The sequence below is a fragment of the Spodoptera frugiperda genome, chromosome 28, assembly GCF_023101765.2.
Source record: "Spodoptera frugiperda isolate SF20-4 chromosome 28, AGI-APGP_CSIRO_Sfru_2.0, whole genome shotgun sequence".
NCBI lineage: Eukaryota > Metazoa > Arthropoda > Insecta > Lepidoptera > Noctuidae > Spodoptera > Spodoptera frugiperda.
In genome coordinates this window covers 849,875-994,053 of record NC_064239.1, presented here as the reverse complement: position 1 = coordinate 994,053, position 144,179 = coordinate 849,875, and the positions used below count along the sequence as shown (strand labels likewise).

The window sequence follows — 144,179 nt, the reverse complement described above, 5'->3', positions numbered from 1 at the left end:
TGGGCTGAATCTTCAAAATTGAAGAAATTGGAGTGATACCGCGATGTGAGTTAATACAGGAGTGCAACAATATTGATGGCTAGTCTCAAAATTCTACATGTAGATTACTCAATCTACCTCTGAATCCTTTGATGACTCCATCAGAGATAGAATTTAGATTTAATTTGTATCGAGCTAATCAAATTACAAATTAATTAATTGATACTGATCATTTCGTGCATATTATCCAGTTTTAAACATTTAAAAATTGTCACACGTTCAACTATTTGATTACACCGCCATCTCGTAGTTTATAGTGGAACTTTTACAAATTGGGGCTCGAAAATAAGAGACGTGCTTTCATCGACGTCATAACATAACCAACGTCGATCGTATATACGTCACAAAGATGGCGTTTTTCAGTTTTTGGCCAACATAAATTAACCAAAGTCAAATAAACTTCAAATTAAAAGTACAAAGTGAATTTGTGACTACAAGACGAATCTGTTTGGTAATTAAAAGACAAATTAAAATAATACTGTACTGATAAAACTTTATTCAATAAATTAAGCAACAGGAATGCAATTATTACATAATGGTAAATTAATTACTAAAAAAATATAACATTGTAATGTAGACGCAGCTTTGTCTCCGTCGCTGATGCGACTCATGATTGTGGGCCCCGAAGCAGCTTGAAACTAGTCCGGCACCCTCGTAAGTAAGCCGCATAAACATAAACATTATTCAATTTAAAATCAAACTTACTATGAAATAGCGCCGCTAGAGATAAATAAAATAAAAATAGATAGATAGTTTAACCCTTGGTATGGAACGCAGATCCATGCGAGACACAATGTGTTTTCTATTGTGTCTTATATACGAGAGTATAATGGTACTCTAATATCGAATGAAAAAACTGATAAAAATATAAAATACAAGTGGAGTGAAACACCTAACTGCTACTGTATGGTAAGTAATAGTTTATGACACCAACAACTACCAAGTTCAAGTAATAGATATTCGTTTTGCAACCTTAATATGTTAGGAATAAAGTTGAAAATTTATAAATTTTCAGACATTAATAAACCTGAGATATACTAAATTAACTAAAAATCAAGGTTTACTCACGTATATTAATGAAGAAAAGCTCTACTAGTTTCGAGTCACAGAGGGACTCTTCATGGGAGTAAACCGTGATTTTTAGTCAATTCTTAAACCTATTACAAAATTCAGCTTGATGTGTTGATATTGTAGTAAATTCTATGATATACTATGTTGTTTACTTTGCAGCTACATAGATGAGAAATGGAGTAAATATAGAGTACATTAAATATGTTAAATCAGTTACGTAGATCACTATCATGAAGCAAGTACAAAGAGGAGATGCCATAATGTGATTGTGCACTGTGACACAAAAATACGGCCCTGCCCAATGATATTATAATGTAAAAGGGTGGGATTAGCGCTCAGTAAGTGGCACATTAAAATGTGGCCAACTGGTAGTTTTTGTAGTATGGGAGCGCTAGATGGAAAAGAGGGGCGTGATTTGTAACGTCCTGTGGTCTCCGTAAAGGGTCGTTGCATGTTATGTTAAAGGGATCCAGTTATGACATCTCTTTGTATTTGCCTCATGATCACTATACAGTTTAATTTTACTATCAGTGGACGAAATCAGATAAATAAATTGATAATGGAAGTCGAAAATTCGAAACATGCAAGAGAAGAAGAGCAGAAAATAGACATATACGCTGAACAAAAGTAACTAGGAATGAATTCCAGAAAAGTTTTGTATCGTTAACCAATAAATAAAGATTTTCTTCACTAATGTTAAAATTATCTGCATACCTAAGTATATCGTGCTACGAGTACTAATGCTAGTTTTTCCAATAGGGACATCTACTGCATACAACTGTCTACATTTGGTGCATTCCCATTGTCCATATTGTTATTAAATTCAGCAGTAGCAATTAATAACAAAGCATGCATATCATAGTTATTAGTTTATGAAACACGATATGGCTTGTCGAAATCATTAAATAGTATATGTGGGGGAAGTTGCTATTATTGCTGAATACGTTACACTGCCACTGTTTTGGATTCCGGGTGAAGTTGCAAGTAATGATGACAACTTGGTACTTATTTAGATCTCACTTCTTTTATAGGCGAAGCATTCCAATATTATCGAACTTGGCATCCTTTCACATTTATGTTTTGGGTGGGATAAACATCACGTCATGACACCATGGAATCAACAGTTCGGTTAGGTCGCTGAAGGGGGCGCAGCTGAGTGCATACAACTGTTGAGTTGACACGATTACGGATGATGATGCGATCCACCATACGGACAAGTAATGATGACGACCGTTCTGTTGATGCGACCGCCGACGGCACGAAACCGCATATTGATTCTGTTTCACTAAAATACGGAATATTTCTCTGACATACATATATTTACGAGTTCTATAGTAGTAGGTAATTTATCTTAAAACTGGAATACGCTGTTAATTACTTATACATACTCATACGCTTTGTGTTACAAAGAATTAAATCTTCGTAAACTGTTCTGACAAAGAAATATGGACAATGGGAATACATTCAACATTTAATTCAAATTGCGATTGCATAATACACCTTATCGTGATAGAGATAAAGGCTAATACATAATTATAATAGAGTTGTAAATATAGTCGTTTAGACAATAAATCTGTTACCAAAATATATACTATACTTATCAAAAATTTTAATTCGCTTTTTCCATTCTAGAGAAGTTTTAGATGAAATTAATACATACATAAGATCACGCCGTTCTCCGAAGGGGTGAGCAGAATTGAAGAAAATTGTACACTGGATGATTAAAATGAAATAACTTCTGCCAGTAACTTCACTCTCGTTTCCCTGGGTTAAAAATAAACCTAACTGAGTTATTCCAGACATAAATCTACCCCTGTTCTAAATTTCATCCGAATCTCTTCAGTAGTTTTGACGTGATTTTGTGACAAACATACACACGAACAGATAAAACTTATAGACTTCTATTCATTTATGTTACGTTTAATATAGTGCTGAGACCCAGTTTCACTAGTCCTTAATAAAATATTTGAAATAAAATAGGCTGTGAAACTGTCCCATTTATAATATTAGCAAGATGGGTACAATAATGTAGGTAGACTTCTACTCATCCCTTCAGGAGATATTGAGGTGTGATATTATGTATGTATCAATGCTATGCTGAGACCCAGTTCACTAGTCCTAAAAGTATCTGATAAATTCATCTGATTGATTATGTGGTGATAGATAGGCTGTGAAACTGGTCTTAAGTAGTTCATAGCTTCATAAACGCCACGAAAGCGTTAAGATGACACAATAAACCCGCTTTTCATCAAAAACTGGGTCTTCTTAACCCATAAAATTGCCGTTTCCCAAATATAATTTAACGGCCAAAACGGCAATTTGATAGGTAAAGGCGCATTTATATGACAAGGTAAACCTTGTTATAGGGTAAACCCTATAACTGTATCTTAGGGTGAACCTTGTCATACATTCTGTAACAGAATCAAATAATAATTTTATTGCACTAATTGCATATTGCATAGGATACTACAAGAGTTTCACAAAAACAACTTTAGATTCTGTTAGACATTTTTATTATCTTTGGCAAGTTGGCCACCTGCAAAGTTTACACACATTTTTTTTTAATCAGAAGTATGACATATTTTTGTTTCTATCTTTGCAAGTGGCCAACTTGCCACAAGTAATAAAAATATCTAACAGAATAACTTTTGTTAGATTTTATAATAGTTAACAGATCTTAGATAGCATAATGTTTTGTTTCAAAATAAACAACGAAAATTAGAATACTATATAATCCATGATTATAATGATAATATTGATGTGAATAAGTAAATATGTAATATTTTTCTTTTAAATAAACAGTAAAATTTTGATAAGCTGTTTAACAAACATTTGTAAATAAATTGTCTTCGTTACTGATAAATATAAGGTAAACTTAATCTTTTATATTTAAGTATCAGTACCTCTACCATGAGTTTGAAGCAATAGTATTTGTCGATAGTCGTTAGCGACGACGTTAATTTTTTTGTACCACAAATTTTAGTTCCACTGTTGACCGGTAGGGGCGTTGTAAAATTTGACACTATCTACAAATACTATTACTACTTCAAACTCATGGTAGAGATACTGGATATCTACCTATCTGTACCTTAGGCATGAGTTTGCTTTATGTTTAAAGTAATCGAAAAAAAGCGCGTTCGGCGCTCTGATTGGCCGGCTCGAATTAACCAACCAATCAGAGCCCGAACGCGCTCAAACTCATACTAAGAGTACTGGATATTATGTATAAAGGTACGCGTCCACAAGCCCGCATCGTACGCATCGCACGCACCGCACGCAACGGATTTTAGTTTGTCTTTTATAGCAACGCATACAACTGCGTCCACTGATTCGCATCGTACGCACCGGATCATCAGCAAGGCCTACATACGATGCGTGCTGATGACGTCATACGGAATGCGGATGCGGACCTGTGGACGCTTACCTTACACGACAACATAAACCTGTTGAAACGTGTTTATAACATAAAATAAATGACTAAATAACCATTAGACCTGTACATCCCACCCCAGATTGCTGAGCACAGACTTCTTCTCGCCGCTAGTGAAGTGCAGTACGGCTGCGATGGCGTTCAGCATGTGCTTCCTGCCGGCGTTGTCCGTCGACATCAGGTACGCCATCACTACGTTCTTTAGGTATTCTAGATTTGCTCCTTCTCGGGATTGAATGCGACGTAATCTGGAATATGAATATATACATTTTATTTAATGGGACAAGCCCGCCACATCCTCCTAAACAGCTACAACTCCTGTAAGCCAGGATCTACAGTAGACACAACCATGAAAACATCGGAACACTGAAGTCCGACACGTCCTAGGGAGATGAATAACTGTATGGGATTCCGCAACGAAATAAATCAGAAGATATTGTAACATGTAATATTAAAATTGTTTCGTTAGTTAGCATTGATTATTTTATAACACTTGTTTTTTATGGCAAAGGACGGATCGACTTGAACACTAGATGAGTTACATGTGCTTTCCTGAAATTATAGGTATTGAGAGAGAAAATAAAAATACAAAGTATTCAAGTATTTAATAATGATTATTTACCTGTCAATTTCCTCCTTCAACGTCCGTATCACTTCTTTGAACCGCTCCTTTTCAATCGTTGCCTCACGTTGACAATCTCTGTAAAAAAAGACAAGTTATAGAAACCTAACACAGACATCTTGGTACTTGCGGTGGCATAAGTAAATTAACTTAATTATTATGTTATCGGCTTACTCACGAAACAATTTGACGCTGCTACAGAAGCAGCGCGACAGTCACCGCGTCGTGTATCGCGGAATGCTGCTCATGAATATGAGCCTCTCGCATGGCTTGAAACTAGTCGAGTTCCTCGTCAAACAGTTACGTGAGTATGCCGATAACATAATCATTAATTTAGTATATCTCACGAAAGTTATAATAAAATTAAAGTAGAATAACATACTAATCTACATACTGTGGCAGACTGCCAATTTATAATATTAGCTGTATTTACCTGAACTGTCCCTCCATGATGTGTTTCTCTTTCCTGAGCTGTGATATATCGAGATCCTTTCTAGCCAACTCGTGCGCATAGTGCAACATATGCGGCGGTGCTGTTACGTCCTGCGAAACATAGTGGTGATGATTTATATACCAGTCGATATACTTAGTACAAAATAAATATTTTAGATGGTCGAGAGTTATGAGGAGCAATAGTATAGGGAACTTTGAAAATCGGGTCTGGATTTTCAGATCTTTAATAAGATTTTTAAAAACACAGAAACAGTTGGCGCGCTTTCTTGGCAACTGGCTGCCGCGCATCGTGTAGACTAAGTCCACACGGCGCGTTGCGTTGCGTCGTCGCAGCGCTGTCCTTGAGTTGTTTTACATACAAATAACCAAGGTGTTCACACGGCGCGTTGCGTCGTCGCAACGCACACATGACGGACAGCAGCCCCCGAGACGAAGCGAGAGGGGGTGTACTCGTGCGACGTCGGAGCGGCAGCGCTCAGTTGCTTGTTGCTTGTGCGTTGACAGAGAGGATACACGTCGTTCGTCTAATAGCAACTCCCGATATTCTAACAAAAAAAAACTGTCCATCACGATTTCTTAATGAAATGAAAGGACAGATCCAGTACCGTCTTGTGATCTTGCGTCGATTTCGGCGATGACGTGGTAATAGGAGCAATGCTAGACGTCTTTTCCGATCTATGATTTGCTATAGACTGACTGCGATATTTTTTCAAAATGTGTCGTCGCTGTGCCGACGGAACGTTAAGACTGCGTCATAGTAACGCTGCGATTGCACAGCGCCCCTGTGGCCGGCTATGCGTCAAAATATTTGCGTTGCGCCGACGCAACGCAACGCAACGCGCCGTGTGGACTGGCGCACGAAGCAACTCTTTGTGTGATTCACAAATTGTTGTTTCGGGTCAGGGTGTCATGTGTGTGTTTGTAACCACACACACGACACAGGAGAAAATCCTAGTGTGGGATAACTATTATTTTAAATAAGCAAATCTTTTTCTATGTACCTAAAAGTACAATCTTCGCTGATAAACTAATGCTTGAGGTAATGATAAATAAAACCTTCCCTGTTGTATGGGGTAGCAGAGGAAACACTCCAACAAAACCATCTTACGAAGAGCAAGCTCATAATCCCGCAGTGGTCTGTCACCAGTTGTTAACCACGAAACAAAATACTCACAGGCAACATTCCTTCCTTGAAATGCGTATGTTCTTCAGCGCTGACCCGCCGCGACCGTTCGTTCCTCGCGCGGATATAATTGTCAGTTTCCTCTAGAAGGGCCGCGTACCTGTCGCGCTGGGTCTGAACCTGTTTCTCCAAGCTCATGATACGAGTCTTCAGATCCGATACAACCTCTTTCTGGTAATCTTGCTCGTTTTTGTGTTTCTGTAATTAGTTTAGAAGTTTTTGTTTATAATTTTACATTATTTTTGTTATTTCGACTATCATTAGTCGATATTCGCATTTACTCGGCGGGAGCGACCAAAACGCCCGGTGCATAGCGAGTTTGCCAAAGTATTTTGATTAATAAGTGTACTACCGCTAACTGTTCCAATAGTACATTAAGCTGATTGTAAACAAAATCAGTATAATTTATTTACATAGAATTTTAATGACTGGCCTTCCAAGTAAGATTGATTGTGCACTTCTTACCTTTCTGCCTCGTAAAGCAAAACTGTGGAATGAACTGTCGTCAGCGGTATTTCCGAACCGATACGACCTTCAAACCTTCACGAAAAGAGCGTACTTCTTTTCAAAAAGCTGGCATCGTACCTGTGTGTCCTCTGGTGTTGCGGGTGTCCATGGGCGGCGCTGATCGCTTACCATCAGGTGACCTGTTTGCTCGTTTGCCCCCTATTCCATAAGAAAAAAAGATATTTATCTACACCACAAACTTACCTCTTCATACAACTTCAGCGTATCCAACTTATCTTGCTTTTCCTCTTCTAAAACCATCTTATAAGTCTCAACTTTCTCCTTCAACAACGCGATCTCATTCTTCAAATCTCCCACGTCACTCTCCGTCTCACTCCCAACTTCTCTCATTTTCATCTGCTGTTTATAAAGATCAAATTCCATTTTCAAACTCTCATATTCTTCTTTACATTTCAAATGTACGTTTTCATATCCTTGGACAGTAAAAACCGTTGAAATGTCTATGGGACTGCCCAATTTGTCATTTTCTGCGATGAGTTCCTTTTTCAAAATGTGTATTTTGTCTATGAGCGTTTGTAGATATTCGCTGTCAGCTAGTTTGTCGTTGTCTGTTTCGCTTTTTTGTGATGGTTCTGACGTTTCATCTGTGGATAATGTTTTGATGAATGTATAATACTCACGCGAGTAAAACAAAACATAATTAGACAGGATCGTTGGTCAAGTGCAAAGGGCCTCGAGTTCGATTCCCGGGTCGGGCAAAGTACCATTGGGCGCTTTTCGGTTTTTCGAAAATTTTTCAGTAGTAGCACTGAGTTTGGAATTATGTCCGGTATATGACAGTAGGCTCATCCTCTATTACGTGAGACTTATGACGTAAATAGTGACAAGTAGGTGCACATAGTATAGTGGCATTACATGCCGTAATGTGCACTGCAAAGACATCATAGGCCCAGCGCAAACCGGGCGCCGCGCGCCTCCCATCTTTGGCATACCGTTTTCATCTACATACCGTAGTAGTTAAGGTTTATTTTAAATTAATTTATTCTCAATATCTTCACCACGCTTCAACCAGTTAGCGCTGGGCCATAGATGTAAAATTATAACCTAAATATAATCAAAAACTCACCAAAATCTTTACTGCCAGCAATCTTGTCCATGAGCCGTCCATTGACTGAATCCTTGAGCTGCTGTATCAACTGTTGGTCGTGTCGCCTCCTCAAGTCGTACTGGCCCACAGTCTCCGACAACTCTGCTATCTTACTCTCTAGTAACGCCACTCTCTCTTCTTGTCGGGCACAGATCTTGCGCGCTGATTCTTCTGCGCGTTTCGCTTTTATTTGCTCCTGTAGTTATGAGAATGTATGTTAGAAGATGGGATAGAAGTAAAGGGATTTTAAGTCAATTTGATAAGAATTTTGAAGCGTGCTAACTTTTCAGAAAATTTGATTTTGTTTGGCTATCGAATAAGCAAGTTTATGGTGGTTCAAAGGTTTAAAATGCCCGCTTCTCATGCATGAGAATGCAGGTTCGAGACGAAACTTACCAACAGCAAGTACCAAAGTGAGTTTTTCGTATATATGTACTTTCTATGGTTATTACGACACGACTGGCAGACGGTGAGGGAAAACGTGAAGACACACTGAGCTTATAACTTCTAATTACAAGTTTGAAATTGCCAACCGGCATTGAGCAAGCTTGGTGATTAATACTCATACCTTCTCCGTGTGAGAAGAGGCCTCTGGTCAGTAGTGGCAACTTACAAGGTGTTGATGTGAAGTTAAGTTGTATATAAGCAACTTAATATTTTATAGTTGCTTATATACAACTGCGGCGGGTGTATATAAGCAACTTAATTTTTTATAGTTGCAACTGCGGCGGTTAAAGGGTTAAACAAGAGGCATTTATTCAGCAGTGATGTATTCCAATTCAATAATGATGGTGACCATGATATAAGTTACCTCTCGTATAGCAACCGAGTGCGACTGCTCCAGCAGCGCCAGTTTGTTCTGCAGTCGCACGAGCAGCGCGGGAGTCTCCACGGTGCGGGCCTCCGCGCGCTGCAGGCGACGCTGCGCCGCCTCCAGCGAGCTGCTTAGGTCTCGGACACGTTTCTCTAGCTCTGCTTGAGATGCTGAGGGAATAAAATAGAATAATTGTTCAATTGGTGTTATAACAAGAAAAATAAGTGTTAAAAATTTAATATCTAATCGCTAAAAAGCTCTGCTGTAAAAGTTAAGGACACTGCCGGCTTAGCCTAGTGTTTTTTCCAATCAACGACTTCATATTTTATATTGATAGAATTAATTAGTTCGAGATGTTATAAGTTTTTTTGGCTATTACGATTATTATATTTTTTGTATTGCGTTACTTAATTATCTGTGGGAGAATGGGCCGGCTCGATAGGAATAATACCACGGCCTCACAGATAACCGACGTCAAACAACGCTTGCGTTGTATAAGTGAAGTTACTGGAGGCCCATTTACCCCCCTTCTTAATCCCCGATTCCCCAACAACCCTTAAATTCCTCACACCCACAAGGCCAGCATCGCAGTTGTAACGCCTCTGATGTTTCAAGTAGTGTTGCCCAAATTCAGTCTTGGTCTTGCAGTCTTGGTCTTGTTCTTGCGTTTTTGCAAGACCAAGACCAAGAACAAGACCGCGTATTTTTAGCAAGACCAAGACCAAGACTGACCGTGCAAGACTTGAGCAAGAACAAGACATAGCCTGCAAGACTCTTGCGTCTTGCAGCTAGGACGTCGCGCTATTTCACTGCTAATACCATAAACATAGCGATTAAAAAAATATCTATTAAAATCTAACTGAGTGCATGCATAGTTATGTTTTAACAATCGGCACTTTAATAATGCGGCATCAAAGGTTTTGTACTTACTTCTTAAAGAAATTTGCCGCTTTTCGGAAGTACATGCTTATGATACACGCGGTTAACGCGGTTATGATACGGCTTCTTTTGAAATCTAAAACAATCGTTGCCGCCACGCCGAATTCATAACATTTGACACTATTTGATTGCCGCCATAGGGCGTAGGTATACTCATGCAAAATAATTTCGAATTTTAAGAGTACCTACAGGTGTTCCAAAGAATAAATAAGTTTCAGAGTGCTTAGAATGAAAATGAATACATTATACTGATCACGCAAGTAGTATTATGATTAGGATAAAATGGTAAGGATAGGTAGTAGATGTCATATTAATTCATTCTAGTAAGTATATATTATAATATTGATTACTTATATGGTTTTAAACTAATTACTTAGGTACTATTATTGTACATTTAGTCATTATATTTCTTAAGTTTTTACAAGAAAAAATAGCAAAAAAGTGTTCAAATATCACCCGTTTAATAAATATTGTAGCCACTTTTAAATATACTTGAAACGTGTAAAAAAATTCTACAAAACTAATAAAATAATATAAAAAGCGTAGGTACTTACCTACTAATAAAATAAAAAGCCTGCGATAAGAGTTTTGTATTACTTACCAGCTTATTTATTAATCTGCTTGATCTTTACTATGGCTATGTTAATTCAAGCTCACAATGTTCCAATTCTAATACGTTTTTCTAAGATTTAAAGTAAACTTTAATAAATAGTAATAGACTAATAGGTAATTGCAAGACTTGCAAGACTCTTGCTGCAAGACCAAGACCAAGACTGGGAGCGCAAGACCAAGACCAAGACCAAGACCAGGTGTATTGGCGCAAGACCAAGACCAAGACTGGCTAAGTCTCGTCTTGTTCTTGCATTTGGGCAACACTAGTTTCAAGTGTCCATGCGCGCCGCGATTGCTACCATAAGGTGATCCGTTTGCTCGTTTACCGGTTTATAGCATAAAAAAGAATCGTTTTTTACCTTGTGCCTCACTGGAATGTACAACTTTATCTTCTAACTTCTCTTTTGTTTTCCTCTCACTATTCAGTTTCAGGTGTAACTCTCTGAAAAATAAAACATGTTCCGAACATCAAGTAAATGCTAATTATTGTGGTCAAATATTTATGATTATAGAGAAAGCCAAAATAAGTATTTTACTATTTATAGCAATTGCTATAAATAGTAAAATACTTATTTATTTATATATTTATTTATTAAAAAAATAATTTATGGCTACATAATTATGTAGCCATAAGTTATTTTTTTGTATGGGTTCATCTCTATTACTTATATATAATTCTTCTGTACGTGTGTATGTCACTGAACTCCTCTTAAACGACTAGACGGATTTTGATGAAACTTTTTGTGTGTGTTCAAGAGGATCTGAGAATGGTTTAGATTCACAATTTTGTCCGCTGGACAATGTTTTTTTAATTAATTTTTAATTTATTAGTAGTTGTTGATTTTGGAATGTTTTACATCGGATCCGACGGACGGCGCTACCATCGCAGTGTCAAATATTAATGACGTTAGATATTGTCATAACATTTGAATAATAATTTTCATCAAAAAGGTCCAGAATGTTTTAGCTTATTAAAAAAAGCCTCCCCTTGGTCATAAAATTTTCAAATTGACGTGTAGACAGGACAACGTCTGTCGGGTCCGCTAGTTACTTATAAATGAAGATGATTACTCACTTCATCATGGCCTGATGATCAGCTCTCTCTTTCTCCCTCTCCTGTATCTCATACGCTACCTTCGCCTTCAGGTTACTGACTTCAGCCAAATGTTGCTGAACTAATGTCCTCGTCTCTTCTCGCATTGCAGCGATCTGGTTTTCATACTAGAAATAACAAAAGGAAAACTTAGGACGCAGCATTTTTCCTGATCAGTATTCTTCAGGTTTGGCAGCAGGGTTTTGAACATGATACACCATAACATACTCCTTGCTGCCAATCCAAATACTTTGCCTAATCCAGGAAACAAACCTTGATAAACCTAAAAGTCACAATTTACGTGATATCTCAGAAAGTATTAAGTATATATTTCCGAAAAAATCACGATTTACTCACGTAAATTAATTGAGAAAAGCTCAACTAGTTTCGAGTCACCGAGGGACTCTTCATCATGAGCAGCGTGCACAGACGCGGCGACGTCGCGACTACTCAGTAGGCTGCGCGACGTCGCCATTAATTTACGTGAGAAAGCCGTGATTTTTAGTTAATCTTGATAAACCTAAAAAAATTATCAAATACAGATCTTAATCTGAATGATAAAATATTAAGTGCAGTCAGTCACCTTAGTACAAAACATTTATATGTATATCTTTCTAATAATAGTTATCAAGTCATATTAATAAACATAATATATGATTACAATCATGTTTCTTGATTAAGTTATTTCCTTAAATATCAGCATCATAAATGATTAGTATTTTGTATGATGAGCAGACGGATCACCTGATGGTAAGCAATCGCCGCCGCCCATGGACAGCCGAAACACCAAGGGTGTTACAAGTGCGTTGCCGGCCTTTTGGGAGTAAGGAATTCAATGGTTTAATGGCTCAATAGTTTCTCCAGTCTATTACAAGTCCTGGTAATGTACCTTACCTTATCTCTAGTTAATTTCTTATCAGCTTGAAATGCTTCCTCCATCCGCGACTTCTCTTCTGTCAAGGTGGATAGAGACAGCATGAGAGCTGCAACTGATTCATCTCTACCCTCATCTGAAAACAAACATTGTTATCACCTTTAGTATGGGTTATATAAGATTTTAATTACTAAGCCGACTTAGGGATTGCAAATCTCGGAGCTGCACACTGCCTATCTGGTTGGAACAGTAAAAGTCTGACATTCCGTCTTGCCTTACCCAAGGCAGGAGAACTGATTGGATGATTTTCCTCCCTCCAAAAAAAAAGGATTGCAGATAGGCACTGATAATTTTGAGAATACTGCATTCCTTTGTTTTATTTTCCACAAGTTAACCTGAGTAGTTTCTTAATATACTAAAGAACAGACGGGCTATTCAACAAATCAGAGCAAATTATTATAAGGAAATATGACAATGTAAATCTATAAACTGCATTATACACAAGGATAACAACATTTAATACTTTCATTAACTACTTAGTAATTTTAAAAATAATTGTATTTCGAGCAATTTTCTATTTCCCTAATCAATTTCATGTGAATTTAAACTTACCTCCACCTGGACCCTCCACTGGACTTTCAGTTTTATTTAGAGCTTTAAGACTTATTTCCAAAGCCTCTTTTTCTTTAACAAGTCCTTTGTAAGCAGCAACAACATCTGAAAACAAATGAAATTAAGTATCCAGTATACTGAAGTTCGGGCTACAATAGCCCGCTGCGGTGACTGTGACCCAAATTCTATAACCAATAGGGATCCAAAACAAAGTGTACGAGGGTCGTTTGAAAAGTCCGTGCAAAAATTAAAACTACTTAATTTTTTGGGGTAAACCGTTTTTAGTTTTTAAGATAGTCTCCTTTTAGGCTTATACACTTCGTCCAACGCTGCTCTAGTTTGTTGATCTCTTCTGAATAATAGGATTTGTACAAGTCTGAAAAATAGCCGTTTATTTCTGCAATCACCTCCTCATTTGGATAAAATCACAAATAGTAGTCCGAGGGAGCCAAGTCTAGAAAATAAGGGGAATAAGAAACGAGTTGGAACCCTATTTCCATTAATTTTGCGACCACAACTGCTGAGGTGTGAGTTGGTGCGTTGTCGTGATGGAAAAGGACTTTTGTGGGCCAATCGTGTGCGTTTTTCTTGCAGCTCGGTTTCCAAAAGGTCCAATAACGATGAATAATATGCACTTGAAATAGTTTTACCCTTTTTCAGATAGTCGATGAGGATTATGCCTTGCGAATCCCAAAACACAGTCGCCATAATCTTTTTTGCGCAGATTCCCCCTTGGTAACCCGTTGTTTAGATTGTTCTTTGGTCACAGGAGTGTAGTGATGTATCCATGTTACATCTACAGTGACGAAACGACCTGCGGTTTCTTCTAGAACAGCTGCAAACCGTCCATGCAACACTTCACACGATTTCGTTTTTGGTTAAGCGTGAGCAATCGCGGCACCCATCTTGCGGATAGCTTTTTCATATCCAAATGTTGATGCAAAATATTATGTACCCGTTCATTCGAGATGCCCACAGCACTAGCAATCTCACGCACCTTCACTCTTCTGTCATCCATCACCATATCATGGATTTTATCAATGATTTCTGAAGCGGTAACCTCAACAGGGCGTCCAGAACGTTCAGCGTCATTTGTGCCCATATGGCCATTTCGAAAATTTTGAAACCACTTATAAACTGTTCTAATCGAAGGTGCAGAGTCACCATAATCAAGCTTTTTTAGCCTCCTGAGGCATTTTGTCTTTCAAAAAATAGTGTTGACTAAACAAACGAAATTCTTTTTCGTCCATTTTTTGAAAATCACTCGACTTCTTCGATTCAAACGAATGCCAAACACAAAGAAATAGACCGATCTGGCTGAAACTTGGTGTGTGGTCTTCCAAAAGACGCTACTAACTAGGCATAACCTCGATACGCGCCAATAGTGCTATCTCTCTGACTTTGCAAGGACTTTTCAAACGCTCCTAGTATATAAATTTTTCATTGGTCTAATAGTTTGGGCCAAAGTTACCCAATCTTATGGTAATATATTTTTTATTTAATTATATTAACTATGTGTGGATTGTAAGCAAAAAGCAGAGGTTCCATGATGGTAAGTGACCAGTATTGCCTATGTATACACTCAATGACTTTAGAGCATGGATGCACAGACCGTGACCCGCGGGCCGCATGCGGCCCGCCGGTCGAATCCTGGTGGCCCGCCAACAGTAAAAATATTACTCTCGTACATTCGAAAAATATTGAATTCTATTCCAGAATAAAACCATTTCTATATCAGAATTCTATTCCAGAAAAAAACATTTATAACGACCAAGACTTGCGCAACAAATTCCACAAAGGAGATATCAATTCTTTATTGTCTTTAATTACCTATACTTCTGGCGGCCCGCAATCCGTTCGTATCGTCCTAGTCTTAATAAGTCTGTGCATCCCTGCTCTAGAGGAACATGTGCATTGTCAGTTTTTAAAATTATAATAAGAACAGCAAAGATGAGGAACTCTTTTGTCTGTTTACTGAAAGGCCAATAGATGACCCAATACCAATTAAAAATAATTTATTGGTTCTTGGAAAGTGGCAACACAAATGGGAAATATTTCTTTTATGGTGCAAAACGTAACATGCAACCAAATAAGATTTTATATCAATTTGGCAATTTCTAATTAGTGAAAAAGGTTTCATATTGAAGACCACAATTATTGATAATTAATGTTACCAATGCAGTATTGTACTTTTACTATGAAATTCTCACAATATTGTACAAGAAAACATTATAGAATAATGATTTATCATCCATATTGCCTTATGGGCTGAAACATCTGCTAGATTTTTGCAATATCAATCTCTTTTACAATAGTATTGTTATATTTGTTTGCTTACCTCTCAGTCGACCTTCATATCGCTTGATTTGATCAGCTTGTTTAGTAATAGTCGATATCAGCTCTTGTTTCGATAAAGATTCCATAGTTTTTCAGCACTGCACAAAATACTGACGAAATATTTACATTAAAAACAATAAGATAGATTATGCTGTTTCACATCCCTATTTGGTTTGGTTAATGAAAATTAAATACGTAGATAAGGTTCACACTAGATAATATTTTCAAATAAACACTTGATTATTTTTAATTAAAATAAAATACATTTCATTTCACTAAAATATAAGAGCATCTGACATCGTTCAATCTTTCCAAACTGACGTAAGTTTGACATGACAAATGACATTTATTGAAGCTTGAAGTGAAATGAATGAATGAGTGAGTGAAAAAGAATGAATTAAATGAATGAATTATTTTCTATCCGTTGAGCAGACGTTTCACGCAGTCACGCTCACGATTCACGAGTAGGGTAGGAAATTAGGAATATCGATTGCTTTGGCTATGGAAGTCAAACCACGTATGCTTTATACACAAGTATAAATATTCATAACAATGGGATACCAAACTTTATTTTACTATACATCGTACCTACCTAGTCCAATAAATAAACCCACCACAAAGATCGTAAAGGCTTGGTATGATAAGTAGGTACCTAGTTGGTTTCTGTTGTAAATGGTAATTAGTGGTAAGTGATAAAATAATCGTTAAAAGGTAATCGAAGTTTGGTGGGTAACCATTACTTTGCATTTAGACTTTCAAGTACATAATATTATGTATGTTTCACGTTAGGTACACCTAACATAATATTATAGGTAAGGAATAAAATTAATGAATGGCACTGTGTACATCACACCATGTGGTCGAGAATTAATCGATCAAATTGAAGTAATACAAACATTAAACGCTTATAATTAAATGAATCATTGTCGATTCCGACTTTCTATATTACTTACCATCACCTAAATGTATTATTTCATAGGTTTAAAAGGAATCATTGTTGAAGTCGGCATTTCGGCAGTAAAACGTTTTTATTTTATTAATTTCTTTTCGTTTGTCACTAAACCATTCCTGTCCTAACGCGGCCGCGCCAGAGCGATTAGATACGGCAACCATTTTGCGAATCTCTTTATACAATGTTGCTTTAAGAATAATAGTAGGCGCTATTGTTGTTTGTACTCACTCAAATATCGTATCCTACGGTCGAGGTCGTTGACCCCCGATTTAAAAATGGGGTAGCATTCACCCCAAGTTTAATTATTGCACATGTTATAAACGTAATGTCCAAATGTAGCCCATACTTAATTATTTTGGGCTCGATGTTATAAAGTGTTGATAATATTCTATTTTTTGATGTTGATCGTAGGAACCAAGCATGGTGCCTAAGTTACCTAACTAGATGATTAGCACATGAAATAATATTTAATTTATATGCGAGATTTTTTGTTGATTGAGAAGATTTACTTACAATAAACAAATACACAAAATAGGTACCTACTCATACATACCTAGATAACACGTGGCAGGCATTAAAAAAACCAGATTGAATAAGTACATATCAATAATTATTATGGAAATCAGTTTCATAAATAAGACGATGTCCGATTACATCAAAAGTTGTAGCATCGCGAAATAAAAACGATTTCACCATAAGCGATGAATTAATCACAGCAGCGGCAGCGTATCTTCGAAGCTCGCTCGGAATCCTATTCGCAAGCTTCCAGCCAAATAAAACGGGCGTGGCGCCTCGCTGTCTGTAGATTGGATCGATGCATGCGTACTGCGTACATACACCCCCGGCTTACATTAAGTAGGCACCTATCTCTTTTAGGCGTCTCTTTTAACAAAATCTAATAAGATTTTTTGCTATGTAGGTCGATGTACAAAACATGTTGAAAATGTTCAACTGCGTTTTCATCAATTTCTGTAGCTGCACGATTTAACGATTATCAAAATTCCCATCTTTCGCAAATCACCCTTGGAAATGGCGTAATCCGGCTGATGGCGCGGATAAGCCCAACAGAGGAAATGTTTTGGAAAATTAAAACACGCTTGTACTTGAGGTTCTCGGGAGTAAGATTTTGAAATAAAACATTATTTATATGTATTATTGCTAAGGTCAATATTTAATTTCTATCAATATCCCCTACGTCAGATTACATTCGTTGACATTATTTCAAAAATTAAATGTAAGTAAGCCAAACACGTTTTCATACATTATCGGCGATTTGTACTCTGTCTTATAATTCTAGCTACATTCTAGGCCAAACCCTACAATACCCAAACCTGCCCAAAGTAAATACAAACGAAAAAAACTAAACCAAATCATTAAACGTGGGATAAATAAACACTAAATAGAAAGATGTTAGTTTTATATAAATTAAACAGAAACTATTCTAAATAAATAAAATACCACAACTTAGAACACAAAATACTAAAGTTGAACAAAACGAATAAGTGGACAGGTGTGTACTGGTATTATTTCGGTGGAGAAAGCAAGCGTATTTGTTTCAACCATTCAGGGACGACACAACATAGATTAACAGTAATTTGTAAAAATGGATTTTGCTTATTTTATGCGCGAATGACTATAAATGTATGTACGTCTCCAGCACTGTCAGCAATGGAAGCCAAAAGCGGCAATAAAATTCAAGTTACAAAGTGGGTTTGATCAACTTTGGCCATTTCCTTCTAGCCGAATTCCGACTGTGTATCAACCCTTTCTAACTTATCTTCAATTAAAAGTTAGACACTCGTAATTGCCACTCGCAGAGTCGGCGTGTACAGTCGCGCACAAATACAGCACATCCACATCATAGCATATAACTCAGAGGTACATCTACCTTTGACTAGTTCTGATACACACCATTTAGTATTTTTATGTATTGTGTGCTTTACATGGGTATATTACTTATATTAAACCAAACACCACACCAACATAATTTTAAACCAAAATCCTAATCTACGTTTTAAATTAGAGAACACAGTTTTCTTTAAATACTTAAGTATACATACTTAAAGATTTAAATGTTGCGCAAAATTATAACTGACTAGTTTCGCGTATTTTAAGTACTTTAAATAAATAATTAATATTAATGAAACATTTATCCTTACCATAGAAATTAAAGAAAATACTTAATCAAAATGCATTATACAAGCCCAACTATGTGTCTGTGAATATCTCGCCTCGGTTTTTTATTTCACTTTAATTATGATATGCATTTGACTATCAATAATTTAACTATTACGGAAATTACTATAATGAATATCAGAAACGATACAAACAGTTGGATAAGGTATAGTAATGAGTAGATTACCCAACTAATTTTGAACTTACACTACTTCAATATATTAATATAAACATCAAAATGAAATCTATAATTTCTATTACGATTATGACAATAAATTATGTTTACAATGAATTTTTAATTACTTAAATTTAATAATAAATAGTGATGATTATATAATCAAATTAGAGAGACAATATCATGATGTGAAAGTCAAATATCATGGTTTGTTTTGTGCAAGATCATGCAATATTCCTGTAGAAAATTGCATTATTATAATTTCAAAATTTTGATTTTAAATGCACATGAAAATTTTCCAATAAATAATAACCAATTTGACTTTCACTGTTATACAAGTACTATAATAATTATGTGCCCAATTGATACATGAAGGTATCCAAGTCATAATAAAATGTTGATCAATAACTAATTTAGTTGTAATGTCATGGTCCTTATACATAATTTCAATTGAGATTTCTTGCCAGATTTTCAAGTCAATTTTATGAATGGAGTCAAATAATAAATGTAAGTAAATAATAATTATGATCCTAATTATAATTGTTCTATAAAATGTATCCACCTTACTTATGACTTTGTGCACAATTCAAGCTCCAGAATTATATTATTATCCAACATTATTATAATAATGGGGCCATCCTTATTTTATCAACATGAATGGAAGTATAGTTTTTAGTCAAAGTTTCACTTACAAACATCATTTTATATATCAGTCAATGCATTTCTGACATCTTTGGTAATAATTATATAATGAACATTTTGTTTAATATACTATGTTTTATTTTATTATTGCAACTATTTTTCAAAAGAAAAATAATAATATAGTTGTTGGTACAATAAAAATTGCACAGCATTTCAATATACATATTATAATAAAATATTTTTTTTTATTTTTTACTTACAGTAAAAAAAGTTTAATATTGCACTGTCAATCGTTAAACATATTATAATTATTGCCTGAATTACGGTTATATTAGAATCTTGTTGGCATCATTATCCTATTATAATACCAGAACTCTACAGGTTAGTCTCAAACTTGAGACTCATCCCAATGGACATATAAGTTATACATAAAATTGAGTTAGCAAAAAGTATGCAGTTAATTTAATTTTTATACTTAGGTCTCGAATTTTATAAGTATGACTAAGCTACTGACTCCGTCTGATTTGTAATTCAGCAAGTCAGGTAAGCCATTATAATAATTTACACAAAGTTATGTCTAAGTACTGCATCACTTGTTACTAACTTTATTTATAATCTTAGGATTATTTATATATCAGGTATTTAACTAGACAGGTATTTCATGGACTCTGTAAATTAAAATTAGGTCAATTTTGTAGATATACTTGGTGTATAATGTCAGTCATTTAAAAATTTGTCTACTTTCTTATTGTGATGATTTTTATTTGTACCTATACTGTATGAACGCTGGTTCAAACTGACATCATGTCATGATTTGAATCACATTTATTCCATTTTTCACTCAGTACTATTAGTCCAACTTCAAACCATGACAAAGTAATGATCAACATTTTTGCATTAGCTACAATTTATTGACTAGAATCTGGATCATTTAAGATTTACTCTTGTTCGTTTTGAAGCTGACCTGGAGTACTTGGCCATTTAGCGAGTATCCATTCAAGGATTGGATGGCAACAACAGCCTCATCATAGTTGGTCATGGTGACAAAACCATAGCCCTTACACTTGTTGGTTGTGGGATCTCTAATAATTTTAACACTCTGGACGGCACCAAATGGGCCAAAGAGCTGCCATAAGACACTCTCTTCAGTGTCGGCTCCAATGTTATAGACAAAGATGCACCAACCTGAACCACCAATGGCATTACCCTGTATGAGCGGGTCGGCCAAAGGAGAGAATCTTTGAAGACCTTTGTTGATAGCCAACAGAGCCTTGCCAGCAGGTCCAACGAAGCGGCGAGCAGCTGCAGGTGCCAGGTATGCTGCCAGTGGAGCGAGGGCCTTGTTCTGGTTGCTGGGGTTGTTGGCACACTTGACTGTGATGGGACCGGTGCCACCTGGAGGTATTGTGCCATTTAACTCACGTATTGCGTTCTCTGCTTCGTGTCGCTGGTCGTAGCGGATGAATGCGACACCCCTCGAAGGTCCGACGATGTTTGGTTCGTCGCCGCCGACTTGCAGCAAATGACCAACATTTACATTCTCATGGAGTATGCGCGAGCTGATGATGGTTCCATAGGGACTGAAGAGCTTCTCCAATTCTTGCTGCGTCATGTGCTTCGGCAGGCCTGATACGTAGAGATTGGCGCCTTTGATCGCGTCGGAACTAGGACGAGCGTACGACACCTTAATGATTTTGTTCTGCAGCCTCAACCCATTCAGTGTGTTCACTGCTTTTTCAGCGTCTTCCGCCTTGTGGTAGTTGACGAATGCGTACCCCAAACTCTGGCCATTTAGAATGTGGTCGGGGAATACGGTCACTTTGTCTCTAATAAGCTTGCAACTTTCTACTTCGCCGACACTCGAGAATAACGATCTAATCTCTTCCTGGGTCATCGTTTGCGGCAAATAGTTGATAATCAGGTTGGTTTTAGATTCATTATTGCAAGGTTGGACCTTGCTACCATTTTGCGTGGGCTGGTTCGCGTTTACGCTGTCGAGTGTATTTGCCATCATTTTGACTATTTCTATGTTTACACCAAATTAGGTGAAATGTCACAGGATCTGTGACTTATTACAAAATATATAAAACGGGTGAGTTACAACATAGATCCACGTTCTTCGCTAGTTATAACAACACCACCACTTCGCGTTGGTTGAAAGCATATGCAAGGGAAGAAAATCAATAAGATGCTGTTCACTTTTGTACTTATCCTGTTTTAGGTGGTACGGCGCCGAGTCCGTTGAATCAAAATATAACGAGAAACACAAATGAGCTCTAGTTTATTAGATCTTATGGAGAATACGAAAGAAAAGTGAAAAGGAAATCAACCAAAAATCTATGCGACTTGCGACCTATTCTCGTAAATTCATTTCTTTCACTTCACTTTCTTTTTAAAATGTTGCCAGATTGCGAATTTGACTACCTAATCTACCGAATTTTCTCTCCGTGAATCATTTCCCCATTTTTAACTATCTTTATATAAAAATAGATCCTTTTAGTATTTTTTCAGATTTCAAATAAAAATATTACTTAAAATGATTTTGGAAACATTATTTCCTATGACTACGATAGGCGCAATAAAAATCCAATATGTTTTTATTTATTGTTCAGAACTTCGATATTTTTACATAAGTACACAATATTGCCTATTTAAACTCAGACTTTATTTTCATAGCGACAAAAGAAATTCATTGATTCTAAAAATGTCAAAAGTTTAGCTAAAACGGTATTTGAGTTCAGTTTGGTGACAAACAGACTGATAAACCAACAGAGAGTTAGGAGAGTGATAGTTATAAATTAAAATCTTGTTTTCGTAAGTACAAAATCTGAAAAATAAATATATTAGGTAAGTATTTAAAAAAAGTACAAGTTAGTGCAACAAGTTATTATGTTAGTCAATCATAAAAACAAAAACTTTAACGTCTTTCCTTCTTTCTAACGTTTTCAATTAGGAAGGTCAATATTGTATAAAGCAGACATTATCTTGCATTAAATTATTCATTTTACATACTTTAAATATAAACTTAAATTATCAATAAAATTAAAATTCATAAATATGGTTTAACTTGTAATCTAATAGGTAGTCACAAGATGATAAATATGACCCTGCTAACTGGGTAATATTTTGTAACTGGTCACACTAAAACAATGGTGCCAACCTAAACGCCGTTCAATGCAGCCAACATTAAAGCAGTAATTCTAATAAGCGTTCGTAAACCAAGTAAAACAATGTATTTTATAAATGAAATGTGTGAAAATAAATTATTCACTCTTTACTAACAATTTCAAAAGTTAGTTTGATAAAATTTATTTATAAAATCTCCTTTCTTAATTTTGTTCACTATTATTAGTTTTGTGTACGAAGTAATATGCGATACCAACGCCATCTCTTATTTTACTAAGGTAACTTTTAAAGAGGTCAAAAATTAAAATTATCACGCCAATGAACGTGTAATGCGCACGGCAGAGTAATCGGATTGTATGTTTTTTTAAATTTTTTGTTGTTTCTGTGTTACCTACCTATTTCCAATAATTTTAGATAGATAGTAGTCTAGATTGTTGTTTAAAAAATCTATGTTTTACGACAAACGAGCTGGTGGTTAATCAACTGAATACCTGAATGGTAATCAATTTGCAGGGTTTTGGACATTGTGAATTTGGAGGGGGTCTCCCCCTCAATCAGGATCAGGTGTCCAGTAACTTCACTTACACGGTGAGACAAAACGCAAGCGTTGTTTCACGTCTGTTTTTAATGAGGCTCATTCGGCAATTCCTCTCATGCTCAAGCATGGCTCATTTACTGAAAAGTAACGTTTTTTATACTTAACGGGATGGCGCTTGGCCTAGGACTGGTGGTAAGCAATGATGTGGCCGACGATGGAGCATGCCTACCTAAGAGCAACCTGTTCACTCGGGGACTTGAAGACACCCAAGTTATATTTTATAGGTTATGAAACCTTATTAATATTTTGTAACTTGTACGTGCCTACGCACTTAATTTAATAACAATCAACGTAGGTGTGGCTGTTCAGGTTAGGTATAAGACTTAAATCCGTATTTTTTACGTCATCAATATTACGGTTACTTTACAAATCGTCATGACTGTCTGTAATAATATCTAAGGCTATAAATCATCACGGTTATGCTCATCGTCATCATCAGCCCAGAAGACGTTCACTGCTAAACAAAGGTCTTCCTTACTCCTCCACGTCGAAAGACAACTCGCCACTTGCACCTACTTGTATTTTTTTATGGAATAGGGGGCAAACCGCCGCTTATGGACACCCACAACATCAGACAAGTCACAGGTGCGTTGCTGGCCTTTTAAAAAGGAATAAGCTTTTTTCTTGAAGGCCATATTCCTTGCTATTGGCGCTCTGTGATTCTGACGGTGTCGTTACTCGTCAGCCTACTTAGATGTCATCTAGTCTGTGAGTCTGTGATACAATAGCCGTCAGGCGATGTTCCCTACCCACTGGATTATTGTAAGGGACTATACCCATTTAACGGAGACCCAGCAATGCCTTCTGATAAACCTGAACCTTTCTCTGTGATCCCCGTTCCTAATCTAACTGCCAAACTTGGACTATTGGACATCATGACAAATGTGATAATGCTGTTATACCTAAAGGATATCCTCCTTAGTACCTTGCTTGCTGCTTGTAATAAATTCGTGTCATTGTCCCTGTTTCTAAAAAGCTAGTACATCATCATCATCATCAGCCAAAAGACGTCCACTGTTGAACAAAGGCCTCCCCCTTAGTCTTCCACGTAGAACGAAAGTTAGTGCAATGACACAAAAACAGGAATAGGGTAGATGACTAATTTTTATTTTAATGTCCGTCTGGTAGATTTGTTTAAAACATTAGACACGTATTTTTTACGGAAACAAATATTTTGATTTCAAATATCGCATGACGTCTTTTCTGTGTACGTTTTATACGTAGTATTGACGTAGTTAACTCCCACTCCTAAACTTTAATTCGTTTTATCTAAGTATTGTTATCTTAAATGAAAAAAAAAAGAATACGTGTCTACTACCCCGTCATCATCCCTATTATAATTTTAAGTAGGTACAATTGTTTTATATATTGATCACTCCAGCCTATTTTTTGTTTTATTTTTAAGAGGCGAAAATCATCCAATGACTCTTACTGACTAAAAACCACCCTGTTCCTACTCCTGCTTTTCAAGCCGGAGCCCCGATAAACCCGCTAGGTAGTCCGCAGCTCCGGATCAGGCATCAGCCCTACATCACGCCGGCCTGACCGGTAAATCAAACACAAGATCTCATTTTGGCTGACACTAGAGCAACGACATCAACAAAGAGAGTACACCTATAATAATACTATCTACTAACAAGCTGACATTTCACCTTAGAAACAGGAAAAGTCAAATCAAAAGGTGAAGTCGGTCTTCATTTCCTTTTCAAATACAGAGATAGTACGTTTGTATGTCATTTGTCATATTGGCGATCCATAATACAAAACAAAGGCATGTATCACTGACGGATACGCTCACAATGGATCCAAACTGACTCACCGTTGCTTAGCAACCAGTCCGTACATATTGATCAGGCGTAAGTTAAAGGTTGTGAGCGGGTGAAAATATGTTGGAAAGGGCTCTTTTAAATATTTTTTGTTTATTTATTCATTTACATCAGGCAACGAATCCCCTTATGGGCCCATAAGGCCACGGGAAAATCATCCAATGACTTTTCTGCCTTGGGCGAGGCGAGAGGGAGTGTCAGTGTCAGACTCTTACTGACTGACTGAATAATCACTACGTTCCTACTCCTGCTTTTCGAGTCGGAACTTCAGGAAAAAATTCACCCGCTAGGTAGTCCACAGCTATGGGAATTTCTACTTACTTATAGAGTTTAAAACAAAAAGGCTTATTGACACAATAACTTATATCTAAATATTTTTACTTACGTTTCCAATGTAACACCATTTGTATGTCTTAGCAAGAATGCTACATTGTAAGAGATGACAAAAGCTTTGAAGAAAAGATCATTTATCGTTTATTTCAGACAGAGTTCGAAATAATGTCTGCATACTTACCTACATAGATAACCTCACGATGAACAAATATGTCTGAATGTATAGCAACAACAACAGGTATAAGTACAGTTTAGGTAACGTATAAGAAACATTTTTTTTTTTTTATGGAACAAGCCGGCAATCGAGCAGACGTATTACCTGATGGTAAGCAATCGCCGCCGCTCATGGACACTTGAAACACCAAAGGCGTTACAAGTGCGTTGCCGGCTTTTTGGGGGTTAGGAATTCAAGGGTTATTGGGGAATCGGGGATTGGGAAGATTGGGAAGGGGGGTAATTGGGCCTCCGGTAATGGTTGTTTCACGTCGGTTTTCTGTGAGGCCGTGGTATCACTCCGGTCGAGCCGGCCCATTCGTGCCGAAGCATGGCTCTCCCACACTTAAACATATGCTAATGACATGCAACAATGTATTGAACAGTGTTTATTTTTTATCAAAAGATAACCAGATTACAGATCACCAATAACTGAGACAACTCTTAATACAAAGTCATAAAACCGATTTTCCAATAAAAAAAGGTTAAAATAGATGTGTAATCTGATCAAATAGGTATGTCACATCAATATCTTGCGAGGTAACCAATTGTAGGTTTACAGTATTTACTATTTAGTCTCGAAGTACAAGGATTAGTGTATTTTATCGTAAAAAAACAATCAAAATGATTACATATAGCACCTGTGGTGGAACAGGTGTATTGATGATCATCAGTGAGGAATTCATCCACGTGATTACCACTTCCGATGTCTGTTCTAGTAAATAAATGATACCTATAAACTGTTATCTTTAGAACAGTCTCGTAGAATGATTAAAACAAATCCTATACAGGTATTTCCCATTTTTGTTATTCTTATGAATATAATGCTGGTTGGTTTTTTCTATCCAATCATCCAAAACTAAATATGCATGTTTATTTTTAATGGGACAAGCCCGCCACAACCTCCCATACCGCTGCAACTCCTGTACGTCAGGATCTACAGTAGATACAACCATGAAAACATCGAAACACTGAAGTCGTTGTAGATCCCGTATCGAAATAATAGGCTTGCTATAAAAATACTTTTTAGTTGTTTGATATTTTGATTTCTGTCGTTATAAAGGGTAATCAATCATATTCTAGGTAATCCCCAATACGATTAGAAATAGCAAAATTTCTTTTAGGTAATAAGAAAAACGTTTAAAGTCTTAATACAAAATGGCATTTTCATATTATCTATACGAAAAGCAGATGTTAATAAAATTTTCTAGAACAAAAAAACCGGAAGTTCTGATGACGACATTACATATTTCATTGGTTAGTTCATTTATATGACACCTGTTTTCAGGTAATAATGATAATTATTTTATTGTCTTGATAAGCGTATTTTAATCTCAATACCTAGGGCCTACAACTTACAAGTGTCGAAACTAAGACAGCAAACCTATAATTAGGATATTATAAGATAAAAATGCGACACACGTATGTGATCAATCGTAGATAAATTTAAATCTGTTAAATTCAGCTTTAAAATAGACTTTATTTCGTTTTAATAAAAGCGATATAATTACTAAATGACACCTGTGATTCAGTAGGTAATCAAAATGTATCAATTTCTAAGTATTGTTGATCTTTAATCTGCTTATCGAATAATATTAATAGGTATTCATATTTTCCTGCTTTGCTTTTAGTGTCTACCTAGTCTTCATCGATGAATACTAAACTTGTTGTCAACTAAGAATAGGCTTTTACTTGAAGAGGTTTACTCAATGTATATATTTTTTACGAATATATTATTCAGCACTATTTCGAAGTGTTCAGTCAGTCTCTTTTCCTTTCCTCCTCCTTTCTCCTATCTATAACAAATGCAACAAGAAAAGAATTAACGAAATCTGTTCAACTGTTCTCGAGATTTGCCTTAGCAACACATGCAGCGATATTTTTTTATACATATTATAGATCAATTCAATCACAGTTTCAACAAAAATAAATACCTAATTACCACAGACCTTCACCGATAACCCAAATATTCGACATTAATAATATAATAATATGTCACAATTTCGCTTATCACTTGTACCAAACCGCAAATGTTGTACTCGCGGGGTCGAGTGCGTTCGGTACGCGTGCACCGGCAACGCGGTTGGGAAACATATGGCCGGATTCCTATAACCGCTACGCTCGGTTGGAGCAATTTCTCGCCGAACCTAGACCCTTTTGTTGTTACCTAATAAGTCATTTTGTAATTTAATATCGTGGCTAAAGATATTAGATAAGTTAAGAGCACTATTTTCGTGGAAATAGGTACTTTTAAATTACTAATGGTACGAAGGTATCGTAAGTCTGAGGATGGTTGAGACCTAAAGATAAAGTTTAAAGAACAGAACTGAGATTTATTTTATTGAACGTTCAATCTAATTACTTTTATTTATTTTTTTACTCGTGAAAACATGAGTTTGACTCTTATTGTCTAGTCTAGTCCAATTGCTCTTAAAGTAGACAAGGGATCTAAGTAAAAGGTTTTTCTCACCTGGACCTCCACAAATAACTTAAGAACAACATTAGCTGAATCAGTCTGTCCGTTCTCGAGTTTTGGCGACATTAACGAACAGCAATTTTTTTTTAATAATCTCAATTAGAAATGTCTAGTTTTTAGAACTAATCATTCCCATAGGCCACCAGTAATGCTTGTGCAGTATACAACTTTTCGTGACCCATTTTTATTTGGCTCTCTTTTCTATTTGCGTCTAAAATCTGATGTGGCAACACTCGTCTTTTGGACGCGTTTCTAGTGCACATTTTTAATACTTATTTATTAAAGTATTAGGAAGCTAGGGAGGAAGTATTAAATAGCTGCAGTGGGACCATCACGGATAAAAATAATTAATTAATTATGAGACTAAATTGATTTCACGTATCACGGTTTAATTCGAGGTCTAATTCATATATCCGACTTTGTTTTTCCTTTAACCCTATACCAGACATACCTACCCAGATTGCCTAACTACCTATGCATATTCTGAGCCTAAACTAATCTCAGTTTTATGATATTTTAACTGTTATCTCGGGGCTTATAAAAGTATGTTTATCGTAAAACACTGGCTACAAGTATAGGCACCTACACTTACTCCGTGATAAAAATGCAATTTTTGTTTTATCGTTTAACGTTTAATTTCAGTTTAATGTTGACTTGTTTATTCATAGTTAGAAATATACCAGCTGGTCTACAGCGCGTGGGATCTTGCGAGCTATTCTTGGATACTCTAACAAAGGGTTACCTACCCGTTTATTTGTGAACTGCAACATAATCATCATTATTGTTAAACCACTCCTGCTTCTTCTGGTAGACCCCCAATTTCAAAGCACCTTATATTTTTATAATAACTATCGTAAGACATACTAAATTAACTAAAACAGTAGGCTACACGACGTCGCCGCGTCTGCGCTGCCCATGATGAAGAATCCCTCTGTGACTCGAAACTAGTAGAGCTTTTCTTAATTTGCGTGAGTAAACCGTGATTTTTAGTAAATGTAAATCATCTTAATTATTGAATTGCACACTTCAATTACAACTAAGGACTGACCGAGACATTTTAAATATTTATTTGCTTTGACGTTTAAAATTGCCTTACTTACTACAACTATTTGATATTGACTAATTTTTGACTTTAGACTTTGAAATTCCATACAAAGAACTAATCTGAACATTATCAAACTGCGTTTTAATATTTCCCTTTGTTACAATTATGGTATTGCGCCGTGGCCTACGAATATCGATTCATTCATTCGTTCGAAGGGTAGCAGTGACCCCTCCCGCGGACGAGGGTGATCTAACTCGAGCCGGCTACGGATGTAAACAAGCATCGCTTTTTTATAAACAAACCAGTTTTAACCCGCGGCTTTGGCCCTATAATGCTGATGTATGATTTGAAAAAAAAACTAAAAACCTGTAGTACCTATAAGCCGGTATTAAACGAGCAGACGGATCACCTGATGGTAACTACTAAATGGTACTAAATGGTTGTTGGGGAATTGGGGATTGGGAAGACTTACACAACGAAACACAACGCAAGCGTTGTTACACGTTGGTTTTCTGTGAGTTACTTTAATTTACTTTATGGTAACAGAGTTATATTTATTTTATTAGTACTTGATATGATGGCAATCTTACTCCCTCGACATTTTAGATTATGAACTCCCTTTTCTTAAATTTTTATTGGTTTACTGGTGTTTCGGACAAAACGTTTGCTGACTCACACTTTCACATTGAACTTCGATGTCCCATACTTTTTGTCCTAAACGTCACTAATTCAATTTAAGTATTTCTTACACTTGCAACTATATGAGTAGGTACATAAGAGAATGTATATGTATACCTACATAAATAAATTCCGTTGTCAAGGAAAAATATAGAAATAAATATTGTCTGTCGGTAAATTAGCGTGTTTATGAAAACAGTCATTGTGTACCTAAGTTTATACCTTATGTGCTGTACCCAGACAGACATTATGTTTCATGTGAATCATTTCGTGATAAAATTATCCTTCTCAAAATTAATAAACTATAAGTATATACTTAAAATATTATATATATCGTCATGCCATTTATCAGGGCAGAGGTGCACATTATGGCACGTAATGCCACTGTACAACGTACACCCATTTTTCACAGTTTGAGTTGTAAGACCCGTGGAATAGGTAGTGAGCCTATTGCCATATACCGTATACGTAATTATACTTAAAATAATTTTCAATAAACTACGTTTAAAATGACCGACTTCATACCCTTCTTATAAGTACCTACTTATTAATAATAAAAAAAACAGTATAATATCTACAAACTGTGTAGGCATCTATTCTGTGACATTTATAAGTAATATAAAAGGTTATAATAATTAAATGTCACGATAGAAAATTAAATAAAAATATCAATATTGTTTACCACCAATATAAGTACGTACTACGTAAGACCAATTCATTTTGGCTAGTGCAAACATGAACTTAATTTCAGTTTTGTTTGTTGTGTAAACAAGTCTTAACTGAAAAATTGTTTATTGGAAGGGACCATAGCTCTATTTATAACTGTTTACAATTTTAATTTCTATTATATTAGTATTGGACTATAGACTTCATACTTAAGTAAATCATCATGATCGTCATCATCATCAGCCGGAGTACGTTAATTGACAAAGAAAGGCTACTTCTTAGTCCTCCACACTTGATGACAACTCCAATGACTCCTCACAACTCTGATGATGTCTTTTGTCCAAGGACTTCGGTCAATGTTTTTATGTTTACCACATTACGCTGCATGAGTGCGAGGTCCTGTAACCTTAGTACGAGTTTGTTTTACGGTGAACGAGAATACGAGATCGAAACGACTTCGGCGCTCTGATTGGTTGACTAATGTTCAAATACTCAAACGCCACTCAATTTTGAGACGCGGTCAAGAGTATTTCTGTCACTACAAAATTCCTTATAAAAGACAGAGATAGCACGATATTTAAGTACAACTTAAAATTGAGTAGCGATTCAGTATTCGGGTAAGACCGTGTTTGTCTAATACAAAATTTCTATGAGTCAAACTATTGGACAGTCAATTCTTAACACTTACAGTGTTTGGATAAATTAATATGATCTCATGACATTAGCGGTTTTGAGTGACACAAAACGTTAGCCCTTATTATTATGTCTCGCTAAAACTCAAGAACGGCTGTACAGATTTGGTAAAATTTGATCTTGAATTATTTGTGGAAGTCTAGGGAAGCATTAAAAGGTTAGAACAAAAAATGTTTGAGGCAGTACGACCTTTGCCAAACCATCTAGTAGTTAATTAATAAAGTAATCTAGAACAAATCACCAAAAATTCGCGGTCAAGCTTCGTCTTTTAGTATTTGTTGCAACAATCACCTAGATACAGTGACCTATAGCATTTCCATTGCAATAACTAGTTGACTAATAAAGAAGTGAAAGTGCCTATTATCAACCTACTTATTCCAATTTTGTTCGTGACTTATTTCTGTTATTATTGAACTTTATTAATGTGTGACAATTGGGTTTTTATTGCAACGAACCAAAATTATAGTCAGGGTGCTTTTCCATCAGAGATGTGCTATGCTACGTTGCTGTGGATGTGTTTGGCTTCCACCAAACGCAGCCACAGCTCGATGGATACATCGCAATCTCAAGCTGCATATCTTCTTCGTACAGCTACTTTGCGTCGGCACAGCTTAGTACCAGTGGAAACGGTTACATAGTTTCACAGCTTAGCTATTACATACTCATCCGGAGCTGCGGACAACGTAAAAGGTTACCGGGGCTCCGGCTCAAAGCAGGAGAAGGAACGGGGTGGTTTTTAGTTAGTAAGAGTCTGACACTCCCTCCCGCCTCACCCAAGGCGGGAGAAGTCATTGGATGATTTTGTAAAAAATCAAACTTATTGTAGTCAAAAACTCAGGAAGTTACCTCAACAATCGCCCGTTCTATTTCTCAAAGCGTAAGGTCCACTTTGCTTCATTGCAATCAATCTAACGTGCATACAAAGCGATTTGCGTTTCATCTAAAACGATGAACTATGACTCATCATCAGACAGCTGCCAGTGGTCATCGAACCCAATTTAACAGACTCAGTAGACAGACAGACAGTTAAGTGAGACAAGTTATTTTTTAGAAGAGGATGCTTTTTAGGTCCTCCTTTTGTCAGAATCCCCTACAAACGTCTGTTGAAAGTAATGATCCATTAGGGCTAATTGACGTCTCCTTGTCTGCATTAGTGGGTTACAAATTTACAATGCCTAAGGGTCAAGGGGTAATAAAGTTTTTAAGGTTGGACGATATTAGAAGATGTGTGTATGTATCATTAAAGATTTCGAGTTTAAGATTAAGATTGAGTTCAGACTGGAGATTTGTGTCCAACAATGGGTGCGAACAACAGTCTAATATATTTTTTTTAAAGGTAACCGCCTTCTTTGTTTATCTTGCGAACCTCAATTTCTAAATCAGGTAATATACCTAAAACCTTCTCCAAAATCTGAAAAATACTATGCTGAAAACCGCATCAAAATCAGTTCAGCCAAACGCGAGATAATCACACACAAACATACATACATACAGAAAGGTTAAACTGAGAAGCTCCTTTTTTGAATTCGGTTATAAAATAGACAGGTCAAAAATATGAAATTCTCTCTAAAGTTACTATTCTAGCTGGTGTTAATATATTTAACGCTAAGGCCCATAGCACATGGCGTATTTTAAACGCGCAGGCGACGCGCGTATTAGGAACGCGCGTCTTCGGCGCCGTAGACGCTGTTTCTTGCGTTTGCATTGATGATACAAGCACCCGCATGAAGCGCGTATACGCGCAGTAGAAGCGCGTACAAATGAGCGGGGTAGAGATAGAGGGGGGATGCGCGCTCACGCCACCACTGCGCCGCTCGCGCCTCAGTTGCAATTATTTTATTGTGTGCTGCGCATGTATTTAGTAAAATGGAACCCTTCGACACCGACCGTTTTATAACAGAAATACACAATCGTGACAGTTACATGGAATTCACTACTACCCGAATATTCAAACAACGTTTAAAAAATTACCAATTTTTTAAACGTTGTATGATAATGACCACTCAATCTTCTTTCACTCGTAAATGGGTCTATCCAAAAGATTCGTTTCTTTTTAAAAGAAGTACTAAAGCCAGTGTACCCAGTGTTATATCAACGGACGCCATTGTACAACTGGAGAGAGGAGTCTCTGATCAAAACGCAAAGGCTACGAGCGACTACAGCACGTATACACGCAGTGGAAGTGCGTATACGCGCAGTAGAAGCGCGTTTCACGGCCGCATTGTGTGCTTAAGATACAAGGTTGCGTTCAAATCTTGTATGAAGCGCGTATACGCGCGTCATCTGCGCGTCGCCTGTGCGTATAAAATACGCCGTGTGCTATGGGCCTAAGTTCTAATGTTAGATCGTTAGTGCTTCACCATGAGACCTAGAACGTACTTAGTGACAAAGAAAAAATGCGATACCTAGGTAATTAAACCTATTAGTCTATTAGGTATCCGCTAAAGGTATTTATTTCCTTATGAAAAACTGCAGCTGCTTACTCATTCAAGGTTTTGTAGTTTTCCAGTCTTTGTTGTTGAAGAATAAATACTTAATAGGAATTGTAACCATTCATTGTTATTGTAAAATGTTAAATAAGTAATACTTTTTTATTCAGATATGCTTTACCTACCCTTTTGTATGTAGTTTTATTTTTAAATGTATTTTGGTCTGAAGGTTACACTTTAGAAGTAGACACTAAATTAGGTAAAAGGTATATTAGATATGTCAGACTTATTTAGCAATGCAATACCCATAAAAGTATTAAATTTATGGTGAATATCGTCATTTTACATTTGAGGAAAATGCTGTAGTAAATGAGTTGATACAAAATAATTCGTTGGACAGTCATTTGAAGTACAAAAGTTTCTTAAACTCTTTGTCAATCTGTTACATTGTGATTTACATAATATATTATAAGAAGATATATATTGTTCACGTTGTTTTAATTTAGTCCTTTAATAAATTAAGGAAGCTCTGTTGACATTAACTGCCCTTATTCACAGACATTAAATGATAACTTAAACTATTCCTTAGTACTTAAAGATTTTGTTCCGAAAACAATTGCTAAGGACTAGGTTAAGTAACCATTAAATGACTCTGAGTACGGCGGTAAGTGTTACTGAACAATTTCTCAATCGGAAACCTTACTAAGAACAATAAAAGCATAATATTGACCAAACTTAAGACAACAAGAGCGTCTCTCTCATTCAATAACACCTCTTATAAAACTTTTAAAACAAAATAAGACACGGCATATAAGACAAAAGTCTTTAGACCGTCGAAATACAAAACAGTATCGAATATTTATCAACTTTGCCATTCGCAAATCGCCTAACTGTGGAATCGGTGAGGTAGCGAGGCGCTCGGCTCGCGTTAAGCAACCGCGCTGGGTCGTCGAGTGCGTTAAGTACACGTGCACCGAGGCCAATCACCTTTGTACCTACTGACTACATTATTGAGCTCGCAACGCACCGTACTTACTTTTCATAGCAGTTCAATGTGAAAATTGAGAATACAAATAGGATTATCTTTTTTTTTTCAGGATTTCGTGTGTAGGTACGCAATGTAGTTTGTAAAATTGATCGTTATGTACTGGCTAACTGTACGATTTATTTAATAGCTTTTCAGAACCTTTCTATCCTTATGGGAAAGTGTGTAACTGTGTACCTAAGAATTTTGATTTATAGTTTTTTGTTCTTCTTTCAGGTGAAGGTAAGTTTTTTTTTGTTTTTGAGTAATTTTGCATCATGGGTGCAGGTACATAAGGAAGTACACATTGCAAACACAAAGAGACACATTTGACTGCACGGTTGGCGCAGTGGCTGGGCAACTGGCTGCCGTGCAACGTGTAGCGGGTTCGATTCCCGCACAGAGCAACTCTTTGTGTGATCCACAAATTGTGGTTTCGGGTCTGGGTATCATGTGTATGTGAACTTGTATGTTTGTAAACGTAACCAAGATTCATAAAAATAATCATACTTATTATGAAAATCACATTTTAACTCAATACGGTAATGCGAACGAATACACTGGTAGAAACTGTAGGAAGAAATTAGAAAACCTATTGTCAGTAATTCCAAAGTTTCGTATAGTTACATGTGCTGTTGCCCCTACAATTAAGTTTGTGCGTAAGCAGACTGCGTGGGTGAGCATTGTTGGCTCCCCTCGCGTATTTGTAACTGTAAGTCTTCGATCTAAGTTTTCATTCATTGGTTTACGTAACTTGTTGTTACCGAGAGTTTAAGCGCTTTGACAATGTTGTATTTTTTCATTTTTGCTATGGTATGTATAAGCCAGTAAACGAGCAGACGGATCAGCTGATGGTAAGCTACCGCTGCCGTCTATGGACACTTGAAACGCCAGAGGCGTTAAAAGTGCGTTGCCGATCTTTTGGGGTTTAGGAAACATTAGGAAGGGGGGTAATTGGGCCACCAGTAACCTCATTCACACAGCACAAGGGTAGTTTCACGTCGGTTTTCTGTGAGGCCGTGGTATCACTCAAGGTGAGCCGGCCCATTCACACTTAAATGTGAAAGAATATATTATTGTAGTAATTAATGCCTAGTCCTAGTTTGTTTATCCAAACATGGCATTGTCTGATGGTGTTAAAATATCATTTGCATATCTCGAAAATATCTATCATCATTTCATCATTTCACGTGAGAAATGTTTGAAAATAAATCAATGAATGAACTGTTTCGGTGGGGAATAGGTTAATTAATTGTCATTTAAAGCCAGAGTTCAGCCAAATCAACATAGGTAGTATTAAGTAATCTAAAATAGGTGGTAATTGATTGACACTTTTTTGTCAATAAGTTTATTTAAAAGTAATTACAATAGCACCAACTTTATTGAAATCACATAGTTTTTGAAATCACAAAATTAATAAATAAACGATCTTAATCCAAAATCACGATACAAAGATTTTTTAATAAGATCGGTAAGATAGATATTAATTTTGCTTTAAGAGTACACAGTGATGCAGTTGATTGAAGTTCACTATCGATCCTTTTCATTCATTATCCTCAACGGATGAAAGTCCTTCATCCCAACCCCGGCCCGCCTCCCTCATCTACGCAGGTCCTTATTTTACAAATTATTATCTTTCCGGGTAGTTAAGCATCTTAATAACTTGTCAATTTCCCTATCGGATTGCTTGAGAGCAGTGACCCGACCCAAGTTTTCCAACTTATAATTTGAGTATCAAACGTCAGAGGTATTAATTTTGCGCTGAGGATAATAACGGTTTTATTTTTTGGTTATATTTTACTGAGAAACAACCGACTAGTACCATAACTGATAGGTGTAAAAAAGATGGAACTAAATTAGTTTAGAAGAACTAATTATGTTACCGTTTTCTGTTAAACGTGTAGTAAAGTCGACTCTTCAGACCTCTCTTCCAGCCGTCACACCACCACAGTGTGGATTGATATCGACCTGGACGCTACGCACTGCCTAGCGGGTTACCGGGGCTCCAGCTCGAAAAACAGGAGTAGGAACGGGGTGGTTCTCTCGCCTCGCCCAGGTCGGGAAAAGGCAATGGATGATTTTCCCTCCGAAAAAAAAAAATAGTCGGCTCTAATGACACCCATGAAAAGAGTAAAGGTGGTGACAAATAAACGTATTCCAGACTGCCGTCCCACACTGCAAACAATGTACAATTGCAAAATACCACAAGATTTTTATTTACTCCCTCGAATACAATAAATAGAACCTTATTTTTCTACCATTTCTTATCACAAAACAAACTGCCTTACGCGTCCAATTCTTTGTTCCTTTTACAAACCAACTACTACATACATAATGTAGGTATAAAAAATTACAACCTCCACGTACTCCTGCGCACACGTGATGATTAATCCACAGTTATCCAAACAACACCGGACAAGCACCGTCCACTGGTACTGGTAGTTATTAAACATTAATTGTTGAGGGTCTGAGTGCATTCAGTGCACTTGTACTTACAGTAGGTATGACGTTGTCTGCAGTGCCTACCGCCTGGTGACTTATCTTGAACATTTTATGCGGAAGAACGAAGAATGTTGTGGAAACCGAAGAATGTTGTGGAAGGATTTCTTGTTACGTCTGTTAGTTTTTTGTTTTGATGGTTCAGTGGTTATAAGTGCTTATCGAATTGGGTATTGGGTGTTAACATTGTGCACCTTTTTCTTTATTTATTTACCACTTTATGTAAAAAACGAATGTAGGCGGGCTTAATGCTATTCGGCAGTAAGCCCACCTACATTCGTTTTCGTTTTCCATGCATTGTGGTTGGCTGAGGATGCTCTTAAACTGATCCTTTTCTAATACGTTGCCTACCTAGTCAACGAAGTTTTCTACATAACGATCGCCTAGCTTCACTGACGAATAGACTGATATTATTTATTTATTTATTTGTTGATATTTAGAAAGTATCTATTTATGGTTTAATTGGAATAAATGATTTGACTTTGAATAAGCCTCGACTGATCATCGTGTTCGCAAAAAACGGACGTGAAATCGCAGTAAATATCGAATATTTATGACTGACATAAATATAAAGGTTAATTAATAACATTTATATGTTTTCTTGAAATATAAAAGTTTATATTTGATGCAGTATGATTGCCTAACGTCCACGATGCAAGTAACACTGGCATTATTCTGTTATGCAATTAATTCGCTGCAGAAGAATGTTATTAAACAATTAACGTAACACCTATGTCATTGTTATATCATAATTGTTATGCTTTAATGCAATTACTTCGAGTATAAGATTTTACTGGAAAAACTAATCCATTTTTACCTACACACGTTCTTTAGAATCAGTGAAAAAAGAAACGACAAGATTCTGACATCTGCTTGTCAAATTAGCAATCCGCCATCTTGGATTTTCCTAACGTGCGCACAGTTAGAAGAATAATATTATTTTATCGTCTCTTTTTTGTCTTGTACTATTAAAGACGAATAGTACGGTATTCAATCTGTTTTAAAATTCAGTTTTAACAAAATTATATCTTATGACTGCCTCGTTCGATGACCCTGGTCGGGTAAAGTAAAATTTCTCGGTAGTAGCACGGAGTCTGGAATTGTGCCCAGTATATGGCAATAGGCTCACCCCCTATCACATAGGACTTATAACACAAATGGTGAAAAGTGGGTATACATTGTATAGTAGCCGTAATGTGCACCTCTGCCAACCCCTTCGGGGATAAAAGGCGTGACGTTGCTATGCTATGCTCCTATTATAACACAAATGATGAAAAGTGGGTATACAGTTTATAGTAGCCGTAAGGTCCACCTCTGCCTGCTCCTTCAGGGATAAAAGGCGTGACGTCTCTATACTGAATTAATCCTTGTTTTTCTAACTGTATACCAAGTAACTCAGCTGACTATAAATATATTTACATAGAATTAAAAAGATTGAGTCGACTAACTGTATAGTCATAGGAATGAGGTAAAGGGCTACCAGGTTGTGACCAGTTAGGTTAGACTAGTAACAGGTTTCTGATATGGCGAGTTTATTAAGTTTTCTACTTAGCCTTTGATGTTTAGACATCAGCTAGGCTATTCTGTAATATTCCAAGTGAGCTCGATCGCATTCTCGCCTGTCATTCGTCCAGATTATTCTCACAACCAATGGCATGGCGGCGCCCTTCATAGTGCATTTATAATGTGAAGTGTTCGAAAATCATACAAGACCCCAATGGCTTGAGTTAGGCTACGTCTTTTTATTAGCAAATAATATTTATATAGCAATAGTATTTAATGCAAATGATTCAGTAAACACTATCAACTAGAACAGGATGCTTAGATAATCACTTCGGAATTGTTTCAATTACATAGGCAAGCTCCATTGCATCATATCCTTTTTTTAAGGAGGAGAATCATCCAATGACTTCTCTCGCCCTGGGCGAGGCGAGAGGGAGTGTCAGACTCTTACTGACTAAAAACCGCCCCGTTCCTACTCCTGCTTTTCAAGCCGGACCCCGGTAACCTATCAGAAGCTTAACAATACCCGTACACTTTTTAATCATCAATATTACACGTAACAACAACAGACATCGAGAAAGCATTTAATATTTTAAAACAAACTCCACCAATATCGTTTACATACACTACGAGGTACAAATGTAAATACAAAACAAATATGGCTCCTTCGGGACTAAACTTAATAACAAAGCCGCGAGTAAAAACTTGTTACGACAGAACATAAAAACAAGGTTCCGCGGAGTGTTTCTCGTTAAGCCGCGGATGTCGCGCCTCGGTCGCTTACACTCCAGTGCGTTCGGTGCATGTGTACTGAGAGTGAGTGTACTCGTACTACGTCTCTCGTCCACGTTGAATCGGCTTTGCGCTGTGTAATTGTTTTAGGTAGTAATGGTAGGTTGTGGTATGGTTCGTGAATGGGAGTATAGATAAAATGTATCATTAATGTACGTTTTTACCAACCTCTATTGAATTGTATGGAATCTAAGCTAAGGATAGGAGACATTTAACGATAGTTTGGTGTTCGCCAACCTATAAGAAATACCTAACAGTACAAATAAGGGGTTAGTTTAGGTGCTACGTCGTGCTATGTAACTTTTAGGCGATGATTCGATGTCCGAATGGTCGCAAATGGGATTACTGGGTGACGGTTTCTGGATTCTAAGATTGGACAATGTTCACGATATTCTATTAGACTTTTCATTCTTTTTTATACCAGGTACCACTCCAAAATATGTGTGTTGTGATATCCGCTTACTCCCAGGTAATTAATAAAGGATGTTTAATGAATGAGTAAGAGAAATAATAGAGAATAAATAACAAATGTGATGTTATGTCATTTATTCTGAAAGTTGTCCCTTCGGCACAATAACGTTGGACATTGTACAGACACCAAAAATAAGCAATTATTTAAAGTGGCACTTTCTTATATTTCCAACTTAATTATACATAATATATCATAGACGGTCCTAGGTTGTCTAGGTATTTATTTAGGTAGGGCAAGTGACCCGGTTGTGGCCATCGACCCCTTTGTGGCCACTTGAGCCTTCAAATATTTATAACTAAGGCATGGACAAATAAATTACTCTGTTATGTACAGTATTTAAAATATTGAATATTGGAGACACTGATACCGTTGGCAGCTTTGATGTGTCAAACTTCACTTCGATGCAACAAGTCATTCTTTTTAGTTGAGGGTGAAATTGTTAAGATCTTAACAAAAAGGCTAAGGCGAGCGGGTGAGGATTTGGTTTTTATTTTTTTAATCTTTGCTTATTGTTTGGATGTTTATGTTAATACTACATGAAGAATATATTGTCTAAGTGGAACTAAAGTTATTTTGTCACCATATGTTTCTGAAGTGGGATTATTAGAAGGTGGCCACTAATGGAGACAAAATTATGAATTTCTCCATCTTTGGCCACACGGCTGGCCAAAACTTTTGTACATAAACGCCCCACTTCTAGTCATTTATCGTAATTTATTTATTATTTTTCCTTGGCTTTACATATCAACAAACACATATTTTTCATTTTCAGAGATGCAATAAATTGCCTTCACACAAAGGGAGGTCAGTTTACTTTGCAACTTTTACCAACGTCATATAAATGTTGATCTCTTTATTTGTAAGTTAAATTCAAGTGAAGTAATAATATTTCATATTTTCCAGACTAAATGAAAACCATTGTTTCTAAAATGTCAAATCTAATTAATAAATTTTGATTACTTTTATTGTATTTTTTGATGGCCAGAACTGGCACACGACCGTGGCCAGAAATGGCACGAATCTGGCCAAAAATGGCACAAACTCCCTTTTTTTTTCTTTTTTATACAGTTATTTTTCTACTGGACGTTCTTTAAAAAAGGGGTTTTATTAGGCAAGATTAATACATGTTAAATGACTTTTTACAAGAAATATGTTCGTGATAACAAAAACTATAAGTTAAGAAAGCCTCAAAGTCGACAAAATTCTTAAAGTGGCCACAACCGGGTCACTCACGATATATTATTAATAATTTTATTAATTTAATAATAAATTATCTTATGATGTTTATTTATTTTATGATCTTTATTTGTTTTCAATACCTGTTGTATACATTTTTAATTAGAAAACGAACTTAAGTTTTGTTTTTATGAATAATATTTTATTCATATGAGATTCATATTTTTATTTATATCAAACATAATTTGAATTACATAAGGGATCATAAATAATGCTTATGTCCGTGTATTAATAGTTTTAATTTAGATTTATTTTACTAAAGCTTCATTCGGATTCACTTGGGTATATTCTTCTGCTTTTCCATTGCCTTTTTCTGTCATATATTGAAACCTATGTACAAAAGAAAACTTGTCGTAGTGTACAGACATAACACGTACAATGCAGATAAAACAGTAAAATAATAATAAATCGATTTGATCGTTTGTCGATCGCCTGATACGGATGCTTACCCAGACATGGAAGTTCCGGGAGGTACTCGTACACGTAAATTACTAATTAAATAAATAAAAATATAATATCTTTTATGATATATCATGCCATTAGCGTCGGGGATCACGCGACAGTCTCCGTTGTCTGTTAGTAAAAGATCTTTTTATATACTTACATAGTAAATATCCTCAATTTTATTAAGTTATTAATGAAAAAAATATATGATATCTTTTATATTCTCATTCCTTTGGTGCAGTCTGAGTGCACGTGCACTGCTCAGTATAAAGGTTAGCATATGATAATTGTCATACATACCTACTCGGAATGAACGGGTCGATTAAATGTGACGATGTGACTAAGTGTATCCTGTTTAAATTATTCATGTGATGAACTTGATTGTAGTTACATCATGCTTTGTGTTTCCCGAAGGGGTAGACAGGTGTACAGGTGTTCTTATATGTTTATATTATAACTTTTACGAGACATACTAAATTAATTATCATGTTTTTCGGCTTATTCACGTAGTTATTTGACGAGGAACTCGACTAGTTTCAGACGCGCAGCGCGACAGTCGCCGCGTCGTGTCGCGGAATGCTAGCATGGCTTGAAACTAGTTGAGTTTCTCGTCAAATAATTACGCGAGTAAGCCGGTGTAATTAACCAATTAAGGTGTAATAATTAAGGTTTTCTTATGTTGTTTTTTTCAAAATATCGAAATTCAAATACCCAGTAATTACGAGTATAGATTGCCCGTCTCCGCGTCTCGAGGATGATGGACTCTTGCAACCCCTCGACTATGACTTACTCCGGTTTAACCAATCGATTAAATATATGAATAACCATAATAACATCCTATTTATCTCAGGAACAGGAACTTGATAGAGCTGTCAATAAAAATAATTCCGTTCAATATTAACATCATACATATGGGATATCTCGGGTGGGATAGTCCGCTCTAAAGTAGGTAGGTGTGACGTGACGATAATATAGGGTCCGATGTAATAATGACGAGTTATCATAATTTAGACTAATAAATATAATTGGGGTGTCTGTTTGTAATATTTAATTAACCGCTTTTTACTACATTCATATGATACATACATCAAAATAATATTGTTTTTACAATTTTTGTCTGCCTGACAATTTGTTCTGGCTATTCTCTGAAATGACTGGACCTAATATGATGGGACTTTTACTGGTAGATAGACCGCGTCTATCGGTCAGTCTGTCAGTCGCGCGATCGAAACCGCGTGGATCAGGTAGTTATATAATAGGTGGTCTTCGGAGAATAACAGACGCGATAAGACGACATAAAACATAATAATAATAATATGGTGACGAAATCAAACTTTGCCAATGGCCGGTCAACGCATTGTCGCTTGACATCGGACAAATTAGCATTCAATGGAAATTATGTACCTAAACACTATACATGTATTGAATAGTTATTATGTTTGTATCTAGGTATATCCTGTGGTTTCACCTACATATTTTTGTTCTGGGGATTTCGTAGTGTAGGGTGAGAGAGGTTTTTATGGAATAGGTGGCAAACGAGCAGACGAGTCACCTGATGGTAAGCGATCAGCGCCGCCCATGGTCACCCGCAACACCAGAGGAGTCACAGGTGCGTTGCCGGCCTAGGGTTAGCGTAGCATGGCATATTATCACATTCTTATGACATGCACTTTTTGCAAGTTATGTTATGATACCTTTTTAGTTGGAGAAATGTATTTTGATATAATATATCCTACACCTTTTTAAATTCCGTGGGAGCTATGAAAAATTCCGAAGATAAAAAGAGTTCACAGTTTAGAAATAATTACACAATAGCGCTTGTTATTGTAGTGTCAGACAACTTACCTCTTTACTCAAAAACAACAAATTAAACATTAACACACCCATTTTTTTAGTTAAACTTACAACTACAAACAAACAATAATCCCTTCTAAACACTTATAATTATTTATACTTATATTTACAACAAACACGTAACAATACCACAATAAAATCTGGCAGAGTGACGCAGTGAGGGCGTTGGGTGCATTCTCAGTGCACATGCACCGAGTTGGACTGAATTCATTGAATCTTTGTACTAAAAGTGATGCGATGACGTGTTTAATGAATTTGTGTGGAAACATATGTCTGCTTCAATCCGTTATAGTATTTAAGCTAATGGACTGTTAGTGTAGTTTTAGTGTGACTGAAATAAATAGCTGTGTTTCTTTTTAGATATATTTTCTAGATTTTATTTAAAGTCTCTCTGTGGTATTGTGGTTTGCGTTACGTTTAGATTTGGTTTCTAAGAACTTGGTTAGAGTTAAATGAATTATGTTTTTTTAACCATAAAAGGAAGACCTACATTTTACTCTGATTGCTACTGACTAAAAACCACCGCTTTCCTACTCCTGTATTCCGAGCCGAAGCCACGGCAACCCGCTAGGTAGTTCGCAGCTCCAGATTAGAAAAGGAAGACCTAATATATGTTGTTTCTTAGAAAAAAATTACTGTAAATGTGAGTATATAATCCAAAAATAAATACACTTTTCTTTAGACAGACTCAGTGTCACCTTTGAGTACAAGTAAATATTTTATTTATTTAAACTACATTGTGTGTGCATAATATGTGGTTTCTTTGAATGTCTGATTACATAGATTTAAACAGCCTGTCATATACAATCTAGAATAAACAGCATAGTCCAAAACTAGGCTATCGGTCTATAAAACTACCTAAACTATGCAGACAACGTTTTAAAATAATCACTAGTTCATATCAAATGACTAATATCAAGTTCCTGTTTGTTTGGTAAATGGCAAAAAACCGCACGATTGCGTGCGCGAGAGTTCATTATGTCGAACAAAAGTCTTCGCCAGTGCACATGTACTAACCGAGTGCATTTCAAGTGCACGTGCACTCAAGGACGACTACCTTTGCACTTAACGGTATGTCCAGTGTGTTGAGTACTTAAATGGTTCAAATTGTTGATTTTATGTTGTTTTGTTACACAGTTATGATTCAACCAATTACATTGTTTTGTGTGTTGACATGTTGACTCATTACTGGGTCAAATTGAAAGCAGATGTTTTTGATTGCAATGTTTTAGTTTGTTAGTCAGAGCTGATGTGCAGTTATATTATACAATAGATGTGCATTTTATAATGACTTATAAACACCCTTATCTTTATTGGGACGTTTGTAGACGTATTGTGTAAGTGAGGTTACCGGAGGTTCAATTACCCCCTTTCCTAATCTTCCCAATCCCTGATTCTCCCTTAATATCCTTAAGACCCTTAATATCCTAACCCCCAAAAGGCCGGCAAGAAACTTGTAACGATTCTGGTGTTTTTGGTGTCCATAGGCGGCGGCGATTGCTTACTATCAGGCAATCCTGCTCGATTACTGGTTTAGCAATATCACAAAAAAAAAAATAACTGTAACATCTTCCCTTTTGTTTTTAGTGGGCTTGTGTATTAACGTAACATCTACCTACTTATCGTCGGTTATGTTGCCTGTTTAAGCCCACCCCTGTTGCAAAAAGTTAAATAAATAATAAAAAAAATGTGGTCAGTATATATGCCATAAATCCCTGTCTATCACAAGAAACACAAGTTTTGATACCGTTGGAATAATACCAATACAAAAATACTTCTCAACCAAAATTGTTTCGACTAATCGCTTCAACACAAAGCTCCCACATAGTGGTACAAAATAATACCCAGACTGAGGTTCGCTCAGTCGAACCGACAATTTGCCATCTGACCCCGTCAGACCGCAGTCTCGGAATTACGAGGCACCAAGATTAGAATGGACTTTAGACCTTCGGGTCTTCGACTCTGTGTATATTTTCTTGTTTTTATAGAAATTACTTGTTGAAGTTACATGTCGTGGTTTCTTAGAAATACGATAATGGTTTATACGAACATGGTTTCTGTCTTAACCCACTTTAAAAAATTTGAGGCAGTAAAGAAGATTGAATGCGGTTCCCTGATTAAAATTGTTTATGAGGAGAAAACAGGTTTTTTTAGTACCTACTAATATAATAAATTAGAGATAATAACATACACTTTTCTAGCGATTTCCATGTAATGGAGGCTATACTCTATTTTCATAAAATTCCAGTCTGTCTGTATAATTAAGAGTTTAAATGTTTCCATCTAATGGGTAAAGTGCAGAAAATTTATAATTACCTATACAGCAAAATACTCCGATGGGGCTGATTCGGTGCTGCGGATTACCTAGCGGGTTTGCCGGGGCTCCGGAGCAGAGCAAAGCTCGAAAGCATGGGTAGGAACGCGGTGGTTTTTAGTTAGTAAGAGTCTGACGCTCCCTATTGCCTCGCCCAAGTCATTGGATTGAATGATTTTCCCACTCAAAAAAGGGTAAGGATTGTCATTAAAGGAAATCTACCAGATATTTCATGTTGTTGTTGTTGTTTACTTATTGTTAATTCGAATCTGAACTTTTCCTACGTCAAAAATAGCTAGCCGTAGTAATGAGTGTGGCATGCGTAAATACACGGAATAAACCCTGTGTATTGATCCCGTGTGTTCCATCGTAAACAAGATTATTGCGCCTTGAATTTCATAAATAAGTAGTCATTATATTTTTACAGTTAGAAATAAGTAAAGAACCTCTCCAGCCATCGTAAGTGCAGGTTGACGGATGACCAATCTCCACAGGCCCAGTAGGGCTGATGCCTGATCCGGAGCTTTCGAGTACCTAGCGGATTTACCAGGGCTCCGGCTTAAAAAGCAGGAGTAGTAATGGAGTGGTTTTTAGTCAGTCTGACACTCCCTTTCGCCTCACTCAAGTCCGAAGATGTTACTGGATGATTTACCCTCCTAAAAACTCCAAAAAATGTTCTTATAAAACCACATAAAATATAAAAAATATCTAAACAAACAAATCTGCACCTTAAAACCGCGTGCGTTAAGTACACATGTCCTTAAAATGCACTTACCATCGTCCCCGTCACGCTGCGGTGACCATGATTACGAAACTCTAGGGACTGACGACACGCTCGCATTTTTGTTAATTTTATTACCCTCGTTAAAGTTAAAGCACTAAATAATTGTACAGTGAGGCATTCTTTATTTTGGTTGCGTAAATAGAGCTGGGTTTTTAATTACATGGTAACAGTACTGAAATGCCTAGGTATAAGAAGTTAGCTGTTGTATTTTCTAGTACAGTTAGGTACGAGAAAATAAAAGTGGGATAGTGTTTTAAGAACTTAATTTCTAACAATAAATTTTGTGACACAAATAGTTGTCTTTATATAATGGTCAGATTTACATTTTAATTTTGCATGAGTATTAAAAAATTGGCCGACAAAATTGGAAATGGAATAAAGAGGTGACAACAAAAACTTCTGACGCCTTTTTTATCCTACTACTTGTGTAGTAGATACTAGTTTTTGTAAGTTTTATAGATTGATTAGCTCAAGTGAAAAAACTAGACATATTTAAAAAAAAAACACATGAAATGTCTAAATATAATTAAAATTGTTATTCGTTAAGTCTACCAATTACAGTACGGTGGAGATCGTTCCGAAAAATCTAATTTAGAAGTTTCATCTTCTCTCGGGTAGCGTTCAAGTCAAGTTTGAACAAGTCACTCTAATTTAAATGATTTTTACTCGAAACGTTCATGGCGATTCAATGTAAACGTTCTAAGTATAGAATACTATGATAAATGGTCTTTCATAATATTTTTTTTACACACCACAGCACATCAAGGTATACCAACCATTAAAATTTTCAAAGAATTTTTATTATTATTACTTTCTCATAGAGTTGAAAATCTTTTAATTTCATCGTATACTTGACTCGGTTACTAACGATGACGCTGCAGTTTTTTTAATAAGATCTTAGGTTGAACCTTGCTCGTGTACTTTTTGCTCATTTGCGTCAAAAACACCCAACCGTAGATATTTTCTAACCAATATTTACAGCCGGCAACGAACTTCGTAACGTACCAACTAAAGAATTGTGTAATAAATCGAATGCAATCTAATACAATTGTAAAAATATGTAATAAAAAACGTTATTAGGTTTTATACATTCCATAATTCACTGCCTCGTTGGTTGCAAGTGCGACTGCTGGATAAGGGGTCTCTCAGGTTCGATTCCCGGGTAGGGCAAAGTATTAGTACGGCGAGCAAGGGTAGCTCGCCGCCCGACCAGAACCAGACCCGTGCGTACGGCGCGTCGCGTTCCGCGCGCGCCTCAAAGAGCCAGACCACCACAGATGGGGCCCAGTAGGGCTGATGCCTGATCCGGAGCTGCGGACAACGTAAAAGGTTACCGGGGCTCCGGCTCAAAGCAGGAGAAGGAACGGGGTGGTTTTTAGTCAGTAAGAGTCTGACACTCCCTCCCGCCTCACCCAAGGCGGGAGAAGTCATTGGATGATTTTCCCCCTCAAAAAAAAAAAAAAAAAATAGGGCAAAGTATTAGTACTCAGTAGTAGTACTGAGTCTGGAATAGTGCCCAGTATATGGCAATAGCCTCACCTCCTATTACATGGGACTCATAATATCAACCGTAAAAATTAACGTGCACCTCTGCGTACCCCTTCGGGGATAAAACCCTTACGTCAATAATTCATAAACAAGTATTATAAAGTAATTTACATGTTTTCTACCTAAGTTTTCCCACAATACATATTGTTACAATACAAATTTTCCTACGTAACAAATTCTCATAAATCATGTATGACGTTTATAGCTTCTGTATTAGCTACAGTTACAGAACTAAACCGGTTCACCCTGAACCTTGGAGGCTAAGGTGAAGACCGTAGCACCGTAGATACAGATCTAGTACAGGAAAACTTATGACGGTGTTAGATTGCACTCTGAGTTACAACTTTGTATTATTACAAATAATATAGAATATAGACAATTGACTTTAGCCTCAAGGTCGTTAATCCTCAGGGCAAGTAAATTTTTATTGTATTAGCTAGTAGACGAGTAGACGGATTACCTGATGGTAAGCAATCGTCGTCGCCCATGGACACCCGAAACACCAGAGGCGTTACAAGTGCGTTGCTGGCTTTTTGGGATTTTGAATTTAAGGGTTGTTGGTGAATCAGGGATTGGGAAGATTGGGGAAGCAGAAACATGGCTTTCCTACACTTACAGCTAATATCGATCATTTCTTATTTTAATTAAAATATCCCTCAGAATTATCTAGAATCCAATATAAAAGGGGAAATTGGGAAATTTTAGCCAAACAAAAATGTTATCGATACTTTCAAATTTGAAACTGTTTCATTGTAAGTACTTGAAAATCGTATCCCACTCAAATGAATAACTAATCGAATAACTTATTGTCAAGAACACTTTCGAAGCAATATTGTAAAAGATTTTTAACATAAAAACTTAAAAAATTAAAAAGTTTTCTTTAAGAGTCTGAGAGTTGAAGAAAATATAAAATTTTTCGGCACTCATGTTCAAAGCTACTGTTTAGTTTTAAGTAAAAAAATGTTTTTATTATTTTAAGTTGTCCTCCTACACGACAAGTGTAAGTAGTGAAAGTTTTTCAAATGAATAATGTATTTTATGACTCATAAGAAAATTCAAAAAATATTATTATTTTACTTTTGATTGATTAATATTACTAATAAGACTTTCTTTGAATAAATAAGTTGTCCTATAATTAGTAATACTTTTAGTGCTCCTCTCGCCTGTGATACAGGATATTGTTCCTAGTACAGGCATTCTAAATTTGCGAGATCTATTTTATTTTAATAAACAAAGAATAAATAATAAATATTAAAAACGTTAAATTTTAGCCGCGCCTATGCCTTAATGTCCTAAAAAGTACATAAATCATGGTCCCACTAATGACATTACGCTCATTATTTGTAGATTACTGGCCACTAGCGTGGACGTGGTCATTCCTTCTCTGCCGCTAGAAGGTTCTGCAAAAAACTAGTTATGATATATTATGTTATTTTTTGCACAATTATGACTTGAGGAGGTTGGCTATCATTATTGTTGTCTATCATTATTGTTTGTTAGTGGAAAAAATACTTATTAAAGTCATGGATGGCACATGGAAATGAAATTGTAAAACCCATTTGATAATATTGTGTCCACTAGCTCCGTTTGCAAAGTTACAACCAGTTCAAGGCCAGCAAAGGAAAAGGTTTTAAGTGTGGGAGAGCCATGCTTCGGCACGAATGGGCCGACTCGACCGAAATGATATCACGGTTTTACAGAAAACCGAAGTGCCATAACGCTTGAGTTGTCTTTCGAAGTGTGAATAAGGTTACCGGAGGCCCAATTACCCTATTTACCAGTTTTCTCAATCCTCGATTCTCCAACAACACTTAAACTCCTAACCCCTAAAAGGCCGGCAACGTACTAACGTCTCTGGTGTTTCGGGTGTCTATGGGCGATGGAGATTGCTTACCATAAGGTGATCTATCTGCTACTATACCGACTTACACTGTAAAAAAAGATTTTTCTAACACATTAAAGAAATGACGAAGACATTTTATATCTCACATGAAATTGTAAAAGAGCCACATTCAACCATTATTAAAACTCTTGAGGGAAAGTAATAAAAGCCTTATTAAAACTCGTGTTCTCGACATCTTTCTCAAACGGTTTAACTTTTATCAAAGTTTAAGTAATATGTCAAGTTTTCTTTTGAAAAGCGTCGTTTGTCATTGTTTCGTTCAGGAGCTGCTTACATCTTCATGTGTGAGAAGACTCATTTTCTGGTTTGTAATATAAGAGTATACGGTTGTCTCGGAGACAATTCCCAAAGCATTACAAATTGTTTGTATTAAGTTAAATAAATAAATAATTAAAATAGTAGAGTATAATATCTATTATTTTCCGGAGCTGCAGATTACCTAGCGGGTTTACCGGGGATCCGGCTCAAAAAGCAGGAGTAGGAACGGGGTGGTTTTTAGTCAGTAAGAGTCTGACGCTCTCTCTCGCCTTACCCAAGGTGATTGTCCCCCTTTAAAATTAAATAAAGGTACTTTAGTCAATGGTGATCAAGTGTATTCTAGTCTAATTATGTAAAAACGTGTTGTATAATCACCTAACAACTTTTTATAGTACACAGATATAAAAGTATTAGTCACTATAACTACAATATCCATTACATAAAGCATAAAGGTATAAAGTTCAAGCCTTTGTTGTCACAGTCACAGGGTTTTCCATTGTTCTCCATCCTTTTCTGTCCTATGATGTTAGAAAGAGAAACAGCTATTATCGAGCACCAATTATCGTGAATGCCGTATACCAATAAATTATCTATGAATAGAAGTTTTGCATAGCAATACCTGAGTATTTATTTATGTTGTTGGAACTTGAACCTTGTAAACAGCGATCTTTGACCCAACGACCCCGGTGGTGATTATGCGAGAGACAATTCGGGCATTGGGGATCGCACGACGACCACCATAAATGCGGGTCTGCTGACGGCGAGGATGGGTAGCTTTCCGCCCGACCAGAACCAGACTCGTGCGTACGACACGTCATTAATAAATAAATAAATAATGAAATTGAAACTTAAGCTTATGCAAGGAGTCTTTGACTACGACCTAAAAACACATCATGATGACTACAGGATTAACATGGTTTATATCTAAACGAACAATGATCAAAATAACATTCAAAGTACAACCTCATAATTAAACTCAATAAAATGAGCAAAGTTCAATTAACGACCTCGCTTAACATCTAGGTACATACAACCATTAACTGACTAACTACTGGTATTCGTAAGATCAAAGCTGGTTGATCCACGCAGCTGCCCGCAAATTGATCTGATTGCTGCTAACGACTCAGAATTTGTGCTAAACAGAAACAATTGAGTACCAATTGGTTTTCGTTTTACAATTATCATTGCATCTGTATTGATGTTGTAAAGAGGTGAGATGTTGTTTGTTTGTTTGTTTGAGTTTAAACTACTTAAAGTTAAAGCATTTATTCCAATTATTCCCCATAAAGGCATTTTGGAAACGTTGGTTTGTCCGGAAAGCTAGCTGCTCGTTCTAACATGTAAGTACAATTTTTGTTTGCAAAAAAAAAACGAGCCAAAAACTACATTACATTTAACCAATTAAATTAGAACGATTAAAAAATCGATTAAAAATATTATTCAAGAAGATCGATTAAAAATACGATTCTAAAGTAAGTACGGCCTATTGGAATAACAAAGACATATTTTTTGAGATATTTCTACAAGATATTATCGTTACCTACTTATTCAACAAAATCATACAAATCTCATGTGGGAGAAGCCACAGGCTGAAACACTACTACCCACTAAATATACATTTGACGTATTGGCATGTCAATGAATTTTTAATCAATTGTTTCTATGTCAATTGTTTTTGATTGTTCTATCTATAAGTTCAGAGTTCCAAATATATCATAGACTAGTACAGGAATGTCGGATTGATTGTGAAGTCATTGGGGCGATGACCCTAAGCGGTTATGCTTGTCTTGCTCCGAATAAATACCTTGCTGATTGGTCAGATTTTTAGGACAGCATCAGCTGATCTTATACATATTTTTGTTTGGTTTTTCTATTTATTGGTTCTACGTTCTTCGGTCGGTTTTACGTTCAGTTTGATTTATTCTTACTTCTGAATAATTTCTTAATAAAAACTTCTTAATAATTGTTATGACGTAAGTAGGTAGGAAACAGGATTACAAATGAAAACTAAATGATGTAATGTCAAGTTCTTTATAATACAATGCTACATAAATTGATTCCATTGTTTACGTACGTATACTAATTTGTGGTACAGTCATTTCTCACAGGGTAAACATATGAAACGCTCAGAATGATTAAGAAATAATTTGTATTCTGCTTAAAATTTTCTGAAAGCAAATATGTTGAGTGATAACGTATGAATGTTATCTTTACTTACGATGGTTTTACGGGATAATAGCCACGGTAGGGATCACCAAATGGTAAGCAATCAGCACCGCCAATGGATATCCGCAACACCAGAAGAATTACAGGTAAAAGATTATTTTATTCTAGTTTTCATTGTAAATACTTACATATAGGTATACTCGTACATAAGTGTAAGCATCAGATGCTGCCGTTACGTCATAACTAGACTATTTATACAGAGTGTTCAAGATCTGTAACGCTTTCACTTGATCTGCATTAAACTCAATAGTTACGTCATACGTGTGCAAGTTGCATTGCATAGTTTGCTACTACAACTGATCTTCGTCTCTATTACATAGGTAAAAAGATAGTTTTTTGTTTACAAATGACATGCAGCTGAATGCACTAAGATCCCCGTTCATTATACACGTGTATGTTATCAATTAACTTAGGTAGTTATATGTATAAATAATGTTAGGTTATTGTACATATATCATTGGTAAGAGTCAAAGATCTTGTCAACACTTAAAATATAGTCTTTATGACAGTATTTTTCAATATAATTATGTAAAATATATTTTGTTTGGTTACCTGTAAATTAGTTTTTATTGTTCGTTTGTTTGTTTTCTAGAGGGATTACGTAAAGCCATTCCATGTGATGACGTCTTTGAAATTAGGTGTATTGTATGACGTAGGTCTACGCTAGGAGAGCCGCTCGGCTGCGAGCGAAGCACGAGCCGAACATAATAAATTCGTCTAGTGTGAACCGACTTACAAGCCTCGAACGAGCGCGCTGCGAGCATTTCGTTTGTGATCGGTTAGGTTTCAGGATCGGTCGGTTTTTTTCTTGTGGCAACACTGGGGTAAACAGCTGATTTGTAGTTGTCCGTGTTATTTTTTTTAAATAATTATTGTTTATTTGCATATTATTCCCCTAAATACATCTCAACACTGAGGAAATATTAAATATATAGTGCTTACTATACAGTTTTACAATATTTTACGTAATATTTGTGAAATTAGTGAAGTTGATAAATTCACGGTTACCGGCGTTAAGGATTGCTAAATTGTCATCTCGATATCAGGTAAAATATAGCATTATTTTAGCGAAATCGGCTTTTTTGCGTCATAATACTTGTGTTTACAAAGAAACCAGTAAATATAGCTTAAGTATTAGGCCGTATAAGTTAATAATATTAATAAACATAACCTCTTCGAGTTTGTTGACACAACTCCTTTGTTTAAAACTACTTAACTTTTCTAGCAGTTTTCTTGACTAAATCAACTTCAATTTCTCATATTATTAACATAACTTCCATCTTACTGTCTCCTTCTCTAACTTTCAATATGATTCTAACTCGCAAAGCCCATGCTCGCCAAGAGGAGTCAAAACTCAACCTGGCTTTGAGCGAACTAAAGGCTTCAAAGGAGTTGTGTGATCAACTGTTGAGGGAGAGAGATGACAATGAGAAGGAATTCTTAGACGTTTTAAATTGTAATAAGAAACTGAAATGTGAAATGGCTCAGTTACATACTCAACACACTGAAGCCATTGAGGCTCGGGATAGGCTCCAATTTGTTGTGGACGGATTCAGTCAGTGTAGCAGTGAGTACGAACAAAATTTAAATGACAAAGCTCTTCTAGAACATCAGCTACATGAGGCCAATAATCAAATTAGCCACCTTGAAATGATTAACCACAACATCACGGCCAGTCTGAATAACAGTCTATTCAGCGAATTGGTGTCAGCCCGTGCTTCTCAATCACAACATATAGACATGAATCCATTGACTATAGACTTAACTTGTGAAAGTGATTCATGTCATTCCTCAAGAACTCTTTGTTACAGTAACAAAAAACTAAAGAAGTATATTAAAATAAATAAATTCATAACAAAGACTAACAGATTGGTGAAAAGACAAAAGTTTTTCATAAAAAATGTAAAATTAAACAAAGAACGGTTCCGGCTTTTAAATCAACTAAATATTTATTCTAACAAATTAAATCAAAGGAATAGGAAATATGAAACTGACACACAGAACTTACAACTAGAAATAGACCACTTAACAGCCAAGTTGCACACAATGACCAACAAATACAGTGCATCAGAAAAACAAATGAGGGAATACATGTTGGCTATGGATGAGTTAGTGCGGTCACAGTCACAGGAAAACCCATGTGAAAAATGTGATTCTAGTAATGTGCTGCCTGCTTGTACTGTGCCAACGTGTGATACCACCTTGCCTCATGGTGCCAGTTTAGTGTTTCCTACCCAATGTAACAGTAATAATAGTTGTAATAACAGTGTTGTAATCTTCAGTGATGAGATTGGAAAGAACTTAGGGTCTTTATTAACAAATAGTTACCCAGGACAAACAATAATAAATCACTGTATGCCCGGCTGTACTTTTACTAAAATTTCTGAGAAAATTATTAATTACAATTTTGACAAAGATTCTACCCTCATTATTATTTGTGGTAATAGAGGTAGTTTAAATAAAAATAGTTTATCCAAATTTCATAGTTCAATTACAGAACTTAAATTAAAGCAGATAATTTTGTTTACATTGCCTTACAGTAATAGCTTGCCACAGGAAGAAAACAACCTTAGATATAAACTTAATATTGCAATGTATCAGTTATGCAATAATTCAAATATTAATATTAATATTATTGATACCAACAATTACGTTGGTAAAAATGTATATATGACGAAAGATAGGTACTATCTTTCTCGTTATTATTTAAGACGAATAGCAGTGTCGCTATCATATTTTATTAAAATAACAGCCAAGAACTTGGCTAAACAGGTTGCTCCTATTGAGCAACCTTCTAGTATTGACTTTAATAATGTAACATTAAATGTTGATATCTGTAATAATTTAAATTAAAACGCAAGACAATGGAGACATCCTCTTGCATATTTAACAGTAATATCAATCTGGTACACCAAAATATTCAAGGATTTATGAGTAAAGAATTAGAAATAGAATTATTTTTAAACTGTAATAATGTTGATATTTTGTGTATTACTGAGCATTGGCTGAAATCACATCAGCTAATGTTCAATTTTGGTAATCATCAGATTGGTAGCTCGTTCAGCAGGGAGAACGCTATACATGGTGGTTCACTAATTTTACTAAATAATAAACTTAAATTTAAAGAACGCAAGGATATAGTTAGTTACTCTGTTGAACGTACTGTTGAAATAGCCTGTGTGGAATTAGAGCGGTTTATTGTTTTAAGTGTGTATAGACCACCTACTGGTTTGTATGACTGTTTTGAAACAGTATTAGATGAAGTGTTAAATAAACTCAGTAGTTCAAATAAATTCATTATTACTTGTGGCGATTTTAATGTAAATTTGTTAGAAAATTCTAGTTTAAGTACAAAAATTGTAAGTTTATTTGCCTCATTTAACCTCACGAACCTGTTTCTGGAGCCCACTAGGATAACTCCTACTAGTGCCACTTGCCTAGATAATATTTATACTGATATTGTACCAACTAATAAACAAATTATATCATTGCTTGATTCAGATCATTGTGGACAATTAATTTCAATAACAAATAAAGTAAATAAAGTGTCGAAACCACATATTATTGTTAACCCAAAGACTGAAAGACGCATTGAAACTTTCAAATCTAAACTCACTGACAAAATACCTTTATTATTAAGGAATAAAAATTCTAATAACTTGTGTGATGAATTTTTTAACATTTACCATACCGAGTTTAAGTCCACCTTCACACCTAAAACCATACCAGCTCATGGCAATGCGTCTTTCAATCAATGGGCAACTACTGGTATCTATAAGAGTAGGAAACGCCTATATGAGCTTTATAACGAGAGGACATATATTAATACAACTGAATTTAGTGAATATGTAAAGAAATATTCTAAATTATTTAAAAAAGTTTGCTCAATTGCAAAATCGTTATACTTGAGCTCTAAAATAAAAAACAGTGACAATGTAATTAAAGCGACCTGGAGTATTATTAACAGTGAAACAGGGAGGTCTAAAGAGAAGAGTAGTGAATTTAGTCTTATAATTGATAATAATGTAATTAAATCGGATGCAGAAGTCGCAGCTGCATTTGAAAACTTCTTTTCGGACGTTCCTGTGTCCACTACTAAGTCTTTGAACTCATCTCCCACAGTTGCAGAATCTTTACTAAAAGAAAATGTTGCAGCTTGCAATTTAGGCTTCTCTTTCGAACACATAGATTATACAGATATAGTCAAAACGTTCCATACCTTGAACAAGAAAAAGACTGCAGATCTGTGGGGTAATTCTGTGTACATTACCGGCTCTGTAATAGATATTGTAGCACCCGTATTAGCTCTAATCTTTAATAACTGTGTCGATCGTGGTGTGTTTCCTGATCTCATGAAGAATAGTAAAATAACTCCGTTATTTAAATCGGGTAGTACTTCTGACCCCACTAACTTTAGACCTATTTCAGTACTACCTACATTCAGTAAAATTTTTGAAAAAATTATTCTACATCAGTTGCAAAGATTCTTTAATAGAAATAAATTATTACATGGAAATCAGTTTGGTTTTACAAGGGGTCGTTCAACAACTGATGCCGGTGTTGAACTTCTTAATCACATTTATGATGCATGGGAGGACTCGGCCGACGCATTGGGTATTTTTTGTGACTTATCCAAGGCGTTCGATTGTGTCCCTCATGAAACACTGATCAGGAAGCTATCCCATTATGGAATACGGGGCAGCTCTCTGGATCTTCTTAACTCATACTTGAGTAATAGGATTCAGAGAGTCGACATTAACGGAAAAGTTTCCTCCGGGTCTATTGTTAGGATGGGTGTTCCGCAGGGGTCAATTCTCGGCCCGTTTCTCTTTCTTATTTATATTAATGATTTACCTTACCTTGTGAAGGATAACCATGGGATAGTACTGTTTGCTGATGATACATCTTTATTGTTTAAACTCAAACGTGGACAATTAGTCAGTGATCATGTAAATAGTGCTCTCTCAAAAATAGTTCGCTGGTTTGGTGCCAATAATTTGTTACTTAATGAATCAAAAACTAAATGCATTAGATTCACAACACCAAATGTTAGACATGTGAAAACCAGCGTGCTAATCAAGGGCGAGGAGTTGGACCCTGTAGATTCAACTGTCTTTTTAGGTATAACCCTGGACGCTAAGCTACAGTGGGCTCCACACGTAGATAAGTTATCGAAAAGGCTCAGCTCTGCAGCATATGCCGTTAAAAAAATTAGAAATTTGACCGATGTAAATACAGCGCGATTAGTATACTTTAGTTATTTTCATAGTATCATGTCATATGGTATTCTCCTGTGGGGAAATGCTGCTGACATTCAGTCTGTCTTTGTGCTGCAGAAAAGAGCCATTCGATCAATTTATAATCTTAGTCCGAGGCACTCTCTTAGGGAACTATTTAAAGAAATTAATATATTGACTGTTCCCTCTCAATACATTTATGAAAATGTAGTGTATGCTCACAAAAACATTAATTTATTCAAAAAGTATTGTGATATACATAATATAAACACTAGAAGTAAAAACAAATATATAGTTCCCACTACTAGACTTAAGAAAATAAGTGGTTCGTTCAGATGTCAATGTATACGCTTTTACAATAAAATTCCCAGCGATATTCAAAGTTTGAGCCTGAATAAATTTAAAAATGTTATTAAAGAAAAACTGTATAGTAAAGCTTTTTATAAAATTAAAGACTACTTAGATGATAGTCAGGCTTGGGAGTGAGCCGTTATAATGTCCACACAGGTCATGTTGACATGTTTGTAACACAAGTTACATTTTTATACAATTTGACATGATATACATTAATATCATTCGATATTTTTTATTTTTATTTTTATCATATTATTTTTAAAATTGTTAGTCTGAGGACCGTGTGAGAGTTTGCTTAGTTATTTCACTTTTAGTTAATTATATTCTGACAGTGTGAGCATTTACGAGACCTACCCAAATGTTCTTTTGGTTGGTATTGTTCGTCGGATCATTCAGCAACAGCCGTTAGCTGAGCTGATTGTAAACTGACACATGCGTACGGCCATCTGAACAGGTCCGCTCATACTGTTGTGGTTCTTTCCTCTAAAGACCACTACAGAACCAACTTGCACGGTTCTCTCACATTATCCTCTATTTCATTGTCTGGACTTTAAAAGAGACTGTGACCTCTGAGTTTGTTTCGGCATTTCTTCTCAGAGTAGTCAGATAGGAAATGCCGGCCTCATCTAGCTATTTGAAATATTGACGTGTAAAAGTGTTATTTTATGACCTATTTACAGAAATAAATATCATTTATCATTTATCATTATTTAGGTTCCGCTTGTTGTCGGTTTTTTGACAAACATAAAGGAATTACTAAAACTAATAAGAATATTAATGCATGGTCTCATATTCCAAGAATTGGGAAAGGATGTAGAATATTCGCTAAGAACCGTGAGCTCACTGTGGTAAAACTACGTTCGAGGACAGTGATCGTTGTAGGTTCGTGGTACATCCACACTTAACGCCGCGAACGATGAAGCCAAGAACGGCTGCACTTGTGCTTCGCTCGTACTCGGTTTGTCTAATATAGATCCGCCTGATTAATGCAAAATCGACTGACATACAAATCTTCGCACCATAATAGTTAAAAGTTCGTATACATTTAAAGTAGCAAAGCTGCTCAGGATGATAAGCCACTGCTATCCGAAATAAGATACATACATTCGGATTTATTTCAGTCAGATCCATTTTATAATTTCATTTGAAAACATAGCGTCATGTTCCTGGAATACGACGATATATTTGTTTAATGGTATAAGTTGTTATTTACAGTAATAAATAAAATTTTCATATGTTTGTGTAAATATTATTGCTTTTCATAGTAAACAAGCTTTACTATAGAAGCGAAAAATATCGTGTATGTTTACAGATGTTTAGGTTAAATCTGTTTAGGTAAACTGAACGTAAAGATGTTCCAGTATAGTTCAAGGAGATCCTTGAATGTTCAAAACAAAATTGTACCAAAATAAGTTCTGTAAGGAAGTAAATTAATCCGATCAAATTGCAATCTTAATGTGAGGATATAAGGTGGGAATTATGAAAGTGTGGCTGTTTTTTTTGAGTATAAATTAAAGTCGTGTTTAGATGAGAGGTCAGCTTTGAGTTGCAATTTCCTGTAATTTTAAGAAACTCTGTATAAAATTTATGGATATACAACCCAAAGTGTGGATTTTTTTAAAACGTTGCCCCACATTAGGATTTTCTCCTTGTCGTGGGTTGTTTACAAACATACAAGTTCACATGCATATGATACCCAGACCAGAAACAACTATTTGTGGATCACATAAAGAGTTGCTCCGTGCGGGAATCGAACCCGCTACCCGTTGCGCGGCAGCCATTTGCCCAGTCTCCGCAACAATCGTCAGAAATAATGACTATCTTCACATACGTTAATGGAGAAAAGCTCTACTAGTTTCGAGTCACAGAGGGACTCTTTATCATGAGCAGCTTGCGCAGACGCGGTGACGTCGCGCAGCTTGCGCAGACGCGGTGACGTCGCGCAGGCTACTTTTTTAGTTAATGTAGAATGTCTCATGATAGTTATTATAATTTTTTTTAATACCGTAGGTAATATACTTATACTTTTCCCGACCCGGGAATCGAACCCGAGGCCCCATGCTCGGCAGTCACACTTGGGATCACTCGACCAACAAGGCAGTCAGTAACATGACAACATAGAAACACAACACCTAAAACACACGAATACTAGTTACAACCCAATAACTGATATAGGTAGGTACTAGATACATAACACGTAATTGATAATGTTGCAATGTATATAGGTCGCACGTGGTCACTGATCATAGTTCATGTGGCGTGCAAATAAACGGTCTTGTCAGCATTCTATTGTTTGTGACTAATACCTATATTATGTAGTGCACTTAGAATATACCTGCTTCAATTTTTGATGTATTAGTTAGAGATGAAAAGGCATTGACCACTACTCGGAGTCATTTAACCCATTGTATACCGGAACGCAAATCCACGCGAGACACAATGCATTTGCTATTGTTGTCTTACAAAAGGTTAATGGTAACTCATCGTCCATAGCAATAGTTTTTGGTGCAAAATTGTTACTAAACCGCAATCAAAATCGGTTCAGCTAAATGCGAGATAATCGCTCACATACATACGTAACGGTTAAAGGGAGAATCTTCTTTATTTTGAAATCGGTTAAAAATTAAATTGTGATTTCTTTTAGACAACAAATAGTAATGGATAATAATCTCAAAGGAAAACAAATCATATTAAATAAACTTAGACATGAAACGAATATAAAAACGTGGACCATCATCCACGTTAATATATAATATGAGTAACCTACAATACTAATTTATCACCAAAAGACATAATACGAGAGTAATTGAGGCATTCAAAATCAAGTCGTAATAATAAAAACTTACAGTTTAATTTGACTTTAGACAATATTTTACTCAATACAACCAGTTCTCCACAATGCACTAGACCACAAGTAAGTGGGATGAGATGTAAGACACTCATCCTTTGTCAGATCCCTTGGAGTTCGGGATTATGGGAAGCTGAGACGCTACGGTTGTTCGGAACAATTCATAAGATATTTGTGTGACAACCTTGACTGACAGCTTGGCGTAATCTTTGTATAGAAATGCTGTCGGTTGCTCAAGATTTTACTGATCTTTTTAACAAATATGGTAAAAATGGTGTGGAGTTTGTTGTGTGTTTTATCTTTGGTCTTTTGGACTAAGTGTGGGAGAGCCATGCTTTGGAACGAATGGTCGGGCTCGATCGGAGTGATACCACGGCCTCACAGAAAACCGGCGTAGAACAAATTTTGCGTTGTGTTTCGTTGTGCCAGTGAGGTTACTGGAGGCCTTATTACTCCCCTACCCAATCTTCCCAATGCTCGATTCCCCAGCAACTCTTTAATTGCTGACCCCTAAAAGGCCGGTAGCGCACTTGTAAAGACTCTGGTGTTTCAGCTGTCCATGGATTGCGGCGATTGCTTACCATCATACGTCTGCTCGTTTACCGGCTATACCATAAAAAACAATTATGAATTATGAGACTTTGCAGTTACCACTTCACCTAAAACAAAAGGTTAGTCATAAATTGCGTTCTGTGGTTTCTACACAAAGACACGTTTTAATATTGCATGCATAATTATTATTTATACCCGATTTTGATAAACCAAAGTTGGTAATGCAACATATTATCAGTGTTAATACGTGATTCTCAAATGTTTTGTTATTATGTCTTTTTAATTGTGATACACAATGTCAAAGGTTCAATCATTATTTTGCAATTTCGATATCGGTTTCAATATTGTTTTTTGATTTATATTCAGTTTAGAGATGGAATTTAAACTGAAATTTTAATAAATGGTGAGACGAAGTTTCGAACCACTGAACGTTTAGTACGTATTATAATTTATTTAAGCTCTGTGCTATTATTTATTGTGTTATTGTTGTATTTCTGCCTAAACTGCCTTTTGTATTTTGAATACTATTTAAAACAATGTTATCTGTCATTATGTAAGTAGATTAAGTACTTATACGGTGCCCAAAAAGGGATACTTCGGAAATATTACTGTATTAAAATTATAGACCATAACTACAGTGTGGTCTACAATTTTTGACCGCAAATATAAAAATATATAAAAATTATCAGGACAAGTCCAAAACATTACTTCATACATTATGCAAATACTTTTGTCACTGCATTGAAAAATAACATTAAACACAATAAAAATAAAATCCATTTTCGTTCTGAACACAGCTTTATTGTACGAAATTTTGATAAAACGCGTAACTCGATGTAAACATGATTAGTTTTGTTTTAATGTAAACTATATGTAAGTGCACGCGTACTCTTGTATACATAATACACATACTGTAGATAAGGAGCACTGCTAAAAATATTTACATTAGCGATCGCTTTATATTTAGTACGCGATCTACTGCATTGTTATTGTATGAGCGCACTTAATTTCGTGTTAGCTGGCGCGATTTAGATTTTTTTAATAGTATAAGCCGGTAAACGAGCCTGATGGTAAGCAATCGTAGCCGCCCATGAACAGCCAAAACACCAGAGGCATTACAAGTGCGGTACCGGCCTTTTTGGGGTTAGGAATTTAGGGGTGGAATTGGGGATTGGGAAGGGGGGTAATTGAGCCTAAAGTAACCGAACTCACACAACGCAAACATTCTTTCACGTCGATTTTCTGTGAGGCCGAGGTATTACTTCGGTCGATTCGTGTGCCCATTCGTGCCAAAGCATGGCTCTCCCACACTTAACTTGTTTGCAAATAGTTGGTTCTCCGATTTTTTTATGAATGCTGTTGCTCATCGATCATTATTTTATTGATCACGGTTTTGGGAGAAACCCGGGTTCATAAAGTATTTCCAATCCGTTGCCAGTATGAGCCAAAGACAACATTTTTCAGGAAAAATGTGGCTTCAAATGACGCCACAATTTCATTACAAAACAAATACTTTTCTATAAATAAAAATAAAGAATTACCTAATTGGTCTTACGTTCATTAGTAACGTTATTTTTACCCACGAAATGCGTAGTTTATAAGTTCAGCAATGTAGGGTTTACGGTATAAATTAGTTTCTAACCTTGACCTTGAGGTTATTTTTCCCGTAAATTAAGTGGATTTGGGAATCCGTGGTGTTACTGGTAATTTTGTATTCCGTTGTAATTCTGTCTGTATTATTCCCGAGCGATAGGCAGTGGTCAGCATATTAATGTATAATGTATATATAAGTTGAGGCTTCTGTCATTCACTGGGCAGACTCAACTATAGCCTCCTGCGTGATGTTTAAGCGGTTTTTATGATAAAATGGAAATTAAACCAAAATCTCTCATCAGTCATGTAAAATAACCCTTTTACTTATTTACTTTACCTAAATAAAGAAGAAGAAAACATAAATTTCATCACAAAAATAAGATTCCTTCAACAATATCCATGCCTAGACCCCAACTAAATATAAAAATGCAAAGAATACCGAATAACTCGGCGGAGTAACGAAGTATATTCCTGAAATAAGCCTCTCTGAGCCCTAAAAGGCATTCTGATGCGTAGTCAACTTGTTTACATGGCTTTGCGAGGCCCCTTTGTGGGTCTTAGGGGGGGAATTGCTTGACCCCTTTAGCGTGACCTGAGCTGAGAACGCTATTCATTTGTTTTTGAGTAATAGGACGGTGTCTTCGTATGTATTTATAGCGATAGATAGGACTGGAGCGCATGATTTAGTTTAAAGCACGTTGAATTATTACCTTCATGATGATTTGAAGTACGGTTTTGGCCGAAATGTGAGTGAAATTTGGTATTTGTAGACGAAAATGCATTGTGTGGGCTATATTATCAGAAGTACTGGAGACGAGAGGGAGTGTCAGACTCTTACTGACTCAAAATATCCCGTTCCTACTTCTCGAGCCAGAGCACCGGTAACCTGCTAGGCAGTCCGCAGCTTCGGGTAAGTACTGGATGCAGATGTCGGATGAAAGACACAAAAGTACGGCAGGAATGGGAATAGCTATTATGTGAAGTGGCTAATTCTTAACAAAGTTTATAAGTAGACTAAGCCTTGTTCACACTGTGACATTTAAGAGGCACGACCACTAATAAACTACGACTTCTGAACATCGTCATGCGTCAGTATTTTTATCGGTTGGACTATGGAATGTTGATAAACAATTAGGTATATTTAAATATAAAATTAGATATTATATTACAGTGATAATAGATAATTCGACCTTGAATCTGCAAATGTAATATTAAACAAAATATTTAGATTAAGTGTAAAGATCAATGTTAATTGGGGCAGTGATAGATAGCTTTTTATGTTAAAATTATAAATATGTATGTTTGTTTGTTTTAAAACAATTATTAAAAAAGAAAGAAATGCATTTATTCAGTAATATTGCCATGATTGCCAAGATATAAAACAAAAAAATACAGTAGTACAAACTAAAATACATCACACAAAAAACGGAAAAAAATACAAATAAAAATGTTATGTCCATGAAAATTTTACATACCTGGCGGAGAGGTATTGTAATTATTTATGGAATAGGCCAGTAAACAAGCAAACGGATCACCTGATAGTCAACAATCGGCGCCAGAGGCATTACAAGTGCGTTGCCGGTCTTTTTAGGAAATTAAGGATTGTTGAGGATTGGGACGATTGGGAAGGGAGTTAATTGGGCCTTCAGTAACCTCACTCACCACAATGAAACACTACGCAAGCGTTGTTTCTCGTCAGTTGTATGTAAGGCCCTGTTATTACTCCGGTCGAGGCAGCCTATTCGTGCCGAAGCATGGCTCTTCCACATCTAATTAATCTGTTACTTGTATTCTTCGAAGAAACTACGGTTTGATTATATTTTCTTAAAAACATTAAATAACGTTTCCGTTTTTAACAATAACCTCCATCGTCAGTATATAAATATTGACGTTAGTTTCATAACGTATGTACGACATTGTTTATTATTGGATAATTGTTTACTATTTTGCTATAATCGATGATGCTACTCGTTTATATTGTGCACGTCAATAGTTACATCTTACTCCAGTAATCTTGGTAAACAAAATATCTATTTCAAAAGATAAAATAAAAATAAAGATAGATTCACTCATAAATTTCGTTGGCTCTTTATGTTTTTCATAATTTATATTTTCAAAAAGCTTAAAAGATAATAATTGTTTTATACTGCCTCGTTGGTCGAGCGTCTGGTAGTCTGGGGCTCGATTTCTGGGTCGAGCAGAGGATTACTGGGCTTATTTCGGTTTTTCGAAAATCTCACCTCTAAATAAACAGGGTTAATTCACTTTTACGTGATTAACTACCTTTTTAGTTTAATGTGGAAAATCCTCATTGAGCCCTCTCGCCTGGGGAGCACGAAAGGGACTATCAGACTCTTACTGATTAAATGATTAAAACCCACCCCGGTATCCCGTCTCACACGTGGGTACGAGGGTACGGGAAACGAAATTCTTCCGCAGACGATCACGTCTACTTATGACTACTGTACTACCTATCCTATAGGGGACAATCCGGCAGAAGTTTTAGACAAGTTCTGTCCTAATGTAGGCTTAATGTCGACCTTGAAACAGCTAGACTCATTGTAGTACTGTCCTAACTGTAGTTAGAAGATCTAACAACTAACTGTACTTCAGGTACAACTACATCCCACTTACTTAGTACTTAGAACTTGGGAGTCGAGCTAAAAATTCTATTGTTATGTATTCGCTTAATCGAAATGAAAAACAAATAAAACATCTGAGATACATAACATACATTATCCTTAGTTTACAGGAAAGAAAACTTTATTAAACAAAAAAATAAACAGTGAGAGTTCCTTCAAATAATTTAATAACTGTAATATTAAAGAAAACACTTTCGATACCAGCTGAGCTGATTGTTAACTGACACATGCGTGCTGCCATCTGAACAGGTCCGCTCATACTATTGGGGTTCTCTCCTCAAAAGACCACTACAGAATTATCTTGCACGGTTCTCTTACATTTTATTTCGTTTGTCAGGACTTTAAAAGAGACCTCTGAATTTATTTAGGTATATCTTCTCAGAGTAGTCCGATAGGAAATGCCGGCCTCATCTAGTTATTTAAGAGATTGACGTGTAAAAGAATTACATTGTAATTGTTACCTATTTGCAAAAATAAATATCATTTATCATTTATTGATATCAACTGGAGTTGATTCCTGGAAACGTCACAAATAATAAATCAACTCTACACACGGGTCTAGACGGTAGACAGAATCCCTGAAAGTTTCAGTTCAATGTCATTCATTCACGCGTAGCCTTTAGGCACAGACAAAAGCACGTCAACATACCCCACTTTGTTAAAATTCTCCAATAGACTTTCAATTCTATTACACAAGTGAATAAGGTTGAAGGACAAATGGCAGATTGGTGTAGGTGGACCTGCGAGCGTTGGTAGTGCGCAGGTAGATCGATCCTCGTTGCGTTTCCCGCCCTCGCGATGTAAATTGAAGTAAGGTCGATGCACCGGCTGAAGTGGACCTATTTTGTTGTATACGACACGTATACGATGCGTACACGACGTCGTATTGTAAGCGTGAACGCAGTTTTCTCGTGAGCGTACCAACACGATGTTTGAAAATTTTTTGTCGAGCCTTTTATACTGTGTCTTCAACTCTCTATCAACCGTCAAGATTGTGGCAAACTTTCTTAGTGTAGTAGAGGATCGCATAGTCCAGCAGTAAGCGTGGCGATCGATGCTCAGTTCTTCTTCGACTGAGGTTTTCTAAGCAGTGGTCACTTGGCTGTTGATATGATGTGTGATGTGGACAGTCACTGACTGTTTGGTGATGAATAAGTAATAGCTGTCCCCTTTTTTAGGGGGAATAATCATCCAATTACTTCTAACGTCTTGGGTGAGGCGAGAGGGAGTGTCAGGCTTTTACTGACTAAAACCACCCCGATTCTACTCCTGCCCTTCGAGGTAAACTCGCTCGGTAGTCCGCAGTTCCGGACCGTCTAACCTGTTCCTACTGTAGTAATTTGGTGTGTAATGTTTTATCTTATTATCTAAAGATCTAGAGAAAGATTTAAATCTGTACCAAAAACCTAAACTCAACTTAGGAATAATTGGTTTCGATTAACTAAACTGTTAGAAATATATCTTAACAAAAATAAATTTATCTTCTGCCCCAACGTCTTACTTTATTTAACAAGCTTTTAGAAAATTTCCTAGAATTGAAGTAATTTACTTAGACATTTAATTACTGTTTAGATAAGTTCATTTACGAAACCACTTGGCCTAGCATGACCTTTGTTTCTGTTGTTCTAGTTTGCAACAACAAAGCGGTTTAATTTTGGGACTTCTTGGAATTTATTTGAAAGCGACAACTATTTAGGATAGGAGACAGAGACCTGAAACGGCTTGAAAGGACTTATAGGAATGGATGAAGCCATCAAAGTTTTGGGTGGTTAACCTTATTATTATGTTTGTTTCTTCTAAAGGAAAACAGGAAGAAAATGCATCTTTGATTTAAGCCTCGTCTCCGCTAGGAACATTTGTCGAGGTACATATGTCCCTGCAGACATCGGGCGATGTTGGACGATGTTGGGCGACGATATCGCCGCGACATTGTTGACTCTGCGACAAGGAACAGTTTCATGTTCCTAGTGGGGATAAGGCTTTAAGCTGAATAAATTTATCAATCTCTGGATGTCTATGATGAGGAAAAATACAGACTTTGTGTCTTATCAAAATTTTTCATGACAAGAATTTTATTAATCGTATCTACTGCCTACTGCCTTTAACAAGGGACTACGAAATCTAGTTGAGTTGGAAACCCAATTGCCAAGACGTTTAAGTTAAATTTTGGTGTCAAGCATTCAATATTAAAGAAACTGATCTATAGTAAAAAGCTCTCTTCTAGTACATGGGGCTCATAGCATCATAGTGGAAAAGTAGATGTTACATTTTCCTTTGGTGAGGAACATAGTCAAAAAGAAAATCCCTTTATTATAACCTCTGTTTACGACTGTTAAAAGTACCATACTGACTCACAACAAAACACAAACCAATAATAAAATCGTGACGCCCCGTCGCAATTCCGTATGGTGTAAATGTCAAACCGATTATGGCGTACTATCGGTGCGTTGTCTGCAATTCCATGGTAAAATACACGAGTGTGTATCGAGGCGGTATTGTCGAAGTAAAATACAGTTTCGATTTATTAAGGAAATGGATGGGAAACTTTATGTGTAGTACACGTGCTAGCGTTAGGCAGTTGGATTTTGTTTTCTAAGTTTTCAAAGTAACGATAGGACTGAAGTTTCTTTTAGGGCTATTTGAATGATAGGTTTTTTATAGGTGTTTAGGGAACAGTAGTATAGATCTCCAAGGAAAGGAGGGTCCTCCGACCAGGCGAGGAGTTACGTGGCGGGCTTTCTGCCTAATTTGTTGTTGTTCGTTAGGATTTTGTATTTATGTTTATTTGCATGTAAACTTTTTTTTCTTTTTTTCTTCTTGATGACAACCGAGTCTCCAATACAAAGTTGTCGACTATTGTGCCAGTGTCGAGTGGTGACGGTGTAACATGTAAACTTCACATGTGTGATGTAGGATTTATGTCGTGATCCGTTGTTTTATTCGCCGTCCGTCGTCAATCCGTTGTTTTACTTGTGGCGATTTTAATGTAAATTTGTTAGAAAATTCTAGTTTAAGTACAAAAATTGTAAGTTTATTTGCCTCATTTAACCTCACGAACCTGTTTCTGGAGCCCACTAGGATAACTTCTACTAGTGCCACTTGCCTAGATAATATTTATACTGACATTGTACCAACTAATAAACAAATAATATCATTGCTTGATTCAGATCATTGTGGACAATTAATTTCAATAACAAATAAAGTAAATAAAGTGTCGAAACCACATATTATTGTTAACCCAAAGACTGAAAGACGCATTGAAACTTTCAAATCTAAACTCACTGACAAAATACCTTTATTATTAAGGAATAAAAATTCTAATAACTTGTGTGATGATTTTTTTAACATTTACCATACCGAGTTTAAGTCCACCTTCACACCTAAAACCATACCAGCTCATGGCAATGCGTCTTTCAATCAATGGGCAACTACTGGCATCTATAAGAGTAGGAAACGCCTATATGAACTTTATAACGAGAGAACATATATTAATACAACTGAATTTAGTGAATATGTAAAGAAATATTCTAAATTATTTAAAAAATTTGCTCAATTGCAAAATCGTTATACTTGAGCTCTAAAATAAAAAACAGTGACAATGTAATTAAAGCGACCTGGAGTATTATTAACAGTGAAACAGGGAGGTCTAAAGAGAAGAGTAGTGAATTTAGTCTTATAATTGATAATAATGTAATTAAATCGGATGCAGAAGTCGCAGCTGCATTTGAAAACTTCTTTTCGGACGTTCCTGTATCCACTACTAAGTCTTTGAACTCATCTCCCACAGTTGCAGAATCTTTACTAAAAGAAAATGTTGCAGCTTGCAATTTAGGCTTCTCTTTCGAACACATAGATTATACAGATATTGTCAAAACGTTCCATACCTTGAACAAGAAAAAGACTGCAGATCTGTGGGGTAATTCTGTGTACATTACCGGCTCTGTAATAGATATTGTAGCACCCGTATTAGCTCTAATCTTTAATAACTGTGTCGATCGTGGTGTGTTTCCTGATCTCATGAAGAATAGTAAAATAACTCCGTTATTTAAATCGGGTAGTACTTCTGACCCCACTAACTTTAGACCTATTTCAGTACTACCTACATTCAGTAAAATTTTTGAAAAAATTATTCTATATCAGTTGCAAAGATTCTTTAATAGAAATAAATTATTACATGGAAACCAGTTTGGTTTTACAAGGGGTCGTTCAACAACTGATGCCGGTGTTGAACTTCTTAATAACATTTATGATGCATGGGAGGACTCGGCCGACGCATTGGGTATTTTTGTGACTTATCCAAGGCGTTCGATTGTGTCTCTCATGAAACACTGATCAGGAAGCTATCCCATTATGGAATACGGGGCAGCTCTCTGGATCTTCTTATTTCATACTTGAGTGATAGGATTCAGAGAGTCGACATTAACGGAAAAGTTTCCTCCGGGTCTATTGTTAGGATGGGTGTTCCGCAGGGGTCAATTCTCGGCCCGTTTCTCTTTCTTATTTATATTAATGATTTACCTTACCTTGTGAAGGATAACCATGGGATAGTACTGTTTGCTGATGATACATCTTTATTGTTTAAACTCAAACGTGGACAATTAGTCAGTGATCATGTAAATAGTGCTCTCTCAAAAATAGTACGCTGGTTTAGTGCCAATAATTTATTACTTAATGAATCAAAAACTAAATGCATTAAATTCACAACACCAAATGTTAGACATGTGAAAACCAGCGTGCTAATCAAGGGCGAGGAGTTGGACCCTGTAGATTCAACTGTCTTTTTAGGTATAACTCTGGACGCTAAGCTACAGTGGGCTCCACACGTAGATAAGTTGTCGAAAAGACTCAGCTCTGCAGCATATGCCGTTAAAAAAATTAGAAATTTGACCGATGTAAATACAGCGCGATTAGTATACTTTAGTTATTTTCATAGTATCATGTCATATGGTATCCTCCTGTGGGGAAATGCTACTGACATTCAGTCTGTCTTTGTGCTGCAGAAAAGAGCCATTCGATCAATTTATAATCTTAGTCCGAGGCACTCTCTTAGGGAACTATTTAAAGAAATTAATATATTGACTGTTCCTTCTCAATACATTTATGAAAATGTAGTGTATGCTCACAAAAACATTAATTTATTCAAAAAGTATTGTGATATACATAATATAAACACTAGAAGTAAAAACAAATATATTGTTCCCACTACTAGACTTAAGAAAATAAGTGGTTCATTCAGATGTCAATGCATACGCTTTTACAATAAAATTCCCAGCGATATTCAAAGTTTGAGCCTGAATAAATTTAAAAATGTTATTAAAGAAAAACTGTATAGTAAAGCTTTTTATAAAATTAAAGACTACTTAGATGATAGTCAGGCTTGGGAGTGAGCCGCTATAATGTCCACACAGGTCATGTTGACATGTTTGTAACACAAGTTACATTTTTATACAATTTGACATGATATACATTAATATCATTCGATATTTTTTTTGTTTTCACATATTATTTTTAAAATTGTTAGTTTGAGGACCGTGCGAGAGTTTGCCTAGTCATTTCACTTTTAGTTAATTATATTCTGACAGTGTGAGCATTTGTGAGACCTACCCAAATGTTCTTTTGGTAGGTATTGTTCGTCGGATCATTCAGCAACAGCCGTCAGCTGAGCTCATTGTAAACTGACACATGCGTGCTGCCATCTGAACAGGTCCGCTCAAACTGCTGTGGTTCTTTCCTCAAAAGACCACTACAGAATAAACTTGCACGGTTCTCCGACATCTTTAATTGATTTTGTCTGGACTTTAAAAGAGACTATGACCTCTGAGTTTGTTTCGGCATTTCTTCTCAGAGTAGTCGGATAGGAAATGCCGGCCTCATCTAGCTATTTGAAATATTGACGTGTAAAAGTGTTATTTTATAATCTATTTACAGAAATAAATATCATTTATCATTTATCATTTATCATTTATCATTTATCATTTGTCGATAGATTCTGTCAGCTGTCACTTGTCATGTCTTGTGTGTTTGAATATAGAACAATCTGGAGTTACAAAGTCTTTTCGAGCCAGTGGGGCCAGTTTTATTTTGAGAAGTAAGAAGTTTAGTATGGTTCTGTTTGGTAAAAGAGCTCAAAATGAGGTAAATATTAGAATGATGATGTTGACGATAATTTTCAGGATAAAACTGAGTAAAAGGCACCTATTTCCTACTTGCAAAAAGGTTAAGGTTAAAACAACAAGTTAAAAGAAACATATCCTTATTGAAAATTTCTCACGGTAATTTAATGATTAAAATTATGGACTTTTATAAAAAGGCAATTACAACAATTTCATATAATTAAGAACGGGCTAGTCAGTATCTGCATTCTTTTAAATCATTAACACAATACAAACTAGATTCTGCCAGCGGCTTTGCCCGAAAAAATCCTATCACCAAAGTCAGCACACGATTCATCATATCACCCAAGTAAGCACGTACCTGTCTGTATACCAAATTTCTTTAAGATACGTTCAGTAGTTTTAACATGATTGACGGACAAACATCCAAACTCCATCCATCCTTTCACATTTATAATATTAGTGGGCTTTCTAATTTTTCAGAAAAATTGTGCACTATTTGTTATGAATAGTCATAGTCAACTATTCATAATAATAATTGAATAGTAGAGTAATGATATCTACGGTGCCATAATACTCTGTAGGTAAAATTGGTTTATCCCACAAAAACATTTCATGTTAAATGTTGCCAAGACGAGACCATATAGCTCGCACTGTCAAAAAGTAATCAGATCCCGTGTAGAGCCAAGTTTCTAAGTTTTTACGCTATAATCTCGTAGGCGTGCAAACCTTGGACGTAACTGGCGAGTCGGCCGCACGGACTTTTTGCTATTCGTCATATGGGCTTGAGCTTAAAAATCTATTCAATCTTCTAAACTCTTTCCGTGCGGCCAACTCGCCAGTTACGTCCAAGGTTTGCACGCCTACGAGATTATAGCGTAAAAACTTAGAAACTTGGCTCTACACGGGATCTGATTACTTTTTGACAGTGCGAGCTATATGGTCTCGTCTTGGCAACATTTAACATGAAATGTTTTTGTGGGATTTCATTTCTTTTTGTAGGTTGCTTATGATAGAAAGATAAAATGAGCGACAAATACAAGTATTTTTTTGTCGCTCATCCTAATACTTTTTATCAATGAAAATTAAAACACTAGTATCTAAACCTTTACCTACTAAACTACTAACAATTAAATATTAGGCAAATGGTTTTTTTCTCCGCGATAGCAAAATTTTAAATCACCGAAATATTCCGAAAATTTTTCATTCAACGAGACAACCGTCAACGACGTCTGCCCTCGCGCGTCTGCGCGCGTTCGGGTGCCGCGCTCGCTGACGGGCCGATTATTTTTAGCTACTGCGCGGGGACGAGGGGGCAGGCGGCGGGCGTTGGCGCATACTATACTTACGATGCTTATGTTCAAAAGTATAGGTTGATTAATAAACACTTACCGAAGTGAAGTGTAGTAATATTATTCATATCTAAGTACTTATGGGTAGGATAATGTTTTGATTTGATGAAAAGTTTGTGTTCTATGTACTTGTGTATAATTTTCAGATCTCAAGCAGGAAATAGGGAATTAAGTTTCCCTATTTCAGATTTTTACCCCGCCGCGGCCGCATTCAGACCTATAGCGTCAAAAGTTGCGGAAGTCTCGAACAAACTTTCACCCCCTAGTTTAAGGGGTTGGGGGGTAAAAGTTCCAAGTTTTAGGATTTTTTTGTTGTTTGGGTACTAATACTAGCTTACATACCAAATTTCAGTTTTCTAGGACTTCAGGAAGTACCTTAAGAATTTTGTTGATCATCAGTGAGTGAGTGAGTGAGTGACGAAATCGGGGTATTTTAGATATCAATAAAATCTAAAGTATAAGAGCTATGCAATTGAAACTTTAGAGGTTTATTAAGTCTACCACTGACATTATATCCTGAAAATTTTGTTTATCTGGTATAACCCAATCTCAAGTTATGAAGGTTCAAAAATACGACGAAGCGCTTCGAGAAAAGGTAGGTAGTGCCCTTGCGCTTGCGCTTCGCTTGGCTCGTCTTGGCGGGGGCACTACCGTGCCCCCAGATCCAACTTAATAACTTAGGGTGGGATCGTAAAGTTGTTTGTCTTTTTGTTTGAGTATTCAGGTTTTGTGGTGACCTAAAGCCTTTTTATACCGAGTCAATGACCTACTATTGTATTTTCTCTCAAATGAAGATTATATTTTTTACAATGTACAGTTAGTGCAGATGGAAATATTATTAGGTATTTTATGTTCATGTTAAAAAATAACGATGTTCGAATAAGAAATTAATGTTAAGAAGCCTTAAGGATCAATTACTGCAAGTCTTAGGTTGCAATTAGGGAATGCAAATCTCGAGAGATTTTGTCCATTTTCCGACCGAGATTAATATCGTTAATAAATGTACGAGATCTCGCGAGATCAAAATTACATTTCCTAGTTACAATAAAGTTTTAGACAAAACCGTATTAGTAAACTAGCTCCTAAATTATTTAGGTATAATTACAGGGCTACATAAATATTCAGTTAACCTAAATAATTTAGTATGCGGTTGACATTAATCAAAGAAAACATGAAGTAATATTCTCTATAGTACGTAGTTGTATCCTTTCGTACTTGAAACTCTACTGAGATAAATATCTTCACGAATTAGAGACCAGAAATTGCTAAACGCAAAAGTAATTAAGATTCCTGATCGCTCAGTGTAACTGGCTGGATCTAGGTCGGATATCTAGTATCTAGATTCAGTGTTAGTATTCTAAACTTTAATTTATAAGTACTATTCTAACCGCCGTACGAAGAGTTATTTAATGGTTACTTAACCCTGTCCTTAGCCATTGTTTTCGGAACAAAATCGTTACTAAGGAATATTATAAAAGTATTTGGTTAAATTTTTGCTAGGGAATGGGAAATATCATCGAATGACTTCTCCTGCCCCAAGTGATGTATGGCATGAGGGAATATCAGACTAAAACCAACCCGTTCCAACGTCAATAGAACTTGGATTTGACACCTTTTTTTAAGGTCATCCAAATATTTATCGCGCCTTGTCTAAGGCGAGAAAGAAGTGTCAGACTCTTACAGATTAAAAACCACCTCGTTCCTACTCCTGGTCTTCGAGCCCGAGCCCCGGTAACCCGCTAGTTTCGCATGATTTTGTGCGTTGTCAATAACTTCGACCCTTGTTACAATTGGTTTAATAAGTAAGTGGTAGGAAGTGGGTGTATGTGTTGTGGGCAAGTGGGTGTATATCAATCCCACACATCTGCAAAATTATGAACAGGACCTTAGGTACCATGTTATTTATTTTGTATATTAGTTTATGTAAAGGTGAACTTAACGCCTTAGGCATTTTCTGCCATTAAAAGTTGATTTTCTTCTTGGATATAAAATTATTTATTAATTTATTTCACATATTACATTTGCCGTTACAGATCATAGGTCTAATGCGACTTAATAAACTTTTATACATGAAAAAATATACTTGTATTCTATTACCGAGTATTACTAACATTATATCTTACAAATTATGTAGTACATCGTACAAGTTTTGTGTAGTCACTCGGCGTACAGGTGAGGTGAATATATCCACATTATCCGAATTATTCGTAGTAGAAACTCAACTGCTTCGTCGGTCAAGTGGTCGCAAGTGCGACTGCCGAACAAGGGGTTTTGGGTTCGATTCCCGGGTCGGGCAAAGTATTTTTTCAGATTTTCGAAAATTTCTTTGTAGCACGGAGTCTGGAATTGTGATGATTGATGACTCACCACCTATTACATGGGACTCAATATAAATTATGAAAAGTGGGTGTACATTGTACAGTGGCATTGCGTACCATAATGTGCATCTCTGCCTACCCCTCCGGGGATTAGAGGCGTGACGTTATGTATGTATTAATAATATAATTATCCTAGTTTAGTACGAATATAAAATTTGTCAACGATTATCGTGCAACAGTTGTGTTAAACCGTTTACAGTTCTCATATAGGACTTCAGAGCCATTGAATTTAAACGGCCGCCATATTTTATAGGTTATTGTCCCACCAGCTGCGTTTCTACGATATTGATTATTTTATCAAACGTAATATTGAAAAAGTTATTGGATAGAGACTTTCGCGACCTGCCTATACTTGTAGCTACATAATTTAATTTCGTTCAGTTTTTTTGGGGACAGTGTATTCTTATCTACTAACTTGAATGAATTTAGGTAAAACGTTATTCCATCTTGTAATTTTAAAATGTTTAGGAAAATAATGGATTATATTGTGTTGTACTTACTCGATACGATGTTTGACCTTTTTTTGGCCCTATGGTGGGAAATCCTCATGGAGCCCTCTTGCCTGGGGAGGATGAAAGGGACTGTCAGACTCTTACAGACTAAAACTCACCCCTGCGTCCCGTCTCACACGTGGGTATGAAAGTGACTCGGGTAACGAAATTCTTCCGCAGTCCGTCGTCCATCGCAGTCGAATTCGTGGCGGCCTGCCTTGCCAGGCCCTACCTCAAGATGCACAGAGGAGTGAGGTGTTGATCTCCTCCGTGCTATGTCTCGGAAGCACATACGATGATTAACCTCCTCTAAATATTGACGAAAAAAGATGAACATTTTCTTATCCTTTCATAGATTAAACGCATTACTATTATGAGGTTTTACAGTGTCGTATATTGACCATGAAAAACAAAATGCTATTACGTTTGTTTGTTTTCTTGTCACATTAATTACCTGTATGGACCTTACACCATAGAATTTTCCAGTTACTCAACCTCGATTGCTTTATTTACTAGTTTTCCTGCTAGAAGTGGGTAATTACGATTTTTCAAATGACATGTTTGAAGAACCGTAATTGTAGATCTCTTATTGGTTCGAAACACATCAGTTAATAGCTCGTATTCCATAAATAATAAGGTCTTTTTTTGCACAATGAGAAGTTATTTATTAAGTACTACTCGTTATGAAACAAGCAACCAGTCGTTAATCCTATTTCTGCGATAGATACATGCGAGTGATACGTATTTTTAGCATTGCATAGCTAAGTTGGATCGCTCACGTGCAAGCCAATTATAATACTAGATTATATTTAGATCACCTTTAGACATTTTATAAACAACATATACTACTCTAATAGTGTGGTCGAAGCGAGAGTTCTAAACGATGTTTTTTTTTTATTTCAAGCAAGTCAATTTTTTTTTATTGAGCACGAGCTGATTTATCACCTGATGGTAAGCAATCTCCAGCGCCCGTTACAAGTGCGTTGCCGGCCTTTTGGGGAGTAGGAATTTAAGGGCTGTTGGGGAATTGGGGATTGGGAAGGAGGTTAATTGGGCCTCCGGTAACCTCACTCACACAACGAAATACAACGCAAGTGTTGTTACACGTCGGTTTTCGGTGAGGTCATGGTATCACTCCGGTCGAGCCGGCCCATTCGTGCCTAAGCATGGCTCTCTCACACTTAATTCTGATCCGACTCTGAGGCTGGGTACAAAATAATTGGATTTTTTAAATTGATTCTCATCAACAAATTGGGATGTCACGTGTAAAATCATTATGTAACACAATATAGAATTATATTTCTCGTAACTAACCTACGTACAAATATTCTGATCCCTAGAGCGTAAAAGCAGGACAACCTATACCAATCTGTCGAAATTCCCCAATTGATTTTCAACTTTAACCTTCAATTGCTAAAGTATCCATTAAGGAATTTTGAAAGAATAGTATACGTTGATGTGATGTGTACTATCACAGTTCACTGGTTTTCGATATTAGATTGAAGGGCCAAACTATTGAGAAGCAATAACGAGGCCGGACTTAGGGATTAGGTAACAAATATGATATTATTACGTGGTAAGCATTTAATGGTATTTTTTGAGATAACAACCTTTTGAGGCAAGTAGGTAAGGAAAAAGATCGTCTGATGGTAAGTGATCAGCAGCGCCGTCTGCCGTCCGTATATGGGCACCCACAAAGATTCGCATTAATAATATTAATAAGAAATTTGGTATAGGGGTGGATTATTGTCTGGATAACACATGTTACGTTTTATCCCAGAAACGCGGGCGAAACCTGGCATAAGCTAGTGATTATATAAAATTTATTTTTATACTTCTGTTGAGTCAAAGTTCAGTACTTTCTTTGGCAATTTTAACAAGATTGTTATCAAAGTTTACGATATTGTTTTAACATAAAATTGTTGGCCTAGTTTAGGAGCTCGACCTACATTACAAAAGGTTATCGTAAATATTAATAGAATGTAAGAATTACTAGGTATTCCTACTTTTTCTTGCATTTTAAAATAGTAATATTATTTTATGACTGCCTCGTTGGCCGAGTGGTTGCAAGTGCGACTGCGCCGGGCAAGGGGTCTCGGGTTAGATTCCCGGGTCGGACGAAGTATTACTGGGCTTTTTTTCTGTTTTTCGAAAATTTCTCAGTGGTAGCACGGAGTCTGGAAATGTGCCCGGTATATGGCAATAGGCTCACCACCTATTACATGGGATTTACAACATAAATTGTGAAATGTGGATGTACATTGGCATTATGTGCCATAATGTGCACCTCTGCCTACCCCTTCGGGGATTAAAGGCGTGACGTTATATATAAAAAAAAAGATTATTTTATTATCAACTACTAGCCAAACTCAACGTCTCCTAGGGGTTATCTCATAAAAGGGCGACAGATTTTTAATATACTATTCTTCTGATTTTTACTCTCTCTTCTTTACTTTTTATCCCTGGGATTGACGCCTAGCAACAATTATTCACGATTAATTTTTAATATATAAAATAGGTCGAAGGTAATGTCTTAATATTAATTTAGCGTAATATTTTAACACAGTTTCTAAGTAAGGAAAATCAAATTAATAATAATGGCATTATAGTAGGTAATTTAATATAAGTAATAACGTAATAATTTGACTTTTTACCAACATCATTCAATTAGTTTTATTCATAATATCATTAACTATTACAATAGTTATTACAATGTTTGTTTTAATATTTTACGCTGTTTTTCTCAACAATTTTTTTTTTCTTTTCCGCTGTAGACCACACAAAGAGTTGTTCTATACGGGAATCGAACCCACTACACGTGGCATGGCAGCAGGTTGCCTAGTCACCACAAAAACCGCGCAGACAAACAATAAATATGTAAAAAAATGGTGAAAGAAAACGGCAATGACACTTTCTTCTATTTCTAGTTTTGCATAAAAAGAGATAACTATAATATGTTAACATTTCCGTAATTATTCCTAGTAAATGATAGTTGACGTTTTTAAAGTTTTTTTTAAATTAAGTACAATTTATTACAAAACTGTAAATTGCGCAATTGTTACCATTTACAGTAATTTAAATATCTACAGTGGTCAATAAACCGCAAAACCAATTCTATAAAAAAGAATGCATAGACATTTTAGTCTGGCCGTGCAGTATTGATTTATGCATAGTTAAATGGCCATTCAGAATAAACGGCCTGTGTTCTCTATGGACCGTGTCTACGATATTACTATCATTATTTTTGTGCAGACTAACGTGGTTAGAGAATGCATTCAAAACTTTGTACTAAAATAGGACAGTTATTTCCCGAGCCCGCTAGCCCGCTACATCCGCAGTGCGCGGCCGCTCTACCAGAAAGAGGGGCACATTGCGCCAGAAAAAGACAGCTATAGTGACCGAAATCGATGTTAGAAGGAGAAAAACTAACATTCCCCGTCTCACTCGCCGCCGGTACGTCTGCACTCAAAATGTACCGGCCGATACGAACGCGGTGCGTGGTGTACTCGATTCGCACTCATTCTGATGTAACCGATTCATACTGAAAACGCTAAATTGAAATGTAATCAGCGTGTAGCGAATCGATTCGATTTTTCTACTCAGATTAAGCCACGGAGGTGTGTGATGTGATCACGTTTACTGATGGTGGAAACGATAACATTGACGAAATAAAAAAAAATCGCGTTATTTATTAAATCCAGAGATAAAATTCATTAAAACATTACACTTTACAGTTTTGATATGGAACTGAAAAAAAAATTGTATGGGTTACCTTACGTCACAAGACGTTAGAATTCACAATCGATTGGCAATGTGTCGAGTTCACAAACATTAAACAGCTGTAGAGCTTCGGCCAGCATCGTCTTTGTTCGGTGCCAGGGACACACAAGTACAGCCGCTAGGTACAGTCCGAGCGCCGTGTTGAGTTCGTTGGCGTGATGAATCAGTAGCACATGAGCGCTGGTACCGAGTGGGCGCGTTGCCGCGAGCTGCCGCACACAATAAAACAATAAAATAGTAACCAAAGCCTTTGTAGTGCGTAGACATTTTAGTTTTATTTTATTTTATTTTCAATGTGTGTGACAGGCGTGTGCATATTGTGACAGAAGATTGTTTGTTTATGATCCCTGGATTTGGATAGCCATATTGAGAATCAGGTAATAAAATGTTTATTTATTTTCTCCGTACATTATAAGAACGTGCATTTGGAAAATGTCGGTTTTTGTACGTTTCGTATGAATATTTATAATTTTATTTGTGTCGTGTGAAGTTGTAAATGCATCTATTCTAATGTGAAATTCGTCAACGCTATTTAGTCAGTGAGAAAATTATATAGGAGTGTTTATTATATTCAGTTCTGTGTTTAATAGTCTTCATTGAATTAACGCAAATTGCGCGAGAGAAAATTTTATGTAGGGTGAAAAGTATTACCTTTTGTCCTTTTTTAGTGTAGTGAAGAAATTGCGTGCTTAGGGGTAATTAAATTCACTGTAATGAGCTAAGTCAGACTGTTAGAAGCCCCGATTTTTCCTTTCAGTTTACTTTTATTGGAACGAATGAAATTGAAATCGCATAAATTTATAATATCTCTGCAGACAAGAAACGAATTATTTGTTTTTTAGAAAAACAATGTTATGAACAAAGATTTTGATAAGAAAACTGTACTGATGCTAATTGTTTATTCGGTTTGAATAAATATGTATAGAGTAATTAGCACTTGCAAATGAAGGTTATAAATATTTTGACATAATGACATTGATGTACCTATCTACGATAAAATTATCGTATAAAGAGATAGATCCTCTACTACTTTTACTAAAATCGATATTTTTAATGTTAGTGAAAGTAAAACTAAGATCCAAATTAGTGTTCTATGCACAAAACATAGTAAAATATAATATAAGGCTGCAGTAGAAAGCTAATGGCATGCGGTTTAGTAAAACTATGGACGCGACGTGATGGCTAGGTGATTTGTTTTTATAACAATAGCTTTATGAACTACAAAAAATATTTTTTAGACACTAATTAATAACATATCACTTATACACCTGACCTATAAACATATTATGAATATTTCTTGTTTCTATGTTGTTTATGCTACACTTTGGAACGAGCACCTAGTTGCACTGACAGACAGACTGACGGACCAATGTGACATTTCAAAAGTGCCTAATTTAGGATTAATTGAAATAAATGCTTTGACTTTGACTTCGAATTTCCACGATTTCTTATACAGAATTAGTGTAAAAAATAATACACGTTTACAAAAACAGTATTGAAAGTCGAAATTCATTACGTAAAATTTTTACTCTTTCTTTGTAACACATATCAAAGTAAGAATTAATACAGAAAAGCTAACGAGGCACTTGCAAATTTTGTAATTAGTACACTCGCGCTAAATTCGAGCCTTACTTTGCAGCACTTAAGTGTGAATTTAAATTTAAGTGCACACAATGTTGTTGAGTGCATGGGCGCGAGCTCTTGGACTATTCTCTAAGAGACCTCGGTTGGACGTGAATTTAATAACGAAATTAGTATTAAAGTAGACTAGTTATTTTAATGGAATTTTAATGTATTAAAATTGAAAATAATTTATGTCATATTTATGTGATAATATTTTATGAAGAAAATAATCGATTACATTCTATTAAATGCATTGAATGTCATTTATAAATGAAAGTATGTGTATATGAATTATTACTATTCACACATTCTTTAATACTTAAATATTTGAAATAAAAATGGATATAAAAATGAAATTAGAATAATATCTATGCATGAATAGCATTATGCAGTTCATTAACTTAGTTCTGTTAACCAGAATAAATAAAATTTATTTAATTATGCACTTTAACAATATTAGGTAACCTAATGGTTGGTTTCCTAACCTAGTTTCTTAAAATCTGCATTTATTTTTCTAATGTGCAATCATTACAATAATGTCACTGGAAACCGGTAATTTTTAATTATAAACTAATCTATGACATTCCGAATTTTTAGTCCATAAATAAAATTTTACGGAGATGTTTGTCATATAGGTGTTTAATTTATGGCTCATATAAAAAAATATATGTTAGTAGTATTTTATTGTACCTATCTATAAATCTTTTTTTTTGTGTTATTAATTGGTTTAGCGAATTTGACTACTGGATTGGGTTTTGCGTATTGTATTTGCATCAATACATTAATAAAATAATTCAATCGATAAGCTCCGTGGTATAGCTTTCCTTCAGAAGTATTGTACATTGGACTTAGCACCGTATACACAATCATTTAATGGTTAATTACCCCAGTCTTTAGCAATTGTTTTCAGTAAAAAATCGTTACTAAGGAATAGTTTAGTAAGTTATTTAGTCATTAAATGTGTCTGAGTGTAGCAGTAATAACATACATACTATTACATACATAAAAATAGTCTCACCTGTCTTCCATTGGGGTAGACAGAAATGCTAGAACGCCAAGTGACACGATTTTGCCATTCTTCTTTTACTTCAAAAAGAATATTCATTTGTGAATTGTATTGAATATCTTTTCGTAAACTGAATGAATAGAAAATTGCTGAAGGGGTTCAATGTGTTAAGGATAAAAAAGCATGTGTTTTGCCCTCAGATAACTAACCTCAAATAACCTTTTAAGGAAATAAGAGTATTTAAAAATGTAGCATCTACATACATAAACAAAGATCAATATTTCCAGTTTTCATTAAGTCCTGTATCAGAGACTAAAGCCAGGATAATATGCTCCGTATCTCAAAAACCGGTTAAATATCTTCGTGTTTCGGAGAATCCCTTTTTTATACACCTCTTAAAGCCCTGATCGAGGTTTGTCTTTTTAAAAATAAATGCTGTATCAGTATATTTACGCAAGGGAAAATAATCTCTAAAGGTAAAAAAAGTATTATATGTCTTTATTCTTTTTAAAAGGAGTAGAGCTTTATCTTCCTTGTAATATTTATGATCACACTTTTCTAAAAATGGTCGAATTTATTGTTGTATAAATAAATGAGGGACACAGTCTTAAATTGCCATTTTGCCCGCATGAGAATTCCTGCATGGTAAAAAAATATGTCCAAATGTAGTATAACTAGTCGCAAACATGTGATCTCGGGTTAGTTACAAAACCTTTTTTTATAACTCAATAATAATACGGAGATTAGATTTGAGCACTAATCTCCGGAACTACTGGTACGATTAAAAAAAATCTCTCTCTCTAAGATTAATAAGATCCGAGTAGAGTGACTGAAACCACGTGGAAGTAGCTAGTATATTATATGTATATGGTTTTAGCCCCATCCCCTTTTACATAAGACCCATAACAAAACAGCACCATAATTTGGATTTGAACCTCAAGTTATTTTCCCAGGAATCCTTTACAAGTGAAGTGTGTAGGGGAGACCGAGGGGAGTTGAAACAATTTTCACGTTTTGTTCGATATAACTCATACTATTATTAGAAATCTTATGGTACTAGTACCAATCGAAAGGTTATTCTATACACTTGCGAATGGCTAGCATAGACAATCTGTAAGCTATAAAAATTGTGGTGAAAAATCGACTTAACCGTAACAAGTCAACTTGTTTCAACTCCCCTCATACCGAGGTAAGATGAAACAGAGGTCGAGGAGAGTTGAAACATTATGATTTTGAGGAGTAATAGGAGCTGCAAAATAGAAATGACGATTTGATTTAAAGGTTTTAATTAAAATTAAACTTTTCATGTAATCAACGATCTTTTTTAGTAATGTTTTAATGACATATCAGTCAAGTAGGTCTGTCTAACACAAATAAAAATAATAAACTCTTTCAGTCGAATCAACAAAATGTTTTACATTCCTAGATAAGTAACTAAATCTTTGACATATAATAATTATTAACTATCAGTCATTTTTTTAAGTATTACAATCAGTCTTAAACAATATTTCTTGAATTATTCAGCTTACAATTATCTCACAAATGACAAATACAAAAATATAAAAACTTTTCAAGTAAGAATGACCTTTTTTACCTTTTTTAAACAATGTATTTATAATAACTACAGGTCTAATACAAATAATTAACTCCTAAGTTAGTAAAAATTGCCCTATTCTTAACATTAATTAAAATAACGGTAAAATCAACAAAATGTTTAACATTCTTAGTTAACTTATAATCTATAGTTATTAACAATCAGTCGTTTTTTAAGTATAACAATACTTCAGTAACAATAATCTTAAAAATGAAACTAATTAATCTGACAAGCAGTTGTGGCAAACGTAAGAAAGTTCTCCACCAGTACAAGCTTCATGAGCCCAGTTTTGGCATTCCAGACATTGAACCCACTTTTCTTTGGATCTGCTATTTGAATATGGCTCCATACAGCAAATGCAGAAGGATTCGTCTTCTTCTTCATCACTGTCTTTGTTTCCTCTCTTTTTCTTGACAACCTTTACCTTTTTTGTTGTACTGCCTGGTTGTGATCTTTTTCTTGCTTTAGTTTCTTCAAAGTTAGGTTTCTTCACCTTTTTCTTAACCGTTCTAGCTGCTTCGATTGCAGCTAGTTCATCTTTTACGGGAGTGTCAGTTAAGACAGCAGATTTCACTTTGCGTCTATTTGTTTGAGTTCCTTTTCTTGGAGGAGCCTAATCAGTAGGCATGCTGAAACAAAACACATTAAATCAACAATAAAATCCTTAAATCTTTGTACTTTATATTTCGTAGCTATAATCAAATATTAAATTGAAAACGAGGAGAGTTGAAACAGTCTGTTTCAAATCACCTCAGTGAGAAATAACCTCCCAATTTTGATTCAAATCGCGAACAAGCAGTAAATACACAGAAATCAAATTTATCAATTATATTTAATGAATCTATAGATAATGAGTTTCGAAAACGTATATAACTCAACCCAAAATACAAAACCACTATCAAAGTACGTGCATCGTAAAAAATCGTGAAATACTTACATTTTGCGATTTTCGGCACATGTCACTCAGAACTACACAACCGCACCACTGACGCCACCGGCGCGAACTAACTCGATAGCGGGTGGCGGGAGGTGGTTGAAAAGCGACGTTGCCAAATCGCTAACGGTTTTAGGTTTCGAGAAATCGGGACTGTTTCATCTCACCTCTGTTTCAAAACCCCTCGGTCTCCCCTACAAGATCTAAAGGTCCTGTTTAAAGTGCCCTTCTGTGCCCTTGACCTCAAAAGATACTTGTTCAAGTTGATAAAGGACGATTTCTATTTGGTCTCTGATCAGGTTGCGTAGTGAGCTGTAATAAGATTTATGTATATGTACTGTTTTTTGTATCAAATAAAATCAAATATCTTAAAGTGATGTTAAAGTGGTTTAAGGGTTTTTTTTTATGTCGTCTTCGTCTACTTTACTTACTCTTTACTGTAGATTCGTTCGCGTAATTAAATGAAACTCTCCAGCCTCAAAGCTATTTCCAACCGCAAAAAAATACCATAAACTGTTCTCTTGTGATGTAAAAGAAAGACGAACAAACAAATAATATACTTTACAATATTAGTAAGGGTAGTAAAAATTCAGTAATCCATTATTTTCTTTGGAAATTAAAAACTATCTAATAGAGTTGCTTATACATTGGGGAATAATTCATATTTTATAGTGTTATCATTCAGAATTTTAAAAGCGAAACGCTTCATCTACTCTGTATAGGTATTTCGAAGTTGAAAAGCGAAATTATTCTTTACTCAATCAGCTGACTTTTATAAGTTACTGGAACTGTCGATTAATAATTTTAATCACCAAATATTCTGAGAAGTCACTGTACAAGAAGTCACGTCTAAAAGTTATATCAAATAATGATATGCATTGAAAGAAATTTCTCAGAACCGAGCAGTCAGCTCCTCAATTCTTTGAACATTTTCAACTTTATTTCCAAATGATACAGTTGTATTTCGATTAAAGATATATTTCATAGAAAAGGATACTTTGTAGTGATTTCGTGTACATTAACATTATGCAGCATAGTTTACGATTGCTGGTTGAACTAGGAAATCGATATAAGATTTTATCGGAGATCGGAAACTGGCACGTAATACATAGAATCGTAACTATGGAACATAAAATTTCGTTTGCATTTCATTGGCCATCGATCGTCTGTTTTACGTCATTTCCTTTATTATGTGATAGTTAAGAACCATTTAAACTGAATTGATAATCGCATACATAATATTGTTGAACTGAATGATTACTTATAAGTAATCATTTCTTATGTCTTATACAATGTCAGCAAGATTGAATAAAAGCCAAAAGTAAACATTTGGTTTGGTGAAAAATATCTAATATAATCTAGATGTTTACGAAGAAAACTCACATTATCTACAAAATATTCAGACAACGAAACTAACGTCAGATTTGAAAGTGACACCAGACGCAGCCCAAATAGAATGGCGACTGTTGCGAAGCGGGCTTGACGAAACACGTTTCAGTAAAAAAAACCTTAAATCGTTGGTCTAAAGTCTAGAATGCAGTGACATGATCGCTGTACAGAATTGGATGGTTAGGTATCTTGGCTTTGCTAGGGAAAGCTAAGCTAACAATGGTAGTAAAGTTTTGGGCACTGTGCCACTCGCGTTTGATGAGACACTTTTATGATCCCTTTTTAATTGGTCTGTCAGAGACGATGACATGGGTACAGATCTCGTAACATTTGAGCAAGCGTGGTGATTAATGTTTAAACCTTCTCCGTGTGAGAAGAGGCCTTTGGTCAGCAGTGGCCACTTATAGGCTGTTGATGATGATGATGATGCATTCACGAGTGGAACTTGGTGTAGACTGTAGAGTACCCTTCAGCTAATCAGAGTGACGATATCTACAAAGAGAACAGATGCAAAGAGCTCAAGTTCGACCCCGATGACGTGTTATTGAAGAGACATAAGTCCAACATTGGGTGCAAAATGGCTCATGACTTCGCATTCACAATTGTCTACATACCACATCGTAATACACTAGACAGTACAAACTATAGGTGCAAATATTTGTAGTACGATGCACCTAAATTACCTTGAAGAACTTGGCACTGTTCCATAATCACACAATATCTCATTCCTGACGCTGTATATGATTATAACAGTGTTATGCTTACATAATAAGGGTCAAACTTACCGAAACAGTTCCTATAATCCCACAAACTGGGTTAGGAAGCCACTAAATGCTATTACGTTAACTCTATACAAGTTGCTGCTAACATTACTGGCATTGATGATGAGCCCCAACCCTAACGTAAGTAGGGTACGAGCTGGAAGTTGATAAAGTAATCAATCATGGCAAACTAGACTAGTTTCCGAGCATTCGGTGCGAGCCCTGCTCAAAGTGAACATGTTATTGGTGGAGTTTGGAGAGCCCGGTTTTTTGTGGTGAAGGTATGGTAAGCTTGAAATTATCCGACCTTTAGCAAGACGTTTTAGCAGATTTGCAGTGTGGATAAAATTTTGTTGCGTATCGAATTAGGTTTTAAGCTATACGTTTTCTTGTGCTGGTTAAGCAAATTTTGGTAAAGCAACCTAAGCATTGTTCTAAAAAAATATTTTTAACGTAATATTTGCTGACAAAACCAAATAAATATGTGAACCATTTCAGTATTACGAAACACTTCACTGTTACTATCTCAATATGTGTAAAGAAAATCCCAAAGTCATCATTTCATACGAACGTAAAGAAATAATAATAGATTGTGTATATCTTGTACAAATGTTATTAGAAACGGTAAATCTGTACATGAAGGTTGGAGCTTCAAAAGCCGGTATTACTTTTACTAGAGTAAATAAATCAGAAAAAGGTACAAGAAGATCTCCAAAACATATGAGGCGGGTTTTATTGACAGGGAGTAATAAAGAAAAATAAAACTGAATTTACCACATTTCTGTGAACTTACAAAGATCAAATAAGACAAGTAATCACAACTGAGAGCAAAGAAATGATATTTTTTTTTGTATTTAGTATAAGCCGGTAAACGAGCAGACGGATCACCTGATGATGAGCAATCGCTGCAGCCCATGGACACCCGAAACACCAGAAACATAACAAGTGCGTTTCAGGCCTTTTGGGGGTTAGGAATTCAGATTTATAGAAAACAAATAAAGCAGATCATAATAAATCAATGAAGACAGAGGCAAATAACACACAGGCAGTAGAAACTGCTTATAAAGACAAGCACGGTATAAGTAAACATAATGACACCGAAAACGTTATTTGAACTTTGCACCTACAATGGAGCCAATCATTTAAATCAGTCGGAACGCAGACGTTCCAATAATCAAAGCAGACCAGTCAATTTCCCACAAATTGATTGTCACGCGTCTGGTCGACGTAACTAGCACAATTGTTCCTTCTACTTGAAATCATGAAGCAAGCGTTTATGGAACCAGAGCTACACAAACTTATGCTCAAGGTCCCACACAAATAAATACCTATAAAGGTATCGAGACTAAAGCAAATGAATAAGGTAAACTAGTAAGTCTGGAATTATGTCATACCGACTCTTTACCTCATTACTGTGCCCAAAATAAAATTGTGGTTTACAAATCCAAAACAAATTCATTGAATTCTACTTCGATGTTTATTCGTTTGTCTTCTACAAAAATACTATTTTCTACGTTGTTTGTATTATCCAATGTTTTATAGCCGCTAATGAAGTAGTCATCGTTAGAATTCTGAGCAAGTCTTTGCTTATCAAGCAGTTACTATCGCGTGTGTGCTATGGGTAAGCAAGAATTCGTAATTCGGTATAAAATGTAAGGTATTCGAACTTGTACAAAGCTGAAGGTTAAAATTTTTATATGAAAATTTGCGTGGAAATGTGGCATGTTCTGTAACCGTCAGAAGTATCGATCGATGTTGTTACAGTGGGTTTAGCGTGAGTGCCTTATTACAGCTGAAACAATGAGAATTATTACGTAAACTATCGGTAGGTCTGAGCTAATTGTGTGCAATGAAAGTAATTGTTTGAATTTGGGACAGTATGACAAAACGGTTGAATGACTTCTGTTGTAGAATCAATATTTGTGCCGAATTAGATATATTTGTATAGCGAAAATGCTCCAGCATGTCAACCAATTCAAATTGTTTAAGATTCGTTTTTTAATCAGTCATTTTGTTTTTTGGCACTCAAGAAAATTGTGAAGAAAACATTGACTTTGCTAATTTTACTCGTGTATGTAATAAGAAGATTCGAGGACAAGAATAACGTATTATGAAATAATACTGTATTATTATGTTTGGTCTTGGAAACGTGTGGCTTCTTCATGCTTGCTTGAGTCTCATTTAAAATGGCGACTTGTACGTTTCTAGTCATTTTGTGAATTTCTACTCTCTCTCTATTATACACAAAGGTTCATTATTGATTGTGTTGTTTCCTTTTGTTCCGATTTACTTGAGGTAAAGTTTACATCGAAATATCCTCCTGTCATGGTGTAGTATTCATAACAGACTAAATTATTCGCAATATAGTATCGTCAATCTTGGTTTACCTGCAAAACCGAAAGAAAAAGACACTGAAGTATGAAACGTTTACTTACGTAAGGCCTGATGGAAATAATAAATCAAAGCCTTTCATTATCCAGGCAATAAACTGGTTTTAGTTGGCATAGCAACGTGGTTGAAACATCGCAACGTAGTCTAGTTAGGGTCGTTACTCCACCTGCCTGCCTTTGCTTAACCTATTTTCAAATTATTATCTCTCTAAGTCTTTGGATTTAAGCCATCATTGCGTGGCTCAACAGTAACTATCTCTCTACTTAGATTAATGTTGTTAGAAATTTTGTCAGGCGAAACACATTTGAAAATAAATGAATTATATTCTGCTTCTTGTGCATAATAAAATTAATCTTTATTCTCTCGTATTAGATTAACTCTACCAATACGGAATGCATTTTAATCTGATTTTCTAGTTCAGTCAGCAGTTCTGATACGATTCGAGTTTCCTTCATTTGCATTTAGAGCTTGTGCCATCAATTTCATCTTAAGCCAGCGAGAGTCAAGGATGACTTCATAATGGAGTTTGGATGGAGCTGTAAAAAGTCTTAATTTAGACTTTTTATCCGCGAATTGCTAACTTAAATGTTGTTTATTTCTTTGTGGGATCGGGGTTTAGCATTATCTTATTGTAAAAAATAATTTCTCTTAGTTTCGCTAAAACTCGAAAAGGGCCAGACCGATTTCGCAAATTTTGGTCTTGAATTCTTTTTATTAGTTTAGGGACGGTTGAAAAGGTGAGATTTTTTGGCGGAAGGTACTAAGTTTGCTGTGTCAGCTAGTTTTTAACATAAACATAATAATATGAAGGTATCAACCGATGTTTCATCTAGGGCACTTCTTTTGTTTCTAATCAATATTCTATTTCTGGATGTCAACGAGGATGTATTTTTACATTTTAATCAAATGCTACTCGTATGAACCCCACTTTACTTACGTATATTACGTATATTCCATCCATTTACACAAGAGCCTTGTCAAGGCTGGGACCTTTTCAAATAAAGGGCTCGTGCCAACAACCAATTAATACAGTCCATTGTACAATCATGTGTGTTTTCTGCCTCTATTAAAATACCAAGTTTCTTACTTATGTTAGTATTTATTTCGACGGGAAAGATTCGAACTTATTTCATTTCGTAACCTTATTATGTTTTTTTTCTTTATACTTCTTCTATCGTATTCTTAATTGTATCGTATTCTGTGCGTATTAAGATTGATTTTTGTAGATTATTTAGTTTTTAATGTACCTATGACTTATTAGTTTCGGTTCTTGAGCACAGTTTACGTGACCAACAATAATGTCAGTTTTGTTTTGTACTTCTTTAAAAGTTTTTCGTTCATTATAACTTTTGTTGTTAGTTACAAAGAGTTCGAAAATATTAATGACTAAGGTTTGTTACAAAGTTTTCTAGAACAGTCTGTCAACTAAAAATCAAGTCAAGAAATTTTATGAAACTCAATATATTTCACAATTTTTCTAAAACTATAGCAATATCATTTTCAAATGTAAAGTCAAAGTCAAATCATTTATTCCAATTAAACCATAAATATTTGAAATGTCAACAAATAAAGAAATAAATAATAGTCTGTCAGTCAATCCGTCAATGAAGCTAGGTGCTCGTTCCAAAGTGTAGCTTTGAATGGAGAAAATTTTTTCGGCATTAAGTTTATTATTCTAATGATTCAAGAGAAATTAAAATTTTCTTTCAATGATTCACATACAGCAAAGATGTTTCATTGTTCTGCGTCATTTGTTTGTTGCATTCATCTGGATTTGTGAAAAAAACACGGTTTTTCTCAACAAATAAGGATCTCTTTGTAATCCGCAGAGTTAAGTTCACTAACACCGTTTGTGTTTTCATTTAATATCTTATCGTTCGTTAGTACCAGAAGTAAAACTACTATAATTCGTTTACTTATCTCTAAATTTCTAGTTTGTTAGCCTGTAATTAGATTAACTTGTTTTATAAGTAAGTGTTAACATACTAAGTAAGTAGATAGTGTTTCTTTGTTTGTATGTGTTTGTCACTATTTGAAAATATCTTATTGTATCAAAGTTGTAGTTTTGGTCCATGATACATATATTAAAACAAAGTCGCTTTTTCTGTCCCTATGTCCCTTTATACGCTTAAATCTTTAAAAACTACGCAACAGATTTTGTTGCTATTTTTTTAATAGATGGAGTGATTCAAGAGGAACGTTTACATGTATAATATATGCATAGTATATTACCATTGCACCTATACGAACCTGGAGCAGGTCGCTAGTAAAACCATAAAGAATTCTTAGTTGACAATATTGTCATTTCCATACAAATTGAATATCTCCAGATGCTGAGCCGAAGATTCTAAACCTATAAAACATTAAAACTACCGCTAGAAAGTCAACACAAATTTTGGCACGTTCCATCTCTTTTCCAGACGTACCATATCGATTTTCTAAGTTCCTACCAAACAGTGTTGTACTAAAACTAACTGGCAATGTTTTACGCACATAGATAGCCTTATCTGACCTCCGCAGAGTAATTACAATCAATTCTAACCCGTTTTTGTGACGTCATAGAACAGCTGTTGATATGAAATCAGAGATGCCTGATTGTTAGTCATTTGTAGTCTGAAAGTCTAAGCTGTTGTGACTATAGGTACCTACATGTAGAGATAACAGGGGTTTTGTAGATAGATAGATAGTTACATTGTCTCATAAATCTGTGTCATAAGCTAGTAGACTGTTGACTTGGTCTAGTTGGTAGCATGCTTGGTAACTGGGTATGAGATTTTTTAATATTTTTTTATTGGTTTGCTTTGGTTTTTGTTGGTCTGTGCTTCTGTTCTTTTTAATGTATTATTTAATTAATATTCCAGTTCGTAAATCCTATATTTCCTTTTTACTCAATTTTTCATTTAATTCCATTTTGGATTATTGGGTTCGTTTGAGTTTGTTATTCAAGTTTTTATGAATCCTGGACCGTTTCACAATTCTGATGTATGCAAGAGACTCCTTAAAGAGTAAAAAATATGGTTAAATTAATCTTAATTTGTTTACATTCATAAAGTGAAGTCATTAATATTTTGAAAACAATGGATTGTGGTGACGCGATTCATGTGTTAACAAGTTTACATTACTATCATAATCGCAACGCTAATTTCTACGTATATATTATGTGTATTAAGATTTTCTTCTAAGCAAATTCATTATTTCCTATTTTGTCCATCTGAACAAATAATTTAGTTATACAAGCGACAGGTAATAGATTATTCGCGACATCATTATTACAAGGAAGAGTGATTTAAAATTTAAATTAGCGTCATTGGTATAAATGTTCACAGCTGGTTGAATTAAAAATGTAGAGATAACATACAACATATACTTTTCTGTATGTTGCGTTAGGTTATGTGTGTCAAACAAATATGTGTGTATGTTTTGTATATGTATAATTATATGTGTAATGTTAAGAGCTGTTTTATCTTCCGTTATTTGGTCAAGGATTAAAACGAGATAGTATATATAATTAGTTAACGGTTTTTATTCTCTTCATTTTGTTGATAATATTTAAAGAACAAAACTTAATATGTTTTTAATTTTCTAGATATCGTTTGAGTTATTAGATTGATGTGTTTATATGACTAGATGCATGAATATAATGGAAACTAAAGAAGCAATCAAACATTAGTAAATATGGTATGTACCTAGCCATAGATAGGGCCTTGGTAGAGTCGGTAATTTCCGTTTAAATATTTATTTTAAAACTACAATTTGATGAAAAACTAAATGTTTACGACAACTGGTTTATTCTTAAACCAGTTTGGTGTGAGGGTTGCAGTTTTTAAAGTATGAATGAATGAAAGATTTACATAATCAAAATTGTATAAATTAAATAAAAAAAGAGAAAAATGTCAGGGTATTATAGAATCGTAATCGTTTTTTGTTTCCTAAAAATACTCGTAGTATTACTTGACATTACTATGTGTGTGGTCTTTTTGTGTTTAAAATTAGAAGTTTAAAAATAGCCGTTTTATCATTTATCGAATGTGACATTTGTGTCATTTTTATTTTATGTAAATTAGGAAAAACAACGAGGTATATGTTTTTAAATACCGCGAGGTACATGATGACCCGATATTATTTATAACTAAAAACTTCTATGTTCTATATTTTCTTTTGAAATTATCTTAAAGACAATAATAGAACATGTTTTACTCAATTTTTAAATAACATACCAAGAAATAACTTGACCTTATCTCTGTGAACTTGTATTGGTATAAAGGACAGGCGAAATCAAAATAGAATTCGAAGAAATCTTTACATATTGAATACAAAGACAAAATACCTTGTCACAGTAGCTATAGCCCTTGTGTGTAGAACAAAAAAATAAAACATGATTTTCACCGAATGAATTACAGACAAGACAAAACCGAAACTACTAAGGAAAAATCTAAACATTTTGGATCTTTTGCGAATGTAGGAAAAGTTCAAGTGAGGGAGTGCTATGCTTCCGTCCGAATAGGCCGGCTCGACCGGAGTGATACCATGGCCTCACAAAAAATCAACGTAAAATAACGTTTGCGTTTTGTTTAATTGTGTGAGTGAGGTTACTGGAGACAGTTACCCCGCTCTCAAACCCCGATACCCCAACAACCCTTAAATTCCTAATTACTTAATAGTCTTCTTTTAGTCACCAGTGCACTAGTGCTAGAGCTAAAAAAATAAGCAGACTGAAGAAACCTTAGTCATTTCTTGAATTATTTTTCTAATACACACACATAGTAAGATAATACACATTCTCAAAATATTTTTCCAAAACATCCAAGAAGTAAGATAATACTCGTACACAGTGTCGCCGAACACGTTCATATTACACGTAAAATATTGACACAGCCTTCAAAGACTGGCCATTATGGCATAAAATAAATTGATAGGCACTTTAGGCACCACAAAAGGTTGATCCATGGATGGGTTTCAAAAAATGACGCATTCTCATCCTGATTTATGAGGTTAATAAGATCAACTTGTGAGCTGATCGACGGTGAGGTGATTTTAAATTGGCTTCTTAGATTTTTCTATTGATGTTTTGAAGGTTAATAAGGTCTTGTTGTAGAGGTCAGATGTAGGTCTTGGAAATCTGGGAGCCATTAATAGATCTTCAATGCAATAAACACATCTATTGTAGCCTCAGAGTAAATAACATACTTAATGGGTACAATTGTAAAGTCTTATTAAGATACCTACAGCTATGGGACTTGATATTATATACAGTAAACACCATCCTTTTTCTAATAAAATATCTTAAAATTCTTTATCACGAAAATTATTTCCTTTCATTTTCTTTCGCATTTTTTTAATCCTTGTATAATCTGCTTAAACCTTTTACCAAGTTCTTCTTTTGTCTCAAAATTTCCTGCATATTTAGAATTTGGAAAACGGTACAAAATGGATTTTCTTGGAGGAAGAAAATTTAACATTTACACCGTTATGGAAATATTTTCCAATATGCCTTTATGAAGTCGGAACGCCCACACATTAGGGGTTGGCTTCCAACTTGTTCCATGTGTTACCTGCGTAATGAAATTCTCTTAGTACATAGCATATAGTAGTTCAGGCTATATTTGCAATTCCTATGTTTGGAACTTACCTAATATGCTTTGTAGAACTTTGCAGACAAGGATTGCGCAAGAAAAGAAATCGTGGTTGTGATTGTGTTTATATAAACTATATAATATTACTATACAAGGAATTACTTCGATGAGGACAAAATAGCAATACAAGGGTACGAACTGCTTAATGGGATACCGGCTCCGACTCGAAAAGCAGAAGTAGAAACAGGTTTTTAGTATCGCCTCGCCCAAGGTGGGAGAAGTCAGTGAATGATTTTCTGTCTTAAAAATAGGTCTATTTAAGTTACAATTATCAATTACCATGAGGTGATCTGTAAGCAATTTTTTCTTCAGTAATTAGATATATAAAAAGTCTCAATGAAACCTCAATGAATGAATATAAGTACAATGAATCCTCTTTGCCTTTTCACAGCATTTATACCTTTTCCAATATAAACATTTTCTAGTTTCAATAAAAGAAGGAGCATGCGCCTCGAGAATGGAATTGTTATGCAAGTATTAAATTGTTAGCTTCCAGTAAGCGAGTGGATAAGAGCGCTTGAAATGTTCGCTCCTACTACGAAGCATTCTGGAAAATAAGTTAACAGAATGATCGGATTTACTTTAAAAGAGGCGACGGCTTTTTTGCAGTTCAGTGTTTCAATGCAAATCTGTTCTTGAATAATAAGAATAAGACAAGTTTTTGCCCAAGGACTTGAACAATAAATTCCTCTAGAGTTATGATTATGGTCTAAAGTTTAGATCATAAAAATATTGGAAATTGAGTCCAGTCCTTGTGTTTGTAGAGATACAGCTTTAAGGACAGAGGCAGGTCAAATTCCTATTTTTTAAGTAAGTACATAGAAGCCGCTGTAAAAATTCTTAGGTGTATTACAATTTTGGACCGATGTTCGGGCAGACTAGTTCGTTATAGGTACCTAGGATAAGGATAAGATCTCCTTTTAACAAGTAAAATTAAAGCATTAACTGTCGAAAGAAAACCGGTGGTTAACGTATTAAAAACAAATTAAGAGAATGCCTTAAGGCATTAGGTCTGCCAATCACTGTTATTGAGTTTTTGAAATAAATAAATTAACACTTAATCCAATTTCCTTGAAAGATTACCAATACGCTAAACCAGTTATACATACGACTCACAATATCAGTAAATTAATTCATAACATCTTATCAGTTAGATCTACCAACAGAATTATGTATTATCAATATTGTAACTTGACCTTTATCAAATCGATCTTTTTGAAGTGACACGGTCAATGAGACAATTTGATTATCATGTTTTTCTATGTCCAAAATATTAACTTTCTTTATTAAGTTTGTTTTTCCATACCAAGAAAATAGAATAAGTTAGTTTGGGTCAAATTTATTTTGTAACCACTAAAGAAACATTTTTGTTTATATAAAAGGTGGAAGAAACAGTGAAAGAAAACATCGTGAGAAAACCTGGGCTTATAATTTCTAATTATAAGTTTGAAATCGCCAACCTGCATTGATCAAGCGTGATGATTAATACTCAAACCTTCACGAAAATGTTTTTGGTCAGCCCAAAGGCCTTTTCGCATTTGTGGCCCATTTATAGGCTGTTGATGTGATGTGTTTTATTGGACATATAGACCTGATCATACACCATCTTTGCAATGCATACCATGTCCTAGAATAGAATATGTCACACAAAAACACATAGCATCATTTTTAAAACGCATATTGTACGAAATTCTTTGATTTTCTTTATAATACCTTTCACCACTTACACAGTACATTTAATCGTCATTATCACCTATTACAATAAATACTTTATCCTCAATCAAACATTTCTTACCTTCGATTTTTTTTGCCTTTATCTACTTTCTGTACCTAAATCATTATTATCTATTACTGGTCCACTATTCTGTTTAAAATGACCGATAAATGTTTTTACCTATATAAAATATCCTTGCAAAGATGTTTCTAGACCTAATTTAGTAGGTATTTAGACTTTGTTTAAGTAATTGGAAATTCTGTGACTAACTTGTTAAGTAATTACATTATAGATTCTAACCTTTGTTGTTAAAACAACAAGGTTGTGTTTCGTATTGGCAATATTAGTAATTAATGCTTGGCAGCGGTCGCCACGCCAGGTGTTACCTGTCCTCAATTCCATCTAGACTTTACTAGTACCCACTTTATGTATCTTCATCATTCTAGCATTGTTTTACAACACATGAAATGCCTCATCTTGCACCGGAGATCGTTTAGGCATTAATCACCATGCTTGCTCAATCAAGCATTGTTTACTTACTGAATAAGCAGAGCTTTAAATACTGGCAAAGTATCCCTTTAAATTACATTTGGCATGGATTAAAAGATTAAGTTGCTTTGCTAGAGTGAAATCTTTACTTGCTTAGCAAACGTCTGTCTGTCTGTCTCCTAATGCGGTAGCTTAGTCTGATGCGTTTTGTATTTCTGTAATTTCGTTTTATCTTCCAAAGCATCTTTTAAAAGACCATCGTCCTAAGATTTACCAAATGAAATGTCGCCAAATTCAAGGTTGTCTTTCAGCAGTGAATTCGCAAGATTAGACTCAGTCTGACGTGATTTGTTTTATCTTTGATTCCGATAGTTACCAAGCGGGTATTCGCGGGTATCGGTAATTAATTTGATTTATCGGAATGTAATCATTTCTAGTAATTAGTGTCTGTGTCCTGCGTGTGCTGGACGTTGTTTCTGTTGTAAAGTTTCGGTGATGTTAAACTTAAGCGCAACTTGGGTGCAGGTAGGTCCAATACTTCAATACTAAGTTATCGCTTTCATTCGTCTTAATAAGTGTGCTGTGGTGGGGTTTAGTTTTAATAAGTGAATATTTATCGTTATTCACGGTATTATTGATTTAGTTAAGTAGAAATTTTATGCATAACTTATATATTTTTTTATATTTCTCGATCTGTGTAAGGCTTTTGCAAAAATTTGTTCGCGTATGCAAAAAAAATGTGAAATTTTATCCCCGTTTTAGTACACATGTGAGGAGATTTTAAATGGCGCAAACATGTGCACCATTAAGTTCACGATAGCACAGTTTTATCTATTTTCTAACTGGAGTAACAGCTTTTTAACGGTTCCTTGAACAATATGACCTAAATCTTGGACTTTAAAGTCGTTTTCTTTCAATCACTTTCTTTATTGTACTTTCTTTGTATTACTGCTTATGGCTGAGGTTTATAAATAGCTATTCCAGTGTTTTTATTGATGTGAGTTACACTGTAGTTTACACGTGTCTGTCTTTATTTTTTTATGATTTCTGTTTTACGTTAAAGTTTATACAAAGAGAATTTCTTACCGTTGGAAAATATTTCTATATTGACTACTGACATTACTAAAATTTAGTTTTATTTTATCTTTTATCTCATTTTCTACAATGACGTCTGTTATGTTGTAAAAATGTTAATCGGCTTGCTTATGTGGGAAGTAAATAATTATTTTTCATTTAATATTATGAATTTATACCAAAACTTTCATAGGAATCTTTTTTATAACTACCATTGACATTATTAACGCCCACAAATTGAAGAAGAGTTTTAATATTTCTGTCCGAATTCGTTCCAGTTATTTGGAACATAATAATTTTTATTTTTAGCATGGCTAAATCAGGATTACGACTTCCAGATGAGTGATGACAATTTTGAACCCATTTTTCTTCATTTTACTCCGACTTGAGTGAATGATTGATAGCTTCTGACTCTCATAATTCCTTTAGCAATTTTTGGAGCTAAATATTTTTGATTATTTTTTGTTTCACTGGCTGGCGGTGTTTCTATCTGGTGATCTTATTTTCTTTATTCCAAAATTCTTCAAAATTTTGATTAAAGATTTTTCTGCCTTTCCTACGGTTACTATAAATGCGAAATTTTGTTTGTTTGTTACTCCTTCACGTCAAAACGGCTGTAGGGATAGAGATGAAATTTGGAACAGGGGTAGATTATAGTCTAGAATAACACATAGGCTACTTTTTATCCCATAGAAATGCGGGTGAAGCCGCTGGCAGAAGCTAGTGTTCTATATTTCTGATAGTAATGTAAATAACTGACTTAAGTACTAGGCTACCATAATCTGTATAAAGTATGATATTTCGTTCAATGAACTGAAATAACTTTTCATCCAAGAGCCTGGGTTCATTGACACTTATTAGATCAATCGAATCGAGTTAAGATAAAACGATTCTGGCAACAATAATTGAACATTGGGCTCAATGTCTTCTGACCTTAATAGATTTTTTAGCTTGATGATCATTTAACTAAAGTGCTTACCCATTTAAACTTTTGTAGTAGTCACATCATTTTGTATCCATCGATAAAAACAATTAATGTTCCAGTAGAGGTTTTTAGATAGAGAGTATTTTATTTTGAAGGATTTTTTGAGATAATACTGAAATAGCAACCAACAGCAAGTACCAATGATACTTTTTCCTAGTTATATGTACTATCTAAGATTACTTAGACACCATTGAAAAATGGTGAAGGAAAAATCGTGAGGGAACCTGGGCTTAAAATTTTTAGTTATAAGTTTGAAATCGCCAGCCGGCATTGAGTAAGCGTGGTGATTAATCTTAAAGCTCAAACATTTCTCCAACGTATTAAAGACTTAATAATTATTTGCAGTTTTCTATTGATATATGTACAGTCAGAAGTATATTCAGAACGCAACACAATTCAATTGTTATTTTTCAACTGAAACCAGTAAAAACGTTGCATAGCCATTGTATTACAGTTTAGGTCAAAAAAGTTAACGGGAAAACTGTATTTTGTCTCATCACATGAGTACATAACTGTTTATTTACATGCGAAGTATGTCAGTAAAGAGCAATGACACGGTCATTATTGTTGCATTTTTTTTTCTTTTTATACTCCACATATATTTATACTCCAATTTAATTAATGTTTAATTTATACGACATTTTATTACACTGCATTTATCATTCTGTTAAACAAATTAATCGTTTTATTGAATTTCATTCAACATTTTAGTGAAATGAATTTATCAATCAGTTAAAATAATAACAATATCATTCTATATTTTAGTAAAATGAATTTATGATTTAGCTAAAAATTTATTTAATCATTTAATTTCATTCAACATTTTAGTGAAATGAATTTATCATTTAATTAATATATCGCGGATTTTTTTTATTAATCCGTATAATGTTTAAATCTAAAATGTTGTTATCATAATACTATATTATATGCAAATTTTAAAATACCTATTGACCGATTTATCATATCGGTTATCAACATGTGTTGGGTCGAAGATTATTTTGATAACAATATAGCATTATATTTTATAATCATAATTAACAACAATAATTTCTTGATTGCTTACGTTAATAACATTTTGGAGATTCCTCAATATATTTAATTGATTTTTTTTTACATTTAGTGGATTTTTAAGTAAATAGTTTTGTGGAAGAAGTATAAGTATTTCAAACAAAATTCATGAAAAACAACAATAACTTCCACATTCCTTAAATCTTATTTAAGGGTATCACTCGACTGACGTTTTAAATAACCTTACGTCACATTTCGCCTTAAAATATGCCCATTACGTTCTAATCCAATAATATTACACGTGCCTCGAAATTTGTAATCCTGTTTTACTTAATGTTAAGGGTAAGACTTGAGCATTATAATGTACATCCGAATTTTATTAGAACTTGGTTCCAACCTTATGCAATAAGGACCAGATATGTATAGGTATGATCATCACCACATCAGTCATTCGCAAGATATTTATTACTGAACATAGATGTCATAGAAGGACAATATTAATTTTATTAGTGAGTAGACCAATAAAATACACACAAAAAAGCTTAACACATACCTATGTATATTCGGTGTGTTGTTCCTTTATATCAATGTTTTCAAAAAACAAAAATGTTTTTCGTTTCGTTTCGTTTCGTCTGTATTGTTTGTTACTGCAATGAGTCATGAAAAACATGGGGAGTGTTTCAGGCAATATTCCTGAAATGTAGGTCAGTGAGACCATTCACGATCAATAAGGGAATGGCCAGTTCTATTCATGAGGATACAAGTTTTAAATCTTTGAGAAGTAGGTAATGAGAAAAAGGAAAATCGAAGTAAAAATGCTTGTAATTATATTTTGTTACTATTGTAATTGTCCAGAAAAACCTTATTAAGGGTGCTTTTCTACCAGAAATGTGCTACGAAGATGTAATCTAAGCTGTGAAACTATATGACTGTTTCCACTGATACTAAGCTATGTAGCTGAGCGAGTAAGATGTGCAGCTCGAATATGCGATGTATCAATGGGAAGCTATCCATAGCACGCATCTTTTCACATAAAAAACATAGCTTAGCTTAGTCCGTTTCAATGTGTACCAATGAATATTAGTATGATTGGTGGAAGTCAAACGCATCGACAGCAGTATAGCATAGCCCATCATTGGAGGAAAAGCACTCTAAACGTTACTTTATAAAAAAAACTTGTGATTTAAAAAGTAATTACTTCTTGCTTATTGAAAAACGTTTTTCATTTGTGTCAATCGAAAATTAAATTAAACGAGACGTTATTCATCTCGTATTTTCTATTTATAATCAAAGTACATTTTTCTCAGAAAAAGTTAATAAACGTTAAGTAAATATTAATAATTTCCTTATGTAATTTTGTTTTCATTTATACTTATTAAATTATCGAAATATTAAGATTGTTATTAATAAGATGGATGTGAATAGAAAATTCCTGGAACGTATAAGTGGAAGCTATTAGGAGACCGGAATTTGTGAAGTATAACGTTGGTCATTTTTTGTTGAGGGGAGAAAATCATTGAATGACTTTTCCCGTCTTGGGTGAGGCAAGAGGTTAAGTAGAGTCAAACTCTTACTGAATAAAATCCACCCCGTTCCTACTCTTGCTTTTCGAGCTGGAGCCCCCATAAATCGCTAGGAAGTCCGCAGCTCCGGGTCAAACATTACACATTTTATTAATATTTTACTATCTATAAGAAAACGTAATATTATTTTATCTTAGTACTTTATCTACTCAAATGAAAAGAAAGTATAGAATACTAACGAAGACGTGTCTGAATATTTTTTGATGTCTTTGAGAAAATCCCCGTCATCCGTAAACAGTTCTTGAGAATATTTATCTGAGACTAATGTTTGTAAACATGTGTATATGACACAGATTCATAAAAATGTTTGTTTAAAATAAATGAGAAAAACATGAAAATAAATCTATCGTATTGAAGTCTACAACAGAAGTTATAAGGAGCAAAGAAATAAAAACAAATATTAAGGAAGGTCGTCAAGCGATAGGCGGGTCTGAGAGATATTATTATAGCAATCAAGTTGGTTCTTGAGATTGATGATACCTGCGATCAAATAATGGTACTAAGTATGGAAAAGATGGTATATATTTTGATATGAATGTAGTGCAAACATAATGACGTAAAATAATAAAGTGATAATAGTGTTGAAATAGTAATTGAAGAATCAGCTGTGAATGATGATGATGACAAAGATGTTGTACATGTACATAACATTGATGCCATAAGAGAACTACACTAATATTATAAATGTGAAAGTTTGTTTGTTTAGATGTTTAAAGGTTTGTCTGCCAACCAATTACTCTAAAACTACAGAACGAATTTTGATGAAAGGTATACAGACAGGACATGAGCTGACTTGGATGATAGAATACTTTTTATACCACGGGAACGCGGGTGGACCCGCTGGCAGAAGCTAGTAATTAATATATTTTTGAAAAAAAATTTGTCGAAGATAACAAGAAAATATTAAAAAGAGGGAGGGAACTAAACATGTATAGTGCGTATATACCTATATATACAAGTAAAGTTCCAAGATTGGTTCGATTCGAGAGAGGCACAAGCTCTGAATTTTTGACAAAGGTTAGGATTGGGCTGGTTCAGTGAGTACCTGCGTCCCACAGGGATTGTGCTAGATAGATAGAGGAATGTAGCAGAGAATATAAAGTGTGTTGGTTATTCTCAACGTAGGTGTCAGTGGGAACTAGATTGGTTATTCTCAAACGAAATTAAATTTGATTTTTTGTTTGACCACGACAAAAGAATTTCCAAAAAAACATCGAATATATGACATTTTTTTCTTTACTTGTTACTCCAGATTATTTAACGAATTCATCTCAGTTTTATATACTCTGTAATGCAGTAGCTATATTTTGGGCCTCCTGCTGGCGATTGCATTTATAGGTTTTTGACATTTGGTAAAAACTATCGCGATCTTTTATTATTATCATAGTATTTAACTGTTTCAAAGAATCTGTTAATATTTAATAGAAATGTGGTAAACGCACGGTATCACGCGGTCGAGCTAATTCTGTATCAAGGTGAAAGACAAAAATGAGAGTTTATTAATCTGCTAGTGAATTCACAAGCTCTAGTTTATCAGAGAACACTTTTCACTGTCTAACAAAACTGTCTGTATGAAGTTATTATACTGCAGTACAATACATATGTACTGGAGTTGTTCACGGTATTTTAGCTCTAGTAAACTTTTCAACTGATGAAACATCTGCAGAGTTTTGAATACTAAATGGGACTGTCTTAAATTCTGCGGTTAAAACATTTTTGTTTACAATTTCTGGTTTAGTTTTGTTTAATTCTTCTTGTTTAGCTTTGAGGAAAATTGGTCCATCAGATTTTATATCATTCATTGTCAGCGTTGGTTTTGCTTCTAAATTTTTATTTCCTTCATCAACATACTGTGAATCATTATTATCTACGAGTGATCTAATATCAATGAGTTCTATTATCTAATGATTACTTACGTAACTGTACGTGCTGCATGCTAATTAATTGTTTGATATTCATCTCAACATGTTTACCTATAACGTTATCTTAGTCACCAAGCTTGAGTTAAAGATTCGTAAATATGTATATTAAGTCTTTAATATATGCAATGTAGATTTTAAAATAACATGTTGCATTTAATTAAAATTACAAAGCTTGTTTTATTAACCTGATTATTTTTTTCACTATCTAGAAATGATTGGTCATTGGTTTTTTCGTTATTTCCTGTTCCATGTGCATTAAATAAACTTTTAAAATATATCACTGCCTCGTTGGTTGTGTTACAAGTGCGATTTGCCGGATAAGGTATTACTAGACTTTTTTCGGTTTTTTGAAAATTGCTTAGTAGCAGCACGGAGTCTGGAATTGTGCCCAAGTAAATCGCAATGAGCTCACCCCCTATTAAACGGGACTTATAACACAAATAGTGAAGAATTGGTGTACATTGTATTGGTATTATGTGACGTAATGTGCACAGCTGCCTATTGTTTTTGGGATAGAAAAGGCGTGACAAAATATATCTTTCTATCTCTTTCTTAAACATCATCCTTATCAATTTCAACATCGCATACTTATCTGTAATCATCTGTTTCTGCATATAGACCACAATTCACGTTCATCATAAACAACATTATTAAGACTGTAGCCATTTACCTCGATAAGGTCATTAACTACAGTCTAATTCACATTTAAATTGCCTAGAGCAAAAAGGAAGCCTTTCATAAATCTGAAATCAGGGTAACCTTAGCAATTAAGGACCTTATCAGACTACAAACAAAGACGAGATTTGTATGATAGCCTTATCTGATATATGGCATACTCCTGCAGTTAAAATTTATCGTACCAATAAACAAGATTTTAATGAAACTATCGTTAATATTAATGTCAATTTTGATTTATGTTACCTTATTATAATTATGGTGGATGTCATGTTTGTCAATTAATGGATATTTATTATAAGTTTTGGTTCATAGGATGTTGTAAATTAAATTACGTTTTGATAAATATTTTTTTGGTTAATTTTATTTTCTTTTTAGTTTCTTTTTTATGAATGGAATTACTACATCTATTCGAAGAAGTTAAATATTTTGAATTTATTCTTTCTCCTAGTTTCATTTCCTTCAGTGTGAATATGTTATGTGACAGATTTTACATAAAATAATACTTTACGTTTTGCCTGTTATCAACCTGGTTACATTACATGAAGCATACTTATGTTCGCCTCTCATATATGTCTAGCAGTCCTCTTAATGTCAAGTCCGGTTTACAAAGAAGGAGTTTCTGCTAAAAACATGCCTACATTTCTAAAGCCTGATTGAAAAAACATGTTCAATTATAATTAAAATCCTTTTTTTAACCATTTTACGTTAGAACAATTCAGAAGGGAGAAAGAGAGAGAAGAAAATTCAGAGTAAAAGTTTAATTTTTAATTTGACCGTTTTTTCTGTAACTAGGTATATTGTATGTATAAGATTAACAGTTTAACATTATATCAGAAGAAAATACAATGTACACTAAACACTTTTGGATATAACACGTATGTATGCATAACTTTGGTCAATAGGTACCGAAAATTTATCATAGAATTTTGTAATTTGTTACGCAAAACGATAATTATCAGTGTAATCCTATGAAACACAGCTGTGTACCTACACCTACAGGCTTGTACAATGTCTTTGTCTAGTCTCCACGTGTGATAATCATGTTAATTAGTTTTAGGTTATTTGATTAGTTTCTAATGCGTTATAGGGCAAATGAGAAGTCAGAAAGTTTATATAGGTTCCCGTAAGGGTTCATAGATTTTCTAAATCATTAATGTTTGCATGGAGTGTCAGACTCTTACTGACTAAAAACCGCCCTGTTCGAGGTTTGAACACAAATATAGTTTATTACTTGTAGTTTACTTAATCAATATGATTGGATTTTCTTTCATTCATATTATTAAATCATTTTGGCAGTAACATCATTGGAAAAAGTAATTTTCACACATTTTTATCGTAGACTAAATAGATAAATTTATTGATTTTTCACGAGGCTAGTAGTAGGACGAATGTTTTGGCCCTAATCGCTTTTTTACTGTGTTTATCTTAACAGAGATTACTTGTAAAGGGTGCTTCCTTTTCACACTTATTTATCAAAGGTTCTGTTTGTGAGAAAGTGATTAAAACTGTTAGAACCTTGTCACATGAAAGAGTCAAGATAAAATTTTCTAAGTTTATTGAGAATCTTTTGTTTCGATTATTAATAATATCAAAGCCTTGAATTTACTCATCAACGATGCAGTCTTTTGTGATTTGAAGTCCAGAAAACTGGTTTGTTTACAACGTGACAAATAAAAAAACCTTGATTGGTAAATAATACTGTGATTTGTAAATTATGTTTGATATTTAGGAGCTAGTTTTTTTACATTAAATTAAAGATATTTTTATACAATAGTCTATACAGTAAAAAAAAAACATTTTAAACCAGTCTACCTAGAATTCGAATCTTTAATTTAGCTAAATGCTCATGAAAAATTTAGATTTTAAACTATGAGCATAAAAAGTTATATATTCTACATAACGAATTATAAAACCTACGAAGATAAAAATATTTAATAGTTTAAACAAATAATTTCGTGTACAAATGGCGAATAAGGAAGTGACCTAACAGATAGATGTGACGACAGCAGCTTAATAACAACTTTGATACTTGAAACAGGTCCATTACTAAATGTACTCACGTTTATCAAACCGTTTTTTTGGCAATGCCATCTTGTTAATGGCGCTATAAGAGTGGCCTTGAGGGAAAAATAGTAGCCATGGAGTTTCTTGCTCGTTTTTCTTCAGAGATCGATACTTTGGGAAGAGTATATAGCTTAAATAAGGTACTAACTTAAAATTTACTTACGCGAAACGAAGTATCAGTATTCTATCGATATTTTATAATCCTCGGCTAAAACATAAATCTCAGCGAAGGGCGTTGCTGTAGAACTTGAGCTCAATCGGATTGGATCTCTAACGAATTAATGGGCCAAGCTAAAATTGATTAAAGTTTCAGAAATTTTGATAAAATCAAATATTTCTAGAATATCACCCCTTTACTGACATGATACGTTCACACAATAAAGCAATAAAAGTCCAAAGGAACAATCTCTAGCGATAGTGGATGGGATCATAAAAGTTGATTGATCGACATTGTTTTTCAAACTCAGTCGAGCGTCACCTTGCATCGTGTTATGAATACTAAACGCGTCCACACTAGACACTTAGACAGTTTCATTGAATATCCATACATGATAGCAGGAAATTTTATAGATTTTCCTTTTACACTGGATATGGATGACTTGCTTGTTAGAAGACTTACTAATCTGGGTGTGAAGTTCTAAATATCTGTTACCAATCTTAATCTTGATCACTATTTCTAGCTTGAAGTCAGACCTCTAGATAAGGTGATTACAATAATTTACATTAGTAGATTCGAGAAGAACAATATCCGTGAGAACAACAATATGAATTTATAAACTTATCAAACATAGCTAAAATTAGTAATATTCTAAAACCGGTAGAAGTTTTTATAGCAGACCAAAGTGCTAAAGACGTTATGTGATTTTTTCCACTAACACCAAATGTAGTGTATCGTGACCGTCAACCTAATACAGCAAAACTTCATGGTATAAGTCACTTTAATTAAGTAATAACAGGCTGTATACTGAATGACGTAGATACACAGTAAGTAGGTACATGCGCACTCATGCGGCCTTGACGCGTACCATCAAAGATTCGTTACTTTGAGTACACGTTGGTAGCAAACCGACTGTACTTTATACCAGCAATTGTTAAACAAATAAATGCATTATCTTGACTCCAATATATACAGAACTAATTTATGAACGACTGGAAGCAGTAGAATGGTAAACAGAAGAATTTTCATTAGTTGGTCGTAACACAAATAGCGTAATACATTTTTCCGTGACCGAAATAGCCAGCGAGCAAGCGTCGGTGTTACTTAAATATTTTAGGACCTAACTGAGAGGTAGAAAATGAAGTCAGTGATGCGGAACTTAGTGTACTGAATGTACTAAGACTTGTTCCCAAAGACAATGTTAAATATAAATTTATTCATGAAGTAGGTACTGGTGAAGATAATAATATAGGTTTTGTGTTCTGTCGTAGTTCACTAAATTAGATAGAACATTACCACTGTAATCTAGATCTAATTACGTATTCAACGTTGTAGCTTATCTCCCGATCGATATTCTTGCTAGTGGTTCCGTGAACTGAATTAATAACGATTGTTTAATCTCACCTTTTTATTAACTTACATCATCATCGTGTTAGATTGGTTCTTAACTTTTTGTATCTTGACATTTGTACTGGACAAAGATCTTTCAAAATGTCATCGGAGAAATATATCTTTCGCTATATAAAAATGCAACCGTCACTGGTATCCCGACAATCATTCACAATCAAGTTCCGCTGTTCTAATCCATATTGTATTGCAATTCCGTTGTTGTAGTGACGTCATTTAGAAGAAAGTCGATAATCGTCCCACGAACAAGCCGACGAATGTCGTGGTCATTGTTACTCCCATACGTATAACAACTTGCGTCATATTTCCTATTTTTGTTCTATTCTGGGAACGGAACTGCTAATATTTTATGGGCTTATTTGTGAAAGGTGGAGTATGGTCGTTAGTTCCAAAGGCAATATTGTCTTGAATTATTCTTTAAATTGGACACAGAATGAATAAGCTAAAAGATCTCGAAAATTATAGCAACGTTAAGCTATTAATTTATATTTGTGACAAATGAAATCTGTTTTAATAGAGACCCTAATTGTGACTAATTAGCCCCAGGGGAGAGAATTGTGGAACATAATTTACTGTGAATTTAAAACGTATTTTGTGCTTTTAGCAAAATAGCCACATAAATTGGATTTTTCAATTTATTCTGAAGATCGTTTTAGACTTTCTACGTTTCACTGATATTTATGTTGTTCATTTACGGTTTCTTTGCAACTATCAGCTGTTTTGACATTTAATTTGAATCAATCTTCTTCATTTTGACTGACAGAGTTATCTATCTAATGTTGTGACTGGTGTTTTCACTTCGATTGCTGCTGCACGGCCACGATTTATTTTATTTTCTCTTGCTTTATTACTTTCATTGATATTATCTGTTTCTAAGCCTTTAATCAATTTTATATTTATTGTCACTTTCTTTACTGACGTGCGCGAGTCTGGTTGAAGATTTATTAACGTTGTAATTGAATTGATTTATTTTCTTAGGTAATGAGTGTAGTCAGTGAAAATATATTGTGTATTATCGTCGTCATAATCAAAATTGTTAGGGCTTGTTAGGGTTAAAATGGTAGTCAGGAAATGAATTTCACTATTTTATCGACCTAAGGCTTTGGATTAGAAATATCGATTTGATACGATACGATATAACGAAATAAAGTCGAAAGTATGTTTGAAAATGTATCATAATGCTAAATTTAAATTTTCTTTAATTCCAGGGCCCAATATCACACGATGTCAATGCAGCGATGACGTCTGGCCTAAAGATGGAGTCGAAAGGCACCCAGATCCACCTGCCGCTAATGGGTCGCGGGAGCCGTGGAGAACTGAACGACAAAGTGACCTTCGCCCAGGTCAAGTCACCACCATACTCAGAACAGCTCAATAATGGACAGTTGTTGGGGTAAATATCTCTTTTCAAACTGATAATTAAGCTAATTGATACGTGCTTGAACAAACTGTTTATAAAAACGAAAAGTATACAAGTTAGAAAAAGCTAACACAACGATGATAATATCTAATAAATGATAGGTGATGTCGAAAACCTAATTGATGACCAAACATTAAAGCTTATCGTTCCTAAAAATCACAATAATGGTTTTGACGTTAAACATTCTTTAGTGAAAAATATGAAAGGATCAACAACGATTTATTACTTAAATTATCTTTATAAATACTGACATAGACTTTTGGGAATTTGAAGTCGAGGGACCGCTGGAGAATAATAATCCAGAGGAGTCTGGAAAAGGCAAACCCAATTTCGCTTTACTTATAACTTTCTAAATACATAAATGAAAATGGAAGGGACTGTATCTTGTATCTAGGTTATGTAATGGTCCCAGTTGTATCCCAAAAAATATTTTAGAAATAATTTTAGGATGGAACGGGGCATAAATTTCGATGAACCATAAAGTTGGGGACGCGGGTCAAGTTCAAGCGCGTTTTGGTTTGTAAATTCAAATTAATTTCGTAGCTTACCGTAGGAGTTTGTAGTGAAGTTACAGCTGCGTAGGCTAAATGATTTAAAGGTTAAGCTGTGCTTGTTGCGGTTGGTCCATGGATCGATAACCATTTTGCAGCATCCATAGTCTTAGTGAATAAAGCCGACAGTCAGATAAACATTCTCGTTAAAGCGGCTATTAAAATTGTTTAATATTGCGTGCTGATTACACAAGCTAAAAAAAAGTAAGTAACCAAAGAATATGAAAAAAAAATACATCCCTATTTACAAAACCCAAGAAGCAACATTTATTAGATACTCGGCTTTCTGAACAATCCAAAAGGGTAAGCCATCCCAAAAATATAAAACAGCTAGACAGACCCAGAGAATTCTAGACAATCTAAATTCAATAAGGCATCCCCAAAACTTCACTGTTGTAGACTTTGTCTTAGCAAAAAAGGACCCAAAACTTTTTGCTAGGAACAAAAAGTTGAAAAACTACGTCATTTAGACATGTAATGTATTTTATTAGCTAGATCAAAACATATAATAAATAATGGATGGCTCGTTTGTTGCTAAGCCCATGTTTTTTTGGGTCGACCACAGGTTCAAGGCGAGAATTATTCATAGTTTGATAGACAAATAATATAATATATATGTTATCGATAGCCTTTATTTGCAAAACGTCCAGAATTTATTATTTAAGTGGTACGAAGAAATGGAAATTGATGTGTGATCTACTTTTTAGATCTAGGACGTTTCATACATACATCAGTTGTATACAAAATTGCTTTCATCTTAACCTAAATGGTTTAGGTTGCTTGAGAGGCAGATTGAGCCATCCATTTTTAAATAAATTGACTAGGGAATCGGAAATCAAGGTTATTGTATTAACAAAAGAATGGCGGTTTACTCACGTAAATTAATGGAGAAAAGCTCTAGTAGTCACAGAGGGACTCCTCATCATTAGCAGAATGATTTACGTGTGTGAATCGTGATTTAGTTAATTTAGTATGTCTTATGATAGTTATTATAAAAATATAGTCATTGTAAAACAACCACTACATTTACGTAATGAGGTAGTCAATAAAAATGTTATAGTTATGTTATCAAACATACCAGTTGTCTTAAACAATAGCCAGTAAAATTTCGACGAAATCTCCAAATTACTTAACACTAATTACTAAGAATAAGACAAGATAAATTAATGAGCAGTTACTCAGTAAAAATCTTGATTAAAAGTTTTTTTAGCAAGATTTTATTATAAGATAACCTCTATAATAATTTTACGAGTAGTACGCGTGTTTTAAAAGAGTATTCTGGTGTAGAATTTTAATTAAGGGAAACGTGTTTTGCATGAAAATGAGCCCTATTTAGGAGGAAGGGTAAGGACTAATTTAGCGTCAAGCATGTCCTCGTATGTGCGTGTAAAATTAATGATATAGTGTACAATGCGAGTTGGTTGAAAAAAATGCTGGAAAATAGCCAAACATTAAAGTTACTATGTTTAATCATTAATAATATTCTCGAAGCTCTGTGCAAAGAATAAAAACTTTGATTAACTACGGTAGACGAATCGTCGGTACAATTTGTTTAACAATAGAGTTCAAATTCCAATACCTCAGTAGGTACTCAGTAAACAATCCGAAAGATCGTTAACATTTGCCGCTTCAATGATATCGATGTGATAAAACTCATCAATTCGAACAAAAAATCAGAAACTGACTATTGTATAAAGTGTTCCAATTACTTCGATTAGGTCTATTACAATAATTGGGTGCTCTACTAGACAGAATATTTTATTCAAAGGTAATTCGACATCTAATCTAATTTTCATAGCGAGAAATTACCTGGTACTTACGTCTAATCCTATAATTATGTTCTAAGTAATTCCTTCTACCGTTATAGCGTTTGCGTCAAACACTTCAAGACCGGCTTTTAATAACACAAATTAACAATATAGAAGCATTGTTTTTTGGTGTCGTTACGTAGGTTTATGATCGTAGTGTCCAATTTGTTAAAGAACACATTTGAAATTTTGGGCTTCTGTTCCTATCTGCTCTTAATTTGAATGGTATAAATAGAAATATCAGCATACTGCTACCTCTATTACATTGTGTGATAATGGTTAGGCCGTTGCAGTAAAAATATAGTTCAAACTAAAATGTTCGTCAGCTTTTTAACTCTTTCTGGCATAGTTCATCGAGAAAGTTTTATCATTATTATTTGCTAGAAACTTAACTAAAGTACGAGACGAAACCCCACTAAACCATTATGTCACATCAACACAAAAGGGAACCTGAGTAACTAGCGGAGATTCATCAGCATGTATAATGGGAGTTATTGCCAACACTACAGTTTCTTCCGTTTGCATACAATTAGTAACACAATGACGGAGTCGAGCTGACGTAGTAACTATTCTTCATGCCCACTTCAAAGGCTTCCCTTCGTTCACTTGTCCGCACTTACACACACAATTCCCTGCTGTTAGTGTTACGTGTTTTTCTGTAATCTTGTTTTTAAAACCACTTAAAGGAGGTAATCAGTTTAGGGTCTTTTAAAATTTCCCCTTTAATTGTATATCATATACTTTCAAGTTTATCACAAACGTTGTTGGTGTTGGATTGGTGGCCAAACACAGACTTATCGACGTTAAAATAAAAATAAAAAAACTTATTTCTGTCCACTTTTAAAGATGGAAGGTCATAAAAGACGCCACTGTGGTTCTAATAGATGTTGTATTTGATGTTTGGCTTGTTCTTTTTTAAAATGGGCCTAGCAACATTACAAGAAAATGATGTTATGGTAAGAACTCTCAAGTTACATCAAATAAGTACTCATTTTACTTATCAAAGAAATGAACCTATTTCTTGCTCAGAGATATTTCCGAAATGTAAGATGAGTTCGATTTTGACCTTTGAAAGAAATTGGTTTCTGGATATTTGTGTATGTAGAAAACATTGGGTGGGTTCTGTTTATGACATGACTTTGAGTCTTACTACAGTTTCGTCCTTCAGAAATTGTGGACAAGTTTCAAGTATATTTGGAAATATTTTTTCTTTTGTAGATTCTTAAAACAACTGGACCGATGTTTTGATCTCGATGTTGACATTTCAATAACCTTTCGTTTTCCCTGAAGTATGATTTTTACTATCAGACAAATGTTGTATTTTAAATTACTCCAGAATATATTGTAATCATGTCCCCATGTTTTGATATACATACATATGTGCCTGATTCTAGCCCGCAAATTACAGTTGAATTCGAATAGCGGGGGGTACTAATGGAGGTTGCAGTAAAACATTTGACTGCAAACGTTTACCAGATAAGATCTCATTTAAGCATATTATAAACCATTTAGGACGTTCGCTAAAAGATAATTGTGTCTGACCCGCTGTGAACAACCTTGATAACACTTTAGTTTTATTATTTAAATATTCCCCAGAATTTTATAATCCATTTGCGGTATTTGAGGATCCACTAAGACCTTTATAAACCTGTTTTCCAAGGGTCTGTATAATAAAGATTCCTTTCAAATTCTGGTTCCTATCTGGAGCAGGGTTTGTACAAGAATGAGTTTCGGGGAGTCAACATTATTAGGGCGTCGGTTTGGGTTGAAATAGCGTTTGTACCTCCCATTACTTTCTTTGTTAATTTTGTATGATACTACAGCGTATTGTTTCAAGGTTGGGTGTTATACCAGTTTTATTATGAAAGTGTATTATTATTCAGACGGTCCTTTTGTAGTTAGTTGGCAATTAACACCCACGTTAGCTTAACTGTCGTTATCATTAGCCTCAATGTATGTGAGAGTTTTTGGATTAGTTTCGTCTGTAGCTGTTTCGTCTATTATTGTCTGGCTTGAAATAATTGAAGAAGGTTGACTAGGTTATATTCTGTATGAATCTGTGTTTTTTAGTCCAATTAATTATGTCATGTTAGCGTCTGTCTGTCCATTTAGATGGAGACTAGGGTTTACGTTTCTTTACTATGTTTACTTTGTGTCTTAAGTATTCATTATTGTTGGAACTGAAGTAATTTTGTTATCAAAACATTTGATTATGTAATGAGCGAAATGTAATAATTGTTTTCAATCTCGCTGGTTGGGTATGTAAACAAAAATATCGATTAACAATATCAGTAACGCAATCGGTAGTTATATTGATAAACAAAAGAAGTAACTGATTGATCGAAGTGTTGATATTAATTTCTCTACACTCGTATTAATTTCAAATGAAATATTTGATGTAAAAGCTGAGATGACTATAAAGGCATCTTCGTTACATTAGGACGAAAATGATGATGACCTTATCACTTCTAATGGCGATATCATTGATGATGAAGATGAGTAAGAATGGAACTCCAGAAATGATAATATTCGGAATTTTATTAGCACTCTGTATTTAGCACGATAAAAGCATCAATCACTTAATCCAGGTCACGGCCAGTAGATATAGCACGAATGCAAAACAAACCACTCCCAAGTTCCCAAACCACACTTTAGACAGCAGCTATTCCAATGTATCAAATTGTAGAAATTGTGATTTCAATCTTAAATTTTTGGCAATAAAGTAAGAAATCCATTGAATATTTATTCGCTTTGGAGTTACTTGTTGTTTATGCATATTCCAAACATTTCAACAAAGATGAAGAATGAATTGATCACAAAGATGATAACGGTCTCACTCCGGATGCAATATTCAAATCAGAAGTTACGAATCGGATTCGATTCTTTGACGTCAATGATTCGTACAGTATTAATAAGGTAACTGTCAAATTAATTCATAGGCATCTATGAATACTGTTTTTGTATCGGACACAGCGAAACGTCCCAAATAAATAAAACATGCATTTTTGGACTTAAAACGGATCTTGCATCGTCATGGGAGATAGAGGAAAGGAATACTGTCAGTTTTGCTTTTGATACCGTCGCGAAAAGAGCTCTATTTTGGAGCTCTTTAGGTCGAAAAGTAAATTAATCGGTTTCATCGTTGTCCTGCAAATAAATCCAATGTTTTTGGGAAGACCGTGAGTAATTTACAAAGAAATAATGTTATGGGATTTCTCGGTATTTTGTTTTATAGCTCTTGAGTTTAGAGTAAAAATTTCGAGGAATATTAATTGGTAAAACATGAGTTTGTCATATGTTTAGGAAAATTAATTGTTATTGATCTAACTATAGCTTTAAGTAATTAAAAGCTTAGTCTACTTCAGGTTAGAGATATCAGGCATTATTAAAATGGAATTCAGCGTGGAACAAACATAGAAACTAGTCGTATTTAGACCACTGACGTCACATATATTTCTATTTATTAGTTTTTTATATCTGTCGCTGTAAGTTGATTGCCAAATCGTTTCGATTTAATGGTGCTATTAGAACTCCCGTGGTAATACTTGGGTCATCACTTAAAGCATTCAATGGTTCAAAACAGTAATTACATAGAATAGCTTATATTCTTAGAAGGTCTTCTATATAAAGAGTGGGGTCAATGTATCTTGGAAAAGACTTCTAGACACCTTTTATACATTTCAAAACTTGTTATCTTCTTAAGCCAAAGAATTTGATAAGACAGTACATTTTTTTTGCAAATAAAGTGTAGATCAGGAATGATTCTAATGATGACTTCAGGAACGATGCGCTGAGTTCATTAGATGAGTCAATTTCGTTAGAATTGGGTCAGTAGTCAACACCTAAATATACAATTTTATCGCATCACTGTGGTATGTCAATACGAAACAATTAGCAACAATCCATGTCGTTCTCGGTATCTTGTTATAGTAATAGTTTGATATCGTCAGAGAGAATTGATTGTGATTCAATTAGTACTGGAATGCCATCTATCACTGACACTCTAGGTGTTATAGGCTCGACGGATTTGATTAATCTCGCTGTCAGATTTGGAACATCGATGTCTGTGAGAATTGTGATCATGTTTGTGATATTGCATCCTCTATTTTGCGACAAAGGAATATTGGATTTTTCAAATTAGACTGTTGTTTGCAAATTGTTTAGCAGAGATTTGTTTTTAGGGAGCAAAACATAGTCACATTTTGTTATTTGTTGAAGTTCTTGGACTTTTTGCAATTATGGAAATATCGTAAAGTTTTCATCCTGTATATTAATCCTTTGAGCATTGCTTCTAATGTTTTTAACCAAGACATCTGACAAATACCAAGCTGCCACTCACGATCAGAAGTTGCGGGCTGTCTAGCGGGTTACCGGCTCCAGCTCGAAAAGCAGGAGTAGGAACAGGGTGGTTTTTAGTCAGTGCTTACACTGAGTCTCACAAGCTTCGCCCAAAAACAAAGCTGTCACTCACGACTTTTATAGCAGCTATACAATTGCACAGCTATATATGATAGAAGAGAACTTTTAAAGAAAATTGAAATGAAACCCATTATGATTACATAGCTAATGTCCTATTGTAAATATTATGTTCCCGGTGTGGTGATGTCACAATATAATTGAATGGAACACATCCATTACGAGGATTGTGTTATCGCCCTTGGTAGTTCCGCAAACAAAGATACCGCGTAGTGACCTATTAATATTGTTTTTGTTAAGGGTATCTTGTCAAATATGGCGATTAGGTTAATTTGGCCATTATTTCAATTGAAGGTTGCCTATGTTTATGTTATTTTTGGTCTAGTCAGTAATAAATAATAATGTGTGTTTAATTAGTCAAGTTTGTCATTAATTCGATATTATGTAGATTGATAGACCAGAATTGTTACTGACCTCAAATGGCGTCAAAAAAGGGGTAAAAACAAAAATGAATATTTTGCCTATAAGCATCTAACTTGAACATTTTCTCCGTGTTTTAGCGACAGACATACACACACACATAACACTAAAGTATAAAATTCTGTTGAAGTGTTTCCCAACTCAGAATGCCAGTTGGCAACGTTCCAGCTTGTTGTAAATGACTGAATAACTGACACGACATATTGAATTTATACATATAACGTAATAGCCGTGTTTGGGATGAAAATGGAAAATAATACTTGCATGAGATATTGCATTACGTAGAAATGCCAGCCTATCAAGGCGCCACAAACTGTGAAATATACGGAGTTGCAGAATTAAGGGTTTACCAAGGCTTCGGCTCAACAAAACTCATTGGATAATTTCCTCCCTCAAATAAAACTGTGAAATATCAATGATAGATTTTCAACCTAAGTACACTCACAGGCACATTTAACCGCCCACCTTAGAAATACGTCACCGCGTTAGTTTGCGATAAGGAATGTTTATCCCGATGGTTGTTATGTTTCAAGTGGCTACTTTGGCAATAAATTAAACACTCTGACCCTTGTTTGAAAAATCAACAATTGTTTGAAAAAAGAAGCGACAGACACAATTTTAATACGAGAGGTAAAAATAAGTTAGCTATACCGCAATTCCGATTGTCCAAAGTGCAGAAATCCTTCATGGGATTTTGTGTTAAGTGTTACAATAAACTATCAACCACCATACTGAATCTGAACGAGAAAAAATTTAAATCTTGTATAAAGCGTGAACTGTGTAAACAGGCATATTATAAACTGTCAGATTATATTGAAGATAAAAATGTGTGGCAGCATGTTGGTCCGGCTCCACTGGACACTCGCTCACACTAGACAATGCTCTAATACGATCACTAGTTACACGTTAAATTAAAGTACTAATTTATTCCAATGTAGTCTAGGGATCCTGTGGCATCAAGCAGTTATTATTTTTTTTTTTATTTGAAAAATTAAATTAAAGATTATTTTTTATTTGTATAGAAGCATTATTTCAAAATTGTAAGTGTACATATGTGGGCACTATGTTTGAAACAACCCGCTTTTTTAATTTATATTCTTTACAAATTGGTTTTCTTGTCCCATAGTTTTGACGTCGTATTGTAGTTACATTGTTCCTACATATATATACAATAGGTAAATGATCAAATAATGTATCAGAGATATTGTAAAAAACATTTTTTGAAAAGAGTAACGATGGAGTTTCTTGCTCGTTCTTCTCCATTCGAAGCAACACTTTGGAACGAGCGCCTAGCTTCACTGACAGACAGACTGACGGACAATTTAATTTGACGTTTCAAAAGTGCCTAATTTAGGATTAATTGAAATAAATGCTTTGACTTTGACTTTGACTTTGACTTTGTTTTTTTTTAGAAGTTCCTGCATTCAGATGCATTTTTGTAACTTAGTCGAAATTTTACACTCTCAGCGAAAAACTTGTGATTCTAGTAAATAATTCAGACGGTTTCGGGTACCTTGATACTGGTATCTGTATTTGTTAAATAGGTCAGAATACTTTAACCTACAAAGGAAAAACACTTCACTTATTTAACCAAACCCTTATATAAAATGTAAAGAAAAGAAAAAAAAAAAGGTAAAATTCTTCGCAACCTTCAAGTAAACTGTAATGGAGGGAAAGGAAATAAACATTGGCATTATAATAGTACTATAGACCTAATAAAAAGAAGGTCTGCCTAATAAAGCATCAGTTCAAGGCTCTTCTTCTTTAATGGAGTGACAGCAACGTCTAGGCTATAGTAATACTAGTGTTATTTAATGTTGTCTAGACGGTGTTAAAACTATTATTTTTAGCTCCAAAGTTATTCGAAGTTGTATCACTTTTAAATTGCTGCAAGTTTGTAGAGTGGTGATAAAAATATCACTCTGACGACTTGAGCTTGTAAAGATCTAAAATGTTTTAAGCTATATAGTTTAAGGAATTATAGAAATGTTGCACTCGCAAGTGATGAAAAAGCAAACGTAATATTGATAAAACATAATTCAAATGCTTGTCATAATGTGTTATACTGTAGGTATATTGTATACAAATACCAACGCAGAATTGGAATCGATTGCTGAATTTAGAATTGTTCTGATATCACTAAAACGTAAATATTAATATACTTCTATAAACCGATATAAAGATGAGCAAGCTAACATTACTTACTGTTTTCTAAATATTGTTATCAATTTTGTTACAGAGGCTCACAGATTAATCTGTGCAACGGCGGTGCAGGCACGACAGCCATGACAGGCCTTCCAAAAATACCCAATGGGTATGGAGACCAGAAGAAGCCCATGGCCTCTCTGACACATCTGCCCAAACGTCCCCCAGTAGACATCGAGTTCTCAGACTTATCATACTCAGTTAGCGAAGGAAGAAAAAGGGGATATAAAGCTTTGCTCAAATGCATAAATGGCACATTCAGATCTGGAGAACTCACGGCCATTATGGGACCTTCCGGGGCTGGGAAAAGTACGCTTATGAATATTTTAGCGGGATACAAGTGAGTATTGTTATTTAAATATGTGATGCTTGAGATTTACTAGATTGTATAAAGTCTTTCGATGTCAGATGAACCTTAGGTCCGTTTTTCTATACTCGAAGTGCGACAAAAGATTTATTGCGTCATACCCGTAGTTAATATTCATTTTCATACAAAATAAACTAAATTGTTATTCCCACAGTTCGCACTTTTGAAAATGAGGAATTGCCCTCGGAATGCTACATTTGGAGTAAAGCCAAAAATGTTCTGAATTTCTTTGCGTTTACGATTCACTTTCTGATTCCAGAACGTCCAATGTCAGCGGATCGATACTCATAAACGGCAAGGAGCGAAACTTGAGGCGGTTCAGAAAGTTGTCCTGTTACATCATGCAGGATGACTGTTTGTTGCCACATCTCACGGTCAAGGAGGCTATGCACGTGTCGGCGAATCTTAAGTTAGGGAAAGACATGACAGTCACTGCCAAGAAGATCGTCATAGACGAGATTTTGGAAATGTTGGGGCTCGTTGAGGCGGGGGACACGAGAACTATAAACTTATCAGGCGGCCAGAAGAAGCGGCTGTCCATAGCTTTAGAGTTAGTTAACAACCCACCTGTGATGTTCTTCGATGAGCCTACATCAGGATTGGACAGCTCATCGTGTTTCCAATGTATATCACTATTGAAGTCACTAGCCCGTGGCGGTAGAACTATCATATGCACCATACATCAACCGTCCGCAAGGCTTTTTGAGATGTTCGACTTTTTGTACACATTGGCCGAGGGGCAGTGTATATACCAGGGGAAAGTTAGTGGGTTAGTGCCGTTCTTGTCTTCAATGGGTCTCCACTGTCCGAGTTACCACAATCCTGCTGATTACGGTGAGTACATCCCTATAACTCGAATCATTACTACCAATGGCCGTTTCAAATGAAAAGACAAACAAAAATTTCATTAGCTTCACCAAGAATGCAATAACTCAAGTCTGAAAGTAAACCATCACCTGGTTAACAGTTTATAAAATTATATTCTGAATAGATCAATCAGCAAAGTGTTATAGAACTACATAGTATGCTGCTGAAAACAGCTTTCGTTTGTTGACGCAACTAGTTCGTTCCCATTGAATGTAGATCAAGTTATTTCAGTCGTAAACAAAATAATCAAACGTTGAGATCACGTGCAACCGAGTCTTATGCGTCTATGGACAAAATATTTATTGGATGGACAATATTGACCGTGTTAAATTATAATGTGGCTTCAGTAAATGATATTTGATCTAGATCGCGGCGCATATTTTTAATCTTTAGAAAAATAGAAAGATGAAATAAATAATCTAAATTAAACCATGCTCGGAAATATTAGGCTTCGTAAATAGAATAGAATGTTGTGATAACTATCAATTTCTACTTCTTTACTTTTTATACAGCTCAGAATTTTAAAATAGCTTCTGTTTAAATTTATTTTATTTTTAAATTAGCTTTCAGAATTAATAAAATATGTATAGGTACAATTATTATTAAATAAACAACTGATTTAATATTATAACCGGTAAAAACAATAAGCTGAGTGAAGTAGTTAGGTACTTAGCTAAATTCACACTTCCCACTTTGTGACCAACAGACAGACATGGAAAAATATATAAGAAAAGCTAACATTACCCATTTATTACACACCATGCCATGGGACGACCTCGCAGTGATGTAATCCACGAAGGTTGAATTTGTTAAAGTTTATTTTTATCGCACTACAGACCGACTGACGACAAGACAATACTGACATATACCGTGCGGGTAATTAAATGGATTCCATCCATTATCCATGATATTGAGTATTTGCTTAGTAAAAGCAGACAGTATTTTATATTATATTATAAGGGGGTTACCTGTAAAACTACCAAATGACTGGACTATATTATTATGTATAGTAATAATAAATAGCCCCTACAACTAGTCAGAAGGTAAAACATCTGACAATAGACCTAATAGTCGACCTAGAGCTGCAGATAACGTAACAGGTTACTGGGGCTCCGGCTCAAAGCAAAAGAAGGAATGGGGAGGTTTTTAGTCAGTAAGAGTCTGACCCTTACGGTAAACCTACTCTCGATTTGATGTTACCTCCACTCAAAAGTGGAGAGCAGATGGCAATCGTTCTATGTAAAGCTGAGATATTCGATGCAATCTAGCTAGGAAGGCATCTGAGAACCATCTCCAACCTAGTTGGGAAAAGGCCAGGAAAAAAAGTCAATAGACGGAAGAAGAGTCTTATAACTACTGAAGCTATGAAATGATATGATCTTTATTTGCTAGTATTAGAGCAATTATTATAGTTACACTCATAATGTATCCAGTACTACTTTCTTTTATAATGATATCGAAATAGGGAATAATGACGTCATAAAAACTTCTATTAACTCAAATAACCTAGTTGCGTCAACTGTTACTACTATAGACAAAACAAACCATCCATTTTCTTTATTGTGTGTACTGTGTCTTTACTTTTGAATCAGCGTCACTGGTAACAATACTGCATATTATCTATGCTATTTATAGCACACACAAACACATTTGCATCATTAAAAAAGACATTAAAAAATAAATCTACCGATACTCTAAAACTCATCTATTAGAAAATTAAAAATGATTTAGATTCTTAACTTCATTTGAAATAGGTAAACTTGAAGCCCTTAAAATCTAAAGCAACCATTAAACAAAAAAGAAAAAATAAAGTCTATATACGATACTAACTACACACCTTATCATTACAGTGATGGAAGTAGCAACAGGAGAACACGGTGACTGGGTGCACAAGCTGGTGATGGCAGTGAACAAAGGCAACTGCGGCAGAGGACAGTCCTCCTCATCATCATCGTCCTCCTCCGTGCCGCAGAACATGAACTACAACAACCAAACTAGCAAGAACAATGCCCAAAAAGCGGAGCAGCAAGCACTCGCTATTGTGATAGGTGAGCATGATAAAATGGTTTTTATTGCAACACTAGAGAGATTATTTTTGTTTGTATGTTTGGATCTAGTTAGTGCTATTTTATAGGAACTTTATATTATAGTAGTTAGTGATATATCTGTGGATTGATCAGAAGATGTACAGTAAGGATTTGATGTACAAACTCTATATTTTGTTGCAGATAGTTTGAGAAAACATACTAATTTTAGAATAGAGTAACATTGAAAATGAAATGCATAACCTAGTTTTAGTGTCTGCCAAATACATTCCTGGACAGAATTAAGCAAAAACTTCTAAACAAATCATTAACTGGCTAGACCTAATTTTGCTTTGGTTATAATAGTAATGAATATTCTTCTACGTCTTTTCCAGATAAACCAACCTGTACTGTGATAGACATGTCCGAACCAGTTCTAAATCCTGAGAAGCAGAACGCTTTACCCAACTCTACGAACCTTGCACCAGTTACATGCACCACCTCACTCCTGGACTCCAGCGAAAGCTTCACAAAGAAACCAATCAAGACCGGCTTCCCGACATCAGGATGGAAGCAATTTTGGATCTTATTGAAACGTACTTTTAGAAGCATTTTGCGAGATCAGATGTTGACGCACTTAAGGCTATGTTCCCATACAGTGGTTGGACTGTTAATTGGGTTCTTGTATTATGATATTGGAAGAGATGCCGCGAAGGTGATGAGCAATGCTGGCTGTATATTCTTTACTGTGATGTTCACTATGTTTACTGCTATGATGCCTACTATTCTTACATGTAAGTATTCTTTGTAATTGTGTAATTAATTGATAGGTTCTGCATGTTCCAAGATGGTCCTAATGTAGTGCCTAGGGGAACACCTTAATAAATATGACCAATTCTTCTTGTCTTTCATGTTGTGTTGATCATGAAATATTCTTTGTTACAGTCCCTACTGAGATGAGCGTGTTTGTGAGAGAGCATTTGAACTACTGGTACTCGTTGAAAGCCTTCTACTTCGCTAAAACTATGGCGGATCTACCGTTCCAGGTAACTTGATTTTTTTTATAAAATAATCTTGACTGTCTGGTTATAAGTGAAGGATAATTTAATCACCCAGAAAGTGACGTTAGTGATGATACTATATAACACGGAATTGAGACAAGTGCTAGGAAAAAGTGCTCGATTAAGAAATGATTGTCTTAAAGAAAACTCCATAACAGTACTATCTCATTATCAGATTAATTTAAAAAGTAGACATCCAATATTTTAGAAGTAAAGGTAATGTTTCTAAACATATACTGATGTTTAACTCAAACTTCTATTGGTTTAATCTTAACCGTCATGACGAAATAACGCCTGTTACCTAAGCTGTCCCACTTATCACATAGATCTTATATCATAGGTCGCCGGTGAAAGTTGGAACTGCACTAACTTAATATTACGATCTGTTGAGAAACGGCAGTAACTTATGCTGTTGATAGGTTAACTATGATTTTATAATCAACCTCTAGAAGTGTTCATTGGTTTATTCAATTTTAAAATTGTCAGTAATGTGTGGTCTAGAATTTGAATTATCCGAATAATAATGAAAATTTTGCGTCTGTTTCACCACCTTCATATACATACATGCCCCATAAAATCATATTACAGATAGTGCATACAGATTATGTTCTTATTTCAAAGTTATCTGATACATGGTGGCTACCCAGACATTGTCAAACAAGTCCTTAGTAAAGAGCACCTTAAAATTATTTTTGAATAAATTATGTTACAACGTCTAGTGAGTGTTTGTATTTTCTATCGATGTAATTTAAACCAAATTTCATGGTTGTGAGAATTAAGTTTGGTAACACAAAATTTCAAACCATACCAACAAATGAATGTCCCAATAACACTAATTACCCAATAATATACCATTTTATCTCCACAATACTGACTGACATGGCCTCAATTGGTTATAAAGGCACCGCAGCTGTCGGTTCCTCGTCACGACGATACAATTGGACTTGTAATAAATATTGACGCCGGCCAAAGTCAAACATGTTACATTGAACGCTCAATAATAAAACGGACACAAAAGTATTATTGTCATTCTTTGTTGATAAAACAAATCATCGGTCGCTTACAAAGTAACACCTGTTTCAAATGCTATCTCTTCATGATAATGGAACAAATCCTGTCTGGTTTTATCATAATCTCTGAAAAATCTTTAGACTATTATTTACGTACTAACATTTAAGATTGTAACTGACGTTTTAACATCAAATGTATTAGCAGACACTGTTGGTTGTAATGAAAAATCTATAAATCTACTCTGTAAGAAAATCGATGATCGGGTTGGGTAAAAATTACAATATTTAAGATTCACCAATAGCATACTCAATAGATTTATTTTATCTTTCCAGATAGTCTTCAGTGGCGTCTACGTAATGATAGTGTACTTCATGACCGGCCAGCCGATGCAGACAGATCGGGTGCTCATGTTCACGACCATTAACATCCTGACGGCCCTGGTGGCGCAATCCCTCGGCTTGCTCATCGGGGCCGCTATGAAGATAGAGACCGGGGTCTACCTGGGACCAGTCACTACCATCCCTGTAGTACTCTTCTCAGGCTTCTTTGTTAACTTCAACGCAATTCCCAACTACCTACAATGGCTTACTTACCTCAGCTACGTTCGATACGGATTCGAAGGAGCCATGCTGTCAGTCTACGGCTTTGGAAGAGAAAAGTTACATTGTTCCGAAGCTTACTGTCATTTCAGAAACCCTAACTTGTTCTTAAAGGAAATGACTATGGATAAGGCGAATTTCTGGATCGATGTCGGCGCACTGAGCGCACTCTTCGTCTTCATTAGGGTAATCTCTTACTTAGTCTTAAGGTTCAAATTGAAGATGATGCAGTAGACGCATGCACAAAACGATCAGCTTCGTTGGCGGTGATTTATTCTTTCAATTTGTCGATTTTGATGGAATCGGAGTTAAGTTTAAGAATGATTGCGTGGTTGAGTTGGCGTGATTGTACCAAGAGGATATTATGAATCATTCCTACGGATAAATTATTACGTTGAAGTTTGTCGGAGCTTCGTGTGATTGATGATGAGGTGTTCAGGCTCGTAGAATTATGGGAGTTTGTTTTTAATATAAACGTGTTGTCACAGCTAGCTATGCTTTAATATTAGGAACGTACTTAATGGGGTATGCCCCATATAGCTCAACGGTCTTAAGTCCGATTCTATTCCAAAAACTTTGATCATCACGGATTCTGATAGCAAGTTCGTAGTAATAATAATAAAATAGTTTTCGAAATACTTTAGCTTTTTAGTACGCAGATAAAATATAGATTGTTTATACGTACCCATAGGGGATAGGCGTTAAGGTTTTATAGGAAATCGGGCCCATGACTTAAATTTTAAGTTCCTTAATTAGTGATTTTTCATACGTTAGTTTACGATTCATTTTAAACATCACGCGTAGGCGATATCTACTTGTATGTACTCAACATTCTTAGGTATTTAATTAGTATTTTAAAGTACTTTTCATTACGCTAAAGATTTTTTCGTAAATCTCTATGTCTATCCTAATTACCAGTATTTATTATTAAATAAACGACTGTGATTTTTATAATTATGTTGTTTCAATTATTATCCCTAATGTTCAAATGCCTAGAGGAGGAGGGTTGATTGAGGGATTGATGTGAGCCACTTTTCCATGATATAATCTAGCCTAAATTTTATGGGGGAGAAGGATTACTAGATCTAGCTAGAATAATCCTCATTCCAAATTAACATACTGACATGATAATAAAGCAAAAATGTTTTTTTAATACCAAGGGAAAGGAATTCAAATTAAAATACTTGGGTGAGCAATATCGTTAAAGAAATTAAGTAATTTATTATGACTCATAAATTCGCACATCTCTAATTACATTCCAGCAAGCCTAATGCTATATACCAAACACACTTTCTCTGTGATACTTAGTATGTGAGAATTTCGAATTAGTTTTTTTAGAAATCACTAAATACTATAATGTAAGTACCGCTACCGACCCACTCGGCGCGTCACGTTTCACCCGTCTCAAAGAGCCGGCAGACCATCACAGATAGGGCCCACTAGGGTCAATGCCTACAGGGGTCACGGGTGTGACCAGCCATAACTCCACAACTCTGGCAGAAGTTGTAACTGGGCAGTACCTATTTAGTCAGTTAGAGTCTTTATTCTCCCTTATGTGTGCCCTGGGTTACACAGAGAAATTTCCGGAGTAATTTTTTATGATCTTCATTCTTAGAAAAAAACTAGGTTACAAAACTACCACCCACTGATATTACAAAAGAAACAATGGTTTAACATAATATATTTTTTTTATAAATTAATAGATAGTGATTCATGAGACCTAGGTAAGCAAGTCACGTTGACTAAGCACACAAAATTTACCTATTAGGTATTCCATTTACTGTCCATACAAAGTTATCTGCTGCTGATAAAAAAAAGAAATTCATATTATAGTTATTATCAAATATGATTCATGAGGTTTAGTGTGGTTGGATGGCAATCATACTAAACTGGATTCAAAGTCGACGCCATAAACGCGGTGTTATTGATTTTGGTAGTTTCAAATTTTCAACTAAAGTTAACATAACGCCATCTACCGGTTACAGAGAAAACTTATTGATGCGTGTTGCTGCAGTGACTGATGTGCGCTCTACAAATAGTTCACGTTTAGATGTAGATGTCATTGTGTGGCACTACAGTAAAAATGTTATACTTTCGTATTCATTAGTTCCTACCACAAAATGTTAAACATTTTAGATAGTAATGTAATGTAAGATCCTATTTCTCGTATTATTTATAGTTATCAAAACTTCAATACCTATCCAAATCGACATTTTTGATGATAAATTATAAAAAAAAACTGCAGTCATTTTAAAAGTACCTTAGATTTGAAGAGATTAATCCGTCATTTTAAAAAAGCTAATTGCCAAAAAACCTGCTATAGAACTAAACGCCAAACTAACTAGCCCATTATATTAACCGACTATAAATTTCACTTCGCAAATTCACACTCGCTCGCTCGGGATACAATTAATTCGTAATCGAGAACATTTCCGACGCGCACGTCCGATTAGATACCTCTGCTTTAACAGAATCGATTAATTATTTATCGATTGCGACCTTTGGTTTACGCAAATCGATTAGTGGTAATCGATTAATGAGGGTGTGATGAGTCGCTTATTGAGTTTGGAACCCTTGATTTGGTAAATTGCGGTTGTAAATGATATCATATCGTCATGTTCGTCAATTAGAGGGTTGGTAGCGGTGATGAAATACTCTAGAGTTGTTTCATCAGTCATTTTGGTCATTAAAGTGAAAGTAATTGACGGTTCTTTGTCGTATCCGTCGCTTTTATGTCGTAACTAGCTGAACAGACGTTGTTTTGCCTTATAAATTATTTCTAGGTCTAGACAACAACCCTTATCACTTAGGGGTATGAAAAACAGATAGTAGCCGATTCTCAGACCTACTGAATACGCATATAAAATTTGGTAAAAATCAGCAAAGCCTTTTTGTGCGGTAACTAACATTGTGACATGGAATCTGGCTGGTTCTACAATTTGACTACTTCTTCTGTAAGATAAGTCACATATTGAGTGTGGGAGATCCATGCTTTGGCACGAATGGACCGGCTCGACTGGAGTGATACCACGGCCTTACTGAAAACTGACGTAAAACAATGGCTAAACTATTTCGTCGTATGAGTTAGGTTACCAGTTGCAAAATTACCTAATCACCGAATAGTAACGCAAAAAGTACGATGGTACTGCTATCTCTCATAGCAAAGCAGCCATCAATAAGTATTCAATAGTTTCTTTATTAAATAGATACCATAGACTGTCCTTTATTAATATAATATCTAAAAACTTAAACACAAGTAAACCAAAACAATTTATTTGTGTTGGTACAACAATTACAAACTGATTACCAAGTTTTGTCTTAATTGTGGTGTGTGGAACACCCAGCCATTAGCCAGTAAAGCTCACACCTTCAAAGACACGTGTCTTCAAAGTGCTAGGGATGTAAACCGCAATAATTGTGTTAGGTCTAATGATGAGTTGCTAAGCAACGGTGTACTGCAGGGGCGCAAATATTTGGTCCCAGTACAAGGATTGGTGTTCAAATGTTAAAATATTTTAGTTGGTGGTCATTTTAGGGACATTCGTTGTTAAAAAGTGAAATGAAATTGTTTATCTAGGCAACTAAACATAAAAATAAAGAATGGTTTTGGATTTAATAATATTATTAGATGTTTGAAAATTAAAGTTTGCCGAAGCATTGGACAAGACTAAAATGTTTGACTGACTTGGTATTTATTAATTAAACTGTATACTTAGCAGTAAAACCTTCCAATGAACAGACGAGCGTTATTGTTACTCTTTTTATACCCAAGTATCACTGGAAGTAAAGAAAACAAACCCATCCCATCCCATTACTTTCCTAACCATTGATAGAATTCCTCGGAGTTGGTCAAAAACCGCACATTTAGACCGCACGTTCCTCACAAGCTACTTGCTCGCCACCGCATATTAACCAACGGTCCACACTTCTACACCACATTAAAAAGGGAATCTGGAAAAACAACGTTTTATATTGAAACCAGTGCATCAAGATTTAGCTTTAGTAAAAGTTAAATGCAGCAGGTGCAGGAGTGCAGAGCTATACCTTTTCATGATGTATGGATAAATCAAATCAACCATTATTTGGCTTTTAGTATTATTGTAAACTTAAAATTATACGCATGCTGTGGTTATATAATACAGATTAGCCTAAGGTATTTTATATATTACTGTTATTTTCATTGTGCAATATTACTGTATTTATGTTGGTGACACTATATAAATAAATATTTTTTATGGTTGCGGAAGTCATATTTGTAACCAAAAGCTCTTCTAGGAGGTACACAAATTGTTCCTTAAAAAAGTCTTGCCACCCACACCCTCTCGAGATTATAGTCTTAGCGTCTTAGATACTAAGAAAAAAAGGTTACTAAATACCACAGGAATTTTAAAGAGTTTCAAAACTTTTTTCTCCTTTGTGAAATTAGCATCGAAATAAAACATTTACATAAGGAACTTCGTTTTATCTTGTAATTTCTATGTTAATCAGTCCCGTTTGACCTTAGAAATGTTCGGAACAGGAAACAATTCTACTAAAATTAAATTGATTTTGTTCACTATTGGAGTTTCTACATTGTATGAGATATTGTTCGTTGAAAATAAACTTTATTCATTTCATTGTGAAACTAATCCGTTTACCAGCAAAGGGGTCGGTGTTTGAAATTTGGTTTTCGTCTATTTTTGGATTGACGACCTTATTGTGTTGTTGTTAGAGGCAGAATTGGATAACTCGATTCGTTTATTTTGATTTAGAGATGTACAAATGAAAACTGCTTCAATCGTAAGACAGAACAATGAGAAAAGCAAGACAAAACAAGTTTATAATAAAACAAAATTAATAAGTAAGAAATATATATACTTCAGATATTGTCCAAGTCCAAAAACTTTGATTCTGTGTGCTTTTGATGTCACAAAAAGAATATTCAGCCAATATATTTTTTCTGATCCGGAGCTGCGAACTACCTAGCGGGTTTAACGAGGCTGCGGCGAAAAGCAGGAGTAGGAACGGGTTGATTTTTGGTCCGTAAGAGTCTGACTCTGCCTCTCGTCTCACCCAGGTGGGAGAAATCATTGGATGGCTTCTCCCTTCTAAAAAGACAATGTCACGTTAACAGCAGAATAAACAAATTCTATGTAGCTAATAGCAAAGTGACCTAGTTTACTAGAACTCACAATATAACGCCCTAAGTCTTAACCATTACTCAGAAAACAAGTAAATAAACAACAGAGTGGCCATTTTACATACAACACTTGAAAAGTCACAAACATTTTGTCAGTTTATTAAACGTCAACAACAAAGTTGGCACATTCGAGTTACAATGTGCCATTCCAAGTCCGTTTACGTTTACTCTCACATTTTATTGCTGGCTGTTTACACAATTTATTCTAGTTTCGAATTTTCGATCCTTTCGAGATTTTTGGCGGTTCAATGAATTTTTGTTTGGCTTTTTTTTTTAATGTCACGCCTTTAATCCATGAAGGGGTAGGCAGAGGTGCACATTGCGGCACGTAATGTACACCCACTTTGCACCATTTGCGTTATAAGTCCCATGTAATAGGGGGTGAGCCTATTGTCATATACTAGGCACAATTCCAGATTCCGTGCTACTACTGAGAAATTGGCCCAAAAGCCCAGTAATACTTTGCCCGACCCGGGACTCGAACCCGAGACTCCTTGTCCGGCAGTCGCACTTGCGACCACTCGACCAACGAGGCAGTCAGTGTTTTGCTTTTTGTTCTTACAATACGACAATCAAGTCGTTTATTATAAGTTTTGTAAGTTTCGTGGACAATTTCTTAAGACTTTTGACTTTGGGCATTATTTAGCCGCTATACAAATCTATAATGTTCTGTTCCAGTAGTAGTTTTGGAAAATCTTTTGTTCTTATTATCTTAATACTCTTCAAGGCTCGGTTCATATCTGACGGATGCGTCGCGTATTATCGGTCGCGTAACGCCAGAACAAACAAATGTATAGAAAAACACTTGACCGTTCACACTCGACCGATGATACGTTAGTGCAACCGATGATACGCTCGACGTATTTTACGTCAGATATGAACTGACACTAAGGCTCTCCCACACCAATATTTTTCTACAACAAGTAGTTTCTGCCCCATTCAGACCTGTCTAGTCCGGTCACCTGTAACATAATAGCTCAATAAATGTTATTACATTAATAGATGTTCCAAATGATAAAGATACTACTAAAATATAGAAATGAAATGAAATTGTTCGTTTCATATTTAATTCTCTGGAGGCAATCCACGTGGACAAAAAATAGGTCATTCTTTTATCTTAACATTTCATTCAAGATGAGATTCAGTTACAATTTGTTGTAGTATAATAATTTGATGTGAAAACGCATCCCAGAGCTCTTCAAATCTTCGTCATAGGTCCATAACATCCGGGTATTTCCGTAGCCCCGGGCAGGGTCCTTTGAAACCCTTAACTCATCCATTCTTAAGATTAACAATAAACACTTTAAATGTTATGGTATTTTCGGAAGTAATTTCCGTAATTTTTCCTTCTTCACTATAATTAGAACTTGTGACGGGATATTTACCATGTTTATTGAATTTGGTGAGTTTCCGATATTTCGGCACTGTTGCAAGCGCCATGATCACGGATTAACTGGAGTAAATGCGGGTGGGTGTTCACGAGCAGACAAATCGGTCTACCCGCTTTCTCGTTCGTTTCTTGCTGACGTCACTAACACCACTACCATTGTCACTTGTATCTCGGTTTAGCTCTCGACACACAAAACTCACTGTGTCCGCTCGCGAACTTTTTTCTTTCTTGGCACTTTTGCGGGTTTTACACAGTTGGACCACTGGATTCCAAGCCCTCGACAGTTGAAACCCATCCTCCCGGTTGAAGTTTTTGTACTTGGTTATCTCAATCGCTTCTCTTACCAGTCTAGGTATATAGTGGCGTTCTGTCGAGATAACCTGTGGGTTATGTAACTCAATCCAGTGGTTTGATCCAGCCTCCAGGATGTGTTGAGCTATAGCGGATTTTTGTGCGTCGTTGTTTTTCACCGCTCTGATATGCTCAGAAATTCTACAAGCCACAGTACGCTTAGTCTGACCGATATATGATTTGCCACAACTACAGTCCACTTTATAGACACCAGGTCTTTCTAGAGGGAAGCTATCCTTCGGCGAGCGCAGCATCTGGGAAACTTTCCGGAAAGGAGTGAAGACAGTCTTAATGGCGTATTTGTGGAGAATGTTTGCAACCTTATCTGTCACTCCCTTCACATATGGCATAAATGCTGGTTGCCTCTCAACCTCGCACCTCCGATGTCTATTAGTGGGTTTCTTCTTGTGCTTTGCAATCCTATATCCGTTACTCTGCAGCACCTTCATCACATGTGTCAGCTCCTCCTGTAGATGTTCCTCGTCGCATAAATCATATGCGCGGTTGGTGAGTGAGGTGACTACAGAGTTTAGTTGTCTGGGATGGTGGTGAGAATCAGCTTGTAAATATCGGTCAGTGTGAGTCGATTTCCTGTAAACCGAGTGTCCTAGAGAGCCGTCAGCACGAACTAAAATCTTCACGTCCAGAAATGGCAATGTCCTCTCATTTTCCAACTCGTAAGTGAAGTTAATCTTCGCGTGCATGTTGTTTAGATGTGCCAAGCATACTTTCACCTCTTGTTCGCTCCCCTCTATGATACAGAAAACGTCATCGACATACCTCTTCCACAGCTTTATAGATGTGGTGGCAGTGGAGATAGCCAACTGTTCAAAATGTTCCATCCAAATGTTGGCCACCACCGGAGCCACTGGACTGCCCATTGCCACACCATCAATCTGTAGGTAGTACTGACCCTGGTATACAAAGTAACTGGTACACAAGCAATGATGAAGCAGCTTAACATACTCGAGAGGGATGTTGTTCTCTTGCAATCTCAACTTCACCACTTCCATGCAGTCTGCCACCGGAACATTTGTGAACAACGACTCAACATCAAAACTAACCAATAGATCGTTAGGTCGAAGTTTGATGGACTGCAGTATGTCAATAAAATGCCTCGAGTCCTTCACATATGATGTCGAACGTCCAACCAATGGTTGCAGTATACTAGCCACATGCTTCGCCAGGTGGTAAGTAGGCGAATCTATCTGGCTGACTATGGGTCTCAGTGGAACATTCGGCTTGTGCACCTTCGGCAGACCATATATTTTGGGAGGTTGTACATTTCTTGGACGGAGCAAGTACTTAAATGTGTCATCTGTAAGTATATGTTGACATTCTTTTAGGATTTTGTGTGTACTGCGATTCGTCCGCGCTGTCGGGTTGTAGTTCACTCTCTTGTAGGTGTTTACATCACTTAATAAGTGGCGAATCTTTTTATCATACTCCGTGACGTTCATAACCACTGTAGCATTCCCTTTGTCCGCTTTAAGTACTAACACGTCCTCATCTTGGCGGAGATTACGTAGTGCGGCCTTTTCTTCAGTTGTGATGTTTGGCGTTGGAAGTTTGGCGTGACGTAAAGCAACGGCTGTGTCCTGTCTCAACACATCGGCATCACTCGCCGGTATCTGATTCCGTCTTATTACTTCCTCCACACTTCCTATCACTTCTTCATAAGGGATGTGGTTTGGAGTAGGAGCGAAATTCAACCCTCTCTCTAGTACTCCAAGTGCACCTTGTGACAATACCTTATCGGACAAATTAACAACCGTTCGAGTTTCTAGTGAGTTTTTATCGTTGTCACTTACCGGTTTTTGTGTTCGAATCAGTGACTCATACTTTTGTTGTTTAACCGCTGCACTCATTTCTTGAGAGCGTTTGGCTTGCAAGTAGGTAATACGATCACAAATATCGAAGTCACCAGATGTCAACAACGCACTACATTTAAGATGCAAATAATACAACTCACGACTGTTCTCATCCATTTGGTATCTGGTATTGCGGATAACCTTCCGTAGCAACTTTACACTCGCGTTCCGTAGAATACTAGCGGAGTTGTGGATGTCCTGCCGAGGTTTCAGTCTCACACATACAGGGATAACGTCCGCATCTCTGCACTTAACTAAAAAGTTCAAGGACTCCTCCAAACAACCACACTTTTTCCGCGCGCGTTCTAGTTGTTTTATTAATTTAACACTATCCGGCCCGTACCGGTTCGCGATATAAGTTTTTAAACTGACATGGTCACTAACACTATAATTAGAACTTGTGACGGGATATTTACCATGTTTATTGAATTTGGTGAGTTTCCGATATTTCGGCACTGTTGCAAGCGCCATGATCACGGATTAACTGGAGTAAATGCGGGTGGGTGTTCACGAGCAGACAAATCGGTCTACCCGCTTTCTCGTTCGTTTCTTGCTGACGTCACTAACACCACTACCATTGTCACTTGTATCTCGGTTTAGCTCTCGACACACAAAACTCACTGTGTCCGCTCGCGAACTTTTTCTTTCTTGGCACTTTTGCGGGTTTTACACAGTTGGACCACTGGATTCCAAGCCCTCGACAGTTGAAACCCATCCTCCCGGTTGAAGTTTTTGTACTTGGTTATCTCAATCGCTTCTCTTACCAGTCTAGGTATATAGTGGCGTTCTGTCGAGATAACCTGTGGGTTATGTAACTCAATCCAGTGGTTTGATCCAGCCTCCAGGATGTGTTGAGCTATAGCGGATTTTTGTGCGTCGTTGTTTTTCACCGCTCTGATATGCTCAGAAATTCTACAAGCCACAGTACGCTTAGTCTGACCGATATATGATTTGCCACAACTACAGTCCACTTTATAGACACCAGGTCTTTCTAGAGGGAAGCTATCCTTCGGCGAGCGCAGCATCTGGGAAACTTTCCGGAAAGGAGTGAAGACAGTCTTAATGGCGTATTTGTGGAGAATGTTTGCAACCTTATCTGTCACTCCCTTCACATATGGCATAAATGCTGGTTGCCTCTCAACCTCGCACCTCCGATGTCTATTAGTGGGTTTCTTCTTGTGCTTTGCAATCCTATATCCTAAACCGAGATACAAGTGACAATGGTAGTGGTGTTAGTGACGTCAGCAAGAAACGAACGAGAAAGCGGGTAGACCGATTTGTCTGCTCGTGAACACCCACCCGCATTTACTCCAGTTAATCCGTGATCATGGCGCTTGCAACAGTGCCGAAATATCGGAAACTCACCAAATTCAATAAACATGGTAAATATCCCGTCACAAGTTCTAATTATAGTGTTAGTGACCATGTCAGTTTAAAAACTTATATTTTTCCTTCTTGTCTAAATTAAATCGAAAGTATACTAAACTCATTTTAGTATAACAAATTCCTTCGACTATATTTCTGTTATCTTCATAAATATATAGTCTACAATGGAACTACTTATCCGACGAATGAGAGGGGACTACTATAGCTATCTCTGCCACTCATAGAATAAGTGGAACGTACATACATCCTATATATGCATGTGAAATCCTTTGAAGTAAAATCCACAAACGTGGAACCATTTCCGCGACTATCTTTGATGAATGTACGAGAGGAAAGCAGGGTTCAAAACTTCCCGTATTATTGTAGGCAAGGTAATAACCACCTTTGTTATTCAAGTACTACCTCCACCTACCCTTTAGTAAGGCAATATTAACTAAACAGCGTCTAAAAATATTTTCTTCCTTATTTACTCGGTAAAAGGGTGCAAAAAGGGTCCCATTTTTTGCGAAAATTACATAAAAATGTAAGGAAAACGCATGTCGTGCAAGAAATTGACTTAATTCCCGAGTTTTTCCTTTGAGAAACAAGAATTGCTAGGCAAGGAACGATGCATGCTCCGGGACCCCACGTAAGCAATAACGTATAAAAGGTCGCAATAAAATAAAGCACAATTGTTTTTATTGTGCAGTTAAGTAAAGTTCAGTTATTTATTGAACACGACTTGTTGTTTGAGTGCTATTTGCATTTATCCTGATAATTGCTCGAGTTCTCAACTGTTCGCCATGATATTTTTAGAGCTTTTACATTTTTATGTTAGCGATAATGTAAGAGAGATTTTCGATACTTTTGCTGATTTATATTTTATCTAAGTGTGGTAGAGCCATGCAGTGTGGTAGAGTACAGCCTCATAGAAAACCGATATGAGACAACACTTGTGTTTTGTTTCAAAATCTTCCTAATCCCCGATTCTCCAACAACCCTTAAAATCCTAACAGTTGGTAAGCAGGAACTTTATCTGTTTTATTGATTTGTGTGAATTACATGGTAGTATTTCGTCGTATTTCGCATGTTTTGTAAATTATCTAATATAAAGCAAACTTTAAGTGTTCTCAACACTTAAAGTTTGCTTTGGCTAAGGGCGAGCTTTAGTAAATAACATGGTGTCACGTTATACATATGTACATTTAAACGAATATAAAGTTTAAACATCAGATACATTTGTATCATGTCAATGAGGATTTATCTAAAATCCATTCGTTCACTTGAATAAAAGTTCATTCACTTTATCAATGAAAAGGTATCGAGTGAATGGACTTTCAATTGGCTCAAAATAGCGGCTGCATTGGTGGATCTTGTAAATCCATTTACAATAATTGAATCTTGGAAACATCTGGGAGACCCTTCGTGTTTCTTGATGTAGTTTTGAAGAACACTCGTGTAACTTATTCAATTATAACGGACTATCGACTATTATGAAGTTTGATCATTAAATAAATTCCTTGCAGACAGCCAATAATTAGCTGCATCTGGCAAAATTTAATATTTTAATGGATTTTATTATGACTACGAATACGAGTCCCAGTTGGGCGCCATTTGGTTGTGTTGGGCGCCATTACATGATTTGATTGAAAATGTGAACTTTAATATCGTGGAATCTAGTGGCTTCGGCACGAATGAGCCGGCTCGACCGGAGTGATACCACGGCCTCACAGAAAACCGACGTGAAACAACGCTTGCGTTGTGTTTCGTTGTGTGAGTGAGGTTACCGGAGGCCCAATCCCCACCTTCCCAATCTTACCAATCCCCGATTCCCGAACGACAACCCTTAAATTCCTAACCCCCAAAAAGCCGGCAACGCACTTGTAACGCCTCTGGTGTTTCAAGTGTCCATGAGCGGTGGCGATTGCTTACCATCAGGTGATACGTCTGTCTTTTTTCTTTCACAAAAAAAAAACCAAATTGCAGGGGCGAAATATCAAAACCTTACTATTAGACTAGTTTCGTAGGTTGATATTTTGGCTAACCATCTTCCATCGCCATATACCATTAACCGCTGAATCTTCATATCCTCGTCCCTGCTTGTCCTGATAACGTGCGCCTTTGACTGCACGGTACGGAACCCAATTTGTCGCTGGAGTTCAACCCGGCTACGCAGTGATTGGGTTGAAATTGAAAATCGAATGAAGCACTCAAACTGGTTGTACCTTCAAGGGACGAAGATGTGGCTTACATTTATTTTGTTTATAAAAAAGGTTGATTTTATTTTGTCGTTGGTAAGCCAGTTGTGGCTTATTTGGTATTAAGTGATTTTTGGAATTGCAAAAGTGGAAACAGTCTGGGAAATGAATATTCATTTGTCGGTATTTGTTCTACGTTTGCATATGACGAAATGTCGGAACTTTTCATTTGTAATTAATTGTGCTTGCATTTTGTTTTAATAGGGACTCTAAACCTTAGAAGTTTTCGGTTTAAAAAAATATATTTTTTCAATTTTCTTTATGAGAAAAATCGTACAAAAATATAAGATACATTAATGTAGGTACTTGTAATTCCCACACGTACTCGTACGTTTCAAATTGAAATGCATTCATTTCATTTTTCTACATCAAGATATAACATGCAGACGAGTCGATAAAAATGTAATATTAACATAAATGTGGAAGGCAAGCCACGGGCAAGCGTCTGTCTGCAGGTAAATTGAATTCTGTAAACATATGTACACACACACATATGCCACTACGTGTGAGCGAAATAACCTTATTCAGAAGGTCAACAAGGTTACGATATTTTTCTATTTACAAGATTATAAACTAAGAGTTTCATAATCAGAATTGAATCACAAGAATTATTTAAGAATCTTTGTTTACAGTCGATTAAGTATGCTACACGTCAACAATGAAAATTAAACAACAAAAATAAACGAACGCAATTGTTTTGTAAAAAATCGTAACAGTCTACTGTTGGACTATGCGCCTCATCTACATATTAAGTAGGGGGTTTGTCATAATCTCCATGTAGGCAGGCGTTTTCCAAATACAAGACAGGGGACAACTACTTAAAAAAAATGGAAGTCCTTTAGTTGGCTCTTACAACATTCCCAGAAATCTATCCTGCCGACATCGCGAGGCACTTGCTTTTTTAATGGGACAATCCCGCTCACAACCTTCCGAGCCTGTCAACAACTCGTAAGCTAGCACCTACAGTAGATACAACCATGAAAACACCGGAACACAGAAGTTCGGCGCGTCCAGGGATATGATTGACGGTCTTGATCCTGCAACGAAATAAATCAGTAGATGTTATTAGAGGAGAAGGAAAAGGCACTTACTTGCTTGTTACTTGTATAAGCTAAGCTAGGTAATTAGACTTCTGTATAACCTACTTCTTGGCACAAGGTACGCGGCAAGCGACACATCCCCGTTGGAAATGAGTCAGACTGATTGCATTCAGTTTACGGGCCGGGGGTGTTTAATCCGTGATCAGGTAAAAACCTGATTGATTTTCGGCACGTCTATTAGATTAGATAAATAAAGCAATGAGATTTATTTAGGATATGTAAATATCGGATCAGATTATGAGATATAAGTATTTTAAATTTACAAAAATGGGGTATGAATGTGGGTAATGAGTTTGATTGAACATGCTCTGTCGGTTACGATAGAATGCTGATTAATATTTTATTATTGTTATCTGTTAAGCTTATGCTACCTTTGTAATATTCCGGAGCTGCGGACAACCTAATCTGGTTTAAAGCAGGAGTAGGAACGGGATGATTTTTAGTCAGTATGAGACACTATCTATCTCTATCTATCTGTCACTCCCTCACGCCTTACCTGGGCGAGAGAAGTCAGTGGATGACTAAAATAGTCCAGCAATACTTTGCCCGACCCGGGGATCGAACCTGACACCCTCTGCTCGACAGTCGCACTTGCAACCTCTCGGTTAACGGGGCAGTCTTATCTAAAGAAGAACATTGTTACAATAAACAAGAACAATTTCTTGTTATAATAAACAAGAACAGAATTGATGTTATAATTATGTATCTTATTATAAGTTAAAGTGAGGTTATTCTTTGATATTTGTATACTTACCTATTACTTTCATATTAATATTTATCTATCTACCCTAGAGCTACCTGTAACTATCTTAATTACACATAAACGCGGAAGAGCCATCCATCTTCACTCAGACATTCTGCAAATATTTGAATCTCGAATCATAATCGCTATGCTTAGGCAATATAACTTACTTTGGACCAAGATGAGATTCTAAATATATATCCTAGCAGAGTCAAATTATTACAGTCATACTCGTATATTAAATTCTGTACATAAAATTGAAAATTTATAAATAACTATCTCAAGTTTATCAAGATATTAAATCTTCCGTGTGGTGTTATACAATTTATGGAGCCTTCTTACAGAAATTGGCATTTTTGATCCGATACTGTTGATTCGCTTAAGTCATTTTTTACGTTTTAAGCCGGTAAACGAGCAGTTAGATCACCTGATGGTAAACAATTGCCACCGCTCATAGACACCTGCAACACCAGAGGCGGTATAGTCCTCCGCATCCAGTAATCTCACTCACACAACGAAACACAACGCAAGCGTTATTTCACGTCGGTTTTCTGTGAGGCCGTGGTATCACTCTGGCCTATTTGTGCCGAAGCTTGGTTCTCCCACACTTAATAAATGCATTAAATGTCTCTATAATCAGTGGTTATGTTCCAAAAGAAATTCCATATTCCACGAATTAACATACGAACATTTATTTATAACCCACAAAACACTTAATTTAGGAGTCGCTTATGATCCATTCTCCACTCTTAACACACAAGTTATTCTTGGATAAACTTAATTTAAAGTTATACGAGTGTTTGAAGATAAACATTTAAGAAAATTATATAATACAAAGAAACTGTGTGTACAATGTGTGGGATGAAGACGTTCTGCCATGTTATGATCGCAGGCTATTTGTTTCCACTGTTTATAGGTCATGTAGGACTTTTAATACTCGGTGGAGAGTGCATTTATAGCATAATGCATGGATGTAAGGAAGAAACGTTTTAGTACTCAATTGGTTGTAAGCACGAGGCATTATGGTGTCGTATGTACAAAGCAATGAAGATTTTTGAAGTGGTTTTGTAATAGCATGGGAATGGAATAACATTTTACGTAATGTTTTTCATTTTTGAACAAGTTCGAAGTTCATTCATAAATTTTACTGCACGGTTGGCGCGGTGGCTGGGTAACCGCGCAACGTGTAGCGGGTTCGATTCCTGCACGAAACAACTCTTTGTGTGATTCACAAATTGTTGTTTTAGGTCTGGGTGTCATGTGTATTTGAACTTGTATGTTTGAGGTTATATGTATGTATCTGTATACGTCTGTTACTGAATCATATCAAAACGGCTGTAGGGACCGGGATGAAATTTGGAACATGGATAGATTATGGTCTAGAATAATATATAAGATATTTTTTATAATACGGAAACGCGGGCAAAGCCTCTTGCAGAAGCTACTTAATAATATATTTGCAGAAGACGATCATGCATAAAAGACAGAAATAAAAAAAATCAAATAAAAAAAAAATGTCCACACCTCAATACTACGTGAAGCGACTGAATTTAAGCGGCCACGAATCATGCAAGGAAATTAGATTTTCAATCAAGATCAACCCAACCAAATTCAGATAGACGTTCATATGTGTGTTTCCGCCCTAATTCCCCCCCTCCCTAAGGAGGGATGATATGTAATTCCCCCTGAGTGAAACCGCGGCAATGAGCTGTTTACATAACAAATTCCTCGTATTTGTAAGTGCATATCTTATTTAAAGCCGTATTCACAAACGGTCTCATTGTGCCCATAGGCTGGCAAAAATCTTTTTAATGGAATGCCTCTTTGGTGTTGTGGTAAATACAACTGCTTTGTTTTGGAGTTTTGTTTAAGCGTTGATTAAAGTTTTATTGAGTTTTTTCGCATTCGGTAATTTTCAGTATCTACTTAATTACATTTGATGTGTCGGTGTCGATGTGTGGTATATTTATTATTATGTTATTGGCTTACTCACGTAACTGTTTGATGAGGAACTCGACTAGTTTCAAGCCATACTAGAGGCTCATATTCATGAGCAGCATTCCGCGACACAACGCGGCGACTGTCGCTCTGCTTCTGTGTGGTATATTTGTAAAGTGTTTAAAAACGTACCGATTACCAGAAGAACATTTTTGTATGGATCAACATTTTTAACGAGATAAAGTAAAAGTAGCGTTCGTACTTCGACAAATATCGTTTGTGAATACGGTATTAGACGTTCGCATCTGAATATCAGCGAGAAACTTGGCATTATGGAAGTTTGAAGTTACGTCTTGAGTGCTACTCATCTGCAGTCGGGATTGTAAGAACGGAGTAGTTGTTTAATATCGTATGCCGTCCGTTAAGCGTGTTTAATTTATCCGATCCGATTCTAGTATCGGACACCGATAATGATACCTAAGTAAACAGAGGAGACATCACTGTGTGGTTTTCACACATTTTCGATAAAATCATTACGTAAATTGTCAATAACCGTATTATTTGCTCATTATGTTCGATAGATTTAGTGTGAAGGTACACAACATCAATTTAAATACACGATTAGTCCACGACAATGCCAACGTATCAGTGCCGATCCGATATCACCTTTATGGTATCGATTAATGTAAAACTATATTGGCGCCGATACGATTTCGAAATGCAATCGGATCGGATAATGTGAGAGCACTCGTAAGTAAGGAAGTTTTCGTCTTGCATCCAACTTTGTAGTGGACTTGTGACTTGTAATGGTATGGTTTTAATTCGGATGGTGTCGAGTGGGCTGGTTTGGGAACGGGGAAGTTTTTGAGTGTTTAGACATCGTGGCTCCTTATGCGGGCTTGTACGGTCTTAATGGAAGCGTATTAGGTCTGTTTGATAAGATTTCGCTGTTGAGTTCTATTTTTCATGGTATAGGAGGCAAACGAGCAAACGAGTCACCTGATGGTAAGCGATCAGCGCCGCCCATGGACACCCGCAACACCAGAGGAGTCACAGGTGCGTTGCCGGCCTTTAAGTTCTATGAGTTTTCAGTTACTACTTTCATTATAAGTAGAGAAACTCACTCTACTCATGTATGTATTTCCAATCTGCGATCTCCAACTTGCTAGTCAAGTTTATATTATAACTTTAGTAAGACATACTAAATTATCATGAATATGAGTAGCGTGGCTTGTATCTATGTTGTAGCAATGCTCATGAGTAAAAAAACACTGCTGCACAGTCTGTTGACAATCATAGTATTTATTATCTTATCCTTTATAAGGTGTTATACTTCCTGTTGTAACATAGTACAAACAAATCCTCGTTCACACCATACCATGCCATCAGGAGAATGAGATTTACGCAAATGGTACGTCCCTGAAGATGTCCCGTCGCGCCATGGTGGCTGCAATAAAAAAATAGGACGGTTGACCCTCCATGTAGCATGTGTCCTACTAATGTTTAGCACTGGCTAGGGATCGTTAGGAGATTTCCTGGTCTCCTTTTGTAGGATTTTGGAGATTTCAATGTGAGTTTTGTTAAAATTAAATGAAATAAATTGAAATTTGTTGTTTTCTTTTGGTGATGGAGTATTTTAAATTAAATAAAAGGAGTTTGTGTATTTTATATTGTGTTTTTCATAATGACTCGTGAGACATACTAAAAATCACGGTTTACTTACGTAAATACCTACTGATACAGTGCAGAGTAGGCTGTGCGACGTCACCGCGTTTGCGAACGCTGGTTATGATGAAGTGTCCCTCTGTGACTCAAATTTAGTACAGCTTTTCTAAATTAATTTACATTATATAGTGGTTTGTGATAAACACACACGTTTTATTTGTTAAGATAGCTTCTTCAATATCTTTCGAATTTTAATAATATTATTGTTCTCGGTCACATTTCTTTTTAATATTCAAACGTTATTATACGAACAATGAATGAAAAAGACACAACATTCTTCAAAGTACGTTTATTTATTACAAATAGAGCTGTTAATAAATTTATTACCAGCAAACGGTGCGATGTTATAAAATGATGAGCAAGAGAATAAACTGATGGGTGCGATGGAAATGGCGGCAATGAAACCACGAATCTCTCAATGCTTTATTTATATCCAGCCAGTAAAATGTGGTAAGTACCCAAGTACCAGGGTTCGACCAAAGAGGTTACACAATCATTATTTTACGATCCTTTTTAAAAGATTGCCTGCATGTTATGGTTGTTTTAAAGGAATTCTTTCGCGGAACTTGCTCGTTGTAATTACGAAAAGTATGCCAGACCGTTTGTACGTATTTCCTACTGTTTTTATTTGTATAGAAAAATGTCGAAGCATGTTTAACTGGAATTGGTATTGAAACAATGTTTTGTATTATTAATAAGTCTGTTCCATTAAGTTTAATTTTATGTGTAGTTCCAAGATTTTACATACCTACATACATAACTTCACGTCTCTTTCCCATAGAGGTAGGCAGTGACTATGGAAAGCCAATTACTATCATTACGATGACGATTTCAAGATAATTATGATGAAGTAAATAAGTACCGTACATAGTTTAATCTGAAGTACCTATTTCAATAAAATCAACATTATGATAAACAAGAATACACATTCATAAATCCTCATATTATTACGTGACCACAGAAAGCTTAGTTATCCACAGTCAACTAACTGAGTCAAAACAAACGCACGAATATAACTCTTAAACCATTATTATTTAACCAATCGTTGCGGAACGAGAGGTCATGTGTTTTCAGGCTTATAACGAACCATGTTGATACAAATGTGGTTGAAGCCAGATCTA

At 35.4% G+C, this 144,179-nt stretch overlaps 5 protein-coding genes across 6 annotated transcripts; 2 read left to right on the top strand and 3 right to left on the bottom strand.

Annotated features, from left to right (window-relative positions):
* Nucleotides 1-3,926: 3,926 nt before the first annotated feature.
* Nucleotides 3,927-16,032, bottom strand: LOC118265402 (GRIP and coiled-coil domain-containing protein 1). The gene is made up of 12 exons (XM_050705717.1): nucleotides 15,696-16,032; nucleotides 13,358-13,462; nucleotides 12,766-12,881; nucleotides 11,854-11,999; nucleotides 11,138-11,220; nucleotides 9,225-9,397; nucleotides 8,393-8,609; nucleotides 7,510-7,910; nucleotides 6,790-6,996; nucleotides 5,596-5,705; nucleotides 5,163-5,240; nucleotides 3,927-4,788 (listed from the first exon to the last, which is right to left on the bottom strand). Exons 1-12 carry the CDS (start codon nucleotides 15,778-15,780, stop codon nucleotides 4,599-4,601), a joined length of 1,911 nt encoding a protein of 636 aa, XP_050561674.1. The 5' UTR covers nucleotides 15,781-16,032; the 3' UTR covers nucleotides 3,927-4,598.
* A 1,753-nt stretch (nucleotides 16,033-17,785) lies between these two features.
* On the bottom strand, nucleotides 17,786-22,052 carry LOC118265241 (ELAV-like protein 1). The gene has a single exon (XM_035578043.2). The coding sequence runs from the start codon at nucleotides 21,650-21,652 to the stop codon at nucleotides 20,570-20,572; it is 1,083 nt and encodes a 360-aa protein (XP_035433936.1). The 5' UTR covers nucleotides 21,653-22,052; the 3' UTR covers nucleotides 17,786-20,569.
* Nucleotides 22,053-53,886: 31,834 nt separating this feature from the next.
* On the top strand, nucleotides 53,887-71,755 carry LOC118269489 (uncharacterized). Its single transcript, XM_050705740.1, has 2 exons — nucleotides 53,887-56,557; nucleotides 69,449-71,755. Exon 1 carries the CDS (start codon nucleotides 53,887-53,889, stop codon nucleotides 55,429-55,431), a length of 1,545 nt encoding a protein of 514 aa, XP_050561697.1. The 3' UTR covers nucleotides 55,432-56,557; nucleotides 69,449-71,755.
* An 8,280-nt stretch (nucleotides 71,756-80,035) lies between these two features.
* Nucleotides 80,036-126,093, top strand: LOC118265167 (ATP-binding cassette subfamily G member 4). Of its 2 annotated transcripts, none has more exons than XM_050705714.1 (8): nucleotides 80,036-80,295; nucleotides 109,539-109,723; nucleotides 119,245-119,550; nucleotides 119,837-120,411; nucleotides 122,295-122,492; nucleotides 122,864-123,262; nucleotides 123,414-123,514; nucleotides 124,873-126,093. In XM_050705714.1, exons 2-8 carry the CDS (start codon nucleotides 109,569-109,571, stop codon nucleotides 125,371-125,373), a joined length of 2,235 nt encoding a protein of 744 aa, XP_050561671.1. In that variant the 5' UTR covers nucleotides 80,036-80,295; nucleotides 109,539-109,568; the 3' UTR covers nucleotides 125,374-126,093. The 2 variants fall into 2 exon arrangements, with proteins under 2 accessions (XP_050561671.1, XP_050561670.1); XM_050705713.1 differs by lacking the exon at nucleotides 80,036-80,295 and adding an exon at nucleotides 97,824-97,977.
* A 2,910-nt stretch (nucleotides 126,094-129,003) lies between these two features.
* Nucleotides 129,004-135,615, bottom strand: LOC126912642 (uncharacterized). Its single transcript, XM_050705694.1, has 4 exons — nucleotides 135,606-135,615; nucleotides 134,871-135,128; nucleotides 132,179-134,184; nucleotides 129,004-129,090 (listed from the first exon to the last, which is right to left on the bottom strand). The coding sequence occupies exons 1-4, from the start codon at nucleotides 135,613-135,615 to the stop codon at nucleotides 129,004-129,006; spliced, it is 2,361 nt and encodes a 786-aa protein (XP_050561651.1).
* Nucleotides 135,616-144,179: the final 8,564 nt, after the last annotated feature.

Excerpts from the sequence above, each read along its gene's own strand:
- LOC118265402 (XM_050705717.1), bottom strand. The coding sequence starts at position 15,780 with ATGGAATCTTTATCGAAACAAGAGCTGATATCGACTATTACTAAACAA. Across the intron at positions 13,463-15,695 it reads ATATGAAGGTCGACTGAGAG|ATGTTGTTGCTGCTTACAAA; the intron begins GTAAGCAAACAA and ends ATTTGTTTTCAG. Across the intron at positions 11,221-11,853 it reads GATCATCAGGCCATGATGAA|AGAGTTACACCTGAAACTGA; the intron begins GTGAGTAATCAT and ends TTTATTTTTCAG.
- LOC118269489 (XM_050705740.1), top strand. The coding sequence starts at position 53,887 with ATGATTCTAACTCGCAAAGCCCATGCTCGCCAAGAGGAGTCAAAACTC.
- LOC126912642 (XM_050705694.1), bottom strand. Across the intron at positions 134,185-134,870 it reads TTGTGGCAAATCATATATCG|TTAAGTGCAGAGATGCGGAC; the intron begins GTCAGACTAAGC and ends TGAACTTTTTAG. Across the intron at positions 129,091-132,178 it reads TTTCTGAGCATATCAGAGCG|ATTCCCTTTTTAATGTGGTG; the intron begins GTGAAAAACAAC and ends TTGTTTTTCCAG.
- LOC118265167 (XM_050705713.1), top strand. The coding sequence starts at position 97,948 with ATGTTAAACTTAAGCGCAACTTGGGTGCAG. Across the intron at positions 120,412-122,294 it reads CCACAATCCTGCTGATTACG|TGATGGAAGTAGCAACAGGA; the intron begins GTGAGTACATCC and ends TTATCATTACAG. Across the intron at positions 123,263-123,413 it reads GATGCCTACTATTCTTACAT|TCCCTACTGAGATGAGCGTG; the intron begins GTAAGTATTCTT and ends TCTTTGTTACAG.
- LOC118265241 (XM_035578043.2), bottom strand. The coding sequence starts at position 21,652 with ATGATGGCAAATACACTCGACAGCGTAAACGCGAACCAGCCCACGCAA.